General features: G+C 35.4%; 7 protein-coding genes and 2 long non-coding RNA genes across 14 annotated transcripts in view; 5 read left to right on the top strand and 4 right to left on the bottom strand.

The window, feature by feature from the left end:
- The window catches only part of LOC137488019 (uncharacterized), a 2,803-nt gene extending 2,633 nt beyond the window's left edge, over positions 1–170 (top strand). The window contains exon 5 of one of the 2 annotated variants that reach the window (XR_011006890.2): positions 1–170. This exon is cut by the window's left edge and continues 826 nt beyond it. This is a non-coding gene — a long non-coding RNA (uncharacterized lncRNA). The other variant, XR_012393508.1, reaches the window with a different exon arrangement.
- A 39,003-nt stretch (positions 171–39,173) lies between these two features.
- Positions 39,174–58,482, bottom strand: psmb5 (proteasome 20S subunit beta 5). Its single transcript, NM_131151.1, is given in 3 exon segments — positions 39,174–39,950; positions 52,578–52,884; positions 58,256–58,482. Coding segments are annotated over 3 exon segments (810 nt in total). The 5' UTR covers positions 58,472–58,482; the 3' UTR covers positions 39,174–39,663.
- A 1,548-nt stretch (positions 58,483–60,030) lies between these two features.
- Positions 60,031–61,158, bottom strand: psmb11a (proteasome 20S subunit beta 11a). The gene has a single exon (NM_001007178.1). The coding sequence runs from the start codon at positions 61,156–61,158 to the stop codon at positions 60,031–60,033; it is 1,128 nt and encodes a 375-aa protein (NP_001007179.1).
- A 2,544-nt stretch (positions 61,159–63,702) lies between these two features.
- On the bottom strand, positions 63,703–66,841 carry LOC137488018 (uncharacterized). 2 transcript variants are annotated; one of them, XR_011006888.2, is made up of 5 exons: positions 66,813–66,841; positions 65,476–65,581; positions 65,281–65,351; positions 63,908–64,092; positions 63,703–63,742 (listed from the first exon to the last, which is right to left on the bottom strand). It is a non-coding gene; the product is annotated as an uncharacterized lncRNA (long non-coding RNA). The 2 variants fall into 2 exon arrangements; XR_012393509.1 differs by having other exon boundaries at positions 65,285–65,351.
- Positions 66,842–68,737: 1,896 nt separating this feature from the next.
- prmt5 (protein arginine methyltransferase 5) lies at positions 68,738–89,467 on the top strand. Its single transcript, NM_001007183.2, is given in 16 exon segments — positions 68,738–68,839; positions 69,573–69,691; positions 72,833–72,918; positions 74,878–75,012; positions 76,915–77,027; positions 77,237–77,286; positions 80,114–80,277; positions 80,350–80,511; positions 80,607–80,684; positions 82,453–82,511; positions 82,631–82,753; positions 85,304–85,479; positions 85,569–85,772; positions 85,861–85,971; positions 86,357–86,421; positions 88,746–89,467. Coding segments are annotated over 16 exon segments (1,896 nt in total). The 5' UTR covers positions 68,738–68,741; the 3' UTR covers positions 88,899–89,467.
- Positions 89,468–92,900: 3,433 nt separating this feature from the next.
- Positions 92,901–117,233, top strand: slc7a8b (solute carrier family 7 member 8b). The gene is made up of 12 exons (XM_021467805.3): positions 92,901–94,780; positions 99,609–99,813; positions 99,881–100,032; positions 103,258–103,383; positions 106,953–107,106; positions 110,253–110,376; positions 110,550–110,653; positions 110,741–110,837; positions 113,025–113,174; positions 113,350–113,527; positions 113,663–113,771; positions 116,718–117,233. Exons 1-11 carry the CDS (start codon positions 94,660–94,662, stop codon positions 113,755–113,757), a joined length of 1,506 nt encoding a protein of 501 aa, XP_021323480.1. The 5' UTR covers positions 92,901–94,659; the 3' UTR covers positions 113,758–113,771; positions 116,718–117,233.
- Positions 117,234–119,255: 2,022 nt separating this feature from the next.
- ap1g2 (adaptor related protein complex 1 subunit gamma 2) lies at positions 119,256–142,179 on the top strand. The gene is made up of 22 exons (NM_001289858.1): positions 119,256–119,500; positions 122,233–122,441; positions 122,604–122,728; positions 124,943–125,084; positions 125,209–125,305; positions 127,511–127,587; positions 127,672–127,767; positions 127,865–127,945; positions 128,031–128,129; positions 128,233–128,288; positions 129,474–129,587; positions 129,691–129,831; positions 132,084–132,138; positions 132,455–132,577; positions 132,696–132,785; positions 136,214–136,341; positions 136,424–136,528; positions 138,148–138,292; positions 138,366–138,498; positions 139,067–139,218; positions 139,901–139,999; positions 141,516–142,179. The coding sequence occupies exons 2-22, from the start codon at positions 122,241–122,243 to the stop codon at positions 141,639–141,641; spliced, it is 2,385 nt and encodes a 794-aa protein (NP_001276787.1). The 5' UTR covers positions 119,256–119,500; positions 122,233–122,240; the 3' UTR covers positions 141,642–142,179.
- On the bottom strand, positions 142,005–143,450 carry nedd8l (NEDD8 ubiquitin like modifier, like). Its single transcript, NM_001002557.1, is given in 4 exon segments — positions 142,005–142,715; positions 142,791–142,873; positions 142,956–143,003; positions 143,319–143,450. Coding segments are annotated over 4 exon segments (243 nt in total). The 5' UTR covers positions 143,337–143,450; the 3' UTR covers positions 142,005–142,621.
- Positions 143,451–143,722: 272 nt separating this feature from the next.
- Positions 143,723–144,179, top strand: part of zp3f.2 (zona pellucida glycoprotein 3f, tandem duplicate 2) — a 2,626-nt gene continuing 2,169 nt past the window's right edge. For 2 of the 4 annotated variants that reach the window (XR_012384098.1, XM_073910069.1), the window contains exon 1: positions 143,734–143,855. Coding sequence is in view for 2 of the 4 variants with exons in the window: in XM_073910069.1 (XP_073766170.1) it covers positions 143,798–143,855 (58 nt within the window). In the remaining 2 variants the exon portion in view is untranslated. Of the gene's footprint in view, positions 143,865–144,179 lie in introns of all 4 variants that reach the window. The other 2 variants (NM_001007179.3, XR_012384090.1) reach the window with 2 other exon arrangements.

The following is a 144,179-nucleotide window of genomic DNA, read 5'->3' as shown; positions in this document are numbered from 1 at the left end:
CAGACACTTAAATTAGTTTTGTACATGTATGTTAATGTGCTTTGTCATTTTCAATGTTTTTTTTTTCTTAAAATAAAATATTTTGAATGATTGAAATGTAATGTTTTTACACATTTTTAAGCTTGTTTTAACCATCTCCAATGTTTTAAATAAAGAGTGTTTATTTTGTTAATATTTTGTAATTGTGTCTTTTTTAGGTCTATAGTATTAAAATAATATTAATAAAATTATATAATAAAATATTTAGGACAAAATTAAAAGGTTTACAGTATCTAACTGTTAACTTAGGTTTTTACAGTAGTTAACCATTTTCAGACACTACGGTAACATGCTGTAAACGGATTTACAGTTGTATACTGTAAATCTAAAATACAGTAACTTACTGGCAACAGTGTTGCCAGTAAGTTACTGTAAAAACCCTTTGAAATGTCTAACAGTGTATATAATTTTTTTAGAGAAATAAATCTGTATGAAAAGTACTGCCAACTTATTACTGGTTTTTATAATGTTATCTAAATAAAACAGTCAAAATATTGTTTCAGACAAACAAAAATGTCAATAAAAGTTACTTTGCATCAACCTAATTATGTCATAGCAAAGATCAAAACGCAAATAACTGTGAATCACAAACCGTTGTAAACGCTCAATGTGTTGTCAATAATAAAAATTTTCTTTTACAGTGTTTAATCACTAAAATACATTCAAATTTACTATGATCACTTATACTTTAAAACATTTGCTGCGTTTGAAGAAATGGTGATACCTTTTTAGGATTATCAGCATGTTTCCTGTGCTAACAAAAACATGTCAAAACATGCTAAAAATGCCTATTTAGGGAAGTTTTATAAACTAATTTTGAGAGGAGCACTTGATATGATTGATCACAGCTGGTCTCTTATTCGCAATCGTCGATAAACCAATCAGATCAATCCAGGCCTAAATAGTCAATTTTCACCTTAATTCTCTTATCTTCGTTTTTGAAGAATCCCCTTCCACCCCATCTCCTCCTTTATCAGGGGAAGCTCGTCAGACCTAATCTCAGACCCCTTTTTATGCTAAATGACCGGGCGGAAGCCCTGGGCTCAATTTTCTCTGAGCTCAGGGTTCTCTCCTGGAACAGCATGCCAATCCTGCAAATAGTATCAAGCAATATCTAATTGTGACTTGACCTTAAGAAACAATGTAAAAACAAGAAGAAAATAATAATAAATAAAAAATGAATAAACAAAAAAGTCAATAATCAATAATTGAATGAAATCCATACCATAGTTTAAAATACTGCTAAAAGAGGCAACAAAGGCTAGAATGTTAAACAGATAATTGTTGAATTTGTCAGGTAAATTTCCAACTAGGACAGGAATGGCCAACGCTGTTCCTGGAGAGCCACCTTCCTGCAGATTTCAGTTGCTACCCATATCAAACTCCTGTAAAATATCAAACTACTTATAAAAAACAGGATCAAAATCCTGTTTCCCTAAACCCAACCAATATCGTTTTAAAATGCACCAATTGACCTGCCCACCCACTTCGCTAAACCCAACCACAGTTTTAAAAAGCAATCCAGAAAAAGAAAAGCCCTCACCTGATTTTTACCACATTGTAATATTTTTCCACATTCTCACCATTTATTACTCATTTATTATTATTATTATTTTTTTTTTGTCTTACCTGCTTTCTGGACAAACTGTTAACAACAGGAAAGCCATTTATATGGAGGTACTTGGTCAGCTGGTAAGCGGTAAAAAGAACGGCATCAAACCGCCTGTAGTGTTTGTTTTAAAGAGGAAATGCAGCCATATGTAACTCTGGCTACATAATTTCTGATCTCCAGAAATGTGTATAGGGCTACATTTTCAGAATGAGCCCTGCATGTTGAATAACAAGTTTTAACTACATGTAATAAGCTTTAATTACAGTCACCTTGGTAATTACAGCCACATTGGCCATCTTACAGCTTACATTTAACACATAATGGTAAATTACTTGAATTAAATTAGCTTCTTGGTGTGATATAAATACAGTTTATATAATAATAATTATTATTATTATTATTATTATACTGTATATATAAAATATATATATAATATATATACAGCTGCTTGATTTCTATGATGGAAAAAGAATCATGGATTTAGATTTTGGAATGAAACGTAAGATGAGCAAATCATGCTGTATTTTGAGTGAACCGTGTCATTCCTTCAGTCATGTACTTGGCATTTTGCATGTTTTAAATAACAGCTTGTCTGCCAGATTGTATATAGATGCATGCCTGTTATTTTGTGTAATTTTACAAAGTACACACAACACAATTCACTATACTTCCCATGCTCACACCTGTGTCTCAGGAATATCTATACCGCAGGCCAGTCTGATGTTTTCATTCCCTCTCATATATATTTCCCATGGATCTCAGTCTCTATCTCTCTTTTTCTGCAACGTTCCCTCCTCTTCTCATCTCCGTTCCTTTCCTCCTCTTCTACCAGATGGCTGACCCATCTGCTCCTTCTCTCTCGCTATCCCTGCCTTTACCTCCATCTCCATCTCTCCTGATACCCCTTGGCTTTTGGAGTGTAGGTCCAAACCACACAGTTCATACATTTCATAAATGTCAAAGTCACACCAAATTAACCCCAAGGTTATACATAGACACATGGCCTTGAGGATGGGGAGCAAAAAAAGTGATAGAAGGAGAGCGTAATCTATATTTCCAATCTTTGTAGCTTTATCTCAAGCGTCTCTCGTGCTGGGTAATGCTGCATATCTCAAGCGGCGTGTTCGGTTATAAGCTGATCTGATCAGAGTGAGGTTCTTCCATCTCTGCCAGAGTGTCTCTCGCTTCCACCATATGCAACGTTGGCCTTCATAATCTGTTTGTGCAAGCAGGATTTCAGAGTATCCAATTCAATTTTACCACACACAGAAAGCTTGTTCACATCAAAAATGTGCTATTATTATTTACAGGTATAGTTCACAATCAAAATATACAATTTTTGGGATTATTTAATGTCTTTTAATTTGCCTATTAAAAGAATCAAAACAGGCTTATTGTGAAAACGTACCCCTGTATACATTTCTGGAAAGTGCGACTTATGTATTTAGAGTACGTATGGCTGGATTTTGTCTTTAAAACGAATGCTAAACAGTGGTATGACACTGCCAATGGCTTCTGTTTCTTTTCCCGCTACAAGCTAACCGCTTAACTCCATGTGGATGTCTGTACCACTGTTACCAGTTTGCTAAGTAGCTTGCCCTGTACGTCGGCAGACTTGAGACGCAGAAGCAGGTAAAACAAAGGCAAAAAATACAATAATCAAGTAAATAACAGGCTAAGAACATGGTAAGATCTGAAAATGAGGTAAAAAAAAAACCAGGCGGCCGTGAGGGATTTTTTTTGGATTGCTTTTGTAAATACTGTCGGTTGGGTTTAGGGAAGCGGGTGGTCGGTTCAACCAGTGCTTTTGAAAACACTATTGGTTGGGTTTAAGGAAGGGGTGGGTGGAAGTTTGGTTGGCCAGTCAATCAGTCAGTCGACAGCAGCCTCTGAAAAAGCATAAACAGCGGCCTCTGTTGGATTTTCGAAAACAAAAACTGCAACAAAACTAACATATTGGGACGTATGATCTCCAGATAGGGTTTTGTATCAATAATGAGCCCAAGTTAAAAATTGGCCACACTTTACAATAAGGTTAATCTTAGTTAATGCATGAACTAACATGAACAGTATATATATAACCGTATTTAGTAATCTTTGTTAATGTTAATAAATGAAAATAAAATTTTCTTAGTTAGTTCATGTTAATTCACAGTGAATTAGCTAATGTTAACAAGTATAAATTTGAATTTTAATAAACACATTTACACAAAAACGATGCGTAAACACCCAAAAATGAAAGTCTTTGAAAAAGATGATGTCATGCATGTGAATGTCGTGTGTTTACTGGCCTGGTATATGTAATACAGCGTTTTCGACCTAAAACTTACATGAAACTAGTATGAATTGCAACGGAAAACTTTTCCATTTTTTGGCTACATCATTGTAATGTAAGTGTATCGCAATGTGCACATCAGCTATAGTCAGGATGTGCAGTGCTCCAGTTATGATTATAGTCAACCAGGAGAAACCATTTAAAACATGTAAAGTGTGTAGTTAATGCCAAGCCTCATTTTGAAAATGTAGCCCTCATTTCTGGAGATTGCGAATTATGTTGCCAGAAGTATGTATTGCTGCATTTCAGAGTCAGTGCTTTTGAAAACACTATTGGTTGGGTTTTGGGAAGGAGGAGGTTGGTTCGGTTAGTCAGTCAGTTGACAGGGGCCTCTGGTGGATTTACGCAAGAACGCAAGAGAAATTTGAGATCTGAGAAAGTGTACACAGCGGCCTCTAGTGGATTCGCGAAAATAAAAACTGCAATAAAATAAATACCTCCTGGGACGTATTTAGCACTCTCCAAAAATGTATACAGAGGTACGTTTTCAGGATGAGCCTGTTTCAATCTAATAACTAAGCCATTAATAACTGAATGGGAGGATAACCAGCGAATAAAGACATACATTTCTGCATGTCCCTCACTATCATTTGACTTAGGTGACTTTGAATATAGTGCATGTAGTCAAATGGACCCTTTTTATAATGCTTTTCACTCCTTTTTAAAGCTTTGGGGGCCTCGGTGCCCATGAGAACTAATTGCATGGGGGAAAAGTAGACCTCCCGCATTCATCAGTTCTGTGTTTGATAGAAAAAGAAAGTCATACAGGTTTGGAATGACACAAGGTTAATTATTTTTAGGTGAACAAGTCCCATAATTATTTCCCGGAGGTCCACTTATCATTTAAGTGTAAAGTTTTGTGTGTGTGTGTGTGCTATAAAGAACCATAATTTAGTCTTTCAGTGACATTTTCCACCCTGTACTTGCAAACGCCTGCTTTATGATGTTATAGTTTAAAAAGAAAATTCCTCTGAAATTATTAGTTAAATACTAGATGATGATTTTGGCTACTATTTAAAGAGTCAGTTAAATAGACAACATCACAACCACAACATTTCATACAAAAAAAACTGAATTATGTGGCAACTTGGTTTTATTTGTATGCAGGATTTTAACTGGTATGTACAAAAAAACTTGATGGTCTCCTTTAGAAACTTATTGATGTGCATTTTTATTGATTTTGCCAGAAAAAAAAATGCATTAAAGTTTCCTCATGGTATTAACGTCTTCAACTGCTTTAAAAAGAGGAGTGTTTAGATTTTGTTGAGACAATACTTGTCGCATTAGGGGCCGATAGCCAGCCTAGTGAAATGGGTGTTTCTTTTTTTAGTAAAAAAATTAACCTTTTAACAGTTATTCTACTTATTTTATATTTAATTATATTTGTATTTAATTTAAATGCAATTAAGTGGCATTTTTAGCACTTTCTTGCTGAATTAGCTTGTCAGATGATCACACTTTTTGATGTACTAAAAACATTTTCTAAAGATTTAGAATAAAGAAATATGAAGTGGCTACTTACAATATTTTTAGGCTACTTTATAATATATCACAAGGGAAAAAATAAAAGGGAAAAAAGTTTTAAATAAAAATATGTGGCCTATAGACAAATAACGAACTGGCCAGCACATTCAACATTCCTCAGTCTCAGAATTTGACCATTTAAATGATAGAAAATAAACACAATATTATTATTATTATTATTATTATTATTATGTAAAGTTTTATGCAGTTTTTCTAGCTTTTCTTGTAAAAAAAAGTTAATTTGAAAATCCATAGATTACAACAAAAGCCTAATAAGTATTAATATGGGCTGCTTTTGATGCTTTACAACTTTTTATTGGTCATTTTTCTTTCAAGAATAAGATTTAGAATAGTTTATATTACAATTTAGAGTTGACTTTACTTGCATCAGACTCCATTTGGTCTTAAAGCCTTTTCGATGGGTTATTTTGATAACTTATGATGGCATGACAGTCAAAATAGGACAAATGAGCTCATGTATGGGACAAATACGAGACCTTTGCCAGTGGGGGGTGGGTCTTTCGAACCACCCAAACCCCCCCTAGCTACGGGCCTGGAGTACTATTGAATAAACAAGCCATTAGCTGGGTTTCTATCTTAATGTGAAGCGAATCTTTTCAAAGTCTCAAACACGAAAAGAGCATTAAGTCTTTAAAGTGGACGAATGTAGTATAGTAGTAACCAACAGTAAACAGAGTGAGCATAATGGAAACAGATGATTAGTTATTTGGGTGTAATGTTCAATACGCTGAAGTTTATTCAGCAAATGCATTTCCATCTCCCCTTGAAGGGGTTTGAAATGAAAGGGTTTTATTTGTTTCATCACTCGTTTCTCATGCGATACTTCAAAATATGCGTCAACACAAAGGGATGGAAACCCAGCTAATGTTGCACAGCTTATTATGAGTGAGCAGAAACAAGTGAATGAAAAGGCTGTGGATGCCAACTGCAATTTCAGTTGCGATTTGTGTGTTTTGTGAAGTGTAAATACCTTGTTTTTGTGCACTTTTCACAGCACATCCTATAATAATTACGTGTTAGGTCAGTAGGTGGTGACAAGTAGATGGTTTCACACAAAGCTCAGTCTAATGCAATCTGTTTACATCTGTATTTGGATTCATCCACTTAGTCTGATTAAAATAAATGCATAGACTGCAGGACAAACAAAACAAAAAAAAAGTTTACAAAGAACATTTTTTAGAAAAAAAAAACAGCATTGAGATCTGCTTTGAAAAAGTTGCCTCTTCAAACACATATCGCCATCAGCAGCCACAATTCTGCAAAACTGTGTTGAATATGCAATAGATAAGTGAGCACTGTTGAGGCCAGAAGTTCCCTATGGCCAGCCCCCATCTTTCCAATTGCTTAGTGCTGATGCATTCATCCATCTAATATCAGACAGCTCAGAGCAAGCAGTTTTTGCAGTTTAGTTTCAATAAATCAAATTCAATATCGGATGCTCCGAGTCCCAACAATTGAGACTGTGGTAGTGTGACAGTGTGTTTCACAGCACACAAAGCTCTTTTATATTAAAGATCAAAGAAAAATGAATGATCGTTGTGATGTGAGCGCTTTAAAGGTCAGCATACTGGCGAAAGGCAAACCATGGAATTTCTGGCCACATGAATTCCAAGAAAACATACAGTGGTCAACATATATGAGTATGCACCTCATTAATCTCACATTTAGATGAATATTTTTTATATAGACTATTTTATTTTCTTTAAGCTTTACAATATTATATTTGTTCATGTACATTATTACTCACGCCAAATGTGGAGCTAATCTAACAAAATAACTTATGATAACAGTCCAAAATTAGTACACCCAAATTTATATGTTAGGGAAAAATATTAAACACATATATTTAAAGGTGTAAAATTCAAGAGAAATTAAAAACAACAATAATTGTTTAAATTTTGTAGGTTTTTTTTTTTCATTTTTTCATATCAATTATATATATATATATATATATATATATATATATATATAGTTGAAGTCAGAATTATTAGCCCCCTTTGATTTTTTTTTCTTTTCTTTTTTAACTATTTCCCAAATTATGTTTAACAGAGCAAAAAAAAATTCACAGTATGTCTGATAATATTTTTCTTCTGGAAAAAAAGTCTTATTTGTTTTTTTTGTTTTGTTTTTGTTTTTCAGCTAGAATAAAAGCAGTTTTTAATTATTTAAAAACCATTTTAGGGACAATTATTAGCCCCTTTAAGCTATATTTTGTTTCGATTGTCTACAGAACAAACCATCGTTTTACAATAACTTGCCTAATTACCCTAACCTGCCTAGTTAACCTAATTAACCTAGTTAAGCCTTTAAATGTCACTTTAAGCTGTATAGAAGTGTCTTGAAAAATATCTAGTTAAATACTATTTTCTGTCATCATGACAAAGATAAAATAGATCAGTTATTAGAAATTAGTTATTAAAACTATTATGTTTAGAAATGTGCTGAAAAAGCTTCTCTTTGTTAAACAAAAATTGGGGGAAAAAATAGGAAATTGGGGGAAAAAGGGGGCTAATAATTGTGACTTCAACTGTATATCCGTTTTAAAAAATTCAGAAAAATCATTTGCTCTCCATTTTCACAAATCTATTTAGGTTTTATTCTTCTGTTGGGCACAAAAAAAGTATTTTGAAAAATGTTGGAAACTGTTAACCATTGACCTATAGTATTTGTTTTTCCTTCTGTGGAAGTCAGTGGTTTGTAACATTCTTCAGAATATCTTTTTTTTTTTGTATTCAACAGAAAAAGGGATTCATAAAGGTTTGCACCACTGGATGTATATTTTGGTGTATATCATCCCTTCAAGTTTCCAAATGTTTTTAAATAGGTTTTGAGGGTCATTGTATTTGTAACTGGATAACTTTAAAAACACAAGTAGGAATAAAGCATGTCAACTGAACAAATTACAGAAAATGTATCACTCACTTAACTTTATGTCAGAGTTTCCCAGTAGGGGTTCAGGTGCAGTTCAGGAACTCTTGTTTACAATCAATTTTATAATACATTTGCATGAGTGTTCATGTTTTGTCAGTTTAAACTCCTAATATTCACTCACTTTCCTTCAGCTTAGTCCATTTATTCATCAGGGGTCACCACAGCAAAATGAACCACCAACTTATCAAGCATATGTTTTACGCAACAGATGCCCTTCCAGCCACAACCAATCACTGGGAAACATCCATACACAGTAGCATCACACACACTCATACACTATGGCCAATTAAGCTAATTCAATTCACCTATAGCGCATGTCTTTGGGGGGAAACTGGAGCACACAGAAAAACACCAACTGACCCAGCCACGGCTCGACCCAGCGACCTTTTTGCTGTGATGCGACAGTGCTAATCACTGAGCCACCATGCTGCCAACTTCTGATATACAGACATAAAAAAGTGTATTATATCTGTGCAACAGCATCTATCAGACATTGCAACAACAAACACTAATGAAAATAAACCATATCTTTTTCACTTTGGCAGAAATAACTAAATTCCAGTCAACAATGAAGACATTTAAATGACTTCACAACTGTCTGACATAAAGAACCACTCCATAAATGATCCTGTGTATCTTGCAGATGTTTTGTTTAAACAGCAATGTTGTGGAAGTTAAAATAAGAACTTGAAGAAAATAAAGGGATAGTTCACCCCAAAATTCAAATCTTAATGTTTTATCACCCTCAACAAATTCCAAAGCTTTAAGCAAGAGTCTGTTTTCTGTTAAACACAAAAGAAGATATTTTGAAGAATGTTATCAACATTCACCCATACAAAAAAAAAAACTATACTATAGAAGCTAAACCCAAACTATAGAAGTCAGTGGTTACAGGTTTCCAAGATTTTTCAAAACAACTTCTTTTGTATTCAACAGAAAAAAAGGAACTCAATCAGGTGTGTGACAAGTGAAAGGCGGGTAAATGATGGCGGAACTTCAGTTTAAAAAGCATAGTTTTATTTTCAGATTTAAAAAAAAACTTATAAACATATTCATAAATACCAACAAAAGGTCACCTAAAGTAGACCAGGCATCAAAAAGACTCAGCTCATGACAAACATGCGTCAAAAGTCATATGTCGGAACAATTAGCCACTTCCAGGTCAATTTAGCCCATTTACACCAACAGTGATAATGGAACTCGATGGAGAGTGACAACATCTATACCCTGGAGGCTCAATTTCCCAGTCATTCGGCAGCTCTTTCCATGGATTCGGAGACACCTGCGCACCGCCTTGCAGCCTCTCCACTATCTGCCTCTGCTGATGAGCGCCGCTCCAGCTGTCTCCAGCATATTGGGGGTGGAGGAGGATGAGGAGCATGATGAAGCACGGGACGTCTGCCCCTTCATCTCATTTCCCACGCTGACGCATCAGTTAGGCATCCGGAGGCATTCAGCTTGAGGCTTGGTATCCAGCCCAGACCTTATGGTGTTCCTGCGAGCTCCCAGCGCAGCACAGATTTGCCAATTAATGAGATGAAAGCCAAATCTACACGGGCACGATCACAGCAAAGAATTACCGAAGTCAGGTGATGCAAACAAACAAAGCGTCGAGATCATAGATGGAGCAGACGTGGATGCGCGGCGGGTCGTGTTCGGCGGAGAGTGATTGTGCACGTCTTAAGCAGACACTAGGACTTAGTAAAACTAATTAAAGCTGCAAATGGGAATGAAGACAGAAGCGGCAAGGGTGAGGAGAAGTGGTAAACAGCAGATTAGGAGTCATTTTGTCTTTATTAAACCTTGTCTCTCAGAAAAGGGCATTTTAGGCAGCACATACACACTGTGATAATGCGCACGCTGGTGTAACAACACAATTAATTACGGCACAGATGCACTACCAGACACTTAATATCTACTAATAAGGTTAATAAATCTGAGAGCTGAAGGAAGAATCCCTGTAGGGTGTTTTTTTTTTTTTTGCAAATGCTCATGGGGTGCAACAGTCTGGATCTTTTCCTAAGCTTTCAGGTGCACACATGCAGGATGCTACAAATAATAATAAACCTGTCCTTGATTTAGTGGATCAGATAAGCCAGCATTGGCTGAAATAAATCCTCTCAAGGTAAGGCTGGATCAGCTACTTGATTGGGGGATTCTGATTTAAGTACTCGAATGGGGGAACGACAAAGACATCATGATTTTTTGTGTTTTTTCTTTAAGATGAGGACAAAAAAAGTCTTGCTGACTTGCTGAAAACAAATCGAGTGCTTCAGTCATAACGTCAAAACATGAAAGATTTGCAACCCAGTCTCATTCTGAAAACGTACTGCTATATACATTTCTGGAGAGCGGCAAATATGTCCTAAGATAAAAGTGTTTTTGCAGTTCTTGTTTTTGCAAATCCACAAGAGGCCACTGTGTAGGCTTTTTGAGTTCCCAAAATTCCCTCACTAGCAGGCCTGGATTAAGAATTCAGAGGTCCCAGGGCACAATGTCTTGTAGCCCTCCAACCTGGCCGAACTCCTATAGTTTAATTAAAATCTAAGATTAATATCATATTTTTAAATAAAATTAATCTGTAATGTATTGCCCACATTTTTTAAATATATGATATACAGTACGTATATTTCTAGTTTGCAAAGATTTAACCTATTTTTAAAGCACACTTTGAAAAAATAGACTAATACGGCTAGTAAAAATAAATGGATTTTAGTATACTTGTTCAGGTTTACTGAAGCAGTACTAAAAATTATATTTTAGGGCAGTGGTTCTCAAACTGTGGTACGTGTACCACAAGTGGTACGCAGGCTTCCTTTAGTGGTACGCGGAGGAATGAAATGTCATGTACATGCTACACACATTTAAAAATTTATCAAAAATGATGGATATAATATGCCACATATGACATATAGCCTATATTTCTGAGGTACTCTGCCATGTTTTTTTTTTAACTGTGCAGAGTTGTAGCTGCTTTATTGGGCCTACTACACTACTGTGTTTCAATACTGCTCATTTTGGTGGTACTTGGAGAGACTATTTTTTTCTAAGGTGGTACTTGATGAAAAAAGTTTGAGAACCACTGTTTTAGGGTATTTTAATGTATAACTTCTACAAACTTATAATGCATATGAATTGGATAAAATACCTCTTCAATCCAGTTTCAGTTTTATGAATCTTAGTTTTCCATAATACACACACTTATTAATGATTCCTACTTGTCTTTCTTGTGATGAAGAGTAGGCAAAATCTGATATGTAGTGGGGGGGGGGAGAAGAATGAGTTCATCCGATGCTGGATTCAAACCAGGTTCATGATCAATCATGTCAAGACAAGTTGCCATGCATTTTTTGAGCTACATCACTCACGCTGCTATTTGCCGCTCTCTTTAGTTATGTTGTCTCTGTCAATCAACCGGTGCTGGGCGGGAATCACTCAACTAGCTCATTCCATGGGCCTGTGCCCATCATGCCCATTGGTTAATCCGGCCCTGCTCAATAGTGCCATTCATGCCTGCTGTTCTCGCATGAATCCAAGGCTGCTGTCAACTGACTTGCTGAATGACTGACTAATTGACCGATCGACTGTCTCAACCTCCTCCTCCCCTAAACCTCACCAATAGAGTTTTCAAAAGCACCGATTGACCCGCCTGTCCACTTCCCTAAACCCAACTGACAGTTTTGAAAAGAAATCCAAGAAAAAAGAAAATCTCTCGTCTGATTTTTACCACATTATCATCCTGTTATTTACTTGTTTATTTATTGGCTTCTGTTTGCACTTTCTGGAATCGTTCTTCACCCGACTCGAACCCCGTCATCGTGGTCAACTCTCTGCATCTCAAGTCCACCAACGTACATGGCGAGCTACTGGACAAACTGGCAACAACAGGAAAGCCATCCATACCGAGGTAAGCGGTCAGATGGTAAGCACGAAAAGAATGTCGTCATACCGCCCTGTAGCATTCATTTTAAAGATGAAATGTAGCCGTACATACTTCTGGCTACATATTCGTGATCTCCAGAAATATATACAGGGCTACGTTTTCAGAATGAGCCTATGTTGCCTAAGCCTAAGTTTTTGTGTGTGTGCAATTATCAACTTATGTTTTGCACACATATGCTTGTCATAAGTGGTCTGCCATATGTTGTCCCAGAAGTAATTGGGATAAACAATATTGTCATTTTCAAAGGATAGTTCGTGCGAAATGAAGATTCTGTCATTAATTACTCGCTCTTATGTTGTTCCAAACCTAAAAGACTTTCATTTAGTCTCAGAGCACAATTTAGGACTTTTAAATTAAAACTGAGAGACTTCTGTGCCTCCACTTTCACTTTAAAGGCCCAGAAAAACAGTGGAAACATCATGAAAGTAACCCAGTGGTTAAACTTTAATTTGTGTGTTATGGGATTGATTATTCTGCACAGAAAAAATGACTGTATTCAAGAATTTCTTCATTTTATCTTTAATCTCCAAAGCGTCTTCAAGAGCTTCTTCCATCCAGGAGAGCTGTACAAATATCCCTTTAATAAAATTTTATCTCACTAATTATAATAATATTGTAATCATTTAGTCTGTGTTAACGCATAGTCTGTTTTAACAATTTTTACTATACAGATAACATATAACAACCAATTCGTATACATACTAACATACTAACAAAAATTGTTGCTGCCTTAAATTGCTACAAGTTTCATAACCTGGCTTTAGATTAACATAAAATAAAAGAAATAATGATCATTTAAACGAAAGATACAAAATATAATAACGGGACATAGAAAAGGAGAAATGTGGATGCTTTTATACCAAGGAGAGACTCCGTGCCCAGGTGTCCTCCATCCAAATTCTGTAGCCGTGCCCCACTGAAACACAATATGCAGGTAGGCCTACACACTATATGCAAGCCATCATAAAAGTCACTTGTAACTTGCATCGCATTAAACTGGCTTAAAACAGCAAGTTAAACTTATATTAGCCATGACAACCTTTGTTTTTTTGTCTGTTACTTTAATTTATTCAAATCAGTTATTGTTTCATTTTGTAGTTTTTGCAAATCCACCAAAGGCTGCAGTCAACTGATTGACTAACTGACTAACCAATCGACTGACACACCGTCCTCCTTTACTAAACCCTACCAATAGTTTTTAAAAGCACCATGTGACCCACCCACCCACTGCCATGAACCCAACCGATAGTTTTTAAAAGCAACCCAGAAAAAGAAAAGCCCTCACTTGATTTTTACCATATTTTCAGATTTTACCACATTCTCACTCTGTTATTTACTTGTCTATTTTATTTTTTGGCTTATGTTTCTGGTTTCTGGATCCGTTTTTCACCAGAATCAAATCCTGTTGTCGTGGTCAACTCTTCTCTGTGTTTCAAGTCTGCCAACATACATGGCAAGCTACTGGACAAATTGGTAACATTGGGAAAGCCGTCCATACGGAGGTAAGCAGTCAGCTGGTAAGCATGAAAAGGAACAACATCATACCCCCTTGTAGCGTTCGTTTTATTGCAGCCATCCGTACTTTTGGTTACATAATTCACAATCTCCAGAAATTTTTATAAGGAGATGTATTTTGTTGCTTTAACCTAATATAAGTTGAAATGACTTGCAAAATTAATTTGATTGAATGTGAACTTAAAAGATTTAAGGCAGCAAATACATCTGCAAGCAACGCTATCTCACGCCAATCCATAACTTTTTGGATTTAGTGGCTAATTCGTATGAATTTGTATGATCTCATTCATACAATTAAGTACAATTTGCATATCCTCCAGTGATGGTTGGGATTAAGGGTGGAGTTTGCCATGCCTCCTTTAAAAAATGATACATTTTTGTATGACTGAACTCTTGTGAATCCATTCAAATTAGCCACTAAAATGACTAGGGTAAAATAGTTGTTTCATCATGAGATCAGGCTGGTATAACAACATGATCATTGAGCTTTTAACTGAATTACAAGAAATCTAGAGATTTTGTCATTCATAGTATTTTAAAACAGTGTGTGTGACATCTAATTTCTACAACTTTTAATGGCTTTAATAATGTTTTGACACAAATTGTAGTCTAATATCACACACGCAAGATTGAGTGCCCCTGCATTCAAATGTGCTATTGATATTAAAAATTACTTTGACACTTTCAGTGCAACTAATGTTAACAGAACATGTTTTAGAGAGGAAGTGAAAATTGTGGGTAATGTGATATCTGTGACATTGATATTTTTTTCTTCACATTTTGTGTGCTCATTTTGGTGGAAAATCTGAGGAGGGGTTTAAACAGTAAAAATGAACTATGATAATTGAGCTGCAGGTAACTTAAACATGATCAAATTAGCTTAAAATTACAATAAGAAAAGAACATGCGAGGGACAGGTGACACGCAGAACCAAAAGATAGAAAACACTTGCCTTTTTTTTTTACTTTTTTTTCCTTGCTGCAGTGGAATACATTTTGAGCATGGCTTATATGTCCAGATATTTTTTGGGGACACTGCATAATAGTCTTTGCCAGAGGCATTTTCTCTAAAGAGGCTAGAGAGACAAGAACAAATCTGGATGAGAACATAATGGACTCTGCAGAAATAAAACAAAATGCATATTAAAAAACATGAGTTGAACTGGTGCATACAGCAACTGTCCAGCCATCTCTGCAACACTGACACGACTTTCACATTGACATAGCCTGTCTTAAATGACAACATACAGGTTAAAAGTTAAGTGAGAACGAGAAAGTGTCTCACTTGCGCTTTGATTGGCCTTTTACCCTGTCATTGTGATAATGTGTGTCTGTGTTCTCTTCATCACTGATTGGCTTATTATTCTGTCGCTGCAGAAAAGGCCACATTCATGTTGACAATCAATCTAAATTCAGCCAGAAAAGGCCCTTTAAAAAAAAAAAAGGTACAACAGCTGTCACTATGCTATACATTAACCCTTGTATTTACCCCAAGTAGTGCGTTTTTGAGTAACACTTTACAATAACAGTACATAATTAATAATGTGTTAATATCTAAACTAAACATTACTAGATTATGAACTAATGATGAGTTAATGCATGCGCTAATCTTGAACTAACTTTAACTCAACCCAGGCTCATTCTGAAAATGTAGTCCCGTGGATGTTTCTGGAGACCGCAAATTAGGTATTTGGAGGTACATATGGCAAACGCTAAGAAGCGGTATGACGCTGTTCCTTTTCGCCCTTACCAGCTGACCACTTACCTCCATGTGGAGGGCTTTCCGGCCGCAATCAGTTTGTCCAGTTAGCTTGTCGTGTACGTCGGCATACTTGAGATGCAGAGAGGAGCTGACCACGACCACGACGACCACGTTCGAGTCTGGGGAAGAGCGGTTCCAGAAATCAGGTAAGACAAAAACAGAATCCAAAATAAATTAAGTAAACAAGTTCATAACAGGGTGAGAATGTGGTGAAATCTGAAAACATGGTAAAAATCAGATGAGGGCTTTTCTTTTTCTGGACGGATTTTGTAAATTGTTGGTGTGGTTTAGGGAAGTAAGCGGGTCAATCTGTAAAATTGGTTAGGTTCAGGGAAGGAGGAGGGTGGGTCAGCCGATTGGCCTGTCACCAAGTCAATCATTCAGCCAGTCAGACAGACGGTCGTTCGACAGCGGCCGCTGGTGGGTTTATGTGAGAACAGCGCGTGCACTCGCGAGAGACATTTGAGATGTGAAAAAGCGAACACAGCAGCCTCTCGTGGATTCGCGAAAACAAAAACTTCAAAAATATGTACCTCCCTGGACGTATTTCGCGGTCTCCAGAAACGTCCATGGGACTACGTTTTCAGAATGAGCCTGGGTTGCTTTAACATCAACATGAGTTACATGAGTTCATTTGTGAAAGCTACCTAAATTACTTGTGAGTACATGATTGTTTGTTAAATAATGTATTCATTTTCACATTAGTTCATGATTAATTTAACCATCATGAACTGATGACATGTTAATGTATAACTATATCATGACTTACTTGGAGGGGTACATCATCATTAAGCCATTATTAATTACGCATAAACTCCTTATGTACGTCCGTCCAGTACGTTTACATTGAATAATAATAGAAAAGGGTTGTCAACATCAACAGATTAAACACAAGAGTTCATGAGTAGTTAAGAATGAGTTAATGATGAAGTGCCCCTCCAAGTAAAGTCATGACATAATTACACACATACATATATAATATATATATATATATATGTGTGTGTGTGTGTGTGTGTGTGTGTGTGTGTGTGTGTGTGTGTGTGTGTGTGTGTGTGTGTGTGTGTGTGTGTGTGTGTGTGTGTGTGTGTGTGTGTGGTAAATGTAACAATCCAAGGTTTTTTCCAGTGAGTATTTCACTAAGTGGCCTATAAATGGTTAGAGTGTGTTTATTAGTTTCTAAGTGGTATATATTAGCACCAAGGACAGCTGTGGTAGCATTTGTCTGAGAAATTAAACTTTGTAAGAAAATGGACTAATTAAGTACGGAGCTCACTCATTTATATTAAACCGTTTAAAAAAGGTGATTTGTGAGTGTTTTAATGTTTGCAATTAGCATGAAACCTGCAAGATTTTCCAGGCACTTGTTGACTAGCTGTCAAAAATTAAGGCAAACTGCACTAAAAGATCCTAAATAAAAATACAATTCAAGATACCTGCAAAATGTGAAATAAAAAGGCAACTTTACTGCACACAGCCGTATCACCCTGTAGTCCAAGACCTGAGAATAGTAAATACCTTGATGGAGAAACACAAGGGAAAACTGTTGAATGTTGGCCCTGCTCATCCAGAGGTCTGTGTGAGTCCTAATGCTCCAGTACAGCCATGGGTACACTATACTGTCAGTGAGCACTGTCTTTGGGATCTGCTGTTAAACCTAGTTCCTCTGTGGTCATTAAACATCCCATGGCATTTCTCATAAAGTGTAGGGGTGTAATCCTGGCCTACCCACTGAATTGGCACTATCACTGTCTCTCCACTCTACCTACAGTTGGTGTCTGGTGAAGCACTGTCGCTTCTGGTATCAATCTTCTATTGGTCACATACTCTCATGTAATGTAAAACTGAGTTTCAGAGTTCATTAAACTGGTGAAATGTGCTTTGCACAAGCTTGCATTCTTGGTCCTTGACATTGGTAAGAATGGCAGTCTGTGAAGCGGAAAGCATGATGTAACTGCACCTTAACATGTACATTCTTAAAATTATATATTTCAAAGTTTCAGAGCACAACAAACCCTGGCAGCATCCGAAAGCTTTAAAATGCAGCCTTAGGAGGTAGCATTCCAAGGCAGGAAGGCATCAAGGCACGTCCAGATGGAAATTCTGCTTCACTTTCTGTCTCTGGAGGTACTTTATATGATTGAATTTCGAAAGAAGCACAGATGTGTCCTTTGCTGCCTTCGATATCCCACAATCCTGTGCATTCCATTTCTGACAGTTGAGCTAAAAAATAAACATGGAATCTTGAAGCACTGCTTTGGTGTCAATTTGTGTGTAAATGTATGTTTTTGACCAGCATTTTCCAATTTTGATGCTATTTCTAGCAAGACGTTAGTATTTTATTAAGTAAATGTTCCATTACTTATCACAAATGCAATCATAAAGTCAACACAAAACAAATGTACCCATTTGCAGCTCCTTTGTGGGACTTGTTAAACCTTTGTGCCACCAGCCTTGTTTTTCTCTCATGGCCCCACCAACACTCATTACAGTTGCAAAGTTGACCAATCCATGTCATCGCAACATTAGTGACAGTTTTTTGAGAGTTATGGGTCAGGGTATGGCGAAGGGTATGTGATCCTGTTCCATGCACGTACACTTGACCCTTAAGTATAATATGGTCTCAAGCTTTCAGATACTGCCTTCATATAGCTTCTGTTTAAGGTATTTTGTACAGTATACGGTTTGTTAAAAGGGTAACAGTTTTACTCAAGAAAAAAGTAGGTTCTAGTATTAATGTGCGTAGTATGAATGTAATCAACGTAATCAAAGATGATACATTTGCCATGTTGACATCAACACATTCACAAATCCCCTCCAGTGGCTTCATATAATTATTAAAGTATCCATCACACGTACAAATAAAAAGGTAGTTTTTTGACAAATCGTTTATGGATTCTTATAATTCAGACATTCACTCCTGAAAATTAAGGGTTCCATCATGGTATATTTGTAATTGATATCATAGAAGAACTATTGAAGGTTCTATAAAAAGAATTTCAGGTGGCACGGTGGCTCAGTGGTTAGCTCTGTTGCCTAACAGCAAGAAAGTTGCTAGTTTGAGTCCTGGCTGCACCAGTTGGCATTTTGGGGTTTGCATGTTCTCCCCATGTTCGTATGGGTTTCCTCCAAGTGCCCCGGTTTCCCACACAGTCCAAAGACATGCACTATAGGTGCATTGAATTAACTAAACTGAACTGACCATAGTGTATGAGTGTGTGTGTGAATGTGAGAGTGTTTTATAGTACTGGGTTGTGGTTGGAAGGGCATTCGCTGCGTAAAACATATGCCGGAATATTTGCCGGTTCATTTCGCTGTGGCCACCCCTGATATATAAGGTACTAAGCCGAAGGAAAACAAACTATTAAACTATTATAGAAATATAGTACATTATATTATTATATAACTATTATAGAAATATTAATAAAATAAATAAAATTCAAATAAAATATATATATATTTTTTTTATCTTAATAACTAAAAAAAAACTTTTTACACTATAGAGAAACTTCTGTGAAACTGAACATTTCAACGCATGTCCTCATGGAAACACTGATGCCTTTAAAGAAGCCTTATTTTTAGGAGTACTTTTTAAAGTGAAATTTAAAAACAAATTTCGAGATGATCACATGCTTATGGTTGTTCACAGCTGCTCCAACTTTAGCTAATGACTAATTATCCTATTAGACGATCCTTAACTCACTTTAAATAACCAGATCTTTCTCATCTCATCTCTTTGTCTTGATGAAACCCCCCCCCACACAACCCTACTTTCCCTCCTTTCAAACGGGTGACATTGTGGCCAGTGATTAGCGCTGTTGCCTCACAGCAAGAATGCCACTGGTTTAATTTCCTTCCAAACCAGGCAACATTTCTGTGTAGAGTTCTGCTCGTTCTCCCTGTGCTCGCGTGGGTTTTTCCCGGGTCCTCCGGTTTCCTCCCACAATTCTAAAACAAGCACCCGAAACAATTAATCCAAAATATTTTAGCCAAGCTCTGAGTACACCTTCTCAGCAACCATATCTGACACACTACAATAAGCAGGAGGGGGAGTCATCGAGATTTACCTGAGCTCAAACTCCCCTCTCGCCCTGCAACGGGAGGGAGCCCAGGGCTCGAGGATCTAATAAGCTCAGGGCTTTCTCCCTGGACAGCACGCCAAACAACCTTTATTATCAATCATCAGCTAAGTATGAACTCTTGAAATTAAATATTATTATTCACATACTACAGCAGAGAAGTATGCAACTTCAGATGCAGCCTTTGTGTTACATTATCTGTTATATCAGGTGAGAAGGAAAAATCATTCATCTGATCAACATTAAACAGCACAAAGAGCTGTTTTGTACAGCTGAAAATCAATGGAAGTGTATAAGAATGAAAGCATCTCAAACATTTTGTTACAATCCCATTGACTGCACTTGCCAGAAAAATAGAGTAGATAACATTTATTTTAACACTATTTTAAATGTGCAATTTTTTAAATGTATCCTTCTGACCTATGTATAAGCCTCTATCAGTCATCATAGTCACATCTGAGCTACCCTTAATGGAGCAGCAAAAATCTAAATGCAAAGATACTTCTGAAGTCAAAAGTGAAAACTCTGCTTCACAAAGTGAAGAACATGATGAATAGATTAGTCAATCACTTTTCAGCTACAAGAATAAATGACACCACGCTGAAATCGTATATGTAGGGTGAAAAATACCATTGCTAAATTGCATAGATGTAGGTCAAAATCCTTTAAGTGGCTCTATTAAGAATTTTAAATCGCTTTCAAGGTGACTGAAATGTGCAGAACCGACCCTAAAACAGCATCGCCATGGCAACTGAATTCTTTCCAACACAATGCAAAAGGGGAAAGCAAAGGCCAAAGTTCATCGTAAAGTACCAAGTGTCTGACTCAAAACATCACATCAAGGTCAAACGCCAACTCTTAGTAAAGCACTAGACACCCTATAGGTCACAGAATCAAAGTGTATCTTTAGCTAAGAGCGCGTGTAGGTGTGTGTATATAAGCAAATTTGCGGACCGAGGCATCACTGTGTGCCCTTGAACAGACAAACAGTTCATGAGCAGACTGCAGAAAAAGGCCTTGGAGAGGCACTAGGGAAAGAACACCAGTGAACTGAATCATCACCATCACCATAATGAGAGGAGATCTGTCCTCACTGAGAACGAGAGAGATCGTAAAATGAAAAAAAAATGGGGTGGGTAGAAAAGCGAGAGCACGATAAAGCAGCGATTCTAGGGAGAATAACCAAAAGGAGTCAAATACAGACAAACACCGGGGTAGATAGACAGGAAGAGAAGCAGAAGATAAGCACGGCATATGTAGTTATTCAGGAATACAGCTTCAGTGCTGACAAGCCGACATTATAGGCTAGATAGCAACTGGTGGGGTTTTAGCACAGCTGGATATTTGAGCCTGCTCTCGAAAGGAAGGCAAACCGAAAACAAGAGCAGTCAGGTAAACAGAATGTGCAAAGGACAGTGACATGGGCTTTCAAGGTAAAGGACGAGCCAAAAATACGCCTGAAATTTGCATAACGCATTCCCGTACCTCAGTCCATTGTGCCTCAAACAATGTCGGTTCATTTCCATAACATGATCTATTCATCTCCACCACATCCGACGCCGAATAAGAACGATAGGAATCTAATCTCGTCACCCGCAAACCGTCGACCTTGTCACTCTTTCCCAATCCTCCACCCATCCGACTACAACTTTCGCACAATCCACTACTAGATCCGTCAATTACACCCAATACTGTCTGGTGGCTGTCAATCACAGTCTTGACGTCCTGCCCACTAGATCATCCATCAGTGGTTGGCAGGTCGAACGCATCCCTTCTCATTACCCTCATGTCGCCGGCCAGGAGAATTACAAGTGCGCTGACGGTGAAGAGGCCTGCAGCCGAGGGGAATGGCTTGAGTAACGAGCTGGAGGGCCTTAATTAAAGCTAGTCCTCCAGTGCCAGGAGGAGGGCTGAGGCATTGATTAGCCTGAACAGGAGCGCAGGGGGAGATGGCCAATGAGACGGGGCGCTCAGGGGAGATTAAGTAGGAAACTACAGGAAAGGAGAGGACTTCACGCCTCAGAGACTCGGGCCGTAGGTGAGCAGGAGAGGCTGCTTCTGCATATCTAACATCCCTGTCACAGCAGCCACAAAGATGTTAAACTATCCCAACTAACACGAGTAAAAAGCACTCTGTGCAAATACGCAGATGGGAATGATTGGCCAAGCGAATGGTGCTGCTGATGTAATGGATGCAGCTACGTGTGGAACTTTGGCTGTGACAAACTGCAGTACTTAAAGTTGCAATGTAATGGATTATGTATTATGACGTGCAGCCAAGTGGAACGGATTATTTAAAAATGAAAAAAGCAGAGCAGGGACTTGGTGCTACCTACCGATCAGAGACATGCAGAGACTTTCTATGCGACTGAAGATCTGTCACAATATCACATATGTATACCTGTGTGGGTACATTTCTTCAAAGAAATTGAGACCAATGTTGAGTTTCTATTCATGTACTGGATTTACTAGGTATGACAATAGTATTGATAACATTTTAAATGTTAGGACAGTTGGTCCAATTTTGTTTCCACTGGTCTATTTAAAGTTAAGTGAGCATTGTCAAGCGTTTTACCCATACTCCAAATTGGTCCTCTACTTTTAACCCAATCAAAGTGCACACACATTTTGAGTCAAAAGTGAGCGCAAACACACACACACACTTTGAGCATAAACTTTAAACTTATCATTCAACTGATAATAAACTGCCATTGGCTCATTTTTGCTCAAGGGGAGGGCCTTACAACAGCACAGGCCAATAATAGTTATTTATCTGCTGAAGAAAACTTTTCTAAAACAATTAAAAAGGTTTTCTAACGATTTTGTTTTAAATGACCTCACAGCAGTTCCGTCATTGATTTCACAATTTCTGCCGTGACAGAACTGACCTGAGAGAAAAATGCATTGAATACCTTTTAAGCTAGATTAAATAACATTTTACAAATAACTATGGCTGAGGCTGATTATATGGTATGAAATAGAAAAAAACTATTATTTGAGTCCTTGATGCATGCTTAATACAAAAGAGCTCCAGTGCAAGTGTATATGGGTAGAATAGTAAGTGTGTTGTGTTTAGCTCAGTGGGTTACTTTCTACGTTTGACAGTAGATCGCCACACCAGTCTAGCCCCAGCATCCGGCCTCTGCCATTCAGCTTGATGCTCAGCGCCGCATACTCCTCCTCGACCTGCTGTGAAAAGCAATAAAGGGCTTTTTTTGTCGGTCGTGTCCGTAGGGCATGCTCAAAAGGACACAGAGAGCAAAGGAACAAAAACACACAAAACCAAAGTGACCACAGCCGCAAACATCAGTCTTAAACTGATCCTCTGACAACGGCATCACCCGCCTCGTGTCTCCAGGGCCTGCAGGGCCAGCGCACTTTTGAAACAGAGACACTGATAATAAAACAAACAGACACGCTGCGTTTATACAGTCAAGAGTCATGAGGAGAGGTGAAGGGCTCGAGTCAATGTAGTCACTCAGATGACAGGTGATGACTAATGATGGATCTCTGTCCACCTGCTTCATCGCCAGCATCTGAAACCTCCATCATCAAGTGCAGTTTTACAGGTATAGTAGTTGTGTGTTTCAGGTGTTTCACTAAATTGTAACTTTTGTTTTATCCTGTAAATTATTGATGATATTTACTCCAAATTTAAAGAGACCCTATTATGTGTTTTTGAAAATGAAGTGCTTTTTGGATTTGTGTATTTTTCAATCGTATTTTGAATTTAGGAATTTGATTTTTTTAATCAGTTTAGAATTTATTAATTGGATTTGTGTATTTTGAATGGTGTTTTGAATGTACCAATATAGATGTGTGTATTTTTGAATGGTGTTTTGAATTTAGGAATTGGATTTGTGTATTTTTGAATCGTGTTTTGAGTTTAGGAATTGGATTTGTGTATTTTTGAATGGTGTTTTGAATTTAGACATTGCATTTGTGAATTATGGAATCATGTTTTGAATTCACGAATTGGATTTTTTGAATTTTGTGTACTCAGCTTTAAGTAAATGAAAACATCCAGCTCAGGTTTACATCTGAAAGTACACCTAGTTTAAAAATATGTTTTTTTTTTAAGAGTCAACAGAGTCTTTTAAATGATTCGTCGTTCATCTGAATCTTTTGTCTGTTCGTATCGGCGTCGACACGAAACATTATCAAATATGAAGTACCGGACCCGGTAAAACGTGAACGTGCCTTTCCCTTTAAAACCTAGCAGAGTACGGATGTGTGTAGGATTGATTATGGCTAAAGAGGAATGAACATTAATACAGATGAGCAATCCTGGTGATTAATGCAATAACCTACCCTGTAAGGTGAAAGTCGCCAGCCATTTGTTAAAAGAAAGGATCAGCAAAGGCTATTTGATGAAAATATGTATGGGGCTTTTGTCACAGTTCATATGGATCTGTTCTTTCTTCCTCCCTCCAGATCTCAAGCTGTAGATGTGGGTAAAATAGTTGCCTCCTTGTTTTCTTTAACTTGCAAAATATGTATTTAATTGGTGTTTGTTACTTGTAATCGCCCCACGCGGCTTGTACTGTATCTAGTTAACTCTTTATATTAACATATCGTGTCTAAAGCCACGTTGAAAACATGATGCATGTCATTTTCTTTACCTAATTAATTGTGTTTCTGAGCTCGGGATTCCCTGCAATTAGCTGTTTCTACACAGGTGCAGTAGTCAACTTTCAAAATAGCTCAAGTTTTGCCACTGTGCGGATCAATACTGAATGTATGTTATTGTTATTACATGGGGTTATGGTTAAGAATATGTATATGCTGGTGCATTGCTTTAATACATTCTTCACAGATTCACAGATATACTCTGTACTCTGGCTACTTCATAACCATGGTGGGTGTTTCTTTCTGTCTCGTACTGAACACAGTCAACTGATCACAACAGACTGGGTCATCAGACCAATCACCGCAAATAAGCATCGTGCAAAGAAGGGGTTTGGGATAAATTAATCGCTGAACAAATCATATTGGAATTGTTAAGATAACCAGGTTATTTAAAAAAAAATCATATCATAAGACAAGTGTTTTTTGACCTTGCATGCATATCAGCCTGTTGTTGGAGACCCCCAAAACCAAAATATGACCTTTTAAAATGCAAAATAGGGGCTCTTTAAAACAAGAATGTTATTATTTCTGCCTGGTGCAGCCTGTCAGGCCAAAACAATATTTATATCCAAATCTGATTGGAATCTGATTATGTTTAGATTGTCTGAATGGTAAAGAAAAACATGAAAACAATTAAATTTTCATTTTTGAGCTCCTTTCTTTTTATATAAACAACAAAAATGATGTTTTTATATTTATATTTAGACAAAACAATACCAATGTTTTCCTGCAGAAGATTTAGGAAGTCAATATTTGGTTGAATAACTCTGATTTTTGTCAACAAATGATTTTTTTTCCTGGCCAGTTGTAATTCTTTATGGAATTTATTTTGAATAATCAGTCTTAACATTTCTAATAAGTCCAGTAAATTTAGAAAAACTGAGCTTATATAGGTTCAAACTTTTTATTTGTGTGTGTGTGTGTGTGTGTGTGTGTGTGTGTGTGTGTGTGTGTGTGTGTGTGTGTGTGTGTGTGTGTGTGTGTGCGTGTGTGTGAGATATCAATGATTTCTGAAGATTGGAGTAATGTAATGCTGCTAAATAGTCTAGTTTGAACGAAAAAATATATTTTTTAACAAACAGAAAATAAATAACCCTTTTTTTAGTCATCTTTTCAAATTAATTAGTTGTCACCTTGGGTAAATGTGAGCTTAGGTTGCTTTATTTCACTCTGTTCATACTTCACCTTGGGTTACTAATTAATGTAGTAGTGGAGTTTTAAGATTTCACACTGCACATTTGTAAACCCTGGATTAAAGTTATTTGCATATGTATAAGGTTGATAACACTGATTGAACAAACACAGCATGCAAACTGTTTTAATAGCTGCCTGTCCGTCTGTGAAAATGCGGAACATTAGGGCCGTGTCTCCCAGGAATTAAATGAATATTCCAGGTTCTGAATGACTATAAGGCCGACTGACAGTGCCTGTGGCATAATTTTGATTACCAAAAATTCACAAGGCTCAACTTTATTTTAATAATAAAAAAGCTAAATCTGTGTTTTAGTACAGAAGTGAATGGGGCTGATCTGTACACATAAAAATACTGTTTAAATAAACTAATTAGTGTGAAGAGGGAAACGACTTAACATTTTCTGTTAAATTTGATAGCAACATCCTCGTAGCATATCCTGCATAAAACAAAATAAAATAAATGGCAAAGTCTGATTTAAACAGCTTTCAGAGCAAGAGTAATGAAGAGGTTTAATACACGGTAATTAATGTTTTTACATCTGAGAGCTTGAAGTATTTTAAAACATGCGTGAAAAAGTGTCTCTTCATCAATTAACATGTTTGGTGTTGCTGCACGGCGTTTTTAACTCATCCCTTCAGACATGAAGACACAGCATGAAGCGGCATGAAAGTCTGTGCAAATGTATAAGCATATAAGCATATGAATATTTAATGAGATTTGAGCAGTTTACCATTGGTTGTCTTGTCTCTAGGGCAAGGTTTTACAATTCAGGGTTAAAAGTGCTGCTAACCTCCTTTAGTGTGAAAGGACTAATTTTAAATAATCTCCGTTTTCAGACAAATACCGATATACTGTAGATATAGATATAGATATAGATACGGATATAGATAAAGATTTAGGCAGACAAATTCTGTCCAAGGTCTCAGAGGGAAAATTCACTCAAAAAAAGAAAAATGTTAGAAGCCTGTAACCATTGACTTCCATAGCAAAAACAATTACTGTGGTTACTAGATGTAAAATTACTATGAAGCTGTATCAGTCTCTAAAGTAATACATTAACGAAATAAAATTCATACATGCACAGCACAATTCACATTTACAAAATCCAATGTGTAATTTTAGAACACAATTCATAAACGCAACACTGAATTATTGAATAAATGAATTCATAATTAAAAATCATAAATATTTTTACAAAATGTATTGAATTAGTGTATATTATGAACTGTGTTTTGAATTTATGAATTTAATTTTTGTATTTTTGAATCGTGTTTTGAATTTAGAAATTAGATTTGTGTATTTTTGAATGGTATTTTGAATGTACGAATTGGATTTGTAAATTTTTGAACCGTGTTTTGAATTTAGAAATTGGATTTTGGAATCTATTTAGAATTTATTAATTGGATTTGTGTATTTTTGAATGGTGTTTTGAATGTACCAATATGGATTTGTGTTTTTTGAATGGTCTTTTGAATTTAGATATTGCATTTGTGTATTTTGGAATCATGTTTTGAAGTTACGAATTGGATTTGTGTATTTTTTAATCGTGTTTTGAATTTAGAAATTGGATTTGTGCATTTTTTAATCGTGTTTTGAATCTAGATATTGCATTTGTAAATTTTGGAATCATGTTTTGAATTCACAAATTAGATTTTTTAAATTTTTAAATCGTGTTTTGAATTTAAAAATTGGATTTGTGTATTTTTGAATAGTGTTTTGAATTGCTGAATTGAATTTTTTTTTATTTTCGAATCGAGTTTTGAATTTACGCATATGGATGTGTATTTATGAATCGGGTTTTGAATTAACTAATTTAATTTCAAGAGTTCCTACTTAGATAGGCTTAGCATTTATAGCAGGTTTGGCATGCTGTCCTGGGAGAGAACCCTGAGCTCAGAGATATTTGAGCCCAGAACTCCCACATGGTCAATAAGCATATCAGGAGATCTGAGATCAGGTAGGTCTCAAGAGCTCCCCCTTTAGAAAAGGGAGGAAAGGAGGAGATAGGTGGAAGGACGGGTTCTTACAAAAAGGAAAAGTTTGAGCCTTGGCTGGTTCAGGTCCCCCTGATCGCGTAGGTTTCCTCCGGGTGCTCCAGTTTCCCCCACAAGTCCAAGGACATGTGCTATAGGTGAATTGGGTTAGCTAAAAATTGATTGTAGTGCATGTGTGTGAATGTGTATGAGTGTTTTCCAGTGATGGATTGCAGCTGGAAGGGCATCCACTGCATAAAACATGTGCTGGATAGGTTGGCGGTTTATTCTGCTGTGGCTACCCCGGAGGGACTAATAAAAGGACTAAGCCGAAAAGAAAATAAATGAATGAATGATTTGTGTATTTGTTAATCGTGTTTTGAATTTACGAATTGAACTTTTGAATCGTGTTTTAAATTTATGAATTTGGATTTGTGTATGTATGAATCGTATTTTGAATTTACGAATATGGTTACGAATTGTGTATTTCTAAAATATGTTTTGAATTTAAGTATTGGATTTGTGTATTTTTGAAATATGTTTTGAATTTTCTAAATAGATTTGTTTATTTTTGAATCCTTTTTTGTATTCAAAAATTGGATTTGTGTATTTACGAATTGTGTCTTGAATTTACAAATTATATTTTGTAAATCTGAATTATGCTGTGCATAAATGAATACATTTATATATGTAAATGAAATGTATATTTTTGAGACTGATCTGGCTCCATAGATTCAAACTTTCATCAAGACATATATTATTCATCAAAATGACAGCAATAGAAAAACAGTCTGCTTAAACTAATACCACACAAACATTATATGTTTTTATGTATTTATTGCACACAATATGTAAACCACAGTGCATTCACAGCCTAGGCTAATGACTTCTCCAAAAGCTAATTAGAGCCAGAAGTCAGCCAACCTAGAGTCCAATCAATGTGATACGATCAAGAATTGTCCACTTGCATGAAACGGGAAAGGGTCTCTAAAAGCCTTCATGTTCATGTGTCCACTGTAAGACAGACGGTCTACAAATGGAGAAATTCAGCACTGTTGCTACTCTTTCTACAGGCATGGTCGTCCTGTAAAGATGACTGCAAGAGCGCAACACAGAATGCTCAATGAGGTGAAGAAGAACCCTAGAGTGTCAGCTCTAGAAATCTCAGGAATATTGCTGAACTAAAACAGTTTTGTAAAGAGGAATGATCCAAAATCCCTCCTGACCGTTGTGCAGGTCTGATCTGCAACTACAGGAAACGCTTGGTTGAGGTTATTGCTGCCTAAGGAGGGACAACCAGTAAACCCAAAGGTTCACATACATTTTCCATCCTGTACTGTGAATGTTTACATGTTGTGTTCATGAACACATATTATATATGTGTGGTATTAGTTTAAAAAGACTGCTTTTTCATTGTATATATAGGAGCAAGAAACTCAGGCATGTTTGTGAAAAGTGAAAGGTGAGTAAATAATGACATAATTTTTTGAGTGGTTTTTAGGTTTAAGATATTGTTTTAAACGTCTCTTCTTCTGAATTAATAAACACAACCGCAATTAATGAAACATTATTGTGAAAAGGAAAGAAGGAGGACTGACAAGCAGCAGAAATGACGAGCGTGTCCGTGATGTGCAGAGATGAAAAACGGCCCCTCTCACTATGAAGCGGCCACGACTCCTCACAAGCACACACATACACACACAAACAGGGAGAGAGCAATGCACGAGTGGCACCAAATGTTATTACACGAGGCGCGAGCTCAAGGACTGAAGTCTGCCGATTACACAAAGCCTCGAGAGTCTTTAGGTGGATGCTGTATCGGACTGAAAGTGATTTCCTGTCAAACTGACCTCTCATTTGTTTTCGATCTGGAACAGAGCCGTTTTATTCTAGTAAACTCAATCACAAACACAGACTTACATCAGGCGCCACTGTAGTTTCCTAGTTTAATCTTGTGCGTACATCTACCAAGGAATAACATTTTCTAGAAAGCAACACAAATTATTTTGAGTCTAAATTTAAACCTGATAACCTCTGTGGGAAATAAAACAGCTTAGACCAGTTAGATGGTTTGCTGGTCTTATCTGGCTTAGGATGAGCTCTCCGTCAGAACAGCTGAAAAAAAACTTCTTAAACCAGCATAAGCTGATTTTGGAAATTTAGATGGTTCAAGTTATCCAACCTTGACAAGCTGAAGTGTGTCCAAAATTACTCTAAAACTAGCATGAACAGGCTTAGTGACCAACAAATCAGTCAATAGACTGATTTAAGCTCAGCAGGTCAAAAATTGACTAACATTTGTCAACACACCGGCAAAAAAAGGGGATCAGTGAATGTGATTGATAGTTTTACTGGTTAAAGCAAGACCAATCAATAGACCAGTGTGATAAGAAAACCTTTAAGTGTCTAAAAAATAACTGTGTTGGTGGTCTTAACTGTTTTAAGTGGGGCTACACTCTGAATTGCTTTGAGGAATACTTCTTAAATCAGCTTAAGCAGATTTTACTATGCCAGGCTGCGCAGCAGAAGTGTGTCTACTCTAAAGCCATTTTGTTCAGCTCTTAGAATATTGAAAATGTGTCTAAAATCTGCCAAGAAACTAACATAGACACCTGGCAATAAAGTGCCTCTATTATGGATTTTTGAACAAAACTTTCATGCAGTGTGCAAAACAGCACTAAGTGAATAGAAAAATTCTGCAAAGTTTTAAAACTGAAAGTGCACCATGTACTAAGTTATCGCTTCTAAAAAGTAATTGTTGGCTCTGAGTTGTTTAAATGATTAGTTTTCAAAATATATATCAAGCAGACTCGTTTTATTCTTCGTCCACTTGGATAACATCATGTTGCGAAGGCACTATGCTCTACACTGTGAGGATAAATCCCCTTTTTTACCCATCACTTTACCAATGACTGCTATAGCAGTCTAAATGCGTGCAATGTGATATGTGCAAGGTAGCTTTATAAACACTTTATAAACTGTAATCCATTAATGGTGATGGGTGTTCCATTTCCAACATGTGCTGCAGTAACACATCACAACAGACTGGTTCATCGAACCAATCAATTCAATTGAATTCACTTTAATTTGTATAGCGCTTTTAAACTGAAACAGTGTAGTTCAGTTTTCAAAATTTTAGTTCAGTTCAGTTTAGCTCAGTTCAGTGTGGTTTAATAGTCACTACAGAGAGTCCAAACAATGAAGAGCAAATCCATCGATGCGCAGCACTACAGATACCGAACCATGCAAGTCAGTGGCGACAGTGGCGAGAAAAAAAACTTACCAATTAGGGAAAGATTAGTGATGCAAAAAAAATGTTTCGTTGATTGATTTATTTGGGAGTCTTCGAGCAAATAAGATAAAAATTAATGCATATTGTGGTGGAACGGTGGCTCAGTGGTTAGCACTTTCACTTCACAGGAATAAGGTGTTCAGTTGAGTGACTTATTTGGGAGTCTTTGGGCCCGTTGGCATTTTAGCGTTGTTCTCCTCGTGTTTTTTTTTTACCACAGTCCAAAGACATAGGTGACATGGGTGAATTGGGTAAACAAAATATGCCTTGGTGTATGAATGTGTTTGTGTGTGAATGTGAAAGTGTATGGGTGTTTCCTAATATAGGGTTGCAGCTGGAGGGGCATCCGCTGCGTGAACATATGCTGGAATAGTTGGCGGTTCATTCAGCTGTAAGGCTCCTGATGAATAAGAGACTAAGCCCAAGGAGAATGAATGAATGAATGAATGAATGAATGAATGAATGCATATTATAACTGTGCGTTTACACAGAGGGCAGAAAGAGCATCAAAGTTTGCTCTGGGGTGCGTTTCCCAAACAACAATGTAACTCTGAACTCGTCATAGTATGATGCATTGGTAGGAAAAAGAACGATGTAGTGACTGTGTTTCCCAAAACCCGTAGTTTATGCATGCACTTGTTTTCCATATTAATTAAAATATATGTAAATGGCAGATACAGGGCCTATGTTTCCTTTACAAATATTATTGAGAATATAACATATCCTATTCTAAAACATAAAATCACTTACAAAAGCTAACATATTCTAATATCATATATAAATCATATAAATAAATAAACAATAAGGCTATTCATTAAAAAATGAAATATAATATGTATTATTTATTAGGAAATTAACAAATCGTACTTTAATAATATTAATAATGATAATGATTATTATTAATAAGTAGGATATTGTTTTTTATTTTTTATTTTTTTTAAAGTCTACTTTTACAACTTGACACATGCAAACCACTGCAGAAATGTTCTAACCAACAGGCCCATGTCATATACAGTAGAGATACTTAATAAATAACTTACTAAAAAAAATTAAAACCATTACCGTATGCTGTGTTTTTTGTTTTCACAAGCTTTGGAGATGTAACGTAAATTCCACCTTTAAATAATTGGTCACATATAGATTTTGTCATGAGACTGTGTTCAAAATGACATCAATGTTTTCAAAGTGCACTGCAAAGGGAGCACAATTGTAAACATGAAGATTGCTAAAACTGAACAGTAAAAATACATTTAAAGCAAATTACACCTAAGAGGGAAGACTTTAATGCTTTATTATTTTTAATCATTCCAAGTTTAAATGTTAGAATGTTCTAAATGAATAGGGCATAGGGGGGGATATGTGGGAATGAAACACAGCCAGGAACTATGTTTCCAACTACAGCTCCAGAGATGTAGTTGCAAGTGCACAAGTTTGCGATGCAGTTTGCAAATGTTCGTTGCAATATTCAAACCTTTGCGAACAACTGTGGTCAGAACCAAAGTTCACAGACTGTGTTCTCTCTGGACTCCTCTCAAGCGGTGAACTTCCTATATTCCGATTGCTTGCCGCCTAACTGCATCATAGCTCATTACCATAAAGTTGACCCGATTTCAACTTTCCTCGACGCCCAAATCAGCTAAGACGTGCCGCTCCTCGTCCCATTAAAAATAAATGACTTCCGGCTACTTTGAAGCTCTCGCCATACAATTCCTTCATGATCCCAACACAAACTGATAAATTTAACAAAAATGTTTTTACAAATATAAGTGATTGAACAAAAAACAATTAAGTATTGAACAAAAAAAACTCTGAATTGTGTTTTTTTAACTCATTTTACTTGAGAAGTTTGAATAAGCAACAGAAGTCTTTTTTTTAATGGAAAGGCTGAACAATATGTTCGATTTTTTTAATGAAATTATCCAAAATAAACACAAGAACAGTGTTATATATTTAGCTGACTTATGTACTTACATTATCCTAAATGTGTTGAAGAACGTTCAAATAGAGAGCCATGCTAATGATGTCACACATCCTCGATTTCCAGTTTGATTTGTTAGAAAACAAGGAAACGCCTTCATTAGCCTGCACAAAGCAGTTTGAGATTCTTTTTTCTGATGAACTCAAAAGATTATATTATGTCATAAAACATTTAGCCAATGCCTTCTATAATGTGTTACTAATGGCTACTATTGAAATATTTGTGTTTTTAACAGGAAAAAAGACTGTTTACACTTGAAGCTGCGTAAATAGTGAACAAATTTTTAAAAAGTGTGTACTCTATACCATTAAGAAGCATTTTGTCAATCCAACCACAGGGGGATGACAGTAAATACAGGCGTAAAATGGGTTAAATAATTTTGAGAGAGGTACTAAAGTAAACAAGCTCATATTGTTTGCATTAACCTAACACAAAATAACAATCCCAATAGTTGTTGTCATCCACAATGTTTTAATTTGCTTGTTTTCCTACTCACTCATAAGCTCCCCTACTGTATCATGAGTTCGTTCATTCAACAGTACTTGTGTGTCGCACTGAGAACAAAACACTCCAGAGCAAACATGATGAACAATTTGACAATATTCAAACACAAGTGGTTAGAAGTGGTGCCTCTGAACACATGTAAATACACGGTTCATTTTGGCTCACCACTTGTGAACGGTTCACTAAAAATAATACCAGGTTGCTACAGGACTTCTAATTACCTTAAAATTGTGCTGGTTGGAGCAGGTCACCAGTAAAGACAAACAATAGACCAAATAACTCTAATAGGAGAGACTAACCAACATTAACCATCTTAAGCCATTTTTATCCAGGTTGTACTGCGAAATATAAGCAAATTTAATTCAGAGCTGCTCAAACTAAAGTCAGTGAGATTTATGATGTATGCTATGGCCACCTGACAGATGGTGGCACGTGGGTGCATTGGGGTTATTTTTTGACACTGTGAAAATCATCTCGCTGGCACCTAACAAACTAACCAGCTGGTCTCACGCACAATCCTATTCTTCGCTTTGGCTATGGCTAAGATGCAGTTTGGTTATCCAAATCACTACAGACTTACGGGGATTGTATCACAATGCTTGTTGAATCACAGGACAAACAGTGTGAAAAATGATCCATAAATATCATCAGCGCACACGCCGGTCTTGAAATTTCAAGTAGCTCATCCTACGTTGGTAGACCCTAAAGTGGAGGTTTACAAATTGCTCATGAGAGAGACCCATGGTAACTGGGTCATCAAGGTTTTTCCCATTACAATGCACCAGGCAACAATATTTCCCTATAATATGTCCCATTTGCATTTCCTAAAAGCTAACCATTAAAGGTAATTAAGGTAAATAGTTGATGAGTATTCAAAGTGCTTTCAAGAGTGACCTGGCCAACATTTCGCCACTCCAAACAAATACATGTTTGATGCTGCAGATGTTTTGCAGCTAAATTACTTGATAAACATGATTAGCAAATGTGATTTGTAGCCGCGTTGTAAGCAACTCTCTCATCTCTTCATTTTAGCCAAGCAAAGTAATGGAGAAGAGCTCCCATTTACATTTATTGAAATCCCATTTGCTTTCCATCTGCTAACTAGCCACCTGTGAAACTAGTTTTTAACAATCATTGGGGCTCAGGGCCACCGCATCGTCCCATAGCCTTTATTAGTGTTTATTTTCAGCTATAAAACTGCTGAGGGGGGGCTGCGGCTAAACCTTGCATTGTAAAAGAACGTGATGGAGCACATTTGGTGTTGAGAAAGTAGCCGTGCTGAAATGAAAACCAGAAATAAATTTTCCCTCTAATTAAAAAGCAAACAAAAAAAACAAGGGCTGAGTTCATAGACCCCAAAGCCTGAAGACGATTGCAAAACAGCACAAAATACTATCAGTATTTTCCTTGTCAGCTTAAGGTGTTGATGATTGTTTACTTCATTTCGGCAAGCGCAAGCACTAATAGCCCACAAGACAAGACCGATACGGACACAGACACAATGCACTATTTGCATCTCTAAAATAGTTTTACGAAGCACTAATGGCAAGAGGAAGGGAAAAAGTAAGACACTTAATTCAGAGCCTCGGGGCAAAAAGGGAAGACGAAAATATTCAGTTGCTGTGCTGATGGGGACAAATGGACAAGATGGTGAAAAGAATTCTATTACGGACAATGGTGTTTTTTAAAAAGCTTTCTGAGCGTGCATTAAAAGGGTTCACCTAGAAACACATTCTGGAAAAAATGGCGCAAAAGCAGATAAATGCCACTGGCGGCCATTTAAAAATAGAAGTATTGATATTTATATTGTATTATTTTATAAAACTTTGTATGCAGTTCAAGTCAAAATTATAAGCCCTCCTTGATTTTTTTTTTTCTCAATCAAATATTTCCCAAATATTTGTTATATGTTTACCAGAGCAAGGAATTTATCAAAAGCATTTCTTATAATTTTTCATCTGGAGAAAGTCTTATTTGCTTTATTTAGCTAAAATAAAAGCAGTTTCTATTTTTTTGAAACATTTTAAGGTCAATATTATTAGCCCCCTTAAGCAATTTTTTTTGATTGTCTACAAAACAATGATTTGTCTAATTACCCTAATTAACCTAGTTATGGCTTAAAATAGCACTTTAAGCTAAATACTAGTATCTTGAAAAGCATCTAGTAAAATATTATGTACCGTTATCATGGCAAATCTTATATATATATATATATATATATATATATATATATATATATATATATATATATATATATATATATATATATATATATATATATATATAAAAACATCAACTACTTATCTTGAGGATTTTTCACACAAAATATTGAGAAATTCAAGACATGACATTATTGTGGCAAAAACATGATGGTGGTATTTCAAGCTTCAGCTGCTCCAAAAATAGAAAAATGCCTTAAGGAATTTAACTATGGGTCAGAGGGCATGATCAATTGCGTTAATTTTCGACAGCATATTTTTGTGTATAATTAATCACGATTTAAATTACAGCCATAAAGAGATCAAATATCAAATCAAGCAATAATTTGAATGAAAAATAGCACCAATTTGTTTTCTTCTGTCTAAAAGAAGTTTAGATTTTAAAGTGAGAACCTTTTCGGGAGTCGTATTGACCAGAACAGTATTAAAAGGCCTCCCTAGTCTCTATAGTGATACTTATTTTGACAGTACAATTAGAATTGATTATAGGCAGTTTACACAGCCAAGCTGCTTAATGCATGCCCAAATTTCTGTGTAAAGACGCAATGGTCTATAAAATCAGGCTAAATTATGCCTGCTCACAACCATTGCAGCATTAAAATAGTTTATAATATAGCATGCAAATGCTGAGTAAATTTAATCATGCCCCTCTGTGAAGTGTATAAAGACACCTAAATGTCACCTACAAAGTTTTTGTGTTCTACTTTCAGAGTAAATTTCTTATTAAAGTTTGACAAAATGAAAAAACACTCCTGAAGGTGAGTAAACAGTAGGGTTGGGTACCGAAACCCAGTGCCATACCTATATAACCGGTATGCACCAAACCTAATCAGCATATAAATTTCAGTGCCTAATTTTAGGGCCACTAGTGCTGCGACAACAACGCAAGAGGCATCAAGAGGTACATCAAAAAGGCACACATAGGTACGCGCTGTGTCACACCATCTCTAAAAGTTACTTTTAAACTACTTTGAGGGATACGAACAGAAGCTGATGATAGGCATTTGTTCTTGTTGCTTAGGTAACGCACACATGTAGGAAACAAACACCGCACACATCGCATTCTGTAAGCGACTACCTTCAGATTTATCAACACACGATTGTGTTCGTCAAATTTGCTTAAACTAGGCATTCTAAAGTATTAAGCTGCCTTTCCACTGCACACGACAAACGTCAAGCGACAGACCGGAAGTCATTCATGAGAAATGGGATATTTTTTCATTATCTGTTTTGAATCAGAAAAAAAGTCTATATTAAAAAAAACATTTCTATTCATTAAAGAGTAATTAAAAAACATAATTTTTTTATGTCGTCTCTACATTCGCTCCAAATTTTTTAACAGTCTATGGGTTTCTAGTATTCATGCATTCATTCATTCAACCATGGTGAACGCACAAAGAATATAGGCCTTTTTTGCACTTTATTTCGGACACCACAAGAATCAGCTTGTCTTCCATGGTGCATGTATGACAACACTGAAAATTCTGTGTGACTTCCACAAGGGAGTGAATTCCAATAGTCGTGTCCAAATGTCATGAGCAATGGAAAGGCGGCTTTACTCCATTAGAATAACACTCTGCCATCAGTCCTTACTTTATATTCTCATCAAATATCTGTTTGTCAAGGGGCATGTTGCTAAACAAAAGTGAAAGTGCCAAACTACAGTTAAAGTCAAAAAACTAAAAATGACATCTGTATACATGAAACAACGGAAGAAATGTGGATAGAGTGATGACGCAATGATGGTAATCATATTATGTGCTATAACCTGTAGAACGAGCTCATGAAAGGAACATTCAAAAACAGTCACGTAAACACCTTAATCATATTATTGTCTTATTAAGATTAAGGCAAATAATTCAACGACTGATGTCCATGTAAACGTAGTCACAAGCCCCAACCCTAGAAAAAAGGTGTTTCCTGATTTTGTTGACAGCCTTTCCACAGGTCATTAGTAAGCTAATGTAATGTTAACTGTATAAGACAAATCTTAAATTCATGCTAACAAACAAAAAACTACATTAATGCAATTCAATTCAAATATATAAAATATCAATTGTTGTATACTTTAAATTTAAACTTTAATTACATTGTTCAATTAAAATTATTAAAATATTCTAGAGTCATCAACCATAATTTTGTGTCTCAAAAGTGTTGGTTCAGGCACCGGTACTATTCTATTATTTATTTTATAAATTTTTTTCCAAGTTTTTACCTTTATTGGATAGGAAAGTAGAGAGTATTGACAGGAAAGCATGGGGAGCAGAGAGAGGGGAAGGATTGGAATAGGACCGCGAGGCAGAAATCGAACGCGAGTCGCCATGAGCACCAGAGTGCATGTTTCGATGCACTAACCACTACACCACTAGCGCCGACATCAGTACCATTTTTAAAAGTATCGATTTAGCACAGATATTGAAATAACCCCAAACAATATTCAACCCTAGAGAACAGTAACTACGCTTCCATCCACCTTTTTATGTGCATTTTAAATAAAAGCATAAAAAAAGTTAAAAAAAAAAAAAAAAAAACACACACACAAAAAAAATAAAAATAAAAAATAAAAAGGTTGATGAAAATGCCGAGATGCGCATAAATTTTGAAAACGTGCATAAAAACAAACATAGTGGAGTAGGAAAAACGTGTTATTCGACAAAAAAATGTGCATAAACTATGATGGAAACACTTTTACAGAACAAATTCCACTAAGTGCATTAAAAAAAATTGACAAGAGATTTTTTAAAAATTATAATACAAATTTGTGTGAATGGACGAACCAAAAGTCTGAGCACATTGTAAAACATCTGAAATGTTGTTTCGGACATTCTAAAACACCCTAACCATTTCAGTATTAGTGATATTATATTATTAATTACCTCCAGAACTGTCAAGAGCATCTGTGCTCTCATGCCTTCATATGCCAATACGCGTTCATTGCGTGTTGGCATAATGTCTTCTGAGGTGCAAGTCATTTATTAAATAAGTAAAAGATTCATACAGCTTCTCCTATCGCACAAAATTCCGTTTTTACTGTTGATATTTGGTGGCAGTTAATCAGGAAGTGACAATTTTGTTCTCTTTGAATCATTGGATGGAATCTTTTATGCAATATTCTTATTTTGCATATATTTAATTAGCATTTTGGATGGAAACTTAGCTAGTGAGTGCATTTTCATTTTTGGGTGATCTGTCCCTTTAAACTACAACACTGACAAAAAAAAAATCAAAAATGCTTGTAAAATGTATGTATGTTTAACACATGTTTAAAAGTTTTTTTCTTAATACAAAAGCACATTATTTCTGGTATCTGTGTGAAACTGACCCAGAGCAATATACAAATATAAGATTTACAAAAAAAATTTAATAAGACTGCACTAATCCTGTAGTCCAAACTAAAAATAATATTGGCAAAGTTGTCTGAAAGTAATGTGTAGTCCAGGGAAAAGTAGTTTCATTATTTAATCGGCACTTTCCATATACAGCTGGTTTGATAATTTTCTATTTAGTGCAACGACCTTCATATCTTATGCGTGACTTGAGTTTCCAAATACGACTTTTGAATACCTGTCAAAACACATACCAACCGATGCATCAGGATCCTGAAAAAAAAAACACTTAAATAGCAAAAAAAAAAAATCCAAGGTTTTATTGAGAGTAGGTTTAGTAACTGTGGAAACAGCAGATACATGTGAGAAGAGAAGAACAGAAGCCCACTCCCACTCAGTGAGAGTGGGCCAACTACTAGAGTATTGGCTTGTCATTAGTGTCCATTGGGAGACAGCACCCCCCCTTATTTTATTATCATAAACAACAATTGCAATTAGACCGGCTAGGGTTGTAATACTACTGAAACTGTGGATGAAAACTCAACAAATAACATGGGTGAGAAAAATAACGGAAATAACTTTGAGAAGAAGAGAGACAGCTTTGCTAATGTTCCCTTATGCAGAAGAGCCTGCTCTTACAAAACACTTACATAGAAGCGGATTTGATTAACTCAAGTGCCTTTCAGGTCATATCAATAATCTGCTATTCATTCCTCATCTGACTGGTCTTACCCTTTCTTTTGAAACTCAACTGCTGTGGGCTCTTCCCTCATCTCCTCTACCCTTCGCTCTAAGCTTTCTCACTCTGGTATTTTTGGTGCAACTGAAGCACGTCTTCCTGTGAGACTCTTTCCCAGCCCTCGCTGTGGACGCGGTAGAGGTTGACTTGGCCTCCACTGTAGGCGTCACGGTAAGTAGCTTGGTATATGGCACGGCGGCCCAGGTCACAAGCCTCATCTATGGTCAAGTCGTATCGAAGGCCGCTGTCGACGACGCCGTAAGCATACATGGAACCCGAACCAACAGCGAACAAATCTCCGCATACACGGTTGCCCTCTGAATCCACATAGTAGAGTCCTGCAATCAGAAAAAAAGAAGGAAGAGCATAAGAGAGACAATCAGCACTGCTTTACGTCCTGCTGTGTTAAAAAAACAGGCACCTCCATGAAGGATAAAAGCGTAAAAAAAAAAAAAAAAAAAAAAAAACTTAAGAGAGAATTCAGTTGATCGATCTAATGTTATGAACACAGGGTTATAAATAATTGTTTGAACAAGACAAGGTCAAATCCATTTCAGTGAGTACATGTTTGAGAAGGAATCATGGGAAATGGGTGGTTGACTTTTTTTTTCTTCTTTCTGACAGCCGGATGCTTGGTAGTTGGAGCTCGGTCTTGGGGGTACCAAGGGGTTTCAGCATGAAAGCGGGAAGAAAAAGCAGGACGAATTACAAAAGAAGAGCTTACGACTTTCTAATATTAAAGGGACCCTATTATGCTTTTTACATTTTCAACTTTCTTTGGTGAGTAATGTAGTTGTTTGAACATGAAAAAGATCTGCAGTGACAAAAGTACAAAGTCCACTTAATAGGGAATATTCTCTATATCAGTAAGCAGCATTTCTCCCTTAAATGCTTAGATGTAGTCCTAAGTTTCCCTTGGGGAATGTACATATAGGAATAGGGGCTTTTGCAGTGGTCAGCTACAAGTTGTCAGGCAGTTCCCAAAGAACTATTTTTCCCAGAGCATTTTCCTGGTTGCACTGACACCATCAAAGGATACAAAGTGACGCAAGGCAGTTGACAGCAACATCAAGAACAGCGTACAACATATTCAACAACTGGAGGATGCCATAATCGAAACAGTACAATTTTCAATCATTCATTCATTTTCTTTTACAGCTTAGTCCCTTCTTATCCAACATATGTTTTACACAGCAGATGTCCCTCCAGCTGCAACCCAACGCTGGGAAAACCCTCATTCACACACATACACTACGGAGAATTTAGCTTGCCCAATTCACCTACGTTGCATGCAAGACTTGTGGGGGAAAACCCACGCCAACCAAGGGGGGAGGGGGGGTTGGGGTAGCTAGCTCCACACAGAAATGCCAACTGACCAAGCTGAGGCTTGAACCAGCAACTTTCTTGCTGTAAGCGACAGTGCTACACACTGCACCACCCCAAATTGCAATCATAAGGCAACAAAATTTCCTACAAAAAAAGTGTATTACTAATTAATAGTTCTAGGAAATGTGAAAAAGTTCCTTGTGTTCCCCAAAATTGCATTCATAAGGCTAAAAATGTTCCAACAAAAAAAAGTGTATTTTAAAGAAAAACAGGTAAACTGGTTTTTAAGTTCACTTGCTGGAACTTCATTATATACATATCATCAAAAGCAAGCGACAATGAGTATGATTACATGGATTAAAGGTCTACCATGTAAACAGCCATTTATAATTAATTCAAACCATTTAAGGTCATAATCCAACTAATCAGAAGTTAAGTACAGGCATGTAAACAACCCAATGAAATTATTACCGACATGTAGGACTTTTTGTCCTGTTTTATACACACGTTTATACACACATTGTTTAACACTATTCTCTGCACCTACCCAGTCAGTCAAGGACCACAGACACCTGCATCGTGAAATGTGGAGGTTTTTTCTCCTATTCGGTGTGCGGTATCAAATTCCATTAAAACTACTCCTCCAGCAGTTTATAGTCCCATCCATATTTAGTTTGTCACATGGAGCATGCATAAAATGTTCCCGAAAAAAAGTAAAAGTGCCAAACTGCAATTAAAGTCAACAAATTAAAAATGAAACACCCAAAATTACATGAAACTCTGGAGGAATGTGGATAGCATGGTGACGCAATGATGTTTATCAACTTATGTACTATAACATGTAAAACAGAATCATGAATGGGACATTCAAAAAGCAACTCATGTTAACACCTTAACCATAGTATAGTCTTAAATTCAGATTAAGGCAAATAATTTGATTACCGATGTCCATGTAAACATAGCCAGTGTTTTTACCTTGTACACAAATATAATGCATAAAGCACTGTTTTTGATCCATGTGTACAAGTCAAATTTGCACTTTTAGATGGAAATGTAGTGTTTCACCAATTGAATGTAGGGATATACGTGCTTTTTCCACCCCATGTGAACTTTGAGTGTGGACTTTTGGCATTTGTTTATTTTACATGAAAGAGAAACTCAAAATGTGCATTTACAACAGTATAAAAATAGTGTTCGATGCATATTGAACTAAAACTTTAGACACACGGGAACACCTCTAACACTTGGAGAACATTTCAAATAACAATGTGTAAGTACAAAAAGGACATAATAGGACACCTTTAAGCAATCTAAAAACAAACTGCTGATCAGGCACAGGCAAACACAGCGTCCACCTTGTGGCATCGCCCGAGGCGCCATCGATCGCTCCAAAAACACCAGAATTTATTATTGATCTATATCTGAAGACCCGACCTCTCACCAGACATGATGGACGATGCAGATCACATTCGATGAACTGGTGGGTCACTGTCTGGTCCAGGAGCAGATCACCTCAAGGCAGGTTTTAAGTGTCCGAGAGGCTGTGCTGTGACAGGAAACACTCCCACAGCAATGGTGACTATGTTCCATCTGTGCTCCAGCAGAACCAGGCTGCAGATGGACCAGTAATCAGATGGTTCACCCAAAAATTTATGCAGTCATCATTTACTCACTTTTTGGAACGCAAAAGATATTTTAAGGAACATTTGAACTGCTTTGTCCACACAGTAAATATCACTGTGGGCTCAAAAACAACATCACTGACTAATTCTACAGAAAAGCTATAAGAAAAGTCTTCTGTGTTCTGCAGAAGAAAGTCAAAGAACATGAGGAGGAGTAAACCATTTCATAGGCTCATGACAACCATGATCCAACATCTGCCATAACTGAATGATTCAGAGGGATAGTTCACCAAAAAAAATGTATTCTGTTATCATTTAGGGGGTACTCACACTAGGCTATCCAAACCATGCCCAGGCGCATTTGACAACCCTTTACCAGCTCATTTGACAACTGCGAGTGCTCCGAATCAGGCCTAAGTACAGTTCAGTTCAGTTCAGTTCAGTTCAGTTCAGTTCAGTTGGCCTGCCCTGGCCCATTTGGAAGAGGTGTGCCAGAGTGCAGTTCGATAGGGTTTTGGCGCAGTAGTTTGAATGCAAAGTGTGCCTGAGCACAAAACTAATGACGCAGCATCACTTTTAAAGAACTATTTTATATGGATTTATTAATCATTCTTACTTTATTTTAATTATTCTTACTAAGCTGCCACATTTAGCAAACCTCTCAATACGTGCAGCATGATGACTTCAAGCATCAAAAATGGTGGAAATGTTCAACAAAAGATTTGAATGTGTCATCGCATCCCAAACGATTTAAATTAATACAAAACAATATAACTAAAGCAATCTCCATTGTATAGAGTGAGAACACTTCTTCTGAACAGCTTTCTAAAGCCTCGTTCACACTACGAGCGACACACAGCAACAAAGCAAGAAGTGACCATTCATTTCAACAGAGAGCGAGCTATTTCCAACAACATAGCTGATTTAAGGCTGATTAAAAAAATGTTTTAAATAAAAGCAGCAGCACGAGAGAAGGAATATTTTCCATATTAAAAGGAGCTTTTGTCCTAACCAACACATGCAATTTCTTTTTTAGAAACGGCTACCATTTCTTGCAGCTGAACAACAGAAAACTGACAATGATCACCTCAGGTACACCTCATGTGTTTATTAAGTGTTAAATGCTAAAAATGAGAGTTTGAATGGCATTTTACATGACATGTATTTTCATATACTAAAAGCAGCTGCAGATAGTTTACCTCAAGATCGTAAAAATGACAAACCACTTGAAATTAAACTGTAGAACTGTGCCTGTTAGAGAGTTAAATATATTAATTAGATTATAAACCTAACTATTTTGCTGAAGTGCAGTGAGTGCACTATTCTGCTTCTGAATGGCTGCATTTAAATTTCTGTCATGTTGTGTCTGGTGCAACCAGCCAAACTTGTAATCACTGCATATCTCATCACATAGCATGTTATTAGAACACGCTAATATTACCTAATATTTACGTTCGTAATATTGAAATTATTTGCTAATAAATAACCACCTCATGTAGAACTCTGAATCTGCATCTAATTTTGGGCATCTGCTACTGTCCACAGGAGGTCGCATTTTGTTCACGGATGCATACTTTGAAAGCCTTGCTGACTGAATGAATGAAATAAACTGTTTTCCACAAGGCAACCCGGGGTGCTGAAATATAATTAACTAAAGTGGCAGTGGGTGAGTTACAAGAACCAAAGCAAAGACAGAGTTTCAGCACATAACTCACCTTTTCAAAGCAGAATATCTGACTTTAGCATTGTTTTCCAGATAAACAAAAATGTTCACTTAGCATGTTTCCCAAATATATGCAAACATATTATGGTATTTTTATGCTTAAGGGGAAAACTTCTTAGAGTTATGCTTAAGAGTCAAAAACTTACACCTTTAAGTGTAAGAATGGGAGATGATCAACAAGCTGACACTCATAACAAATCCGAAAAGAACATGAAATATGTCACTTACCATTTAATAATCGCTTCGTATTAAACAAGCCACACTTGTTATGATTATACCCCATGCACCCTCATTGGGTAAAAACTCCCTATAAAAAGCGAGCGACTCATCTGTTCCCAACTCACGAAGATCACTAGTACTAAATCAGAAATAATCTAAAATATTCCTTTTGTACTCTGCCAACTTAAACCAAAGTTCAATCCCCTCAAATGAGCTCAGAGAGACATTTTAAGGACGTTCTACAGAAAGTGAAGCTCAGATGTCTTCAACAAGCAATTTACACCCTCTGTATGCGTCGTTAGCTCGACCTGATAATCATTACGGCTCCCTAAAAATATGCAAGGTAATTTGCCATTTTGTAGACTCAAGTGTGACGACAAAAAACAGGTTAAAAATGCAATAGTACGTCTTCTTTCACCTGCAAGGCACCCGGTTCTCATTAGGAGCCGAATGCGAGGGTACTTGAGCAGACTGTTGTTTTTTACCGTTTTTTTTTTTTTTACATACAACACCTGGGATCGCTTTATCACACAACGGTCGTCGCATGCTACCTGAGTCACTGAGAAAGGGTGGGGAAGTAAAGGTGAACAAAAAAAGGCACTTGAATTTGCGAGCCCTCGTAAAGCAGAGGCGGCGAAGCGGGAGCGATCGCAGGATATGTTACGACAGCCCGGCTCCTTGCACTCCATCACAAAGGTGACAGGCAGTTAGATGTGCTAGACTGAAAGTGAGGCTGTCTGCATGTATGAATGGCAACTTCCAGACAAAAGGAAAGAGTCTACACAGGTGATTGGCTGACTGCACTGCTGATTGTCACACGGCCATGGTTGGTTAAGAGTGCCGCTGATGAGAGCAGCTGCTCAGAAAGCAAAAGCAAGCGCGTGTACAGACATGCGAGCATGCATGCACATCGGCGGTCCACATCGGCAGAACATGAAAAGATGGCAGTTGAAAGAGCTCGAACGTCTTTGAGATAACAGTCCTGCTGATGTTTACAGCTCCTGGCAGGACAGACGCTGCCTATATTTTCACAGCAAGTGCGGAACGTGTAATAGGAAATTAGTAACGTGTAAAATAGAAAAAGGATGCGGGTCATCACTGTTGCTTTTTTAAATTAAGCACAATTTTAGAGAAACTGTCACTAAAGGATTGTTTGAATGTATTCGGTGGATCACCAGACTGAAAACTTTCCCAGAATTGAGACTTGCAATGATCTGAGTGCTAACAGAGAAAAGAAAAACGGAGTTAAGTGGTTGGAACAAAAAAATCTGTTTTACTAAGGCAACATGATGCGCTATTTTAGATATTCAGTAAGAAAAATCACGACTACCTAAATCACCTTGCATGATACAAATTACCTGCAGGCAATTTTGCATGCTTCAGAAATGTTCATTCATTTTCCTTCGACTTAGTCCCTTTATTATTCTGAGATCGCCACAAAGGAATGAACCGCCAACTCATCCAGCATATGTTTTACACAGCGGATGCCCATCCAGCTGCAACCCAGTACTGGGAAAGAGACATGTATTTTCATCAATTATTTTAATACATGAAAGATGTAATTTTTCTATTGATTTAACTATTCTATCGAGTTTTATTTTATTAATATTTTAGTTTTAAGATTTTAAAAAGGCAACACTTTTTTACTTTAGATTAAAGTAAACAATTTAATTATTTAACTATTAGGGTTTTTATCTTGTTATTAGAACAAATCACAAGAGTGCCTAACTGAGAACAAAAAAAAAAATGAAAACACAAATAAAATGTTCATAAACAATAAAAATTAAAAACTGAATGCATAGTGTGTGTATACGCATGTTTTTGTGACATATCAGGACACATCTGTATAATGTCACAGGTGACGGTACACAGTTTCCTGTGAGGATTGGGTTTAGGAGTAGGGTGAGGTTAGGGCGATAGAAAATACAGTTTGTAAAGTATAAAAACAATGGAAAACTATGTAACGTCCCCACATTTCACAAAAACAAACATGAGTGTGTATCAACAAATAACACTAAAATAAGTGTTGATGTTGTAAAAAAAAAATTGTTAACAGGGTCTGTATTTCATGATTTACAGTTTTTTCTGTTCATTTACGTCGATGATTTAAATTGTGGAATGTTGATCTCTACTCTGTTGACTTTTCAACGGCACATTTTATCAAGGTGACTATTACTAAAGTTTTACTAGTTTGAAACAACAACATTGCATAAAAAATAATATATAGAGAATTAAGTCTGTAAAAGAACAGATGATGTACTGACAGTTCATTACTGCTATCATGGTGTAGCCGGTTTTTGTATCGTAATTTACAACAGCAAATTAGACAAAATATCACATCAAACTATTAAAAATGTTTTTAAAAAAAGTCACCTTTTCAAACTTTTCAACATCAAAACTTGCTGGCAGACACATCAGGGTCCCATAACGCAATTAAAAAGGATAAATAAATAAATAATAATAAACATTAATCACAAAATATGGCAAATTGTTATTTTACAGATATTTTTACAGCATACTATGACATTAAAATGTGGGTGACATTTTATGCCAGCATAAATGTGAAACCATATTTAGCTTAATGCTTAATTGAATAATGAACAGAAGGATTTATCCACAAAACATATGACCCCCCAGGATTGTTTCGGTCAAAGATTACATGCACTTCCCCTTGTCACTGGATCACTTGAGATGAATTTTAATAGCAGTTCTAAATCGTGCCTATAACTCAAGCAGCAAAGAGGAAAGCGGCGCTCCAATAACAGCCAGGCTAAAGCTCTGGGGCGTCAACAGTGGTCTCGGCGGTCGCTGCACTGCATTAAATTTTATTATCAGCATCTTTTGTCAGAACCATATCACAGTTTTGTGTTCAATTTATTCCTCACAGCGACTTAAGACACTTTATCACAGGAATAAGAGCGCCAGACACTGTTAAAGCAGTAAATGTGCTTTGTTTAATCAAGATTGATTTAATTTGTGCAACCGTTACCTCTATGTTGAATCACAACGCATCGTAACAGCCAGTGCTGCTATTGAACTTCCAACAGCAATCATTACTTGCAGAATTGCCTGGAATATTTACCACGTACATTTGTTAGCCTGTCAGGTGAAGGTTGTTTTTTTTGGGAAGAGCCACACTGGCCTGTGTCACCGCATAAACCTCAATTGATCGAGCTGACGCGACTTTGCATGCGACCTGATCGCCCCATCTGAAAGCCGCGTCCATCATGGTGCTGCTCCCCCCTGGCCCACAGTCACCGGAATATTGATTTCCCATTACTGTGTCAGTGTGCAGGGCCTTTTTAAACACACTGGCCGTGATGTAGAGCAGTTACAGCACCTCAGTATCTGCAGCTTAGGAATGCATCACTAGCACAGGACGCTGCGTCGCCATCTGCTGGTACAAGCTCAAGTTAATCCCTGCTTTGCACACTCATGCTTACCATCTGCAATTTGTAGCAGTCATTTATCTTTGTGTGCGTGATGTTAAAACTAAAAGATATCACAAATACAGGTTTTTCAAGTATTATTACATTACATTTATAATTATACATATATTAATTGTAAATTAATTAATATTATAAGAATTTATATACAACGCACACCCAATCTTATTATATTAATAATTTATATTTAATTCTTCTTCGTATTATTATTAATAATATTATTATACATTAAATTATATAATTAAAATGATTTAATATTCATAAATATTAAAAAACTGAGCACAAACAAATGACAATTACATTATTATTAATAATATAATAAATGTGTTTGCGTATTACAACAAATACACACACACACATGCACGCACGCACACGCGTGCATAATATTATAAACATTTGAATGTTTAATATTAAATAATAATAACAACAACAACATATTGATGTTAACAATTAATTACAATATAATATAAATAAATAAAATCAAATATAATAATGCACAATTAAATAATTTTTTTTACAAATATTAATAATAAAAAACATTTATCAAAAAGAAAATGTTTTATATTAAATGATGATAATGATGATAATGATCACAACAACAACAGCATCTAATAAATTACAATAATAAATCAAATATAATATAATGAACGATTAAACAATAATAATAATAATAATAATGGTGATGATGATAATGATAATAACATAATCTAATAAATAACAATAATATTATCAAATGACAATAATGAACAATAAAACAACAATATTTATAATAAAAAACATTTATTAAAAGGTAAATGTTTTATATTAAATAATAATGATGATGATGATGATGATGATGCGAATAATAAGAACATTACTAAAATTACAATAATATAATATAATGAACAGTTAAGCAATGTTAATAATAAAAACCTTTATAAAAAAGTAAATTTTTTATATTAAATAATAATAATGATTATAATAATAACAATCTAATAAATTACAACAATATAATACAATGATAAACAATTAAACAATGATGTTAATAATAAAAACATTTATTAAAAGTAAATGTTTTTTATTAAATAATGATGATGATGATAACATCTAATAAATTACAACAATATAATCAAATATAATTAAATATAATATAATTAAATTTCATATAATATAATATAATATAATATAATATAATATAATATAATATAATATAATATAATATAATATAATATAATATAATACAATATAATATAATATAATAATACAATATTGAACAATTAAACTATAAAATCCATGATAAAAAAAAACCTTTATTAAAAAGTACATAGGAGGTACTAAAAATTAACATTCTTAATAACTTTATTTTAAAAATGCATCTGTTGGAATGGGCTTAAACAACTCCCTGGTCTGCCTACGATCTGCAATTTCTAGCAGTAATATCTCTTTGTCTTTCCCAGTCAGTATTTGCCTCATTTAGCTTTGCACTCCTCATGTTAGGAAGAAACAAAATGAACTGAAAATGGGCAGAGCTCACCATTAAGACCATTAGATTAAAAGCCTCTCATAGATCTAAATGCAATGTCCAATTAAGAAGAAATGGACATCAATCATGGTGTAGAAAAGCAAAGGTCTCGAGAGTCCATTAATGCGCAAGTTTTGTGATGCATCTTAAAAAAACATAGTCATAGTGCTGCATATTAAAACCAGATTCCGGCTACTGCTGGGGACTGGCAGGAAATTATGATGATAGAGCTATTTTTACAAAGCTATTCCAGCAGAAAGGGAGGTTCAAATCAGCAGAGAAAATAATCACATAATTTGTCCCCATGCCAACTGCAGCAATCATTGAAAACATAAATGGCGCAAAAAAATAAAAATGTGGTCCCTTCTGACAATCTTTTGCATCACAAAGCTATTCCAGATGCAAACAGGTTGCAGCTGGAATATTTCAGCTTAGTGCCTTTGATGGTAGCGGAGTAAAAAGGAAAGAGGAAAACCACCTTTAATTAACGGCAAACATTATTGTAAACAGCATTACGCAATATATAATTAGTATAATCCTTAGTCCCCGGCTCGCTGGAACATTTTATACGAGCATATCAAGCAGGTGAGATGTATGAATAGCCATTGAATTTTTGCATGAAATTACGATAATGTTCATGTAATATAATATATTGCAATACTACAACAAAAGCAACAATCATAATTCATAATGCATTTGTATGTGTGATATACAGTTGAAATCAGAATTTTTAGCCCTTCTCTTCAATTTAAGTTCTTTTTTTTTTACCCAATTTCAACACATTTCTTAACATAATACTTTTAATAACTTATTTCTAATGACTGATTTGTTTTTAACAAAAATCAACAAAATATTGCTTATTTAAAAAAATTTGAGGAAATGTTGTGAAAATGTGCTTAATCCGTTAAATGTTACTAATAGGGGTGTCACGATTTCGATTTTTAATTGAAATCGATCGAAATTTATGCTCAATTTCGATTATCGAATCAAAAAATAGAATCGTCGATGCTGCCACGCCCCCATGTCACGTCAGCTTGGCTTGCCAAGCGGGAAAAAACAGGCTTGTTAAACTGCAGAAGCAGGAGACCCGTCGACAGAATTAAACCCTCTCCTCTTTCAATGAAGTCGCCGGTGTGTAAGCATTTTGGATTTCCAGTGAGTTATGTTGACAACGTTCGTGTTGTCGACAAAAAAAAAACAGTTTTGCAAGCTCTGCTATGTACGTATTACATACGGTTCGTCCGATAGACAACACCGGCATCGCGATCCTCCGCCCGCCCCCGTTGCAAATCCGCTCGCGAAAAGTACACACTCAGGCCCTGTTTACACTGTCTTTGTTTTTAAATGGCATTTTAGAACGACGCCATTATAATGACACAGATCACTGCCTATTCACGAGTCCCGCAGAAAAAGTGATTGACAGGTGGTAATTATGTGTGTATCTTGCCTTTATTCATTTACTGTATGATTTGTTTATGGGTAAAACAAAGACCATGCAGGTCAGGTAGTTTAAACGGTAGGCTACAAATAATTAATTGGTCATTAATTAATTAATTATTTATAATCAAAAATCGAATCGAAGATTTGGAGGATCGTGACACCCTTAGTTACTAACAATCGGTTAATAATTTTGCCTTCAACTGTATGTTTATGTAGGTCTGTCACGATAAAAATATTTTGTCATGCGATATATTGTCACAGAAACTGTTGCGATAAGCAACAAATATTGTCATTTTGAGATCATTTTATGCCACTAATTATATAATGGCATTATAATACATACTTATTATTCTTAAGGTTATTAAAATTCTATAATTTGATGTAAAAAGGTAAATGTAGTATTATAAATACACTATTAAACATCATATTAGGTAATTGTCCAATTATAAACGTTAACAGCATTGCGGTTAAATGTAAATGTCATTGTAAAATGGCTTTAACGTTAATTGCAAATTTGTAAATATATATTGCAACGACAAAAAATTATTGAGATCTCTGAGCATTGCACGATCGATATACTGATTATTGTGACAAGCCTAAATGTGTATCTGAGTGTATAAAAAAACAACACATTTTTAATACTATATAGTATTTTACAATCGCATAAGATGTATGACATAAAATTCAAAGCTATGTTCCATTTTTATATACATAAAAAATTCTGAAATATAAAAATGTAATTTTCTATTAAAATATAAAACTTATTGGTAAACAAATGAAAAAACTATTTGTATATTAAATTTTAATTATATTTAAATGTCACATTACATTATTAATTATTCTAATATACTATGAATTAATCAAAAATATGCTAATAAACTTATGTCATTTAAAATTTAAGTAATAGAATTTATTTAATAGGTATAATTTAGTCCAGCCTAGTGTAATAGGGCCCAAAATTATTGATCTGATTTGACTGAGTTGAAGCTTATGAGATCAAACTTAATAGGTAGCCTGTAAAGATGATAAATCTGAGGATAAGATGATAATATTTTACATTTTGCAGGTCTTGTCAACAAAAAAAATCTAACCAATTTACCAGTACAACCAGTAATACTTTCAATTTTAAAAATATTGGAAAATAGATTTTAAAATGTACAATTTAATTAAAATATAATGGGAGAGAAAGAATTTTGAATTTGCCACATCAGCTTCTCTGGCAATTTCATGACAAAACCATAACATTTTGTCACCTTGGAATTATAAGATTATGACTGTTCAATATTTTAACATTCCATAGCAAACCATATGTGTGTAAAATGTGTTTTTTTTTTTTTTAAATAAACGTCTTATAAAAAAACTACTTATAAAAAAATCCCATAGTGTAAATAAGTTGTCATTTAATAAGAATGTCAATAACTCAATTTTGACAAAAATGTCAGATAGAACCTTATAATTCTAAGATGACGATGTTTTAAATATAATTTTTCTATAATAATAAAGATCTACAACAATAAAAAGACATCAATCAAAACAAAGCAAAAAACATAAATGAATTAATCTATCAAGTGTTTATATGATCTTTCAACCCCTTTTGAATGTAAAGAATTTAACCAATTTATTTATTTGATAAAAAAAGAATACTTTGTCTAATCAAACTACAATTAACACAAGCATATGATAATTACCTGGCCCTCTTTTGTCCCAGCCGCAGACCATCGTGCCCATGCTGAGGCCCATGCCTTTGTACTGATACACCATGTTAGCCAGCAGTTTGGATGCAGCTGCCACTGAAATGCGCTCTTTGTTGCGGAGCTCATAAATGCGACACTGCCTGGCCAGCAGTCGCTCCCAGAAGCTGCAATCTGCTGCCCCTCCTGCCATGGTGCCAAGCAGGTACGGGTTGATTTCAATCACCTTCTTCACTGTCTGTGAAGCAATGTAGGCGCCCGCGGTCGCTCTAGAATCCACAGCCACAATCACACCATGCTGAAACTGAGACAGATGACACAAATATGTTGGTGCAAATTGAACTTTTTTACTTTAAATTTAATAGCAGAAAATGAAAACCAAGGCGACCAAGGAACCAATGTGTGGCTGGTTGTTGTAAAACGAATAGCTCGCAGATGCGGAAACCATCTGGCTATACAAAAGCTCTTTTGGTCCATTGAGAGTCCTTCAAAAGTAGCCATTTAGTCATTTTTGTTTAAATGCAAAAATGTGTAATATTTAAAAGCAAAATTAAAAATATTTAAAGGTCCCATGAAGTGCTTTGAAATGTGCATTTGTATTAAAAGTTTGACCTTAACTCAAGTGAAACAGGACAGGAAATGTAGCTCTTCTTCTTTTAAAAAACAGCCAATGATATTTTGTTTTTAATCACAGTTCTGCCAATGAGTGTTTGAAATCGAGTGCATCCATTGAAAAACAAATGAGAAGCATCTTGAAGGGGGCAGGGCATGTCATTTGATTGGTCTGAAGATTTGATGGGAAACTGAAGTATGAGGTGATGTTAAAAAATAAATAAATAAATAAATTTAAAAAAAGTTGTTTATCAATTTAGCCAGAAGTGACTAACTACAAGCTGTGGATGTATTGTTTATATCTTGTAAATGGGAAATTTGTTACTGTTTTGATGCACTATAGCTGATAGATATCTTTATAACTATGATTATTATTAACTAAAAAATCTTTAGTTGAAAAATAAATAAAAATATAAATTTCACAGGACCTCTAACTTACTTTAATTCCCTTTGTCCATAGGTCTCAAACTCAAATCCTGGAGAACGCAGCTCTGAACAGTTTTGCTCCAACCCTAATCAAACATAGCTGATCCAATCAAGGTGTTCAAGACTACAAGTCACTACTAGATCAGCTGTGTACGATTAGGGTTGGAGCAAAACTGTGCAGAACTGCGGCCCTCCAGGATTGAGTGGAGACCTTTGCCTTAGTCCATCGAAGATTTTGATAACTTTATTCAGCAGAAAATTAAGAAAGATTTTTAGCTCAAATCGTGCCTCTTGAAGATCTATAACAATGCAAATCAACAGCTTTTGGCACTTTTGAAAGTAAAAAAAATAAACGGGTAAATCTAAAACCTGTTAGGCCTGTCACAATTAAAAATCATGTGTGATTTATTGTTACAGAAATTATTTCGATAAGTGATATTATTGTCATTTTAAGATAATTTTATTCCAGTGACTAAATAATTATATAACCATAATAATGCAAATGGGTATAAAAACTTTCCAGGAATGAAAAAAAATCTCTTTAAGGTCATTGAGATTCTGTCATTTGAGGTTTAAAAAGTAAATGTCTTTATATAAATGGACACTGGTGATGTAGAGTGTAAATGTCCTTGTGAAATGGCTTTAACCTCATTTGTAAATGTGTGCCATTTTGCGCTGACACTTTTATTGAAGTAGACTGCAGCTCTGAAACAGAGCTCATTTGGACAACTTGTTTCAATCCATCAGTAGTTTTTAAGAAAACGGGAAAATTCACCTGTCAGTTAAACAATGTTCAGTGCTCACAAAACTGATAGCCTGACATCCCGGGGCTATAATATTTTCCAGTCGGGCTACCAAAATTTAATTCACCTCGCTCGTTGAACTATTCGAATGTGAGGAAATATACAGCCTATTTCAGCGGTTTTTGTGGTTTTCAAGCATTGAGGAGCCACTATCAATGTGTTTGAATTTGCGTTTGTACTAATTGGTGTTGTCAAAAGAACCATTACTTCAGTACCAAGTTGCTAATAAATAAAACAAAAAAAGAGAGGCCTACCAGGTTTTCACATGATTTTTAGGGACAAAAAAAAAACACAAATACAATAAAAATAATTCAAATCATTTAAAATATATATATACACACATAAATACATAGCTTTAGGGCCACGCGAAATCTGCACGCGCAGAATTTCGCAAATTTTTAGCCTATCATTAATTCTGTTTATTAACTTGAGTAAATGTGTGTAAAACTATATTTATTCAGTTTTTAAATTAAGTACAATGATATTTTTGACTAATATGAAAATGTTTAACTATAATCAATACAGTTTTTACAGTAATATTTTCTGTCTTTTAGCAGATATATCATACGAGACTTGCTTTGTTTACCAAATGAAGTGGATCTAATTGGATTTGCATTTTAAACACTAAATAAAAGTGAAGATATTATTTTTTAATTCACATAAAGGTTTTAGTTATGATATTTCCAAAATGATTCCGCAGAAATCTGCAGATTTTTACCAAAATTCTCCACAGAAATAGCAAAAAACATCCGCAGATTCCATCTGGCCCTAATTATGATGAATTCCATTATAATTTGTTTTTTTGCCAATGTATTTTATTTTATTTAGTAAATAAGGACTTTTCTATTTAGGCCTTTTGAATTAATTTCAGGCTACTGAAATCTTAAGACTGGCTGCCCAAAAGACTATCATGGATTTTTTAATTTTGCAAACTATTAAATTTCTAACAAAAAGTTCCCTGAACTTGCAGACACCTCAAACAGAGATCAGCAAGATGATAAAGGTCACAATGTAATGTTTTTTATGCCATGTCGGCAACCAGGGCTATTTTCATGGCAGGAACATTTCAACAATAAATATATTTAAAAAATCAACAATCTAAATAGGATTTTTATTGTTAATACATGATAAAAATTCTAAAATCTTTTCTGGTGTCACTTTGCTAAAATAGTCCTTAAGAGAGTTCATTTCAGAAAAAAACTCTTCTGGAATCATTAAAAGCAGGACAGTCTAGTAAAATGCGTTTTATAGTAAGGGAAAGGGTTTTCACCTTGGAGCAAAAAAACATGGGTTATTCTTGTATGCCCAATATGACATCTGGTAAAAACCGCTTGATCAAATCTAGTCCTAAAATGTCTTAAAATTCTGTGTGAGATTTCAGGTTGGACAGAGGCTGCAAAATCAGATAAAATGTTAGGAAGACTTGATTGTATGCAATTAAGAAGGACAATATTATTTTTTCAGTCATTTTCATTATTACACTAAAACTGATATGTTTATTATTGCGTCAGGCCTACATTTTAACCATAAATTTACCATTTAGTTAATAATTTTCCATGTGTTTTTAAGGCCTGTAAATGTGTGAGCATTTCAAAACACTTGAAATAATTTAAGCATAAGAAATTATGTTTGTAACTTTAAGAAAGATTAATTGTATTTATGTGCATATATGATAAAGCTACACTATACAGTGCTATTTTACATTTGATCATTTAATTTGTGCCTAAATACAGCTAGACCCCCAGAAAATCAAGAAACACTGTTTAATTTGTGTCTTTGCTCTACTGTATTTATCAATGTTTGTGATTGGTTTATTATATTTTATGGATATTCTCTCCCCTACAAAATCATCTCAATTAATTCATTTCTATGATTATTTTTAAACAGACCAATTAATTTAATCAAGTGAAATTATACTGAATATCAAAATATGTATTGCATAAAAACTAAATATCACAATGCCAGTTTTTTTTTCAATATTGCACAGGCCGAATTATTAGTTAGGTTGAATTTTAAAAAAGCAGTTTAATAAACAGTTTATTAAGCAACAACAGGGATTTCCTGGGTTTCTTCTTTGAGGCTTATTCGAATTTTCATGCAAAAGCACCCTCTGGCATTTGGAGAATATTTACTACTGATAAAAGAACCAAGCATCCCTGAAAACATGTGCATGACATTTTAATTTATCACCCAACCCTAATTTCAGTCATTGTGAATCTGTAAAATGTCATTTTCCCGATTTAGATTGCGTACACAATCATTTTAATACAGGTTCCAGCATTCAGGGGAAGCACAGGCAAGGACTATTTTGATGAAAACAGCATTTTCATCTTCCTGCTAAATTCTAAATTGTCACTAAACAACACATATAATTATTTGAGAATGTCATGTTCTCACTCAGTAGTCGGAAATAATATTTAGTCTCTTGCATGGACCGACTTTGTTGCATCATAAGACCTAATTGTACTATCAGGAGCCACAGGTAATAATTTGACTCTCAGACTCTCAAAGCCAGTGGTGTCCAAACTTGGTCCTGGAGGGTTTAGCTCCAACCCTAATCAAACACACCTGAACAAGCTAATCAAGCTTTTACTAGATATACTAGAAACTTCCTTGCAGGTGTGTTGAAGCAAGTTTGGAGCTAAACTCAGCAGGACACTGACCCTCCAGAACAGAGTTTGGACACCTCAGCTCAAAGCTGTTGACTTGCAACATAATTTCATAATATGTAAAATAAACTAAAGAAAAAAACTCACCTACATCTTTGACAGCCTGAGGTTGAATAAATTAACAGAAAATTAATTTTTTGGATGAACTATCCCTTTAATTACAGTACATTAAATGGCATAACCTATTTTCCGATAATACATTTTCGATGGCCAAAAAGACAGTACATCTGTAATATCAACACACTTTTAGATACTTACTGTTGCACATTTCTGCTGTGTGATTGGCTCTTAGATCAATTTAGAGTAAAAATGTGCAGAGCTTAGTGTTATTGACACAAATTTTATTGCGATTTAATATAATGTTTCTCAGCCCAGCCCTAACATAGGTTTTATTAGAATACATTTAATGCCACTTATTCAAATAAACATCATGCAACTAAAAAGGGCAGGCAAAATGGAAACTATTACAAAACTGTATTAGTTTTAATATGTAGACAACACATTTGTCAATAACCCAAACTCAGTTCAGTTCAAGTAATAAATGTGTTGGTTAAAATAATCATAACTTAGTGGTCTACATAAGATTATGATAAAATGTAGGCAGAGTAGGCCACAATGAAAAAGCACATTAGGTGCTGTGTCATACTCGGTCTTATCCTGACAGGCTTTAATTTTACATAAAGGAGTAAAGCTGGAGTATGTAAACATCCATACTTTAATAAAATCCTATTCTGCCTTTTTTAATAAAAACTCGCAAACTTCGTATAGCCATAAACACTTTTAATGCTGTTTGACACAATAATCTACGGTTATTGACAGTAAAACAAAATGGGGCCGCTCTTATTCAGGAATTAAGTCACACGCACACAAAAAAACAACTCAAAACATTCATCAAATATAATGACGTAAACAATTGAATGAACATTGATGTAAACATAGCGACTGAGTAACTTAACTAACGTTAACAGCCTCATGTTCTAGTTATTTGACTATTGAGCATTTCTCTATTCATAGCACACACATCATGTATAAATATGAGTGCAGCAGACACATGGTCCTGATTGTATAATTGTTACGTTTTTGAGATGTTAACAGAAAGGAAGAATACACAGCTTTTAAACTCTTCAGATGCTATTAGCTGCTGGCTAACGTTAAATGAACTCACTTTGAATGCTAAGGTGGTCGTGCCGTGAAGAAACTCGATTTTTCTCTCCGGTTCATCGTCTTCACCCAGAGTCTTCACGGCGAAGTTTGGGCTGTCACCCAGAGCGGCTCCAAAGCCGAAATTTGTCTGGTTTAGGCCACATCCGTGAGCAAAAGACCGGTCAATTGGATCTGAAAAATCCGCAGACTCATTCCGCAAAATACTAGACAGCGCCATGTTTCAGAAAACTGACCAGAAGTGGCGTCTGCTTCTTGTATGTTACATGTGAGTAAGTGAAACATCATGGAACCACATCGCCATCTACCGCTCAGGATGACCGACTACAGCAAAATTGCCACACATGATTCAAGCTATTTAATCAAACGAAATATGCTCAGAAAATGTTAATTAATTCCCTAAACGATCAATGAAAGAGGCTGACAATGATCGTTTAGAGAATTAATTAATATTTTTGAGTGTATCTTCTCAAGTCACCGATTGATCACACAACAATGATGATGCTAATGCTATGTAAGCACATTTAAAATAGAATAGTTAGCACAAATCATTCATTAATTTTCCTTTGGCTCAGTCCCTTTTATTCATCAGGGGATCCACAGCAGAATGAATTTACAACTTATCCAGCATATGTTTTACACAGCGGATGCCCTTCCAGCTTCAACTATATTATATTATAACAATTATATATTTAAACATTTTTTTTCTGCAATTCACTTTTAAAACATAAATAATATAATGATTTTTATAACAAAGTAGCTTCTGAAAAATATTTCATGACAGCATAAATCATTCAAAAGGGTAAAAATATCATATGCCTTTACTGAGTTAATTAATATTTTGGTTCCTCTTGTTTTGTTTATTAAATTGTACATATATATCTACTTATCAAAATATCCAGACACTTTTAACAATGGGTGCCCAAACTCAGTCCTGGAGGGCTGGTGTCCTGAATTGACCCTCAATCAGACACACCTGAGCCAGGTCATCAAGCTGGGCTTGCTAGAAACATCCTGGCAGGTAGGTTAAGGCAAGTTGGAGCTAAACTCTGCAGGACACCGGTCCTCCAGGACCGAGTTTGGGCACCCCTGCTTTTATCATTTGTTGTAGCCTTGTTGTATGCCCTGATCTTGTGTCATTAAACTATGATCATCCTCAGATTTATCATTTTTTAAGAATCTTATAAACTTCAACTCCAATTTCACTTTAAATTTGATTAACAGCATGATAATTGTTCTACATGGGGTGTAGTAGTCTGTATGTCTCAGAATAGGACTTGAGACTCTTAATTAACATTCAAACTAACAGTTCTTGTGTTAATGATCACAGCATGCAATCATTGCTTTAATCAACTTCATAGATTTCGCCTGGAATATTGTCATTAGCAAACTGAATAATTTGTATCGTCTTTGGTCCCTGATGGACACTAACAGGCACCAAATTGCAGGAAACATGCATTTCAGTAAAGTGTATTTGAGTCATTGCATGTATTATGAGCTTTATGAATAAACATGAATTTAATAGATTTTTTTTTAAAAATAAATCCACTTCCTTTTTTCTGATGACTTATAATAATCTGTAATTAAAAACTATTATAAAAATATTAATTTGGTTGAAAAAGATTCATATAAACATATATATTTGCCTTCCCTGTGCATTGTGCATTCTGTCTTATCTGCTGTCGAATGACCAGCTTGACATTGTTCTACTCACGAATACTTCCACCCATCGCATTCACATTCCATCCATGTATTTTTGTTTTTCCACCTCTTGTGTCCCTATCCGCATTGTACTGAATATACATCATCATCATCCCCTTCAACCAGCTCTCTCTTCTGTCTCTCTTCCTCCCTCTCCTTGATCTTCTCCCTCTCTCTCTCCCTTTCTCTGTAGTACTCCTCCTTTAGATCCTCTCTCTCTCTGCGTCTCCAGCCACGGGCAGTGATATAGAAAAGGTCTACATTATTCCCAGAGTAGGCATCCCAGTGAGTGGCTCTGAAAACAGCCTCCCGGGCCAGTCCCACTGCCTCATCTACAGTCATTCCCCATCTCCATCCGTCATCAAGCACGGCGTATGCATAGGGTGACCCTGAACCCACTGATATTATCTCTCCGTTCAGTTGCAAGCCGTCACTGCAAACATAGCATACCCTGGGACCAAACCGTCCTCCAAAAGTAGAGCGATTCTGTTGATCTGGCACGTCCTTCAGGATCTCCTCCTGCTCACTTATTGAAGCTCTTTTTTCACTACCTAGAGCAGATTCATCAGAAATTGCAGACAGAGTGGAATCCTGAGCCATTGATTCATTAACATTTACAGTTCCCATGCTTGTTTTCCATTGTATCTGAGATTCTTCTCCATCCCATCCACAAAGAGTAGCTGCAACACAGACATTAGTCCCTTTGAATGGATGAAGCATAGTGGAGAGCAGCTTTGCGGCTCCATTTATGCTGAGTCTCGTTCGATGGCGAAGCTGGTAAAGCCTCATCTCACGTGTGAGAATCCGTTCCCACAGCATACAATCAGCACCGCTACCTGAGGTGTTCACCACCAGGTGAGAGTGGATAGGCATAATCTTATGAGTTATCGGGCAGCAAACTAGACCTTTACAGCTGGCGCGAGTGTCCGCAGCAGCTATTACACCATCCTGGAATATAAAACCCAAAGTGGTGGTCCCATGTGACAAATGAAATGGTTGCTCGTGAGGTGAAAGAGTTGAAGAGAAAAGAGTTGATGCTGTGTTTTTTCTGCAGCTCTGCTGAGCTGGAAGGTGAAAATTAAAAGAACTCTCTCTGTCAAACTCGAACGGTGTCCTCCACATGTATCCCATCTCATTTGGTTGGTAACTGGATGAGTTGGTGTCATCAAATGTCTCTGTGAAACCACAAACATCCTGAAGAGCCATTTTAGCTGCTAAGGTGAGCCTTAAAAGCTAAACTGACAATAAATACTCCTCCGAGGCCTGATTTATATAGAAGGTGGAGAGTCTTATCGTCATATCCCTTACACACATGTGATGTCTCAGCCAAAAAAAAAATCTTTGCTACCATTTATTTCTGATATGCTTCTGTGGACACCACTGAGGCACAACAGTGAAGCGACTCTTCAAACATAATCATAAAGTGCTGAGATGAGAGTATAATGAGCCCCGTCTGCTTTTCTGCAGATCTCACCAAATACTTTGCAGGTTTGTAGCTGTGCAAATGAACCGTGTGGAATACAACACTAGACTCTGACAAAATGGTTAATTGTCTATGTAGTTGAAAATTGTTTTATGCCTAAAACCAGTTTTAATGCTTTGTTAGGTTTGAGGACAATACTTTTGAGATTTCCCAAAACCTTCATTAAGTCTTTAAAGTGGCACCTATTCTACCTCTTTTTCAAGATTTAAGCTGAGTCTTTTGTGTCTCCAAAACGTGTCTGTAAAGTTTCAGCTGAAAACAACCAACAGATTATTTATTATACTTTTCAGTATGTTGGAATTTTCTGCGCTGAACACACTGTAACTGTTTTTTGTTGCCTGTGCCTTTAATGCTATAGTTCCACACCCACCGTTCCCACATACTTACGAAAGTGTGCCTCAATTTCCGCCTTGGCTGCGTCAGATAAAATCTTTTTTGCAATAGATGAATAAAATGAATGAATGAAAGTTTTGAATGAATAAAAAAAAACATTTTAAACTTATAAAAAACATTTTTGAGGTGCAGATGATCACAGCGAGTTCAACAAATCTTTAAATCCCAGTTGCTTTGCGCACGTCCTGTCTTGTTGATATGATTATACATTGGATTATACATGTTACTACGGAGACATGTTCAAATGTGGTTGTCAGTCAATTTGGTGGGCAGGGAAACCGCACTCCTATGTCACGTTGAGGTGGGCCTCAAAATGGGAGGGATTTGGATCTTATTTTAACGTCTGGAAATAAAAAATAAAAAAAGACTTATTGTGTTTATATCACCCCAATATGACTGGACACATTATACCTACACCAAACAGCTTCCAAAAGGTGATTTTTAGCGCAGGTGCCGTTTAAATGGGGTGCATCCCAGACTTTTCTTAAACTCATGTAGGCCTACTATCTTTTATCCCAGATAGCAAAATACACTCGGGCCAGTTCCGGCTAGATTGTCGCCTGCCGGAGACTTACCCCTCGGCCCAACTTCGGCTGCCGGACTCGGGCCGGATGACTGTGGACTCACTGCCCGATTCCGGCCCGAATCAAGCGGGCCAGATGCGGCGGCCGTAAGCGAGCCGACGCTGCGCATCCGCGCCGGAATCGGCGCGAGGGTAATGTGCGCTGCGGCCCGGAGCTGGCGCGACTCCGTATTTATACACCTTATAAAACCTTTTGGTATTACATTGGTACTTGATATATGGTATTAGTTTATTTATATAACAGCAAACACAGGCTATAATGTAAACACAAAGTGTAAGCACTGCGTTTAACCTTTGAATAAAGTGCAAACTGCATACATATTCTGTAACGAAAATAATCAGACAAATGACAAAATTAATAAATGTTAAACGTTTATTGATTGCAAGAAAAAAATAGTACTAAAATTTTATAAATAATTTGTAGTGCACAAGAATATCAATATAAAAACAACAATAAAACAACACAATAAAGACACACAGAAAGATTTAAACAAAAAATCTAAAAATTACACACAAACACAGATGTTTTTAAAACAACCCTGTTTTCCCAATAGACTTGAATTAAAAATTTGTAAAAAAACAGCTAAATTTTATATAAACCTAAATATAGAAACCAATTTAAGAAATAGCAAGAAACATCTTAAAAATACCAATGACAATCCGTAAAATATCCAAGTCAAACTTGTGAAAAGTACTGCAGAATTCTGAAGAAACATCTTGAAACATTTTTTAATAAAACATTAAAATAATAAAAAAAAAAAAAAAAAAAAAATATATATATATATATATATATATATATATATATATATATATATATATATAATTGCAGAAGTATAAAGTCAAACTTATTTTTAAATAAACTTGAACAAAATCAATTGCACAAACAGCAAGACATGAGTGAGATGATTATACATTTCATATATATACACGTCTTGTGCAATTTTATATTTATAATTTTATTTGTATTACGTTTATTAAAAATGTATCAAGATGTTTCTTCATAATTTGGCGCACACACATACATACATACATACATACATACATACATACATATATACACACACACACACATATATATATACACATATACATATATATATATATATATAAATGCAAATGAAAGAAACAAATTGTTCAAGTATCAGGGAACATCCTAATACACTTAAAATGTTGTTTAAAAAATAAAACAAAATAGTGATTTAGACATTTGACACATTAGCTTTCTCTTCTTTCTTCCTCCACCCCTGTCAGGGGCAAGTTGTAGCTACCTTGTAATGCATTTTTCCACTTCTTTATCAGTGGCGTGGTATGGACATTTGTCCTCACTCCATCTGTGATTAAAAGATAAACAGATAATTAGTAGTGAAGAAGTACTAATGTATAAAAAAAGAAAAAATTAGGAAAAAAGTAGGCTACCTACGAAGCAAAAAAAAAAAAACAATAAAAAAAACAAATAAACTTAAAACACTTTGAAATTAGCAAGAGCTTGAACTTACCAGTTTCTTCATTTGTTCGGGCTGCTCCTTTAGTTGATTTTCAAGCTTTTCCAAATCAAATTGGCCAAAGGACGGTCAAATGTGTTTACATCTGGAATTTCATCACGTCTGTTTTGGCTTTGTGAGAATCAGGCCCAGCTGCTGCTTTATGACGTTGCATGATTTTAAAACTTCAGTCAGTCGTGCTAAAAAAGAAAAATAACAGATTAGCATAAATCAACCTGTAGCTTATTCTCATACAACCTCTGTAAATACATCAGTGGGTTAGACACTGCTGATATTCTCTAGTTGATCTTTACTTTCTAGCTGCATTAAACCTTAACAAATTTAGTGATGTCTTCAATTCTTACAAAGACATCACGAGATGCAATAAGTTCTGTCTTGATCTCAAACTGCACTAGAACAAAGACTGTAAATGTTCATAGGTGTACTGCAGGAGTGTCCAAACTTTTTGGGCCGAGGGCCAGATGCAAAAAAACAAACGTTGTTGCGGGCCAAATTTTAAATACATCACACAGACACGTGTGTGTGTGTGTATATATATATATATAAATACAGTTGAAGTCAGAATTGTTAGCCCCCCTAAATTATTAGCCACCGTTTATTTTTTTCCCCAATTTCTATTTAACGGAGAGTTAAACATTTTTTTCCACACATTTCTAAACATATTAGTTTTAGTAACTCATTTCTAATAACTGATTTATTTTATCTTTGCCATGATGACAGTAAATAATATTTGACTAGATATTTTTAAGACACTTCTATACAGCTTAAAGTGACATTTAAAGGCTTAACTAGGTTAATCAAGTTAACTAGTCAAGTTAAGGTAATTAGGCAAGTTATTTTATAACAATGGTTTGTTCTGAAGACTTAAGGGGCTAATAATTCTGACCTTAAAATGGTTCATAAAAAAATTAACCGCTTTTTATTCTAGCCGAAATAAAACATAAGTCTTTCTCCAAAAGAAAAAAATATTATCAGACATACTGTAAAAATGTTCTTGCTCTGTTAAACATCATTTGGGAAATATTTAAAAAAGAAGAAATAAATCAATGAGGGGCTAATAATTCAGACTTCAACTGTGTGTAGACAGACAGACAGACAGACAGACAGATCATAACAAGAACTGCTGCTTAATTGAATGCATGTAATAGCGACACCCGGTGGTTATTTATTGAATTACGTTCATTTTTGTATAGCGGGCCAGATTCTATTGATATTTATAAAAAGCCTCGCGGGCCGTAGTTTGGACACGCCTGGTGTACTGGAATGTACAGTATCTGTGCATCTTGATGGTGGTCTTAAGATTTCTAACATAGTCATTGATGGTGATGGTACTTGTGGTGCTGCATTGATTTCTGAAATCTTCAAACCTGCCTTTTATCCAGCCTCTTTGTTCCAAATAATTTTTCTTCATCACGGTATAGATGTGTCTATACTGTCCCTTGATCAGATACATTTACAAAACAAAACATCACTTTAGTATAGTGCCAGGGCAAAACTCACAGGTTGTAATAGATCAATGACATAATGTTGACAGTATGTGTTTAAAATAATTGCAAACAAACCTGTTCTGTCTTTAGATGTATGACAGGCGATCATCATCCTCATCTGTCTACCAGTCAGAAATCACAGTTGCGTGTGGATGTTTGAGTCGAGCTTCCTCATATGCATCTATAATAAAACATCACATTGTTGTTAACCTCCCGTAAAGAAAAGTTCAAATCCTGAAATACTATCAAAGTTAATTAATGCATATAATACCTATAGTGTAAATAATCAGTGCACAAAAGGTTGCACAAGATTTATTCGGAGATTCATGCAGAGTGACAGCCTTATGAATCTGAGACATAGATTTGTAAGATTGTCAAGCACATGCATTATTCTGTACCCATGAAGATTAACCTACCATTGTGAAAAATGTTTGATGATAGCCAATAACAATAAACCATTTCAGCTGTTTGTGAAGCAATTAGTAATGTAATGTCTGAAAAGCTCAATCTATGTTGAAAATATATCAGCAGTTTACAGCTTATAATGGACTTTTAGCACACAACTATAACATGCCTATTCACGTTCAAAAGAGTGTGCCATTGACTTCTTTGGTCGTGATGTGCTGCAAAATGATCTCACTAACCTTTGTTAAACAAGAACAATAAGACTTAACCAACAAATATTGTTACCCATTCATTTAAATCAGAATTTATCACTGTCAATAACATAAAAAAACATCAAAATCTGCTTTAAGACGTTCAGTTTTACATTAACTGACCATTACAGCTTGAACAAAAGATATAATTGATTCACATAGGCTAAAAAATATGAATTAAAGTGCATAGTAATATATTTCTCTTGGATAATTTAAAGAGAATAGTAAACAGTCGAGTTTCGATCATTTTTCGTGACTAACTGCATAAACAAGATAAACAATATTTTATTAATCCAAAACGATTAGTTTTTATTTACACATAATCACAGAATTAATACTGTTGGATAAGTATACGCCTGTACAATGATTTTTTCAACATCCACGGTACTTTATAATGTTAAATCAGGAAAAAACACGTTTTGCCAAGTTAGTTAATGGATTCGTCTACAGAAACTTTCTTTAACGCAAAGTTAGCATACACACAAATTCGTTTCATGTTTCTTTAAAATAATTAAAATAGTTTTCAGGTACTACACACGTTACAATCTAACATTGTGTAAAAGGAAAAGGAACTTTCAGACGTGTTTGTAACTGTTAACGTTAGCATACATTAGCTCCAGTCGTGTTTCTTAAAGCAAGTTACATTTCGTATCAAACTGTTTTAAAGTACTAAACGCTGTTACAACCAAACACCGTGGAAATGTTTTAAGCTCTAAATTCGCTAATTATACAGTACACAAACAGTAAAAAGCTTACCTTTCTGACCGGAATCCACGTGAGTCTTTGAAAAACCAAACTTTTTCTTCTTGTGATCTTCGTGCCATGGTGGTTGACAACCAGCTTTTTGGAGCATTACCGCCACCGTCTGGATTGGAGTTTGGATCAGGAATTTAGTAACGCATGTGTTTATTATGAAACCAACTTCTGCTTTAAAAAAAAAACAGTCAGCACAGGAGCGTGCTATCTCAAAAATGAGCAAATTTTACATAGTTTTTCTCTAGATGACATGTATAATCTATTTATAAATAATATTGTTTTGTTTGCGTCTAAACATTGCGACCATCCACGCTAAATATTCTTTTTTTTTTTTTTTTTTGCTATCGTACCATGAATATTTTCTCAAATTATCATTAAACGTGGAGCTAACAGATTACTAGATAAAATAAGAACTTAATCAGTTGCCATCAGCCGAGTCCTTGCCAGAAGCGGCCCGGACTCTACAGACAGACTCGGGCCGGATATGGTTGACCGGAATCGGGCCAGTGCTTTACAGCCGCATCACAACCGCATGTGCGCGAGCGAGCTGCGGCCCGCACTCGGCCCGGATAACACTCGCCGATGCCGAGTCGGAGCCGGAGGCGCCGGAGGGCAGCCGAGCTCGGGCCGATTACTGCCTGCTATCTGGGATAAAACACTCAATACTTTATTTGGGACCCCCTTGGAAATGAGACGTCACATCTCAAGGGATTTATCCATAAGAATAAAATTTGTTCCAAAACAGATGCGACTGCTAAAAAATGGCATTATAAGTTTTTGTCTGAAAGAGAAAAAAAGGTTAAAAGTATATAAAAAATGTATGAGGAAATTGAAAAAGTGTCATGTACAACACTAGTCAAGTTGAGCTTTATTGTCATTCCGCTACACATGTACAGTAAAAGTCCTGCTATGTCTCGCAGGACCACCATGCTACATGAATCAACATATTTATAAATATTAACACAACATTGAACGCAAGAGCTATCATACATAACTAACATAGGGGGTGACGCAGTGGCGCAATATGTGGTGCTGTCGCCTCACAGCAAGGTCGCTGGTTCGAGCCTCAGCTGTGTCAGTTGGCGTTTCTGTGTGGAGTTTGCATGTTCTCCCTTCATTCGCGTGGATTTCCTCCGGGTGCTCCTGTTTCCCCCACAGTCCAAAGACATGCGGTACAGGTGAATTGTGGAGGCTAAATTGTCCGTATTGTATGTGTGAAAATGAGTGTGTGTGAATGTTTCCCAGAGATGAGTTGTTGCAGCTAGAAGGGCATCCGCGTGCTTGATAAGTTGGCGATTCATTCCGCTGTGGTGACCCTGGATTAATAAAGGGACTAAACTGAAAAGAAAATGAATAAATGATATTGGGTGAAAAGATCCAAGGGAAGGAACTGGTTCAGGCTGTTTAGGAGTGCTATTCCACTTCAGGCAATAGTAAAGCCCACAGATATTCTTTTCTTTGTAAAAAATCCAGCGCAAATCCATTTGCCACGGGTTTAATCTGGAAATATGCAGTGCACAGTTTAATTAAAATAACTCGTTGACGTGGTTATCGCTGCTGAGTTTATAATAATTAATCCTGTAGTATAAAAACAAGCTGATTATTACATAAACGACGCAATCCTTTAAAACTAATTAAACGTTCCCCTAAAATTACTGGAACAAATTAAAGTTCGTCTCAGAGAGCGCGTGGATTCTCTTTCTAGTCTGCAGCATCACGTCTGCCCTGCCGGCCCCACAGTCTGACCTCGTTGTGAAATCTCGCGAGAGACTCAACAGAAACAGAAACTGCCTCACGAGCAAACGCCATTTTGGATCCTCACCCGCTTGTCTCCTAGAGTTCCTGCGCTCTTGAATTGAGCCAACATGACTTCAGTTTCTCCATAGTTCTGTTTCTGTTTAGTTTTCCCTCCCATCTCGTCTCCTAACGATGGCGTCCGGCAGTGCAGGTAGCAGGGTCTCCTGCGGGAGAGATTTGAGTTGTGTTCCTGAAGTGGCGGATACCCTCGCTGCGGTCGCCAAATTAGGGTAAGCAAAGCGAGCTGTATGCGCAGCAACTGAATGATATTTCGGTGTTATTCTTAAATGAAGTCAAGTGTGTTCAGTTTGAAGTTGGCCCGGCTAGGTCGCCGCACGTGATGCACATGAGCTTTGCTAGCTAATAGCGGCTTTTTCAGATCTACTTGTAATGAACATGGGTGTGTAGCAGTTTTGGAAAATTTAACATGGCTTTGTTTTGAAGCCTTTGCAACAACTCTAGAAAGGTTTTTAAAAAATATTTTGGCGCCGTCTAATTATATTTAATAGATTTTGAATGAACTCATTCATTCCTATTGTACATGAAATATACATTTTAGCACAATAATCGTGTTAGAAACATTACTGGTTGCTTTTTAATGCTGAGGGTCGTTGGAGATGCTAGCAGCAACATCTTAATAGGTTTGACCCCATTTTCTGATGGGATTGAGTAGCTTTTAATGGCTGATCACTTGACAGCTGAATACATTTAAAATCACTGTATTATAAACAAGTAATTTGAGCTTTCTGTCTTGTAATTAAACTAAGCAGGATGTTTTTAGGTTAAAAAAACTATGAAATGATTATAAATTGAAGGGACATACATACATAAATTCCAAGACCAAAATTCCAAGACCTGTCCTGTTTGATGAAATTAGAAATTTTTAGCTGATTTACTATAATAAAAGTGAATATACTCAATATCTAGCCTGCTTGTGTTAATGCATGTAATTCTGTCCTACAGCTTTGATTTCCTGTGTATGCCGCTGTTCCACCCGCGGTTTCGAAGGGAAAATGAACTGGACCCTGCAAAGTCACGTCCTGGAGCCCAAACACGATCTGACCTGCTGCTGTGTGGTAGAGGTGAGATTTTATACAAACTCTTTTCTGCATCTGAATATTCACACTTAAAATGGAGTCAGTTGCGAAAAAATCTTTTTTTCATAAGGTTTTTAAGGCTCTTGAAGTGGTTCTATAGTATAAATTTAAAGTGATATACTATAAAACCATACTGTACTTTTTAAAACCTAAGCTGCAAAACATCAGATTTTAAAACAAATGTCAAAGTTAAAGTATCAATTTCAAGTTTTAGCTTATACACAAGGTACTGAATGCTAGGGCTGGACTATTCTGGGGAAATATGCAATATGGGATGTTGTTTTGCGATAACAATATTTCTTACGATATAACATTTACCTTAAAAATGCCATTTATATTGGTTATGTTTGTAATCATTTGTTTGTTTAGTGATATTAAAATAACCAGGTAAATAGTTTATTAAGATGTAATAAATTTTAATTCAGGAAAAAAAAACATGTCAAGGTGCAGAGCCTGTTTTAGCCTTTAAAACACTGCGAGTAAAACCCAAAGCAGATATTTTAGGAAACGGGTATCCATGCCTGCATTTCCAAGCAATTAGATTATTTTTATTCTTTATATATTGGTCTACCCTCACTTTCTATTTCTAGACTTCAAATGGTCTAAAATGCGGCTGCCCGTATACTCATGAATAGCCAAACTCGCTCATTTTAAGGCTGGAATCAGCGGACATGTAACAACTTTAATAATAAGGTAAACACAAACAGCCTTGACCCTAAACACATGACAACCTTCATGGTACTCCACACTTGTAAACACTCGCTTCAACAGGCTTGCGTGGCTCTCACCTCTGCTCTCACTCTTCAGCACTACCAAGCCGACCAGTTACAGAACTTGCGCTACGTGTCGTTGGGACGTGTGGTTAAATTTTTTTAAAAGGTGCACAGCAGCATCGTCGACGGCCATGGCGAGGGCTATGCGTCCACATGTAGGCATGGGCCGGTATAAGATTCTGACGGTATGATAACCTTGGATAAAAATATCACGGTTTGACGGTGCTGTGATTACTGCTCTAAAATAAGTTATTTTTAAATGTCTGGGTAAAAACTAAAAGCAGTAAACATGTCAGGCTATATAATTCAAATGAATTATTGACATCTGCTCTCTTCATTGGTTTCAAAAACACTGATTTCTTTACTATTTGAAATGGCATCTTTGGATATCTTTTCTGCTGTAGATACAAAACGTAAAACGTTAAGTCTTATTTACATCATTGAAACGGTATAAAAATATTTTGACGGTTTTAAAACCTTGACTGTTCTAAACCCCGGTATACCTTGCAAACTGTTATCGTCCCTTGCCTAGTAGTATAAATTTAAAACAGTCGTCATGTCAACTTTCTACAGTAAACAAACCCCGCATAGCTTGCCCTTCATTTCTTCAAGCTCTAGAAATGAATGTGAATGGATTGGTTAATATCAGCTGTCAATCATTCAGTCAATGCTCTCTGCTTTCGGGTGACGGAGAGATACAGTCGCGAATATGTAAAACGCTGAAGATGAAAGAATAAAAAGTATATTGACAGATTTTGTTTAGAAACCACCTAAAGTTACAAATAATGACACAGCTGATTAATGATACACATGAAGAGTGGATAACTATAACAAGTCATAGTGTTTGCCACTGAATCTACACATTTTAAGTGTTCTATTTAATCCTTCATTTGATCGTAAGGATAATTTCAAATGCAAATTTGTTAATATGAAACTTGTAGTAATGCTGCACATAATTCTTGGTGGATGAGACTACATTTTGGCTGGTGTGACCACATTTTTAGTAAGTGCACCAGTGCTACCAAGTAAAGATGTTAATTTCAAGCCCTATATTTAGATAAACAACCAATGCATAAAAGTAATTAATCGTACATGTCTGTGATGCGCAAATGTATATACTGTTATCGAGAAAATTATAACTTAACAATATATTGTGCAGCCTAATTGTAGACTGTACACAACTTGAATTTTGCCATTAGAAGAGTATGCTAATACTGTATGCTAACTGGCCAATTTTCATGACTTTAAGCTTTTAATTGTTTTTGCACAGATTAGTTTGTCCACAAGGAGTCAATACTGAAATGAGCCATTCTTACAAACATGCGTGTTCCAAACTCGGCATAGGCTTAACCGTATGCCTTCATTGGATGAGCCTTTACTATACCTATGCCTATAGGCTTTACCCCACGGAGTGACAGCTTCGAAGGGATTAGAGCATAGAGATGATCCTTTCTGAATGAAATGTGCTGTTCAACACCAAACAACTTCCCTGTGCGGGCATCAGTGTCCATCAGTTGTAGCATTTAAAATCCTTCAATCTGAAGGCCCCTTCAAAGTGGCCAGTTTTGAGCTCTTCATTTTGGAAGTACACTTTAATGTGGTGGCCATGATTGTGGGTTGTATATCCCGTTTGGAATGCACCAACTGTGTAAACAAAAGTAACTAGAACAACAAACTATCGAAGGCTGTATTTAAATAAGTAGAAAGATGTTTTTCATTACTTTTGAAGAGAAAAGGTGCAGACGCTGGAGAAGGATGAATCTTTCTATTGCATGTGTCGAAGTATGTATTTGTGCATGCTCTAAATGAATGTTGTGTTTTTTTGTTTGTATTTTTTTATTCTGTATGTGTATATTAACATACGTGTAATTGTGTATACTAACATAGGTCTAAGACTGTTGCTTTACACATCACTAAAAACTATTCAGTACCCCACACTGTGATGGCAAGTTAATTTGAAATGCAAAATGCAAGGATATTATTCATCCTGAGCCCAGAAGGATTAAAGGTAAAGTCATATTTAAAGTTCAAAAGAGAGATATAAAAAAGATCTATTAAATTTTAAGGGTCAGAAGGAAGCTGGAGAATGCTTATGAAACCCAAATCAAGACTATTTTTGCCTCTAAAACCTTTTAAGCAATCCTTAGAGGTCTAAATAAATGATTAAAGATCTTATGATAAGACCCCTTTAATGTCACTTCCTCATTAAGTTTCTTTTGGATACATTGGATAACTGACTTGTTCTTCATTTCTTTTTCCATGATTGCCTATAATTGCATTTACAGAATTACACACACTTAGACATTGTGATTATATCTGTGTAATAATATAATGTTCATTTATTCTTCATTAGATTGGAACACTCTTATCGTGGGAAAGCTGTCACCCTGGATTGAGACTGACTCCGAGTTGACCACAGAGCGCAGGAATTCAGAAGCTGTATGTTCACAGTTTTTTTGGGTTCTTGATTTGTTATTGCATATGTATGTATAAATGCATTATTCATCTAATCTTGAACATTAAGCACATGTTATTAATTTATTGCAACCTACAGTGGGAATCAGAAGTAGAGAACCTACAAGTTGCCAAATTTCAACGTCACCACTTGAAGTTATTTTAACATGAGCAAAAGAGCAGATTAAAGAATAAAAGTACTTTTTGGTGTATTCTGAAATGCAGTAATTTGTTTATTAAATAAGTTTATTTAGATGAGTTTGACAACAAACACTAAATAAACTTGGTGAACGCTTTCAGATATGTTTATCAAAAGTGGTTTATGAGTCAATCTACCAGCAATTTTTATGAGAAACTGGTTCTAGGCAAAGCAGTTCTAGGGATGGGCGATTTGGCCTAAAATAAAAAAATCTTATGTAAACAAATATTTTAATGTTAACAATAATTTTAGTGTAATGGATAATATGCCATCTGAAGGCATGTCTGGTGCAACTTTTAATCATCGTCAGTGTAGTGCAAAGTAATGCTCAAAAATGGGTACATCGTCCTACTTGACCAGAGATATAAATCAGCCTCAGCCAAATCATCAGACAATCAAAGTAAATACAAAACAAAAGTTTCCAATTTGTAGCTTCTCCCCAGGACTCCACACTTGTAAACACTCGCTCCTATGGGCTCGCTGCTCTCCCCCCACCCACACTCTTTTTTGCTATCAAGCCGACCAATCAGAGATCCACAAGTAACTTTATTGTTGTAACAGCCGAGAGAGATGGTAAAACGTTACCTCACTAACACGCCAGCTGGTGAGAGTGGCCACAGAGAGAGAGAGAGTTTCAGCTTTTATTTTTTCTAGCTGGGTTCCAATGTTCTTCCCTGTCAGTGAAAGACTGAAGCAGTGAATTGTACACAATTATCTGCTTTTTAAGTAGCTGGACCATTTTAATTACATTTTAGTCACAGAATTACATTTTAATCAATCTCCCTCGCCATAGTAAGCTACCGCTATATAATGCTTATGTGAATGACGTCAGTACATAATAGTTGGTTATGATTATTACTGAACCAATACCAAATTGTTTGGGTCTGCATTACGGTGCATCGATAAAACAATTAATTTTGACACCCCTAGTGTCAGCCACAGCAAAGGGTGCGCTGAACCATATGTGTGTGCTTGACGCAGAAGTATACACAGAGCGAGCTAACGTGATTCCACACGTGGTATGGAAAGTAATCTAAAAAAATCAACCTAGAAAAACTAGATTGATTATAGGTTCTGAATGTCGATTTCGATTAATCGTCCAGCCCTAAGCAGTTTCTTGAAGCTGAAAACATTAAATTAAGGAAATGGCAGCTCATAGTCCTGTCTAAACCTGATAAAGAATCTCTGAAAAATACTTAGCGCTAAAGTCATGGATAAAAAACCCCTACAGTCACTGAACTGTGGAAGAGTAGTGATGCCAGAGAGAGACTAGTAATTCAAAGCAAGATTTTGTACACTTTATACTGATTTCAGAAATTGTAATCTGTCTTTAAGATACAGTCATTGCTGTTGTTCTATTCTGATCACTGTGTGTGCTACAAATTATCTTGTAAAAAAACTGTTCTACTAGCTTGTTATTGCCACAGCTAAAATTAGTTGAAATTTTGATTGATTTTCATTATTTTTGAAATGAATATAAAAACAATCACTTGTTCATAAACCGTTCTCTAACTTTGATTTCCACTGCAGTGTTGTATTACAAATGATTCATGCATACAATACGTTCACAGTTGGGTTTTTGATAAGGCCTTCGTTAAACACACCAAGGTGTCATTGTGACTGTAATCAAGAATCAGATGCAAACGAGGACCATTTATTGGAGATTTGCCCAACAAAGAGGAGCAGATTTGTTGTTTATTTTGATGTGATCACTCCTTCTAATGTCTTTTGTGCCCTTGCTGCAGGCACTGGTACAGGAGCTCAATTTCTGTGCTTATCTGGGGCTGCCAGCTTTCATGATCCCCCTAAGGGGTCCACACTGTGCCAACCTGGCTCGAATCCTGCTCAACCACATCCACACAGGACACCACTCTTGCATGGTAATGGCAATCTGTAGTATAGGCTGAAAACAAATATGCTCAAAGCGAACCATTATTTGTTTATGTATACACCCAGGGCCTATCATTTACACACAATCTTCATTTTGGCTGCTGACTTTTGCGTTTTTCCCCCCACTGATGGGAATTAATTTGGGGCGTGAAAAGACTGTTTATCATTTTTTTGCTTGCTGTCCATCTGTTATTTGTAATAGTGTTTGGTGCATTATCCATAAAGGTCAATTGATCAGATGCATTTGTAATATTGAATTGGCTGGCATTATTGTGATTATTAATAATTATTATCAGCTGCCTGCCATTTTAAATGCCTGTCATGAATGTGCAGTGCTTATTGAGCTAGAGATTTTAGTTTTCCCAAGCATGTGGCTATTGAATTTATTTATTTTTAAAATTATTGTGTTTAGAAAAGTGACAGTGAAATTTTTTTAATAAAGGTGCAGTAGGTGATTGTCTTTAGAATGTTTGTTGTTGTGCTGGTTTCTTTCATTTTCTTTACATTCCAATAGGAAAGTTGGAACTTTAGATTAAAGTAAATAATCTAAATGTATTTTTATATTCTAGGTAAGGCATAAGACTAAAAAATGTTCGTCCAATTAATATTCAATATTGGAGATATTTTTGCATGCTAGAGGAAGACAGACACCATGGCTAAATTATTTCTAAAGTAACTTTTAGTGATTTATGAATGGGTTATATGCACAAGTGTTGTTCAACCCCTGAAATTTCCAGCGAAAGATGAAGATGTGACTATTTTCAGTTTCATAAGTTACCTTTTATAGCATCGATAATGTAGATCTTTATTTAGTTTAACAACAAAACATCAGTAAATGGCGCTATTCTGCCTAGCCTGATTTACTGAGGTGAAGTTTTATATTCACATTGGTTCATTTTTAAACAATGACACCCTGTGACGTGCTCCGTATATTTTTTAACCATGCTACTTTGAATATTCGGTCTTAAGTAAGGGCACAATCACACTATGCTATCCGAACTGTGCCCAGGCACGTTTCCCGATTTGTTTGAAAAATGTGGGTGCTCTGAATCAGGCTCAGGCACAGTTCAGTTGGGCTTTGGCGCGTTAGGCTTCTTGTGTGAGTGCAAAGCACGCCTAAGCCCGAAACTGAAAACGCAACGTCACTTTTAGGGGACTGTTTCATATAGATTTATTAATCATTCTTAATTTTAAAAGAATGCAAACCGTCGTAGTTTATTAAAGACGTAAACCCCTCGCTGCACGTCAACTACACCAAACTTGATTTATTGTGTACTGTCCTATTTTGGATTTATTAGTCCAAAATGTACCGAAGATCCATGACAATCAATCTTATACAGTTAAATGTGTCTATTATGGATTCTACGATGTCATTTATGTTTTGCACTTTACTCATAGTCCCCTAAATATTAATTCAGCTTAGATGGTAAAAGAAAATATTCCTGTGCACTAAATCATCAAATTAATATGTTCTGTGATTTACACAGTAATGGGATGCTTTGGCTTAATTTGGGAACACTTAGCAAAATTAATATGCAATTTAATTCTGCATATCATTTTTTTGTATTTGACTATGCTAGATGTTTATGATTTAATCATTATACTCTAAATCTAATGAATTAAAATGTGACATACATCTTTTATTTCCTATTGTCTAATTTACAATGTTATTACAACCATTGACCAAAATGCAGCAACACAGCGTTTTTTTCAATAAGGACACATTATCAACTCAATTAAAATGCGAAGCCAACCGAAATGCATCATTGTGCAGGCAGAAACAAATCCATTGGGTTTTTCTCAGTTGGGTGCTCATTTATTGGTTGTAATACTGCTTTCTTAGTTGATTAGGAATAAATTAGTTCAATGTTGATTTGTTTTTAATTACACAGTTTTGGATACGAGTTCCACTGATGGCTCCTGAGGATACGCGTGAAGATCTTATTGAGAATGAGCCGTCTAAACAAATGGACGATGGCAGCAATGATGAGAAGACCTGGGCATGGTGAGAAAGCTGAAACGAACCCATTTGTTCAATTAATTATAGATATTAAACAAGTTATCTCATTAAAACAACCACTCGAGTGTGAATATCTGCGTTTTTCTTCTATTAGTCCACATTTTAGAATGCTGTGAGATTAAATCAGTCATCTGCATGAAGAACAAAGCAATCTTTGGCCTTTGTGCTTTAATTTCCTTTTTTTCTCTCTTCAGGTGGCACTCATTCAGAACACTCTGTGACTACAACAAGAGGATTTGCCTCGGTAAGAGCAAAAAAAATAAACTGCACACAACACAAAACGTTTTTTCATGCACCTGTTATTTTTGGCTTTTCATAAAGTAGACATGCACCGATTGCTATTTTCTTGGCCGATTTTGATGTTTAAAAAAAATTGTGAAGTGTGAACTGCTGATTCAGATTTTTGCAGATACTGATTTTCTTTCAAAGATTTATAATTGACAATGTTCAAACCAGAATTTACTTTTATTTATTTATATTTTATTTATATTTTATTTAACTTATTCTCTGATTTTGTTTAATCTTGTTCTGGTAAAGCATTTCCTAACAACTTCAACAATATTCTCTTTCTCCAACCACAATTTTGATTTGTCTACCAAAGTTTTTTTTTTTTACTCGTGCAGCAAACATTTTAAAAATAGCTTGACAGAAAAGTAATAAAAGGGATAGTTCACCCAAATCTGACAGTTCTGTCATTATTTACTCATTCTGCACTTATTTCAAACCTGTTTGAGTTTCTTTTTACTGTTGAACGCAAAACAAAGTATTTTGAAAAAAGCTAGAAATCGGTAACCATTGACTACCAAAATATGTCAGTGGGTACTGGTTTTTAGTTCTTTTTGTGTTCAACAGAAAAAAGAAACTAAAAGGTTTGGATCCTCTTGAAATTGAAAAAGTAGTGATTTAATTGTCAGTTTTGAGTGAACGTAAATTAGATTTGAATCCTGTTAGGATTAATCTGTAGAATTCTTACCATCGATTAACGTGCAGCTGTGAGAGACTCAAAATGAGTATCACTAACAAGAAGCAGAGAAGTCAGTGTGGGCACATGGAAACAATCTGTGTATGTAAGCAGGTCAGCGCACTTTTACTTCTGCTGCTGGCCAGCTCAGAGAGGAGAGGCAACTCTGCTCCGTACCTGCACAAATGAGGGCTTCTCTGTCAGAATTTCATCATGCATGGGATCCGCTTGTAACAAGCGGTTTGTTGTGTGTGAGAGCTCAAGATTAAATGACTCGAGTAAGGAGTTGTCAGAAAAGTACTGCCTAATACTCTGAATTGTGAATTTTGGTGGAGGTAATTGTTCAGATGTAATGCTGAGCTGTTTTTGTGGTGGTTGTGGATTCTTACAGAGGGATTTGTTCAAACATAGTTTGTCAGATTGTAATTAAAAAAAAAATTTCTACAAAAAGCCAAAACAGACCTAACAGGAAAAATAAATGAGTGCAAAATCTGACCTTCTGACTTAAAGCCACAAATGGCAGGCAATTGGGGTCAGTGCACAAAAACATAACTTTTTGTAATCCTTAGAAAGTCTCACTATTTTGTAAACTCAGGACATGATGAGATTGCTTACACAAGATGTTGTAACAGACACATGAGACTCGTGAACATTTACTCAAAGAAGAGGACCCTAAAAATATGTCAATATTGCAACAGAAACCAAACTGTTAAACGTACTCGTGGAACACTTTATTTCTAATTTTATCAGACAACAATCTGCAGAGACTTTAAATTAAGTATTTTTTAATCCCCAAATGTGTGTGTGTGTGTATATATATGTGTATATATATATATATATATATATATATGTATAAGCATATGTATATATATATATATATATATATATATATTTTTTTTTTTTTTTTATCTGATGTATTATTTAGTGCATTATTTAGTGTATTATTTAGTGATTTTTGTTTGTTTTTGTTTTGTAGTTATATATTTTTTTTCATTGGTATTACCTCCTAAAATCACACGAACGCGCACAATAAAGATGACTGAGACCCACTAGATCATGTCATTCCCCAGTTAGAAAACTTTACAGTACTTTATAACACCACAATTCCCAACGAAAAAAATTTATTCTATCTGGCACGCTTTCAGTTTTGTAGCAAGCAAAAGTTATTTTGTTCATGCAAGCATCACTGGACTCTCTCATGCGCTTTGTCCTAAAGCAACTACTGTATGCTTAAAGCTTGGCCGGCGGGATGCTGGAATTACACTTATTACTAAGCCCTACTTGCATGCTTTTTCAGACCAAATATTTAGAGTAGCATGGTAAACAATATAGAGAGCGCATCACAGGCTGTCATTATTCAAAAATTAACCAATGTGAATATAAAACCAACTTCACCTCAGTAAAGCAGACTAGTTGGAATAGTGCTATTTACTGTTTTGTTGTTAAACTAAATAAAAATCTACATTATCGATGTTATAAAAGCTCCCTTATGAAATTGAAAATTGTCACATCAATCTTTCGCCGAAAGATTTCAGTGGCTGACCAACACTTCTGTCCATGTAACCCATTCATAAAACACTAAGTCACTTTGCGTGACTGAAATTGTTTTAAAACGTAACATTACCTGTCTAAAAGAAACACTTCAACCATGGTGTCACCCTTTCTCCAGCGTGCAAAAGTAACTCCAATATCGATTCAGGATTTGTTTTTACAGCTGTCGCCTTTGTCCACATGTTTGCGCAAATGGCAAACTGTGTAAACGAGTGCGCAGTTGTGCAAATCTACATTTATTTACACAGTTTGGGCTACATATCAGAATTATGGGAATTATCGGCTCTACAATTTTTAATTGGACGAATATGTTTTAGTTTTATGCCTTACCCAGAATATAAAAATACAAATAAATACATTTAGATCATTTACTTTAATCATTACTATTTTCAACCAGCTCAACAAAAAATGTTTCTGAAGACAATCACCTACTGCACCTTTAACTCTTAATGTAATAAATCTACTAGGGTAATATGGTGACAGCTATTAGTTAATATACTTCACAATATTCACCTGTTAAGCAGTGAATATGAACTGTTTTATTTACTTCTCTGCACAGCAATTGAGATTGGAGCAGACCTGCCATCTGACACATTAATCGACAAGTGGCTTGGAGAGCCAATCAAAGCAGCCATTCTCCCTACCAGCATATTTCTAACCAATAAAAAAGGCTTTCCAGTCCTTTCAAAAGCCCACCAGCGAATCATCTTCCGTCTCTTCAAGGTAAAGGTTTCCAGTATCATGTCACTTTTCTTCTGTTCACCATGCCTATCTAACAGTCTGGTGTCTCTACAGCTGGAGGCTCAGTTCATTTTCACAGGGCAGAACCGCCACAGCGAGAAGGACTTGCGCTCATATCTGCAGTATCTAGAGTACCTCAATCAAAACCGTCCAGCACCTAATGCCTACGAGCTCTTCGCCAAAGGCTATGAAGATTACCTACAGTCACCACTGCAGGTCTGGCTGTCTGTCAGGATACAAGCATCTGTTCATTTTTCACAATATTGATTCAGTTGCACTTGTACTAATGGGATTTCTTATTGTTTTATCAGCCTTTAATGGACAATTTGGAGTCACAGACGTATGAAGTGTTCGAGAAGGATCCTATCAAATATTCTCAGTACCAGCAGGTGAGTTCAAAGGACTTCCTAATGGAAAGAAACACTCAAACAATTGTTTTCATTGTGCTTTTGATTAAGCAGATAAATTAATAATTAGTTAGAAAACTTGTACAAAATCACATAATCCAACTTAAAAATAGAATTGGCTGTATAGCACGAATTGCAGTGTTGTATAGCTGTGGTTTTAAGTAGAAATTTTGTCAACTGATGCAGTTTTATATATCATGCATACTGAACCATGTGTAGCAGTTGTATTGTGTTCAGTGTCTAATATCTAAATGATGGGGTTCCTATGGGTCATGGTTTCTCAAATATCATGGAATTTTTAATTATTAATTGTTGGTTATTTTAATACATCAGCACATACAAATACAGTCTCGGCTATAGAGTAGGAAAAATGGAAAATATACGAACTAGTAAACAGGATAATACAGTCAGCCAAGGAGCTAAAATCTACACCATAGAATATAAAATCAGGAGAAATTATAAATGTAATGCTAAAAAGGGGTCCATAGCAGCTAAAAGTCATCTGACTTTAGATGTATGTCATAGGTGAGTTTCTTGAGTTGAAATGGCGTACATACTTGAGACAGCCACATTTTAAAGGAGTCTACCTGAGGAGATGACCACAATACACTATTAATATTAAAAACAAGTGTTTGGTGTGGGAGTCCAACACATTCTCTACTCCACCATATGACAATTAAAATTCCAGAGAAAAACTAAATTTTATCTTAGCGAGTCCTTGTAGAAAATGATGTATTTTCCTACAAAAATAAATGATTTTGCCACAATACCAGAAACAGTGAAGGAATGTTCCTTTGCATTTATTACAGTTAAAACAAATATCAGAAGACTTTCTGTAAGTCCTTTTCAAATTAAAGGGTGTAAGATAAACTCTGTTAATGAATTTATAGTTGAGTTCATGAACACTCTATAAAGTACATTTAGAAAACAAATTGTTACATATTATTTCAGACCAATCTGTATCTTCAATTTTGTGACCTAAATTTTTTCCCCCTACACCCTTCATACTCTGAAAGGGAGAAGTACATGAGCTAGACAGAGCTTTGTATATTTTGGATATTAGTCTTTTAAAAACTTTTACTTTTAAAAACTATTCGTTACAATTTGCTTTATGACTGCAAGTTCAAATCTCAGTTCACCCTTATTGGACAAAGATTTAATGAAATGACGCAGCTGAAAGTATTTTAAAAAATTGCATTGTGGTATATTATATTGGTTGGAAAAATTTTCAGAATGATTTAATATCATGGAATTTTAAAAGGTCATTGAATATCAGGGACTTTTGTTTGTCAATTAAAATTTTAGGTTGGATTCATCAAAATGTAGTTTTTCTATACAGTATGTTTTTTTATTACACAGTTTTATACCTTTTGCTAAATTGTCATGTTCTTTTCCTACCTGTCAACTGGCAGTCACCAGGCCATGCCTGTTAACTAAGGCAAATATCCCATTGATCTAACAAAAACTGTCATCTTATAAAAAGTCTTCAACAACCTATCAAATTAAAGTAATTTTGATTTAACATCTAGTGTTGTTGTTTTTTTATTATTAAATAAATGCAGCCATTGTGAGAATGAGGTTTCTTTTAGAGACATAAAAAACAGGCTTAACTAAAACTTGTGAATGAATTGTAGTGTCACATTACATCTCATTTAAGCAAAAAAAAAGGCATCACTTGAGAAAATTAGCATATTCTGTTGTATCCATTATGTTATTTTCATTAATTGCAGTGAATTGTCTTTCCTGTCAGGCCGTATATAGATGTCTGCTAGACAGAGTTCCTGAAGAACAGATGGAAACCAATGTGCAGTAAGTGACTTCACACTCTTCCAGGTGTCTCATTGTCAGATATTAATGAACTAGGCAGATAGGCTGCTTGCATGGCAGACAGTGTCAACACTAAGTTTGTTTTTTACCATTATTTTCAGGGTTTTGATGGTACTTGGTGCAGGTCGAGGTCCTCTGGTAAATGCCTCACTTCGTGCAGCAAAACAAGCTAAGAGGAAGCTGCGCGTATACGCTGTTGAGAAAAACCCTAATGCTGTAGTCACGTAAGTAACTTTAGGATGAAATCTTTTAAAATTCCTTACTCATTTTCAAGAATGTCCCGATCCGATATTGATATCGGAAATAGGTCCGATATCAGTCCAATTGAACTATATTGGACTGCGTTAAAAATCTCAGATGTAAGCAGTCTGATTCGCTCTAAACTCTGCTTGCTAGCAAAGTCTCTTTAAGATTTAACATACTCTTCACACTAAGTTATGGTGTTTTACGATAGAAATCTGATGTGACAGTAGCACACGCTGACGCGATCAACAAAGGCACAATTCTAAAGTTACTGGTTTATTTACTTCACGTCAAGCAATCTTTACATTGTTTTGTATACGCTGCTAAACAATGCAAGACACCGAATGGCGACGTAGCGCACATAGTGCGAGCCTCAATTCGGTCATGACATGTCGTTGTGCATCCAGTGTGATACCTAATTCATCACCAGCGCTTCCCACACCTAAGACTTTATCTCAGCGGCCGATTTCTAAATCGCCTAACATGTCCCTTATTCTGCTTTCGTTTTCTATAGCTGTGTTTTTGCATTACTTTGTATGCAAACTTTGGCCGGTCCATCTCAATCTCTCAGCAGCACCAAGACTAGAGAGGGAGGGAGGGAGCAGGGAGCAGCATGTATAGAAGTGAAATAGTGGATTTCTTATTTTTTAGTTCATTTTTTTCCTTGAACACACTGAATAGAAACAGTGTCATGTAAAAGGTGTTAAATGCTAAACATCTTTGTTGTTTAATTATCTGTTAAATAAGAATAAGAAATCATTCTGTTGCTGAGGGCCATTACAGTTTAAAATAAAGAATGGTATTACTTTTTGGGCAGAAGGAAAATTTAATTAGAGGCATTCCCATGTTTACCTCTTCTTTAAAAAGCCTAGAAAGAGAAAGTGCTTTGATAAACAGTGTCAGCTTTGCACATGAGTTTGCAGTTCTGTCTCTATTCACATTGTAGTACTTTTGCCATGTGGGCAGTAGGGTGGAATCTGTGCAATATATTATGCAAATAAAATGACTTTTGTTCTCAGTTTGATCCAGCCGTTCATACATTCCACTCAACGAAATGGGTAAAAGTAAAGTATTAATGATATGTGCTGATATTGGATTTGTAACGGTTCGTACTGAAGGCTGCAATATCGGTATTATATCGGTAGATTGGGATGATAAGATATTGTTTCTATGCTGTGCGTTTGCATAAATGATGATAAATTAAAAGCGTATATAAATACAACAGAGCAAAGATAAAAGTGAAATTTCAGCGCTTCATGGTTTTCTGGAGAGTCTTACAGTATTCAGGTACAGAAATTAAACAATCAAATATAAACTAACATGTTCGTCATTGTAAAAAATTATATAAAAATAAAAAGATTTAATTATGTCTTTTAATTTTTAATAAATATTCTAATCCTGCAATATGACTATTGTGGATGCACTCATTGTTATATCGATGCTCAAACAATATATTGTGCAGCCTTAGTATCAAGTCTTGACATTAACTTTTATTGATCACCAGCCACTGTGGCTAGTAGTTTTCCAATGTTACCAGCCACTTGCCGTTTTCAACAGCCACAATCTTGTTGTTTGGAAAATATAATTTATATGCATAAATATGACTTTGGCATGCTAAAATTGGCATGCTTTTTTGTGTGTTGTGTATGAGTTTGCTCAATGAGCATGAGCAAATGGGCTTTGGTTCCATAGTGTCACATTGCAATTTGTTTTATTTCACATGACTTTTCAGGGCTCAACACTCAGAATTCACCTTTTTTCTGACCACACCAAACTAATTATTACCTTGCCACAAATTTTAAATAATGTGTCAAAACAAGCAAAATATAGCTGTATACATATACTTTTTTTAACAAAAATTTTTGTTTAAAAAACAATTGACATTTTAAAAAATTATTCTCATGTATCTAAAATTGCGCAGTAATCTGTCCGGCTTAAGTTCCCAGTTCCTTGTGCGATAATGAAAGGATTATTTTTCATTATTTTTCATTATCTCGTTACACGAAATATTTTTCATTATCTCGTTAACGTTAAACATGTTTAACCTCAGGCCTATTAATAATCTGTTCAAAAAAATAGTTAAAGCGAAAGCTGCAACAGCTGCTGCTTATAAAGAATGTTAAGCTCTCGAAAGTAGCAGGATTGTGGGTGCTTGAGCATTAAATTTTTTTCTAGTCTATTTCAAAGAGAACCAATCTCACCAGTTACGTTTCCAGGGATGGTTGCTTCGCGCAAGGAGAGTGTGCACATTTAAATAGTCGCGCATATCACATCAGCTAAAGACGAATACCCTCATCATTGATTGAGGATCGCCTGTGTCTCGCGGTGCGCGTGATCCTCTCATTTGTTGCGCGAACAGTTATTTTTGTCAGTCATGCTGCTTCTCAATTCTAAGATGCCACCATTCTAAGCATTTGTTATTTTCATCCAGTCGTCATTTCTAAAATGACAGTAGATTTATTTAATATTTATGAAATAATAGTTTAAGTTTTAACTTTCTTTGCTATGTATTTCTCCTTTATCTTCCTCAGACTGGAGAACTGGAAGTTTGAGGAGTGGGGTGATCAGGTGACTGTTGTGTCATGTGACATGAGGGAGTGGACGTCTCCAGAGAAAGCAGATATCATCGTCAGTGAGCTTTTAGGGTCATTCGGGGACAATGAGCTTTCACCGGAATGTCTCGACGGAGCGCAGCACTTTCTTAAAGGTCTAAGATAACATCAGCTTTCTTTTATTAAGTATTTTCTTTGAGTTTTACCTCTCTGGGTCGATTCATAAACATTTGTTTTCTCGTAGATGATGGAGTGAGCATTCCCTGCTCTTACACATCTTTCTTGGCTCCTCTGTCCTCATCTAAACTATATAATGAAGTACGAGGCTGTCGGGAACGAGACAAAGACCCAGAGTGCCATTTTGAGACACCATATGTTGTCAGATTACACAATTTCCACCAACTTGCAGACCCACAGGCCTGCTTCACCTTTGTTCACCCCACCACAGGTACTAGATCACAAAGAGACGGACACGCAGATTTCACCATAATCTCTTTGAATGAAGCTATTAACTCTTGGTCTTTTACACTCTGCAGATATGAATAATAATCGGTATCAATGTCTGCGATTCCCCGTTGGATGTAATTCAGTGCTTCACGGTTTCGCTGGGTACTTCGAGGCCACGCTGTATAAAGAAGTCACACTCAGTAAGTCTCATGTGTTGCATCACACAATGCCAATTTAATGCCTCTTTCAATGTCTAAGGCTTTCATTGTTCATTCAATGTCTCAAAACAGAGATTTTTGGGTATTTGCGGTAATAATGGCTGCAAATTGGCACGGTTATTGAGAGTGGGCAATTGAGAATTATTGCCTTATTAACTTGATCGCTATTAAAATCTAATTTACATGAGAATGGCAATTACATTTACATCCAAATGGTGATTAATCTGCAGACTGCATCTAACTGTAGCTATAAAGTGTTTAAATGATCTTTATTAAGTCTGATTTACTGAACTGAAGTGCTGTTGGTGCGCTTGTTACTGTGTGTGACACTTTAAACAATTAAATAAGTCTTTCTTGATGATTGCAGGTATAAAACCTGAAACACACTCTCCTGGGATGTTCTCCTGGTTCCCCATCCTATTCCCCTTGAAAGTAAGTCAAGAAAGTAGGGAATTTATTATTGTGGTTTTCAAAAATAACCACAAAAAACACAAGTGTATGAATGTGTAGTGATAGTATAAAAATAATTATGACTAGTTGACAAAAATACAATTTTTACAGACATTATAATTATACATTTTAGTTCTTCTCACTCAGCAGAAAACTGAGCAGTATTTAGAAAATGAATAAAATATATATCTATAAAAGAAACAACTACAAAGAACATTTGTAATCAATTTCAAGCCTAAACACTTTACAATAAAGTTTTGTTAGAGTTTCATTAGTTTTTGTATTTACTAACATGAACTAATAATGAGTAATACTTAGCTTTTATTAATCATAATTAATATGTATTAATACATTAATAAAATACAAATGCATGCTTGTTAACATTAGTTAATGCACTGTAAGTTAACATGAACTAACATCGAACAATTTTCTCAAATAACTAGGCCACATGGAATCTGCACACAAAATTCTGCAGATTTCTACTTGTGTAAATGTGTGTAAATTTATAATAATTCTGTTTTAAAATGAATTTCAGTAATAATATTGACTAATATGAAAGTGTTTATTTGATTTATTTACAATATAGTTTGTAAAGTAATATTTGTGTCTTTTAGTAGATTTATTATTTGACTGACTTGATTTGTTTACCAAATAAGTGGATCTAATTGAATTTGCATTGTAAATATTAAATAAAAGTTAAAAAGATATTTTTTATTTCATTTTTTTTTTATGATACTCCTAAAATCATTCTACATAAATCCACAGGTATTTTACAAAATAATCTGCAGAAATAGATAAAAATATCTGCTGATTCTGTCTGTCCCTACTAATAATTAACATAAACAAATACTGTAATACATGTATTGTTTATTGTCTGGACACGTAGTTAATGTTAGTTACTTAGCTTGAACAGCATTTATTAATCATATTTCAACAATAATGCATTGATAAAAAAAAAATCTGTGCTAGTTAACATTAATGAGTTAACATGAACTAACAATGAAAAACTGTAGTTTTATTAACTAAAGTTAACATGCACAAATAAATACTATAGTGTATTGTTTAGTGTTCATTCATGTTTTTAAGTACATTAACTGTGTGCCGTGTTGTAAAGTGATTTTATGTTCTGTACAAATACCCGTTTCTTTCAATATGCTTACCATTTTTACGACAAAACTGGTTAATTGTTGTAAATATTTGATTAAAAAGATAATATTTGAATAATGAAGTGAAACCCTTAACATTAAGAAATGTTTTAGCACCATTTCAGGATTAGGATGATTTCTAAAACTCATGTGGCACATAAGGTAACATTTTGAAATGTAATATTTTGGTTTAAAAAAAGGTGTTACAAAAAACCTATCCAACATGGATGCATTTTGTTTATCAGCCTGCCTTTTTAGAATGATTTCTCATTGTGCACTATGCACAAAAAATGGCTGCTTGTTCAAATGACTTATTTAAAATGAGTTGAAACTAGGGCTGCATGATTTGGAGAAAAAATCTAATTTCCATTTTTATCTGATCAATTGCAGTTTGCGATTTTAAAATGCAATTTATTCTATATTCTATTATTTTAAAGTTTTGTAAAAGAGCTACAGGTTTAATGTGGTGGCTTTAACAGCACAAAAGAAAGACCAAGCATAATCACAAAGTACACTACACTGTGCTACTGTTGTTTTAAAACCATTTTTTCAATAAAGTTGTTTTTGCTATGCCTATGATCGGTCATTGTTTCCTGCTCTTAACAGAAAGTGCTTTAACGATTAATGCAGCTCTGGCGTTATTCACCAACGAGTGACGTGGATAAACATTCGAAAATTGCACCTTTTCAAATTGTGATTTTGGTTTAAAACTATTAATTGTACAGGCCTAACATTAGTTGAAACAACACAATTCTTAAATTTTTGGGGGGTACAGCTCAATTGTTTCATGTTCAATCAACTTAAATGTGAAAAGTTAATTTAATTGGCTTGTCTTTGTATACACGCAAAATCTTTACAGTGTAGTTCACTTCCTTAGCAGTCAGCTTCCCTTTATACCTGGCTTTTGTCTAACAATTCCATCCTGCTCATTGTATTATCAACGCCGCACTGTTCTCCCTTTTGCACTTTGTTGTAAAACTCCACAGTAGAAAAGTGTGTCATGGACATAAATACAAGTTAGCACTTTGGGTTTTAAAAGCAGTGTCTGCTAAGCACTGTGAAAGCGTGACAGTTTATCAGCTCCGCAGTTAATGCGCTGAAGTGAACAGTCATGTCGAGAGTGTAATCCTAACACCTTTTTTTTTCTCTTTCCTCATGCAGCAGCCGATCCCGCTGTCCTGTGGCGATAACGTATGTGTACGCTTTTGGAGGTGTAACAATGGAAAGAAGGTCTGGTATGAATGGGCTGTGACCGAGCCTGTATGCTCCGCCATTCACAACCCCGCCGGGCGCTCTTACACTATTGGCCTGTAGCAACACACACACAAACATGCTGACGTCTGCTCTCGAACACGGCCTACTCCCACATCTTTTTTTTTTTTTTTTTTTAATAAACATCGGGTTAAAATATCTTGTTGCAAGGGTAAAACTACACTCAAGGAGATCATTCTCAATGACAGCCATGTGTGTATGTAATGTTTATAAGGAAGGAAACTAAAACTGCACTTACGAGGTATCCTTTAAAAGCAATGCGCAATGTCCTGGTGCTCTTTCTTAGTTCAGACTCCTCTGATGTTTAACAACAACTACAAATAAAATGAAGCCTTTTGACTCCTATTAATAGCTAAAAAGTGTAAGTTTTTTGAGGACTATTATTTTCTAGAACTGATTCATGTGAGTCTGGCGGTCTATATTGTCTTCGTGCGTTATATACCAGCCTTATTGTGCCCACCTGTGCCCTGCAATGCCCCACGGTTAGGAAAACCATAGTATTATGTCCCTAGTCAGGCCATGTTAGGAAACATATTCCATACTTTTATACGGTTTTGTTTTTGTTTTCCTGATGATAATGTATTGTCATACAACACGAGTAAAAAAAAGATACAAAACTTTGATCTTTCTGGATGTATTTTATTGTCCTGCCTCAAACTCACAGCATTAATGGATGATTTTAATAATTAAAAAGCAGTTTTCATAGCTCTGGATTAAAGGTAACTACCAGATTTGTATTATTCCAGTAAAGTTTGTGTATCTGTACTGTTCGATATCTGCACTGAAAAACAGTATAAACGTACAATATAAACGTACGTGTCAGTGGGGTCTTATAATGTCTTACATTTCAAAAGCAAAATTTTAGGCCTTAAAAAGTGTTAAATTCACTGAAATTTTGTGTTGTAGGTCTTTGAACATTCAAAACAGATCTTGACAATCATTTTATTTATATATTTTTTTGCAGCAAATTGTCGAAATTACATTTTCTAATCAGGGAAAGAAACCTAAAAAAACAGTTACACAATTCCTCATGATAATAACAGAGCAATATTTCCCTTTACATGATCTTCCATTTATTGAAAAAATGTACAGATGTAAGGTTTAAATCATGTCCATAAGAAATACATTTTTAACAATGATGAACTTTGTCCTTTTTTAAAATAAATTTTATTAATTTTTTTAAGTATATACAACTAGTTTTCTTGTTTTGACACATTAAATATATGGCTAAGAAACAACTCAAACTTGTTGCTGTTGTGGCAAGCAAAAAAACAAAAACTTCTTTAAAAAATCATCTTTAGTTTAGTTTCCTGAACTCTAAAATTTCATTCATGATGATGTAAAAAAAAGTCTTTAAGTCTTAAAGTTTACTTGAAAAAAAATCTGCAGAAATGCTTTTTTTGCAGTATGATCAGAATGTACAGTAAAAACTATTTTTAGTGTTTGAGCATTTATTTATACCTTTTTATGTTAAATTAAGTAAAAGGTAACAGATTGGTAAGTTTGTTTTTCAAACGTTTAACTGTTGCTAATAGCTCCTTGGCATTCATTTGGAGAACATAAACCCTTTTGTTGTCTTAATGTTTTTTTTAAATGTATATTTAAACCTGCTTAATGTAATTATCTACTGTAAATCACATTAAAAAGTATAAATACACATATTTGTAACTTTTTACAATTAGCTTGTCAGTTTGATTGCCTTGTAAATTGTCTCTCACTTTAGGCATTTATTATTTTTATACACAGTATGCATGATAATTAATCGTGTAGCAATAATCTAATATCTAATCTGAGCTAATGTGGGGGATCCACAACAAATCTGCAGTATTTACGTGCTCATTGTATTTCCTGAATAAATTAGCCAACATTTGCATAAACAAATTGTATCTACAAATAATATCACACCCATTAGCTTGGATTTATTTAACAGAAGGGTATCATTTGTAGCTAAACTGAAGGAGCCATCAGCTCTGGCTTTGTTTTTGTTCACTCGTGAACTGTCATTAAAAGAGCACAGTTTGTGAACAAGGGAGATTCTCCAAGTATGTCAGCCAAGACATCTGAACCCATTTACTAGCGTTATGGTGGGAATAGTCACAAATAGCTGTTCAAGCACCATTGATTGGGATCCTTTGGAACACACATTAGAAAGTAAAAGCTTTATCTAGTTTAATTAGACTATTTGAGTGTGTTTTGAGCCCACATCTCCCAATTTAATTTAGACTTTACAATCCATTACAACATTGGTTATCATTTTAAATAGGACTGTAACCCTTATAGACGTTCCCTTCAGTAATTTAAACTTTATTCAAGACATTCAAAACAATTATTTTATAGTGACGTTGCTTTGTTTATTATATTAATAAAGCGTTAAAAATATGTTTTTTCATGCATTTGGCAACTTTAATTTCTGGGCTTTTTGGCTTTTCATAAAGTTTTTTTTTTTTTTTTTTTAATAGAAAAGAAAATGTCCAGAGTAAGTTGTTTCTTTTATTACACTTATCAATGTATAATGATTGCAATTACAATACATATTTTTAAAATTTTCTAAACATGAACTTTTTCCTCTTGAACGTAAATGTCCAGTTAAATTCATACTCTGAAGGTTTTTAAAAGCATATGTTCAGTGTCAGGGATATTTTGCCGATTTTGTTTACCAATTCATTGAATAAAATATTTTTTATTTAATAAAAAATATTTGATTTTACATTTAATTTTTATATTTATTTAATTTTAAATTATTTTGAGTGATAATAAAATGCTCTCTGTAACAACCTTTCAAAACCAAGAATTTTTGCCATTTTTTGCTAAAGCAGGGGTGCCCAAGCTCGGTCCTGGAGGGCCGGTGTCCTGCATATTTTAGTTTCAACCCCAATTAAACACACCTGAACCAGCCAATCAAGCTCTCTTTAGAAACTTCCTGGCAGGTGTGTTGAAGAAAGTTGAAGCTAAACTATGCAGGACACCGACCCTCCAGGACCGAGTTTGGGCACCCCTGTGCTAAAGTGTACGCAAATTAGCACATATTTATTAAAATAGTTAGTCATTTGCATAATATAATATTTAAAGATAATCTAGATTTATATTCTATCAGCCAGGGAAGTGTGATGATAACTAATAATTCTTTTCTTTTTTTACCATATTCACCTGCAATGCCCTAACAGGCGGCGGGGATGCGAGGTGGGGCTTTACTGTTTACCGATATTAAACATGAATTCCGATCGATAAAATGATGAGAGGGGATCAGAGGAGGCCATGCTGGAGCGCTTACTCTGGTCCCCCGGGCTTTGCGAGTGTTGGGGAAATTTGAAATTGAACCAAAACAAACTGTTACAATTGGCTTAAAATTAGCAATGAAAATTCAGGAATTGCAACCAGCAGCACCTGAAAAGTAAAATAAAATGGTGAGAGGTCCAAATAAGTTGGGTCAATTTTTAATAGCAGGTAAAAGATATAAATGTAAAATAAACAAAAGTACTTTGTCACACAAACTACTGGGCATTTTTGGCAAATTTAGGATTGTCGCATTGTAAATATTGTTTGGATATTTAGCTACATTATTGTTATAAACATTCAGCATTTTCAAAACGCACACATTCAAGAAGCTAATTTTGTGTTTCTTTTTTCTTTGGAAAGGCATTTACAATGAAAAGCATGACACAAATAAATTACACTGTAACTATGGGGAAAGGCATATTGATTTGCAAGGCTGAGAAGCTTTGTTTTCTGGCCAAAGAGCTCATTCGGTCACCTGGCCTCTAGCAAACATAATTCTGGCTCTTTAAAATGCTGAAAACATTGTGCTCTCCTTGCCTCCATTTCATTTGTATGTGTGATGTGTATATTATGTGTATGTTGCCTCACAGCAGGAAGGTCGCTGGTTCGAGCCTCGGCTGGGTCAGTTGGCGTTTCTGTGTGGAGTTTGCATGTTCTCCCTGCATTCGCGTCAGTTTCCTCCGGGTGCTCCGATTTTCCCCACAGTCCAAAGACATGCGGTACAGGTGAATTGGGTAGGCTAAATTGTTTGAAGTAAATGAGTGTGTATGGATGTTTCCCGGGGATTGGTTATAGCTGGAAGGGCATCCGCTGCGTAAAGACGTACACTGGATAAGTTGGTGGTTCATTCCACTGTGGTAACCTCAGATTAATCAAGGGACTAAGCCGAAAAGAAAATGAATGAATGATTCATCAGTTCACACTTAATGTGGCAAATAAGCCTTCAAACAATCATTTCCCAAATGATTTAGAATTACAATGTATCAAAATCGTTTAAATCGAATGTAATCTGTATTTGGAAAGTAAAAAACACTTTGTTATTTGCTAATTATATATATTTCAATTTAATTCACCTTTATTTGTATAGCGCTTTTACAATGTAGATTGTGTCAAAGCAGCTTCACATAAAAGATCATAGTAAATTGAAACAGTGTAGTTTAGTATTTAGTGTTTAAGTTCAGTTTAGCTTAGTTCAGTGTGGTTTAATCATCACTACTGAGGGCCTAAACACTAAAGAGCAAATCCATCGATGCATAGAAAAAAAATCAAAACTAGGGTGGAAATCATTAATAAACAACAAAATTATATAACAAGTCAAAATTAAGTTACCAAAATTCATAATTATAACACAAGTTAAAAAAGTCATGATAATACAGTTTAACACTGAATTATTGGTTCAAACATTCATATGTGATTTTTAAAAATCCAGCCTTGTATACAAATATAACATATTAACATTTATTTGTGTTTTATTTGTATTTTTTACTTAAAATGTAACACTAAGACAGATTATTATAGTTTAATACTTACACTATGATTTTATATTCAGTCGATTCGAATATTAAAACTTAATTGAATGGGCATTATAAGTGGTTATCAGCTGATAGATATGGGTCAGTAGGGGCCTTCTGCGCCTACTGGTAGGCTCAGAAGACTGTTATCGCCCATACACATGGTTAATCAGCTATAGATCACATGGTTGCAACTTGAAGTTAACAAGAATTATTTATATTTATAAAGTGTCCCATTAATTGCATTGTTTTAACGTCTACCCTAAACCCAACTGTCACAGTAATGTCAAAACAGATCTGGATCTGTAGTCTTCTCTATCAGTATAGCTGATTAACCATGTGGATGGATGATAACATCCTTTTGAGCCTACTAGTAGGTGCAGAAGGCCTCTACTGTCTCATATCTATTAGCTGATAACCACTGATTGCCTATTATACTGAATGCCTATTATATCTACTGATAACATTCAAAGCTGGTGCAATATTCATGACCACACAACCAGATGTAATTTTTAAAAATCCATTTTTTTGTATAATTATTTACCATTGTAAATAATTCAGTCAACATTATGACAAAAATTCAAAACAAGGGGGAAAAATTTTAATAAAAAGTCACAGTATAGTTAATATAGTTACAAGTATGATCATTTTTTAATGACATTGACGTTTTTTAATCACCAATATGTGAATGGCAATACTGATGAGTTAAGAGAAAATCATTTCTTTGCCTGATTTATCATTTAAGATTATTAATTCATTTGGTCCAAAAATTGCTATTTTACATTGCAAAGACTGTTGTGATTCCAACAGGCTGCCGAATAACAGAATAAAAAATAAAAAAATCTCTTAGTAGTTGCATAATATTCCTTTGTTATTCTCATCTACTAAACTAGACCAAACCAGCACAGTGTAGGCGGGTTGATCAGATTAGCACAATAAGTTTGAGGCAGGAGGATAAAGTTACAGCGACTCTAAACATCAACACTTAACACAGAGTCGCTGCTGTCTGTGAGAAAATGAGCAGCGGTGGCACCCGACGCAGGACTGCATCAGTGCCGGACTCGGATCCCGACGGAGAACCAGCGGTTACCCTAAAGAAAGAGATCGGACTTCTCAGTGCATGTGGGATTGTCGTGGGTAAGTGTGCTTTATGCTTTACCTTTCATTCTCCTTGCACTTTAAGAGTGAACGTATACAATAAACAAAAAAAGTAGGCCTCAAATTTTGTGAAATTTAAAATAAGATAAAAAAAAACGAATTATATAATTTATTTTGATGTTTTTAATATTAGATTTATTCATGATATTATATGTGGTATTTGTAAACTCCTAAAGTGAATTCAAAAGGGATTTCAAAGCACAGTCCAATAAGGATTATGAAATAGTAAAGAGATTTATCAGTAGGAGCCCAGTGTTAAGTAGTGAGTTAAACCTAAACTAGGTCACAACACGGCGTGTAATTTAGACTTGAATAAAAGAAGCTTGCTGACATGTCTGTGCCAGTTACCGCTCTGCTGGGTCGATGTTTGTTACCTGAGATTTAAGCTGCGAGGCGGTGTTTGGGTTACTGAAGGTCAGGTCACTTTCTACCTGTGCTGCTGCCCATTAACAGCTGCTGTATGTGGCACGGGCAATGGCGTGTGTGTGTGTGTGATCATTTGAACGCTTTAGGTCCTTAGGTTTTTCAGCAGGATCCTTATTGGCAACAGAACCTAAAATTCAGCTTTTGGATAAGCCATAAATTGGATAAATGTTAATATCAACCTTAAAGGACACCTATTTTAACCCCTTTTTTAAGATTTAAGAGAAGTCCTTTGTGTCTCCAGAATGTGTAGTTTCAGCTCAAAACACTATTCAGATTATTTATTATACCTTTCAGAATATTAGAATTTTCAGATCTGAGCACATTGTCGTTTTTCTTGCCTGCGCCTACTTTCTTGTACTGCGTAGTACTCCCCGCCCACCATTCCTACGTGCCCATCAGAGGCACAGTGATCTCTTTCTATGGCTCTGATGTGTGTCTCCATCTCCTGCTGCATCAGATAAACAGCACAGTGACAGATATGAAGGAAGCAGATTACACTTGTTTTTGAGAAATACTACAGTACTAAGAACTTTCCAATGATTATTTAATGTATTTGTTTTGGAGGTAATTCAAGCCTTTCTGCAATGATGAGCCACACACAATGTCATTAACAATGTTCATGCACACACACAGCGTGCTCGTTTAACTTTACAGATTTTTCACAGCAAATGTGACAGGATACACTTTAATATACACTGCTGTATGAATATCCGTTATGTTAATGTACAAAATAAACCAGATTTAATGTCCACAAACTGGGATTGGAGTGTCGTCTTTCATAATTGTACTGAAATGCGACTGTGGTGATGAATTACAGCGATTTTACCGTCTTTATTACAAACATGCACTGTTTTAAAAACGTTATGAACATGTAAAACTCATTTTTGAGGTGTGGATGATCACAGAGTTTAACAGATATTTTAATTCCAGTTGCTTTGTGCTGGTCCTGTCTTGCTGATATGATTTTACACGTTACTACAGAGACATGTTAATACGTGGCTGTCAACCAATTTGGTGGATGGAGAAAATCCTACGTCACGTTGCTACGGACCTCAATTTTAACGTCAGGAAATAAAATAAAAAAAGAGAACTATTGTGTTTCTAACACTCCCAAATGACTGTGAAAACCTGATACCTGCACACAGTTCTGTCCAAACAGCTTACAAAAGATGATTTTTATCATAGGTGCCCTTTAAAGAGTCCTGGAAAAAGACAACTCCAAAATACTTGTTTGTTTACTGACAATTACAACAGATAATCTAGATCAGTGGTTCCCAAAGTGGGGGTTGGGACCCCCCAGAGGATTGCAGGACAAGTAAGGGGGGTGGCTTGGTGATTTCCAAAAATCTAATTGTCTTAAACCATTAGAATTACCATATTGTATCCATAACCTACTGAAAATAAAAAGAGTATTTCATAGCTAAAGTCTTTTGATTTTTTGGATTTTTTTGATTTTTAATTTTTAATTTATTTATTTATTTTTTTTTAGCCATTGGATTGTGACTCTTGGGGTGATTACATTATATTAAAGACACAGCCACAGTGTCGGATGCTGGAGATTGATTTTATGGCACCAGGTTAAACTTTCTGACACCTTTCCAGCACCAGCATACATTTTTTTAAAAGATAATATGAAGAATAGACCTATTGGTGTTTGTGCACAGTTGCATGCAAGGTTTCTGTATTTATGACCCACAGAAGATATCAGGGGTCATGAGTCACTGTTATTTTGGGGATTGCAGTCTGAAAAGTTTGGGAACCCCTGATCTAGATGGCCTGGGTTTTACAATTACAAATTAATTTTAATAGCAGTTTTTAGTTTTATTATGATCATAAATTTCACATTTTTTAAAGTTTCTTTTTTTATGCCTGTGTGGTTTGTTTGTCAGTTGTGAGGCAAAAAGTTTTGTAAAACATTGTGATCATTATAATGGACAATTTTTTTGTAGCCTTTTTCCTCATTTCCACTTATCTCACAACTAAAGTTTATTATTTCATAATTCTGACATGTTTTTGTTATATTTGTGACTTGTCCATTTTTGCATTATAAATTGTGATTATTTTCAGTGATCATAAAATGTTGACTCTTTATTAGATCATTTCGACTTTTCAGATCAGGTCTAAAAAATGACTTCAATTTTCAAAACAAAATATTTAGCTTTAAAAAGCATTACATTCACTCAAATGTTGTCTTATAGGTGTTAAATAATTTTAAACAGGTCTTATTTTCCTATGCCTATGTGAAGCTACCCAGCCAGGCCAATCATCAACAGTACATCTCAATATTATTTACCAATAAAGTTTTAATTATCTTTCTTGCAGTAACATTCGTTAAATGTTCCATATATTTAAAGACCATATGCGGTAGGACACTGACCTGGGCAGACTGTTGTTCATACATTTAGTTCATTGCGGTTTTTAAAGCTTGTCAATTTTTATTTTTAACTAATGTTACGATGAAAAGAATGTGTGTGTATGCAGCTAGGGTTTGCTTGTTTTGACACATTATTTAAAATATGTGGCTAAGAAATAACTCATTTGATTTGATTTTTTTGGATGGGGCAAGTAAAATATGTTTCTGTTAGCCCATTAGAAAAAAAACAAACATATTGTTTAGCCCTGAATAAGTCTGAATTTTTATTCATAATTGTCTATGAAATGTTTAAAAAAAGAAAGTCTCAAATTTGACTTTGTGGAACTAGCAGAAATTGTAGCAAAACAATTATCCAGAAATCTTTAGCTTTTTTGGAGAAAATAATTCAGTATGTTATTAAAAGTAAACAAAAAGAAAGGGACTCAGGAAGGCACTTCAGTGAAACAGAAACAGTCTGCCTTTGAGAGCTTCTGTTTTTCAAGTGGCAAAACAGCTTAATTCATTCTTCCCTCATCTTTTTATTCCAAATCTCCAGAGATTTCAATCTCTTTTTTTGTTTCCAAACAAAGAAACTTTTCAAGGCTCAACAGGTGCTAACAATGAGCATTCTTAATATTTTACCAGACTGGTTGAAACCAGCCCTCAAGGCCACAAAGCACTGAAGAAAACCTTATACAAGAGAAGTACACTGACTCTGAGGCATGAGCAAAGTTTGTTCAAACGTTTGGGTTTGGTAAGAATTTTTTTTTTTTTTTTGCGGTTCAAATAAATTTCTTATGATATTTTCGAAAACTTACTGACCCTGAAATTTTGAATGGTGGTGTTACTAGTATGCCACAGGACAGGATAAAAAGGTATGGGAACATCTAAAAATCCAGATGCTTGTTCAATATTTATAAACAATTTTATTAATAGCATTAAGGGGTCATGAACTGGTTGTTTTGTTTTATTCTATTGTCTGAGGTCCACTTGGGATTTTTTTTACTTTCAAAAACATCCAAATCAATCAGTAATAACCTTTTTTCAACCCGGCACTTTAAATATCAAATATCTATCAATTATTTTGTGATTCATGTTTTAATTTTTATTATTTCATTTATGCTTTTGAATTGCATTACATGACTTATTACTCAGTAGGTACTAAATTTGAATTTATAATGACTTGGCCATCAGAAAAGTACGATCTATTCAGTATGAATGTGAGTAGTGTGAATGGAACTCGGAAGTTTTACATCCACAATTTCGTTATCATCACGTAACCTACCCTCATCAGTTGTGTCGCTTTACTCTATCCATGAATTCTCTCGTGGTGCATCATGGGATAGCATAGCATCCATCAAATGCGCATTTCAGAATCACGCCGAAAGTAGTAGGTCATCCGAGTACTTCTCATAGCTGTTTTTTCAATTCCAAGAATTCAGACAAAATGGGTGTTTGCCAGTGATGGGTTGCAGCTGGAAGGACATCCGCTGCATAAAACATATGCTGGATAAGTTGGCGGTTCATTCCACTGTGGCGACCCCAGATTAATAAAGGGACTAAACCGAAAAGAAAATGAGTGAATAAATTCGGACATACTACTCTGTTCGCATACTATTTTAGCGTACTATATAGTATGGAAGTATGCAATTCCGGACGCAGCCAGAGTATTTCATTCATTCAGTCAGGAAGGCTCTTAAAGTGTGTGTCCATGAATAAAATGCAACTTCTAATGAATAGTAGACTCCAAAATGAGACGCAGATTCTGAGTTCTACATGTTGTGTTTATTAATTAGCAAATAATATAAATATTACACACGTAAACATTAGGTGAGCAGGATACATTGTAATCTCGTGTCCTAACAACAGGCTATGGGACAAGATTTTCAGTGATAAGCAATTTGGCTGTTTGCACCAGACAAAACACGACAGAAATTTAAATACAGCCATTCAATGCACAGAATATGCACTCACTGCACTCCAACACAATGGTAAGGTTTGTAATTTAATTTTGTTGTATATTCTCAGGTAACATCATTGGGTCTGGGATTTTTGTCAGTCCGAAGGGTGTTTTGGAAAACTCTGGTTCAGTGGGTCTGGCTCTCATAGTGTGGATCCTCACAGGCATCATCACTGCCATCGGTGCTCTGTGCTATGCTGAACTAGGAGTCACAATCCCAAAGTCAGGTGGAGATTATTCCTACGTTAATGACATCTTTGGAGGGCTTGCTGGGTAAGACTGACTCGTTACCTTAGGTGTAATGTGATGTAAGGTTTTACAGAATTTGTCTTCTGAACAGGTTTCTGAGACTGTGGATTGCAGTGTTGGTCATCTATCCAACTAACCAGGCTGTGATTGCCCTCACATTTGCCAATTACGCATTGCAGCCCCTCTTCCCGTCCTGCTTTCCTCCGGAGAGAGCTCTGGGTTTACTGGCCGCTGTCTGTCTGTGTGAGTACAAGCCAACAGACAGTTTTGTTGCTCAATTATGCACTCCGTTCTTCTTTTCCCTCATTTGCAACACCCCTGATGGTACATAAAACAACTTTTATTTGAGAGCATATGTATATATATATATATATATATATATATATATATATATATATATATATATATATATATATATATATATATATATATATATATCTTTCAATCATCTATCTATATGAAAAAAGTTTATTCAAGCATAAACAAAAATAAGAAAATACTTAAACATTAAATTACATATAAGTATAGTTGGCTTGTAGTTGATTTTACTCTTAATTGAGTGGCAGAAATATATTTCTTTCACATAATATTATATACTACCCCATTTTCAGAGATGAGGTTTAGGAGTGGTCTTACAGTGCATGTTTGAGTGGTCCTAACTGAAAAAACTTTCAGTGACATAACTAAAAATACATCAGTGTTATTGTTATGTCTCAAGATGTACATCAGTATTTCTTCTATTATGTGTTTCTCAAATTTTTATAAAAACTGCTTAGCCTATATTCACTTAGAAAAATCACATATGCTAAATATTTTTGCAGACACATTAATTGTCAATGTTTTCTTTTGCAAATTTGCTAACTAATCCTAACACTTTGTAAACTAATCTAGCATATATATATATATATATATATATATATATATATATATATATATATATATATATATATATATATATATATATATATCAATCATAGATATATATATATATATCAATCATAGACAAGGTTAAGATGACCTGCTGCAGTTCAAACCGAGCATAAGAATGGTGAATTTGAATGTGGCATGGTAGTTGGTGCCAGACGTACTGGTCTGAGTATGTCATAAACTGCTGATCTACTGGGATTTTCAAGCACAACCATCTTTAGGGTTTACAGAGAATGGTCTGAAAAAGAGAAAATATACAGTGAGTGGCAGTTCTGTGGGCACAAATGCCTTGTTGATGCCAGAGTTCAGAGGGGAAAGGCCAGACAGTAACTCGAATAACCACTCGTCACAACCGAAGTATGCAGAAAACATCTCTGAATGCACAACACGTCGAATTTGAGGTGGATGGGCTACAGCAGCAGTAGACCACACTGGGTGCCACTACTGTCAACTAAGAACAGAAAACTGAGGCTACAATTGGCAAAAGCACAGCGAAATTGGACAATAGAAGATTAAAGAAATCATTGCCTGGTCTGATGAGTCTCTATTTCTGCTGTGACATTCGGATGGTAGGGTCAGAATTTGGCATCAACAACATGAAAACATGGATCCATCCTGCCTTGTGTCATTGATTCAGGCTGGTGGTGGCGTAATGGTGTGGGGGATATTTTCTTGGCACACTTTGGGCCCATTAGTACCAATTGAGCTTCATGTCAACGCCACAGCCTACCTGATTTTGTTGCTGACCATGTCCATCTCTTAATGACTACAGTGTACCCCTCTTCTCTTAACTATTTCCAGGAGGGTAACTTGCCATTTCAAGCGTGAATCATCTCAGACTGGTTTCTTGAACATGACAATGGGCTCACTGTACTCAAATGGCCTCCACAGTTTCTAGACCTCAATCCAATAGAGCACCTTTAGGATGTGGTGGAAAAGGAGATTTGCATCATGCATGTGCAGCCGACAAATCTGAAGCAACTGCTTAATGCTTTCAAGGCAATATGGACCACAATTTCTGAGGAAAATTTCCACTACCTTGTTGAATCTATGCCACAAAAGATTAAGGCAGTTTTGAAGGCTAAAGAGGGTCCAACCCAGTACTGGGAATGTGTACCTAATAAAGTGGCCGGTGTGTGTGTATATATATATATATATATATATATATATATATATATATATATATATATATATATATATATAGGACAGTATATGTATATAGGACAGTATATGTATATATATATATATATACACATATATATATATATATATATATATATACTGATATTTGTTGGTTACAAGTACATTACAGAAATCATCAGAGATTGTAAATATACCATAAACACACAATTGAAAAGAAAAAATAGAAAAATATACACAATAATGACTTTTCTAAATTGCTGCAACAAATTGTACATTTGGTATTTAATAACAAGCTATGCCTAGTGATTTTTTTGTTTTTTACTGAATCAATGTTACTTTTTTTTGCAAAAGTTGCAGGTTTGAGTCCCAATACTGCCAGGAATTTTTGGTTGTGCACGAGTGTGTGTGTGTTCACTACTGTGTGGGCACTTTTATTGGTTAAATGCAAAGCCCAAATCCTAAACAACTCTTAGGTTTACTTGCAGTACAAATGAAAAATCTAACTGTGGACCACTTGAGCATTCAAGGTTTACTACTGTTACACTTATAGAACATTTTTATATACTTAGATGTTAGCCAATTTAGTCCCAAGCAGTATTCAAGTAGTGCACTTACAAGTGCACTACTAGTACACGGAATACTTGTTACATGAAGTATACATTATATACACTTCAACATTACTTAAGCATACTTCTTAAAATGAACATCTTTTTCAAGAGGTAAATTTAATCTACATTGACTTAGAGACAGTATGACAGATTAACATCTTTTTAAATAGACTTTATGATTCTATTTTTTACTCAGTGTTTCAGAGAATTATGTCAAGCAATATTTATAGTTACATTAATTACAAAAATGTTGACAGTTATATCACAAATCTTCGCTTGCCCAAAAGTAACACTTTAAAACACAAAAGTGGCTTTTTATAACCTGCTCTTGTGCAGGAACTGCTTACCTGGATACATCAATACATAATTGCATTCAATGAGCTGAAGCATGTCAGCTTTGTGACTCATGATGGGAGGGTTTTCAAAGAGCTTGTTCACACCAGTCTAAAACACTCAGGGTTTTATTTCTGCAAGAGGTCAAGCTGCATATTGTGCCGACTGAAAGAGCTCTTAGACTGTTTTCAAAGCCATGGAGTAATGTTGTCTGGCCATTTTAATCATTGCCAAGGCTTAAACTGGTTGCCTGTTGTTGCTTTGCTTGGATCTTTAATCTGTTGTTTTCATGTTTGGGAAAGTTGCAACAACATATTAGTAGCTGTTTGTGTGTGCTATCTGAATTTATTGTTGCTCAGTGTAAAATATTTGACTGAATTCATCTTTCCACACAACGTTTGATTAATGTTATAAATATGAGGTGGTATGTTTATACCAGGTTGTTTTTTTTTTGTAGTGCTGTTAACTTGGATTAACTGCTCCAGTGTCCGCTGGGCGACGCGTGTTCAGGATGTTTTCACCACAGGCAAGCTCCTCGCCCTCGGTCTCATCATCATTATGGGCATCGTGCAAATCTGCAAAGGTAAATTATAACAGTTCATGTCATAATGCATCCAAACATTTATTAACATAAACATATTTAGCTCATATTTTACTAATATAATTATATATATAAACAAGTCTGTGTTGTTGCCTCTTTACATTTTACATGTTTTATTCTGGTTGCATGTAGTATAATATCTCATTTCTGCAAAGGGTTTTTTCAGTTGTTGTTTTCCAATTTTTATTTTATATATCTTAGAAGCTGCTATAAATAATAAAGCAGTTTTCTTTTTATTTCAGATCAGCCTCACGATAATCAGCAAACAGTCTAGTGAAGTTTTTCTTTAAAACTGATGATTATAAAACATTTATTTTTCCAATGGTTTTGGTTTTGACATTTCCAGAACATGTACCTCAATTATTTCTGTGTTATCAGTAACCATACTGCAGGAATTTTAATGTTTGTGTCCTGTATACTGACATTTTATAGAGTGAGAAATGTGCAATTTTTAAATTGTAATTTATTAAAAAAGACACTTTTGAGAAGCTATTAATATTCCCCCAGTGTGTGTGTGCATGCGTGCGTGCGTGCGTGTGCATTGACAGCAAGAATTTGTCCAAAAAATCAGTACAAACAATCATTGTGAAATATTACTTCAACACATTGTTTTTCTGTTGTAAGTATACAGTAAATAATGTTATAGATTTCTGTCATTGGAAAGCTCCCAAAAACTATTGAGTGTCACATGATCTTTCAGAAATTATTTTCATATGAAGATTTAGTGCTTTTATTTATATGTAAAGAAAATATTATAAATTATCTACAAAAATGTAATGTGTTACCACAATATTGGCAAGGCATTTTGTTCTCCTCTATTTAAAAAGGCTGAGTACCCAACACACACTAGATCAGGGATGGGCAAACTTGGTCCTGGAGGGCCGGTGTCCTGCACAGTTTAGCTCCAACACTAATCAAACACACCTGAACAAGCTGATCAGTGTCTTCAAGATCTACAAGCAGGTGTGTTTCATTAGAGTTGGAACAAAACTCTGCAGGGACACCGACCCTCGAGGATCAAGTTTGCCCATCCCTGTACTAGATGGATTAAAGACGTCATGTATTTTATTCAGCTTAAAAAAATCTAATTGAATCTCAAAGGTTCAAAAAGTAAATTTTTTGAAACATGGTTTACCTTTCTTAGATAATGTATGTTGATAATTTACTATTCTTAGACCAGAGGGATCTTTAATCACATAGGGAGAATCTCAAAGGTTCCCTTTTTTTCTTTCCTCCAACTGTAACCTTGTAATGGCTTTCACATTAACCACAATTGGCTTGCTTGTAATAAAATTATACAGAACCTTCCTGCTATTAAACATTAAATGGTTCACTTTTCATGTAAACTCACTGGCCACTTTATTAGGTACACCTTACTATTACCGGGTTGGACCCCTTTTTGCCTTCAGAACTGCCTTAATCATTTGTGGCATGGATTCAACAAGGTACTGGAAATATTCCTCTGAGATTTTGATCCATATTGACATGATAGCATCATGCAGTTACTGCTGCACAGCTTGTTGGCTGCACATTCATGATGCGAATCTCCCATTCACCACGTCCCTAGGGTGCTCAATTGGATTGAGTTCTGGTATCTGTGGAGGCCATTTGAGCACAGTAAACTCATTGTCATGTTAAAGAAACCAGTATGAGTTGATTCGCACTTTATGATATAGCATGTTATCCTGCTGGAAGTGTGTACATTAAAGTCAAAAAGGGATGGACATGGTCAGCAACAATACAGCAAAAGGATGTGGAGTCATTAACACTGTGCTCAATTGGTTCTAACGTACCCAAAGTGTGCCAAAAAAAATATCCCCCACACCATTACACCACCACCACCCGCCTGAATTGTTGGTAGGGATGGATTTATGCTTTCATGTTGTTGACAACAAATTCTGACCATACCGTCCGGATGTCACAGTACAAATCGAGACTCATCAGACCAGGCAAAATTTTTCCAATCTTCTATTGTCCAATTTTGGTGAGCCTGTGTGAATTGTAGCCTCAGTTTCCTGTTATTTGCTGACAGTAGTGGCACCCGGTGTGGTCTTCATCTGCTGTAGCCCATCCACCTTAAATTCGACATGTTGTGCATTCAGAGATGTTTTTTTGCCTACTTCGGTTGTAAGGAGTTGTTATTTGAGTTACTGTTGCCTTTCTATCAGCTTGAACCAGTCTGGCTATTCTCCTCTGACCTCTGGCATCAACAAGGCATTTGCACCCAAAGAACTGCCACTCACTGGATATTTTCTCTTGTTCGGACCATTCTCTGTAAACGCTAGATATGGTTGTGAGTAAAAATCCCAGTAGATCAGCAGTTTCTGAAATACTCAGACCAGTCTGTCTGGCAACAACAGCCATGTCACATTCAGAGTCACGTAAATCACCCTGTTCCTCCATTCTGATACTCGGTTTGAACTGCAGCAGATTATCTTGACCATGTCTACCAAGCACTGAGTTGCTGCCATATGATTGGCTGATTCAAAATTTGCGTTAACGAGCAGTTGGACTGGTGTACCTGTTAAAGTGGCCGGTGACAGTGTATGCATGCATGTATGTAGGTATGTATGTATGTATGTATGTATGTATGTATGTATGTATGTATGTATGTATATCTTTTGTAATTTTCCTTTTAACATTTTTGTTCATTTATTTATTCATCGATTTAAATGATTTATTTTTTACTACTATAATAATGTTGTGTATGCACCTTATACTGTACAGACATTTGCTGTGCATTTGTATGATGTTCGAAGACTTGAACCCTGAAATGTTTGCTGACTGTTAGCTATGTGCCTTATCTGTTAGAGCCACAAATGAGGAAATAAGTGTTGGGGATGTTTGTTTTTTTTGTTGTTGTTAACTGTTAGTTTTTCTGTTTTGTGCAAATTTCTAAAAATATCCTATGAATAAAGTATTAAAAACTGTTAATGTATCCAAAAAATATGTATCAATTTCACTTTAACTTTCAGTGCCCCAAAAACATTTTACAGTTCTCAGTGCCATAAACATAGTATCCAAATTACTAAATTATGTTTTAAATTATGATTTAAAACAAGGAAACAATGAAATAAGTGCGTAGCTTGTTTAACCAGCTCATGTTAAGTATTCAATGTGAACATAAAGGGCTTGTATATAAATCAGCAGACACTAAGCTAAGAGTATTACATAGGCATACTTTTCATATTTGACCTATTTTAGCACTATAAACAAAAGAGCACAAATCCATTAAGCACAGACAAGTCGACTGTCAAGCTGGGCTGTTTGTAATCAGTTTTTTCTTTCTTCAAGCGTTTCTTATCCAAAGAACAAAAAGTAACACTGAATATCTACTCAACTAAAAGCCTCAAAGAAAGAACTATTGATTTTGATCATGGAAACTGTACTTTGTTTAAATAAGCGTGCTGTATGCACACATAATGTGCTTTGCTGACGAAACTGTAAAACACACACAAAGAAAAAGATTGGGCTGTAGTTGATATGGCTTTATTCTCTACCTATTAATTCGGGCATAGTACATAAAATGCATCTCCTTTCTGTGTCTTCAGGTCATTTTTATTGGTTGGAACCGGAGCATGCATTTCACCCTCTCCAGCCATATGACATGGGCCGCATTGCACTCGCTGTTCTGCAGGGATCCTTTGCTTATGCAGGCTGGAACTTCCTTAATTATGTAACAGAGGAGCTGATCGACCCCTACAGGTACATTGTCATTTGTCAGGGTTAATGTGCAGTCATCTGGTCCCTATTATTGCCAAATAATAAATCCTAACAGCGAGAGAGGGCTTTGTCTTAATTAATATAGAAACTGCAGATTTTTTTTCTGAGAGAAGTTATCTTATGGAATACGTACTGTAATAAAAATGTATTTAGTTTTTTAGTAGCTGTTTTTATGCGAGGTGAACCTGTTTGTTTTAACATATCAAACAATATTTCATTCATTCATTCATTCATTTTCCTTCAGCTTAGTCCGCTTTTTATCAGGGGTCGCCACAGTGGAATAAACCACCAACTATTCCAGCATATATTTTATGCAGCGGATGCCCTTCCAGCCACAACTCAGTATTTGGAAACATGCATACACATTCACATTTACACATACACTCATACACTAAGGGCAATTTAGTTTATTCAATTCACTTATAGCGCATGTCTTTGGACTGTGGGGTAAACCGAAGCACCTGAAGGAAACCCACATGAACATGGGGAGAACATGCAAACTCCACACAAAATTTTCGGGACTCAAACCAGCGAGGTGATAGTGCTAACCACTGAGCCACAGTGCCACCCAGACAATTTTTATAGAAAATAATTAATTATTTTTATAACCATAAGATGTATGTAAATGTAACATTCACATTAACTATAAACACACACATTTATCTGGCTGCTTGTTTCTATTGACTAAAGTAAGTAAATTTAATTCCAGTTTAAGAACAGAAGTTGCTGAATATTTCAGCAAAGCTTTCTACTGCTCAAATAAAGTAAACTAATGTCCGTCTAGAGAATCTTTTTTTTTTTTTTTAGACAAAAGATTTAAACAATATTTCAAACAGTTTAGGTTCATTCTAAGTTATTTATTTTATCATTTCAACCTAAATAGATCTCATCAAATTATTCTATAATTAAGGTTTCGTGGCTATGCTCTATTAGTATATCAGTCATTTTTATCAGGTGTCATTTCCTTTGGGGCATTTTATGAGAAACATCTGAAATAAAGGGAAATATTCAAAATTTCCAGTTAGTAGAGCTAAAAAAAATCAACTTTTGTTATCGGCGAATAACATACCTTAGAATGTCATGATTGACCAATTAGAATAAAGGATTCCAGATAGCCATTTAATAACATTAAAGACAAAATGTGGCAGCGTGGTGGCACAGTGGGTAGCGCTGTCACCTCACAGCAAAAAGGTTGCTAATTCGAGCCTTGGCTAGGTTAGTTGGCATTTCTGTGTGAAGTTTGCATGTTCTCTTTGTTTTTGCGTTGGTTTCCTCCGGGAAGAAAGTTTCTTCCTTTGGAGAAAGGAAGGAAGGTTTTCTTTCCTTTCTCCAGAGACATGCGGTTTAGGTGAATTGAATAAACTAAATTAAACTAAACTAGCTATATGTGTGTTTATGAGTGTGTATGGATGTTTCTTAGTGATGGGTTGCACCTGGAAGGGCATCCACTGTGTAAAGCATATGCTGGATGAGTTGGCGGTTGTGACGCCTGCTGCGCTGTCATTTGTCTGCCGTGTCTGTCTGTGTGTCTGTTTTGCTCCCTCTACAGATGCGCTGTAACATTGCGGGGCATAATCAGGTGGATGGGGGACACCTGAGTCTAAGTGAGCGCTCTTTTATCAGCGTCCTGCCACTGTTTGAGAGTCTGATTCTTCCGGCTAAGGGTTGGGACGGAGACCAGGGCGTGCGAGTTGGCGGGGCGTTCTTGCCTAATGTTTGATCACAGTGGGCTTAAATAAAACTTTTGTAACGTGATTTTTGGCTTCCCCCTCTTATTTTTTACTTGTTTCGCCCCGAGGCCGTAACAGCGGTTCATTCTGCTGTGGCGACCCCTGATTAATAAAGGAAATAAGCCGAGAAGAAAATGAAGGAATTAGTTAATTAATTAATTAATTAATAAAGACAAAATGTGTACCAGGTGAGCTAACAAGCAAGTTTACTATACCTGAAAATCCATAGACCACAGGTGTCAAACTCAGTTCCAAAAGGGCCGCAGCTCTGCACAGTTTAGTTCTAACCCTAATTAAATACACCTGATCAAACTAATTGAGTCCTTCAGGCTTGTTTGAAACCTACAGGTAAGTGTGTTGGAGCAGGGTTGGAACTAAACTGTGCAGGGCTTCGGCCCTCCAGGAATTGAGTTTGACACCCCTGCTATAGAATATGAGATGGAAACATTAGCTTGTTTTAGTCTGATGTGATAACACCGTGTTGATTATGTCTTAATCTGCCCTGTTATCAAAAATTGTGCTCTACCATGCACTTAAGATGAAAACAGAAGCAAATTGTATGTAAAAGAAAGTTAGTAGAACCTGTTATATATATATATATATATATATATATATATATATATATATATATATATATATATAGATATATATATATATATATATATATATATATATATATATATATAGATATATATAGAACGTGTAGAAGTTAGTGAGATCGTTTATGCATTATGATTAGTGATTCATTGATTAATTAAGATTTATCCAAAATAAAAGTTTGCTTTGACGTGTGTGTGTGTATGTGTATTATACATATTTATTATGTATATGTGATACACACACATACATAAAAACAATGCAAAACAATTTTATTACATAGATATTTAATCTTATATATAATTTGTATCATGTGCATATATATATTTTATATCTAAATATTATTAAACATTTTCTCAAATATATGCAGGCATGTGTGTATTATATATACATAATAAATATGATAAATGATAAATAATATTGCTTTGTATGATATTTTGTATGGTGAGGTTCTAAAATTTTTAATTGAATATAATTATTACATCTGCATGCGCAAATGTGTCTCCCATCCTTAATCATGGACCGGTCCAGCAGTCAAATTCATTTTAAGAAACAAATCATTTTAAAAGTTTTACAAGATGTCACAAGATGCTTTACATGTTACATTATTTTGCATTAGAATTAAATGTAGAAAAGGAGTAGGAGGTGTATGAAAAAACAGCAAAATAAACAAAAATAAATAAGTACAAAAGGTGCATTTTAGAATTTTGAGCCCCTTGTTTGGAATTGCTTAGGGCCCCCAAATCACTGAATATGGCGCTGTTAATCATTATCGAACTCATGTTTTAATTCTCTTTATAGGAACCTTCCTCGTGCGATCTTCATCTCAATCCCTCTGGTCACGTTCGTCTATGTATCAGCAAATATTGCATACGTTACAGCAATGAGCCCCCAGGAGTTACTGGCCTCCAATGCTGTAGCTGTGGTGAGTTTCTCTGCTCACATTAAGAAACCTAATGAGTTCTTCCTTCAGGAAATTAAACAGACAGGTCATCGGTAGATCTGACATTCTCCCTTAACGTCTGCTCAGCACGTACCCGGCTTTCACCTTTCCCTTTGACCCCAGTCATTTCTTTATTCTCTTTTCATCTCCATCAGACATTTGGTGAAAAGCTGCTAGGCGTGATGTCATGGCTCATGCCCATCTCTGTTGCTCTGTCCACCTTCGGAGGGGTGAATGGATCCCTTTTCACATCATCTAGGTCAGTCTTAATGATGGCGTGTTAGTTGCTCTTCCAGTTTAGCATTTTCAGCATCATTATCAGGTTGATTAACGGTCTGTTTCTCAGGTTATTCTTTGCAGGTGCGAGGGAGGGTCATCTTCCCCGTCTGCTGGCAATGATTCATGTGAACCGCTGTACACCCATCCCAGCTTTGCTCATCACCGTGAGCTCTTTGGTTCTTAAAGGTTTTATGAAGCAGAAGTTAAAATAGTCTTGTTTTCCCTATTGTAACATATAGGCCTGTGGGTATAGTTAATTTTTCACTTTCCGTTCCATCTCATGCGCAGTCGTGTCCTCACAGATTTTACAACATACTCTACCACGGATGGATGAGTTAACACATGTGCTCTTCTGTATAAACATTCATCTTCTACATTCGCTGTTCTACGCACGCCATCTGTGTAGACTCAAAAAATGTTGTGTTTTTTGGTTCCCAGAGCTTCCTGATGCTAATACTTATGTAGAGCTTGCCATGTGTGAAAAATGTTGTGATACATGTAGGATGTATACTTTTATGGAAGGCAACTGGGGCCAAAATAAAAAAAAATGCATCAAATTTGATTGTTATACACCAGGGGTGGCCAAACTCGGTCCTGGAGGGCCTGTGTCCTGCATAGTTTTTCTCCAACTTCCTCCAACACACCTGCCTGGAAGTTTCTAGTTTTCCTACAAAGAGCTTGATTAGCTGGTTTAGGTGTGTTTAATTGGGGTTGGAACAAAAATATGCAGGACACCGGCCCTCCAGGACCAAGTTTGGACACCCCTGTTATACATATTTTGACCAGCCTGATCTCACGAGGCAACGTAAGTACGTTTTGTCAGTTTAGTGGGTAATTCGTACAAGTGCAGTATGGTTTTAAAAAAAGAGGCGAGCCACCAAACCCCACCACTAAATCCAGCAGTCATTGGGGGATGAGCAATTCATACTAAATTGTGTGAGATTGTACGAATTCATATGAATTAGCCACTAAATCAAAAATATATGAATTGTCGTGAAATTGTGTTGGTTTTGACCACATTAATGCATCCACAAATACAACAGCCAATAAAAATGCTGTCTAAAATAGGGCTGGGCGATTAGTCAAAGTAGATTTTTCTTTTTCTTTTCTTTTTTTTTCTACTTTTTTCAGTAAAGCTGATGCTAGTAAACCTCGTGCAATCAGATGGTGCACACAGAGGCGTAGTGATACTGATAAGCTACACAAAATTGGTTCTAAAATTTAATTTTAAACAGTAAATAGTCGGCCTAGTTGTCCTTTCTGACTTGAAACGCCACTGATGCCATGTTTAGATAACTTTTTAAATACGATTAAGCAGTGATCTCAAAATTTTGGAAATTGTGTATTTCTCTATTTGTATCAAATATACAAATACAGGCGTTTCATTGGCTGCTGTGCTTGTTTACGTATTGACACAGCCAAATGTTTGTACTGACACAATCGAATTGAGGTTCAAGCCTCGGCTTGGCCAGTCGGCATTTCTGTGTGGAGTTTGCATATTCTCCCCGAGTTTGCGTGGGTTTCCTCTGGGTGCTCCGGTTTTCCCCACAGTCCAAAGACATATGCTATACGTAAATTGGGTTAGCTTTGTCCATAGTGTATGAGTGTGTATGGATGTTTCCAAGTGATTGGTTACAGCTGGAAGGGCATGCGCTGCGCAAAACATATGTTGGATAAGTTGGCGGTTCATTCTGCTGTGGCGACCCCAGATTAATAAAGGGACTAAGCCGAAAAGAAAATGAATGAAACGAATTCACACATTTCATTTAAAGACTTTTGGCCTCAATGACCTTCCATACTTACAAGAACTTCTGTGAAGCTTCTTTGACACAATCTACATTGTAAAAGTCCTATAGAAATAAAGATTAATTGAGTTGAATAAATATGAAAAATGTCATATAAAAAACAACAGACAGCATATTTCTTAGTATATTTGCATCTACATATGAAAAGATATCAATTAGCAAAAATTACTGCCCTAGCGTAGACAAACTACTAGTCTATTAGAGTATTTTTACTAAATCAACACATTAAAAATGGCCATCTTTTATGGTTTAAGCCATAATATGAACTTAAAATGACTCCTTCAACTAGAAAAAAAGTAGGTTACTGTTGTCTCATGTGAGTGACATGTTGTCCCGCTTTTATGCCAGTAAACACGATCCCTAAACTCACAGTATGAGAGAAGTAGTTGTTCCGATTAAAAGCTACAAAGGCGCATAAATAATAAGAATATCAATAATGTCCATGAATAAATAGTGTTAATAAACCCTGCAGTATGAAATGCCAAATGCTTTGTTTTTAAATGAACTGAACTGTGCATGTATTCTAATCAGATACTTATTTTGTAGTGTATATCTACTCTGCTGATGCTGTGTGTCAGTGACATATACACCCTCATCAACTACGTTGGCTTCATCAACTACCTGTTTTATGGGGTCACTGTTGCCGGGCAGATTGTGCTTCGCATCAGAGAGCCAGACATATATCGGCCAATCAAAGTAAGACTCAATCCTATTGACTATTTGTTAGTTATGACTTGGCAGCAAACCCTGAGAACTGTCAGATCCCAGCAGTTGCTATGAACAGCAATTATGCATAATTATAGATTTCTGTGTTTGGTGTTGCGCATTTTGTAGTTCTCCACAGAAAAAATCAACAAGTTTCACTCCACAGGTGAGCTTGGCATGGCCGGCAGTTTTCCTGATTTTCTGGGCTTTCCTGCTGATCTTCTCTCTGTACTCGGAGCCTGTGGTGTGCTGTATTGGTCTGGCCATCATGCTATCTGGGGTTCCTGTGTATCTGTTTGGCATCTATTGGGAAAATAAGCCCAAGAGCTTCAGTTCTTTTGTTGGTATGAAGAAATCTTAAATCTTATGTGATAATGTTAAAAATGATTTACAAATGTCAGTCACATTCGCTTAAGACTCAACAGACTGTAAATGAGGGCCACTAAAAACACTCCATCTGCCATTGTATGTACACACAGCCAGACTGACACACTTGGGGCAGAAGTTGTGCCTGGTGGTTTACCCTGGCGAGGACAGAGAAGATGGAAATGAAGACAGAGAGGAAGATGGATAGGATTACAGCAAGAAGTAAATTTTATGGTTATATTGATGGGTATTCATGCGTCAACTTTCAGTAATATAATTCTTGATAGATTTTGAAAATGCAAATATGCACACAGTTAAGAGACTAATTTAATACAGGGTGTCCACCGGGTCTTACAAAGTCTTAAAATGTCATAAATTTCAAAACAAATTATATATATATTATTAGATAACTTTTATATATATTTATATATTTTATATATTTTATATATATTTTTTATATATATTTTAACAAATTATATATATATATATATACATACACACACACACACACACACATACATACATACATACATATATTGTATATATTCTTATGTATGTATACACACACACACACACACACCACACATTTTTATTGCAAAGAGAAGCAATTCACAACAGTTGTTAGACATTTTTAAGTTTTTTCAAATTAAATTCCTTAATAAGGGAAAGAAAACTAAAGTAACACATCCCTTTACATGATCTTTCATTAATACAAAAACTATTTATAGCAGTAACCTGGCCATTTTAGAAAAATCCTTAGCGTTTAGCTAAGTTTAGCTATAACTTAGGGTTAGTATAAGTCTGAAATCTTGTCCATAATGGTCTTAAAAAGTCTTAAATTATATATATATATATATATATATATATATATATATATATATATATATATATATATATATATAAAAACAAACAAAAACAAAAGTTTCTTTCATTTGTATGACTGGCCTTAATAAATAAATATCTTTAGTGCAATACTGCCACCCATTGGCAAGATTGTTCAATGCTTGATAACTATTGTTACTGTCTGTTAAAGATAACTTTGTATTTTTATACTGAGCATGTATTCTTGATCAGTCTCTGATGTTTTTATTTCTTAAAACTGATTCTCCAATTTAAACTGGATGAATAATTGTTAATATAAACCTTTTTTTGCATTGTTAGTTTGTAAATGTTGTTTATTAACAAATTAATAGTAATGTTCACTAATGTTCTCCCTTTCTCCCGTTGAGCACGAAATAAGATATTTAGAAGAATGGTGGTAGCCAATCCAACATAAGTACTGAATTTTTTTTCTCTGTTATGTACTAGGCATGGACCGGTATAAGTTTCTAATGATATGATAACCTTGGATGCAAATATCACGGTTTCATGGCATTGTGATTACTACTCTACTGTATATGTTCTTTTTGTTAGGGTTTCTGCAGGGTCTTAAAAAGTCTTAAAATGTCTTAAATCCCAAAATCCAAATTTAAGGTCTTAAAAGGTTAAATTTACTGAAATGCTGTGTTGTTGGTCTTAAATCTTTTTTTAAACAGGTTTTAATTTTCCTTTGTTCATGTATTGCTACCAAGTCTGGCCAAAACTCATAAATTCACCAACAATCATCTCAATAAAACTTTTTTAAAAAATAATAATAATATAACTTTTTATTAAACTTTAAGGTAATTTTTTAATCTGTTTATCATAATGGTTTAATTATTTTACTTACAGAATCAGTTTTTTAGAAGTTCTCCATGTATTTACAGCGAGGACACTAACCTGGACAGATTGTTGTGTATACATTTAGTTTATTATAGTTTTTAAAACTTTTAAAACAATTGTTCATTTTTTTATTTTTTTTTATTTAAAAGAAAGTTTTAGTTGGAAAAAGTGTATACAAGTAGAGCTTGCTTGTTTTTACACAATATTTAAAATATTTAGCTAATAAATAAAATCTAAAATTTATATATTTTTTTCTTATTAATGTATTATTGTATTATTAAATGCATTAAATTATAATATATATTTTTATAGGGCAAATAAAAATATTTTCTATCTGGGCCATTTGAAAAAAATCCTTAGCCTTTAGTTCTTTATGGGTATAAAATTTCATTCATAATGGTGTTAAAAATGTCTCAAAGTCTTAAATTTAACCATGTGAAACCAGCAGAAGCCCTGTTTTTAAATGTCTGGCAAACTTTTTTCCTTAATTGAACAGAATATAATTTATTTTAAGAAACATTTATAATATTTTGGAACAGTAAACATGTCAGGCTAAATAATTAGAATAAGTCATTGACCTCTGCTATCTTCATTAGTTTCAAAAACACAAACCATCCATATACCTAAGGAATAGTATATAAGAAAATGTTTGCGGTTTTAAAACCTTGACTTTTCCAAATTACGGTAAACCTTGAAAACAATTATTGTCCTTTCCCTGCTATATACATGTACACCAATGGTAACATCAGCTCTCTGCTTACCCAGCATTCTTCAGAATATCTTCTTTTGTGCTACACAGAAAAAAAGTAACTATTACAGAGCAGGTGCATCGTGAATACATTTCTGTGTGTGAACCATTCCCTGAAGACTTTCTGAAAACATTAACAGCAAAGAAAAGAAAAAAAGAAGTCTCAAGTGCATGCTATTTACCAGCATGGAATCGATCCAGCATGGAAAATGTTGGTAATTTAGAAGTAAATGGGAAGAATAGCCTGCTGTGTTATATAATCCACATCCTACACCCCGCTTTCATCTTGGACAAGAACAACAAAACGCATCAAGCTTTCTGGCCTTGACAGAATAGTGAAGGAAAGGTAAACCAGGGCCGTTTGTTGTTGTTTGAAGAACTTTGACTGACACATTTCAGCTCATAAGCTTCTATCAAGGTTAAAATATAAGAGAAGAACACTTAAAATCAAATGAATCAAAGTTAAACATTAAAAATGAATTTGGGAGTTAGAATGTGTGACATCTAGATATGTTACATAACACATTATACGCTGTGCTGCTATTATACAGACCCCTCAGTGTTTAAAATGACTTTATACGGTCATGTCCGTTCTTAGGAAAACAAATGAGTTTTATCTTCCAATCTCCTAGTGCTGATGTTAACACAATGCTGTCTAAGAACTCAGTAGGCAAGGTTCAGCTTCTGAACAAATATAAATGTCAGCTCTGTCCCTGTAGGAGCAGGAATGGATTACTGACCAGGCCAATGGGGCTAGTGACTGTCAGGAGCCAGAGGGGCCCCTAGGCTGCAAGGTTGCACCATCCAGTTTTTGCAAATCCCAACAATGGAAACAAATGCTTAAATGTATGCTAAATAAAGAGAAAGAAAAGATAACAATGGCACAGAGAGACTTCCAAACTCTCTTTTGTCATGATTAAGATTAAACTGATTTAATTTCGAAATGTATAAAGTTTAATTCGGTTGGTCAATTGTCTTTAACATATCCTCCTTTAAATATTAAACTGTTTAAATAGTTGCTAAAAGGTACTTGAACTTGCTAGTCAAATGAGACTCTTTTTTTGTTTTTAATTAAATGTAATTATTTGTATTATTTTATTTATATAGATTTTTGAGCATTGTAAAGTATAGTAATAGTGCAATAGCCCTTATAGAGTGATTCTACGGTGACATTTTTTATTTATGTGATGTAATAAATGTGTATATTTGTTGATGCATTAAATACAGTATGTGTATATGCCTCATTGTTGATTTTTTTTTGTAGTGTTTTTAATATTAGACTTGCAGAGAGACATAATAATTCATCAAAAAATGCTAGTCTTATACCTTGTTTATGTTTAAGCCTATTATTATTTCTTTTTGAGGGGTGAAGTGCAGACATTATATTTCAGCATATACATTAGATTAGTCAGTACTGAAGCCAAATGGAGCATATCTAACAAAATAACTTACGATAACTGTCCAAAAACTAGTACACCAAAATTGATCTCATAAAAAAGTATTGCATACAAATTTTAAAAAGAGGAAAAATCAAGAAAAGCAAAAAGTAAAAAAAAAGTTAGTTAAAATTTTGTAGTTTTTTTTTTTTTTTTTTGCAATATTTTGCTTAAATTTAATTGTTTTATTTTTCCATTTCTAAATATGTTTGGTGACTAAAATATTATTTTAATAAATATATCTGTTAATTAATCTGTTTAGTTTAAATTTACCAAATTACACTCTATATTCACTGAGAAATGCATAGAAATATTCATTTTCAAAATGGAGTGTTCTCAATTATGCTGGGCACTGGATGTTTTTATTTATATTTGTAATTTTAATGATCTAATGGATATTTTTGCAATATTTTGAAATATATGTTGCAAATATGTACATGTAAGACATTTTTATATGCAAAACATGAACATTTGCATACAGTTAAAGTCAGAATGATTAGCCCCCCTTTGATTTATTTTTTTTTCCTTTTTTTAAATATTTCCCAAATGATGATTTATATTGTTTGAAAGATATCATTCTAATAATGAATCACACTACACAGCATTGCTGGTTTACAAAAAAAAAAATCAAACAAACAAAATCCTGTTGGATTAATTCCCTTGATTTTGATTTTATTGTAAAAAAGAAAAGAAAAAAAAACAGACAAGTCTGAAATATTTTTATGGCTATGATTTAGTATTCAAGAAAGTTTTATTTTGGTTATGTTTTTTTAATTAAATTGGTCTTACACTTCATATTTTCTTATTTTATTGTATATTTATTAATTCTGGTACTTTTACCATAAACTGACATCTCAACCATTTGGTAGAGGCTGATATTTTAGAAATTATGGGATGTGTTGAGAAAAAAAATTGATTGTGTTAACTAGCGACATTAGAAGTTAAGAAATGCAATCAAAAAATGTTCTCTTGCTTTTTTCTTGGTGTGACAGTTAAAGGTTTAACAGCAAGGAAATTTTCACAGTGAGTCTGACATTTTTTTCTTATTATTGATTTTTATTTTTATAATATTAAGTTAATATCATGTTCCTACTGTAAATACATAAAAACTACAATTTTAATAAGGATTGTTAAGAACTTATTTGGACAATTTTAAATGTGATTTTTCCCAATTTTTTTTATATTTCTTTTGTATCAGCCAGAATTTTCCCAATCCTAACAACCGTATCATTGGAAAGCTTATTTATTCAGCTTTCATGAGATCTATATATCTCAATTAAAAGAAATTACACTTGACATCATTTCAATGTGGATACCCTATCCTGATAGATGTAGGTTATTTTGAACTTAGAACACAATATTGTAGTATTATTGGAGAACAGTAAACTGACAGCATACTTTTGCATGGCAGTGATGAAACTTATTCGATCCTCTTTTGTGGCTGTATGGTTTCATAAAGGTAACAACAAACATGAAGCGATAGCTATATTAGAAGAAGTGCTTTAGCCCATTTTTATAAGTTGTTTTGAAAAAAAAAAAGAGTCTGTAGATTCATAAATATCATAATTATACAGTAAATGTAACCCACGAACTACCTGTATACCCTTATACAGTTCCTTCTCTTAAATTATTTACTAGCCTACTAATAAAAGCAGTAATAACATAAACATTGATAGCTAGGCTAACGTTAGTTGTTTTATGTAATGAACAGTTGAAATTAATCGCATTCTTTGCCACATTTATCGAATATTTTCACGTTTGGAAACAGACGAAGCATCAGTAAATAGTGCGAGGGTCCTTTAAATACACACACACACTGCACACAAGTGTTTTTCCAGCTCCAGAGCTGCTGGACGGGAATGAATGGCACACCCGGATGGCGGAAGTTGCGCTGTACTATGAGCCTTATGCACACATTCGTAAATGCTCTTACAGCCTAAAGTTACTCGTACAGTAAAGCATCTCGTCTGTAACATCGTACGGTGAAATTAGAAGAGGAGGAGCGGATGAATTAGGCTTTGAGCAGCCGACGGGCTTCGGCGAGAGGAATTACTGCGCGGCCAAAGGTAAGACGATGAGCCCGGGATCCGATGCTCCAAACATCCGCGGATACAAACACAGGTTGACAACACTCAGGACGAGCTCAAACTTGAATTTTGCTTTCGAAAAGTAGCATAAGTAACACCCAAATTTAGTGTCAGCTACATTTATTTAACCACAATATTTGTTTATCTCATGCAAACAACAGGAGCGACATGTTACGTTAGCGATAATAACTGGTCGCAGTTTTGGATGATTCGACTCTTATACTTGACTGTTGACGTTTTTGTTAGCATTTATGTGCATCTGTTTTTGATACACTCGCAGCGATCGTGTTTAAAGATGGTCGACTATAACTGAACACATGGACTGCGCTGTAAATAATATATGAAGATGGTTGTGTTAGATGTCAAAACGATAATGAGATGTGGGAATGCGTTTTATAGGAGCGTGAAGGCCGCGGTGCGCATGCGGGAATGAATGTAGCGAGTGTGGGAAGATCTGAAGTGAAGGCAGGTGTATGTTTGAATCCCACCGACAAAAAAGAGGCAAAGGTGACAGGCACGACTAATTTAACAACTATCCTGGGCCCTTAAAACAGTTTTATGGAATGGTGCAGTCAAATTAGACATTTCTTGGAATTAAAAGGAGGTTTACAGGTTTCTTGCATCTTCCAACTGTAAGTTTAGCTATGGGAAAATGAAGAGAGTGTATTTTGAAGGTAATTTTGTGTGTATTCAATGAAAAAATTATCAATTCGAGGATGTACTTGGAAATTTTTTTTTCCAATGTATGAGTATCCAGTAAAACTAATCAAAAGGGTAAAAATTACACTTATAATGTGATTAATTGACCTTTATGACATTTTTTATGTTATAAAAAACTGTTTTTTAAACAGTATTTAAAAAATCATAAAAATGCAGTGTCCACAAAAATATTAAGCAGCAACGTAATATTTCAACAACCCGCTATACATATACATACATTGATATCTAGTTTTTTTTTTTAATTTCAAATCTACATAAAAATATAGTTAATTGTATGTGTTAAACGTCTTTTTTATTTTACCTTTTTTATTATACTTTTATTAAATACATGCACTCTTGGTGAGTTCAACAGACTTATTTCAAATACAGAAAATGTTTTACTGTTTTAAATATCTACAAGCTCACCGTTTTGCCCAAAATAATTTTATATAATTTCCTGCTGAACCACCAACCTCCCTAGTAGAAACTTTGTTTCTACAGAATCCATTTCTGAAATGTGGAATTTAATTCATTCATTCATTTTCTTTTTGGCTTAGTCGCTTTATTAATCTGGGGTCGCCACAGCAGAATGAACCGCCAATTTATCCAGCATATGTTTTCCCCAGCGAATGCCCTTCCAGCTGCAACCCATCTCTGGGAAAAATCCACACAAACCCCTTCACACACATACACTAAAGATAATTTAGCTTACCCAGTTCACCTATACCACTTGTGGGGGAAACCAGAGCACTCAGAGGAAACTCATGTGACCATGGGGAGAACATGCAAAGTTCACATAATAAATCCATAATAAATTGACTCAATTAAAATGTGATGACTCATTAGAGCATCTCAACCTGTCAAAGGAAAAGGATCTCGGAGCAGAAATTAAAATCTGGCTAAGGCAGGAAGCACAAAAATAAATTCATTCTAGTTCTGTGTGTATCAGGCATGGTTTAATATAATTTAAGAATCCACTTGCCTACATTAAATCTCCTCAAGTTGTTCCCCTATGTAGACCCACTGTGTGACAGATGCAGTCAATCTCCGGCATCGCATGTTTGGCAGTTGTCCTAAAATTGTAAATTATTGGATTTTGGTTTTTCAGTTAATATCAGAAGTACTGGGAAAAAATATATTCCGGGCCTATTTTAGCTATATTTGTTGTCAGTCATGATGCAGAACGATCTAAAAATCAAAGTACAGTGGTAAGATTTATAACCATTTGGTCACGTGGATTGATTTTACTGAATTGAAAATGAAAAGATCCTCCCCGCTGCTCTACGTTGATAAAAAATGTCATGTCCTGCCTGCAACTTCAGAAGCTCAAACTTTCTTAAAATCAAGAATTTCTATGTAATATGGAATCCATTTATTGAGTATTTTAACAAGAGAGTAGTGATTGAACCCTACCCTAGTAAAGCACCTCAAATTCTCTCACACCCCCCCCCCTTTTTTTTTTCTCTGTTTTTGTTTTGTTTTGTTCTCTTTTACATATAACTTTAACATGATGTTACAACTTCTTGCTTAAAAGAAAAAAAATGTATACAAATGTAAAAGTTATCATTTGTACTGATGTAAAAAATAAATAAATAAATAAATAAATAAAGAGAATGTTATAAAGTCTTACTGTTTTAATCTGTAGTTCTCCAATTACAAAATTATTAACTTAAAATCTTGCTAAGTACATGTATACATTTTGCTCTATTGATTAGTAGGTGCAATATAGGGTGACTTCCATCAAAACTCAGAGCCATATTTTGTTTCATATAAATTAACAATAATAAAGAGTTTAATTTATTTCCCTAAAATTCCCTAATAATTTTTTTTCTGTGTAAAATGAAAGCATGTTAGACACAGAGAGTTGCAATTAGTTTTAAAAATACATTATATTTTTAGTTGAATCAAGTACTAATAATCTCCCGAGTTTAATGTCCTTGTTTTGTGCTGTGAATGTTCTGGGTCCTCTTTCAGTTTCTATGAAAAGCCTCTCTCGAAATCTCTGATTACAGATCCAGTCATGACTCCGTCAGTGCGTTTACAGGAAATGATCCGGGTCATCCGAAGTGCCCGGACGCAAGGTGAAGAAAGGGGCATCATCCAAAAAGAGTGTGCAGAAATCCGGGCACAGTTTCGTCAGACTGACAACGGGGAGCGTTCGCACAGTCTGGCAAAACTACTGTATGTGCACATGCTGGGCTACCCTGCACACTTCGGCCAGGTAACTCTCAGTCTCCACATGTGTGTGCCATTGCTGGATTGATGAAAAATTAGGTCTTGTGTCTACTTAAGGATCTTTACACCTTATGTACCTCTTATTACATTATATTATGTTTTCACCTACAGTATGTTTCTTGTTAAAAACTAGTTCTTTCCTCTGCAGATGGAGTGTGTACGTCTGATTGCGAGTCCCAGGTACAGCGAGAAGAGGATTGGTTACCTGGGAGCAATGATGCTCCTGGATGAGAAGCAAGACGCCAGCTTACTGATCACCAACTCAATCAAGAAGTAAAGAAAAAACTTGTATATTTTATGCTGTTTGCTTTTTTTGTGTGTGTGACACAATCAAAATATTAGCAACTCCATAAGAACACTCCAGAAACCATCCTGGCCATTTCTAGAAAACTCATTGCAACCCACTAACAGCATGCTAACCCTATTGCACTGAGAACACTTGGTATAACAAGAACACTCAGAGCGCTTCAGCAACCACATGACAAAATATAAGCAACCACAAGATTACCCTGCTAACCCCATAATAATCAGCCTGAACACCGTAGCAACCTCATGCTAACAATCCATAACACTTTATTAACCACATACCAACATCCTAAGAAACCCTTAGCAATGACTTAGGAACCACTTAGCAACATGCTAGCATCCACTCATAACATCCTAGCAATCTTCTATCAACTACCCAGATTACCATAGAAACCGCTTAAGTTACCACATCAATTAGTCTAGCAACTACATTTTGAATACCTTATCAAGTGTTTTTTAGCACTCTACTGGATTCCAAGCAAACACAGATTACTTTAGTAACTCTAAATTGCTTATTAATCTTCTGGCATACCATAGAAACAGCCTACAGGGTTTTTGCTGGTCATGGAATTTCTGGAATGTCATGGAAAGGTTTTGTGAGTCAGGGAATATTATGTTATTTATTTTATCCAGGTTACAGAATGTCAGGGGTAGGGCTGCACGATTCTGGTGAAATGAGAATCACAATATATTTTAATTAACATCAAGCTTACGATTTTCACATGATTCTGTAGATGCAAAATAAAGGGTAATATGAGGAGGCTATAAGTATTGTTATATGATAAAACAACAATAATAATGTTAGGCCTATGTGTAGGTTTACTGTTGGTTAAAATGCTAAACATTTTGTATAGACTAGAAAGGGTGGATTTGAACTTAAAATGTGTCCTAGTTGTTCACAGGAAAGTGATTGCATCAGAATGTATTTATTCATAATTCTTGTCATTTGTCATTGACAACATTATTAGACCATTTGGTAAAATGAAACATTTGTCATTATCAGGTTGTCTCCTGCATTGTATTCAACATTATATTAGACAGGGGCCGGTATAAGATTCTGACGGTATGATAACCTTGGATAAAAATATCAGTTTCACACTATCATGGTATTGTGCTCACTGCTCTAAAATATATTCTTTTCAAATGTCTGGGTAAAAAAACAAAACCTTTTTCTTCTTTAAAAACAACCAGTTTTATTTTTTGAAAGAGTTTTTGATATTTTGGAGCAGTAAACATGTCAGGTTATATAATTAAAATCGTTGATTGACTTCTGGTGTCTTCATTTGTTTCAAAAACACAGATTTCTTTACAATTGTGTTATGTTATTAGTTTAAAAATATTTATTTTTTAAAGTGTAGCCCATATTAGGTATATGGTCAATGACAGAATTGGAAATATAGCTAATTAAGTTGTGAACTAAATACTGTGAATGTTTTTATTATTATTATTATTATTATTATTATTTGCCTCTGCAACCAGTACTTAGTCATGTAAACTTTAGATTGGTGTAAAAGAATCATTATTTGATGTATTAATCAATGCTATATTAATGTTATGAAATAATTTTAAGGATAACCAACCCACTTGAATTTAATATGGCAGTTCAGCTTTTGGCTTTGAGTTTTAGCACAATTTCTCAAACAGTTGAGACATGATAACACAAAATAATGCAAACAATATGACATTTGGCCTAGAATGGGAACCCTGATTCTAGCAACCTCCTTTCAAGCACCCAGAACACTCTAGCAATGGCACAGCACCATGCTAGCAACCCCTGAATGTCTAGGTTACCCCAAAGCAACACTCTCACAACCATCAGAACACCATAATAACCCCTCAGATACCCTAGAAACTGCATTGCAATACCTAACAAACAACCAAAACATCGGGACCTACCATATTTTTCCTTTTAAAACTACTTGAATTTTTTTGATCAGTATTTCACAAGCCATCATAAAAGTGTACTCACTTCTGAACAATTTTTTCCTCTTACAACATTTTTAATTCATTAAATGGAAATATTTTTAAATTCTAACTAATTCATATTAAAACAATTATTCAAATATTAAATATTTTTTCATTTATTTTATTACATTTGATTTAATTTAAGCATTTTAATTATAGTTAGTTTTTATTGTGTTTGTCAATATAATAAAATCCATTACTCTGCTGGTGTTGCAGTGACCTTTCCCACAGCAGTCAGTATGTCCAGTCTCTGGCTCTCTGCACTTTGGCCTGCATGGGTTCATCAGAGATGTGTCGAGACCTGGCGCCAGAGATCGAGCGGCTCCTCAGGGCCTCTACTTCTTACATCAAGAAAAAGGTCAGTTCATGACATTTGGTGTTAGTCAACATGTCTAAGTGTAGCTGAAGTCATGTCAGCATCCACACTAACACAGTCTTGCTAAATGATGTTTTGTTTCTGTACGGTGTTGGTAATGATTTAGGCCACGCTGTGTGCCGTCCACATAATAAGAAAGGTCCCAGAGCTTGCAGAGCTGTTTACTCCTTCAGCAAGGTCTCTGCTGTCTGAGAAGAACCATGGTGAGTTTGATAAATTGTTCAAGTTTATATTATGTACAAAGTGTTTTGGATGTTTTAAGAAAAAAATTATGGTAACACTTAATTTTACTTTGTTTATAAACATCAGACACGTGCAGAAGGGGGGTTTGGGTGCTTAAGCACCTGCCCTTTTTTCTCTCAGAGAAAGTTCCCCTTCCTTTGACCACAGATCTCCTATCTGCAACATCCACGACGCTCTTCGGCTTTGCGATCAACCCATGCCTCAATCGTTAACCAGATTAGTTAACAGGCACCAGTTATTTTGCCTTCAAAATCTTTTTCAAAATGAACAACCAACTTTCTGTGGTAAAGTAATTGCCCTGTGTGCCATTCTACTGTGCTGCTGAGAAGTAGATGAAGTTTGCAGCACAGAATGATGATGCATGTCGCTCAAAGATTATGTAAAAGTCACATAAAAATCCGACATAACCGTTCACACTGCTGTCGCATTGCAGAACATCAGATCTTTGTCTGATTTAAGACTATATATGAAAGTGGCACAAATCTGAAGTGAAAAGATCAGATTCAATGCAGTTCGGGCTGTTCACCTGTTCACATTGTCATTACCTGAGTCACATGAGGGCAAAAAATCAGATTCAGGCCACATTTGCCTGCAGTGTGAACGTACCCTAAGAAACTTTGCAAGTACATGTCAACTTACCCTTACCCCAACCTAAAAGTCTACTTCCAATCTAATGAGAATTAGTTGGCATGTAGATGCAATGTAACTTAAATTCAACAAAAGGACCATCAAAATAAAGTGTGTCTAAAATTATGTCTTGGTATTAACGTGTAACAGGCAAATACAGCTTGTCCAGAAGTCAACCTGAAACTTTTGTAAGGACTCAGGCTGTTAATTCTAAATCCCAAGATCAATCTTTTAATCCATTTATGAGTGAATAAGTCTTTGGTATAACCATGGTGAGTTTGTAAAACTCTTCAAGTTTATATTATGTACAAAGTATTTTTGTCTGTTTCAAGCAAATCGTATAAATGTGTAACAAAAAAATACAGCCTGTGCAAAAGTCAGTTTCTAAGTCTTTTTATTCTAAGGACAACTGGTTTAGTCCAAAGAAGCAAACTACTTTTTGCATTTGTGTTGGTTCACGTTATCGCCACAAAAGAACCACTCCAGGGTTTGTTTGAAAGGTCCTTCTTTCAATTTTTCTGTCTGTTTATATGTGAATAAAACTGGTGATAATAATGAAGTGAATAAAAATATAGTAGAGACCAGGAACTGGATTTGACACTTGTGCACTATGGTGTAAACTGTAGAGTTTGCTGTTTTGCAATAGGCAATGCAGCAGTACAAGTGAACTTGATTATTTCTTCCTTTTTTACTACTAATTATAGCACCAAATAAACATGAATGAACATCTTGCATTTCTTAAACACTTAAATGGTGTCCACAGCTTAATACTTTGCTAAAGAAATATACTCTAGAGAAGATAATTATTTGCGCTATATTAGCTTATGTGTTCATTATATTTTTAACTGTTTAAATACAACTGTCTTGTAAATGCTTTAATTTGTAACAGTAAATCTGCGTTGAAGCTACCTTGTGCAATTTACATATTTACATGATTTATTTTATTTGATTGTTAATTATTTAATATAAAAACAACTTGTGTGTATATGAACCTTTTGAGACCATTCTCTGTAAACCCAGAGATGGTTGTGCGAGAAAATCCCAGTAGATCGGCAGCTTCTGAAATACTCAAACCAGCCGTTCAGTCACCTTTCTTCACCTTTACCTTTCTTCCACATTTCTGATGCTCAGTTTAAACTGCAGCATTTTTAAAATTTAAAATGCATTGAGTTGCTGCCATGTGATTGGCTGATAAGAAATTTGAGTTAACAAGCAGTTGGAATACCTAATAAAGTGGCCAGTGTGTGTATTTTACAGCATTAACTGTGATAGATTTTGTTATTTTGAAGAAAATTTTTATTTATATCTGAATTTGTTTAAGGGCAAAGTTTGTTTAATAAGTGATTAATAAAAAAGATAAAAATTTTGTCTTTTAGTATTCTTCCTGCTGTACTAAAAACATACCAAACACAAAAAAAACGAGATACAAATGTCATTTTCATCACACTGTCTCTCCTTGAGTGTGTTTTTTTTTTAATGAGGGAGCTTAATAATAATGTTTGAGTATTTTATAACTGTCTGATTAACTTTGTGCGCAGGGGTTCTGCATGGAGCTGTAGTTCTCATCACCGAATTGTGCGAGCGAAATGCTGAAACTCTAGATAAGTTCCGCAAGGTAAGTTAATTTACTCAAAAATGTTTACTTTAGCTATTCTTATTCATACAGACGACTTATGGCTTTTCCTTCTCTTTCTGCAAGGCTGTTCCGGAGCTGGTTACGATTATGAAAGGTCTTGTGACGTCCAGTTACTCTCCAGAACACAATGTTGCTGGTATCAGTGACCCCTTTCTGCAGGTCTGTCATCTAGTCAAGCTCAATATCACACTTTATTATGCTCAAACATACTGTATGTATATTAAGCTATTGGGATTGGTCTCTTTCTGTCCCACAGGTGCGCATTCTTAGATTGCTAAGGATTCTGGGTCACAATAATGACTCTGCCAGTGATGCCATGAATGACTTGTTGGCACAGGTATAATTGAACAAACATTTGCTGTGTGACGCCATTATGGATATTGAATACACAGCTTATAATGCCTGATGTTGATGATTGACAGGTGGCTACAAATACAGACAGCAGTAAGACTGCAGGCAGTGCTGTGCTGTATGAAACCGTTCTGACTATCATGGACATCAACTCAGAGAGTGGGCTTAGGGTGTGTCATAATTTCATATCTAACATAATATACAGTTTTATGTAGTGTTGTGACATTTGTTGATTATTTAAGGACATTAAACGGATGTAATTTCTGTTTTAAGGTGCTGGCTGTTAATATTCTGGGGAGGTTTCTATTAAATAATGACAGGAATATTCGGTAAGATTCTTTCTTTTTTTCTTTGCGCTTGTAAATTTTATTCATTTATTCCATTGTATAGTTTTTTTTAATCGCATATGCGTTTGTTTGCTTTGATCTGATTGTAATCACAATGTGCTATGCAGAGGATGTCAGGGGGTTAGCCAGTTTTTCCTGTTTGAGTAGCCTACTACACCACTGAAAATATTATCGGTACAGTTATTTTTACAGATATTAATCTCTCAAGGTTTTTGAAGGGACATTTTTATTCTTTTAGTTTTTGGGCTTTATAGACTGATTTTGTGATGGCTTTTCTCAAATCTTGCGACATTATTTGGTTTAAATCTACAAAATTATTTTAAAATGTTTCTTTTTTTTATTTTAAGAACAAATTGGACTCCCAAAATCCTTGAGAGATGGGTTAGTACTTAATTACTAATTTTAAAAAAAAGTACAAATTTTTAAGCAAAGATTGAATTCACAAAGAAGAATATGGTGCATCAAATGCTGCATCTTAATGTTGCATTAAAAAGTCCTGTCAAAAATACTGAGCAGCATCACTTTTCAACATAAATGATAATCAGAAAAATATCTTGAGCAAAAATCCGTGTATCAGCATGATTTCAGATAGTGCTGATCACTGCAATTTTGAGGCTGAAAATCCAGCTATACTTTCACGGGGCTAAAATTCATTGTTAAAATGTTTTAGAAATTTAAGCAATAATTAAGAAATAGAAGTCGTTAACTGGAAGGATGTTAGGTAAATAAATGTTTTGACACTCTCAAGGATAGTCTGTAGCATTTTCTGTTGTTATTTATTGAGCATCTGTTTCATTTGGGGGTTAAAACTTGAAAACTATGACAGAAGATACTGTTTAAATACTGTCTGAGGTAAAGATGAAGCTTTGTTTGTAAAGCCAACATAACATAATATACACAATATTGCTATATTTGCAAATAATTGCATTTTTATTGACCACAAGAGATTTCCTTTTTAAAAAATTGGAAACTCTTACAGAGCCCAAATATTATGGTAAATAAATATCATCTCAAATTAGTTTTAGTCTGTCTCTTTTTTTTAGGTTTTTGGTAGATTTATTTAAGTTTGAAACTATTAAAAAACAGAATTATTTGGATTTTTACAGTAATTTTAGTATGAAACTTACACTAACACACTCATTTTCTGTCTCCTCTTGTTTATTACAGCTACATATCAATGACGTCACTCCAGAAGATAGTGCAGACGGACCACAATGCAGTGCAGCGCCACAGAGGCACCATTGTTGACTGTCTGAAAGATCAGGACACCTCAGTCAAACGGTACTGGATGGGATAATAAAATGAAAATGCACTGAAAATACAGACGTATACCAATAGAGGTATAATTGAAGCAATACATTCTGCTGTTTTTTTTCCTCTGTAGTCGTGCTCTGGAACTGTCACTTGCCCTCGTGTCACCTGTAAACATTCGCTCAATGATGAAGGAGCTCCTTATTTTTCTTTCATCCTGTCCTGTAGAACTGCGATCTCAAACTGCTTCTGGGATCTTCAACGCTGCTGAAAGGTATCATTGGTTTTTTACATTTCATATTTTCTGCATTATATGTTTGTGGGGCTCAGCCTTGTTAAGTTGTGTTTGGGCTGGGGGAGGTATTCCAGAAAGCAGGTTATGCGACTTACCAGGATAAGTTTAGGGAAATGTAAACCTTAAAAACAGAGGTAACTTTCAGGGTATGCAAGTAGCCATATCAATTTACACTCTGAACATAATAATATTATTCATTTATGATTTAGTATTTATGATCATAATATTTATGGTTTAGTTCCCCTCTGAGCTTTATATGTGTGTGTTTGTTAATATATTTCATCAATTCTCAATTAAATCCTGTTCAAAAGTAATGTTTATTTGTACAGTTTTTTTTGTTAAATTATTGTAATTTTTGGCAACAAGACATTTTCTTTTAAATACATTGCTTGTGATTTCAACAACAATCAAAAAATCCTCAAAAAAGGGATTTATATAATAAAAACTTAAATACTTCCGAAATGAAAAGGTCTTCACCTCATTTAATTGTTGTTTACCTTTTTAGTTTGACCTTTATTAATATAATAAGGATGCACAATATCAGGTTTTCAAATTTATATTTTTTTACTTTTTTTGACTGATGTTGATATCTTTTTTCTGTATGTGTGTTTTTGAGAAGTAATTATAAAAAATGCCCCTGCTGGTAGCTTCTAACCAGGAAATAAAATCTAAAATATTTGTGAACTTCATAACAACAGATTTCACTGTATGTCACATTTTACAGCTGTGTACAAACGTTATTATTATAAACTTTCTTTAGTTATACCCTTTATCAAGCAGAAGGAAGAAAGGAAGTAATTAAGTTAAACCAGCTTTCTGGGATACCATGTGATCTCAATTTTTTTTATCTTAATAAAACATTGACAAATGTTAACACAGAGTGAAACAGTCAAAACAGCTTAATTAATACAATTATTGATTTTTTAAATTTTTTATTTTATAATAGAGAATAGACGAAAAGAAAAAAAATGCACAAGTCAAATGGGTAGCGATAGATATACATATAACCTTTTCCCCAATCACAAATATACATTCCTCTCCAAACTCTGATCTCTGAAAACCATATACAAAAAATAAAAATCATAGCAAACTGGCTTCATACAATTGAAACCAAAATTATTCGCGCTTCTGTGAAATTTGAATTCTTTTTTTAAAAACATTTTCCTAATGATGTTTAAAGAATAATCAATACATTTTGAAAACATTCATTCATTCATTCATTTATTCATATTCTTGTTGGCTTAGTCGCCACAGCGGAATGAACCGCCAACTTATTCAGCACGTTTGCCCTTCCATCCGCAACCCATCTCTGGGAAACATCCTCACACACACACACACACACACACTGATACACTACGGACAATTTAGCCTACCCAATTCACCTGTACCGCATGTCTTTGGACTGTGGGGGAAACTGGAGCACTCGGAGGAAACCCATGGAACGCAGGGAGAACATGCAAACTCACAGAAATGCCAACTGAGCCGAGGCTCGAACCAGCGACCCAGCGACCTTCTTGCTGTCAGGCGACAGCACTACCCACTGCGCCACTGCATCGCCATTTTGAAAACATAATAGTTTAAATAATTAATTTCTTTTGTCTCCTAATATAACTAGTTATTTTGCAAAATACAAGTATTCAAGCTTAAAGTGCAATTTAAAGGCTTAACCTGGTTAATTTGACAAGTTCATTTATTGGTAGCCAATTGAAAAAGATCTTAAAAGGATCAATTATTTTGACCTTAAAAAGGATTTATTCCTGTTGAAATAAGAATTTCTCCAGATCAAAAAATATCATATGAAATAATGTGAAAATGTCCTTTTTCAGGGAAAAACAGTATTAAAAAAAAGAAAAATATTCAACTATTTCTCATACAGCATGTAGGACATCATAATAAGTGTAAACAAAGCTGTACAACTCACCTAAAAATCTATACAAGACTAATAAAATCCAGAAAAGTAAGAATAAAGTTTGATATTAATAATAATTATTAATTAAGAATTAGCTAGGAATGTCAGTGTGGGCTGATTAACATTCATGAGATCCAGATTTACTCAGCACAGTGACTTCTCTGCTCACCAATGATTGGATCTATTCTAAATCATGTCATATGGAGGAATCCTGATGTACTGCCATTTGTGTTGTTGTTGGTTTTAGTGTTCGCTTGTCTACTTGTATACATGTGGCGAGTCACAGGCACTGAACAGCACTTTGTCTTTGTGTTTCGTTCAGGTATTCCCCTTCTAAGCGCTGGCACATTGATACCATCCTGCATGTGCTCACCACGGTAAAAAAATCCAATCTGCACTACCAATACCTCCTAAAATATAACACAAAATCATCCCATTATAAATAAACTGTATGTTGCAATCATGAATTGTTATTTTCTGACTCCACAGCAAAAATGAGCTTCCATATGTTTTATAAATTGCAAAATGTCTTCAATAGCTCATTATCCATTTATTTTTTAAAGAAAACAACACTAAGTTGAAATGACATGGGTGAATCTGTTATTGCTGTTTTTTTATTGGATGAAATGTCCATTCAGCTGTATCAGGAACAACTGTCATGTTTAGATATCGATATTTAAATATCTCTTTCAGGCTGGAGGTGATGTAAGAGATGAAACTGTGCCCAATCTGATCCAACTTATCACTACAGCATCTGAACTCCACTGTTACACCGTTCACAAGCTCTACAGAGCACTTGTAAAAGATATTTCACAGGTAAACATAAGCATTTCAGTAATTTTGTTGAATGAACTTGACCTGTGTGTACAGTCTTATCCTGTTCATATTGAATCTTTGTAAGTGCTTGTGTGTAATAGATATTCCCTCTATATAGCAATCCTTGGTCCAAGTTGCATGCTGGTGTATAGGAGAGTATGGAGATTTGCTGCTGAAGGGCGAGTGTGAGGAGATCGAGCCTGTGCAGGTAAACCAAAATAAACCCCAAATGAGATTTTGAGCATGACAAAATAAATAATTTGTCAGTTGTCAAGTACTGTGCTATCTTTCCATAAGTTTTGTGCTATCTTTACCTTGTATTTTAAGTGAAGTTTCACAAACTAATTTCGAGAGGAGCACGTGATATGATTGTGCACTGCTGGCCACTCATTCGTAATCAGTAATAATCCAATCAGAATGATCCTAGCTTAATATCTTCTTTTTAGAAGAATCCCCCCTTCCACCCCATCTCCTCCTTTTTCTCCCCTTCTAAAGGGGGAGCAATCGAGACCTACCTGATCTTGGGTCCCCTGATATGCTTCTAGACCGGGTGGGAGCCCTGGGCTCAAATATCTCAGAGCTCAGGGTTCTCTCCCGAGACAGCATGCCAAACCTGCTATAAATGCCAAGCATATCTAAGTGGGAACTCTTGAAACAAAATTATTAGCCTTCCTGTGAAATTTACAAGTTTTAAAAAATATTTCTCAATTGCTGTTTAATGGAGAGAGGAACAGATTTTTAGATATAATGGTTTTAAAAACTTGTTGCTAATAACTAATTTCTTTTGTCTTTGCCATAATGACCGTTCATAATTTGGCTTAAAATACAAGTTAAATGCTAATCTGAGGTGATTATTTACTGGACAAGTTTTAGCACAACCATGGTTTGTTCTGTGGCCAATCAAAAATGCATTTATTTATTTATTTATAAATGGGATGCTGAGGTCTTATTTGATTTATTGATTTATGCTAAGCTGAGCTAAGCTAAAAGTACCAGACCCGAAGATCAACTGAGTGAATTAAAACATGGTTGAACTCAGCTCTTTATCTTTAGGGGACTTGTAAAATGAGCCTGTTTCCACACAAAAAATGGAGTGTTGCTTTAAGAAGGCTAATCATATTTACCCTCAACAGTTTTTACATAAAAAACAAAGTAATTCAGCCTATCCAAGAGGAAAAGGATTTTCTTCAGAAGAAACAAATGCCAAATTCCTCATTTAGAGATGAGACCTTTTGTCAACGTTTACATTTTAGATAATTGGCAAGAGGCGAAGCAGTGGTGCAGTAGGTAGTGCTGTCGCCTCACAGCAAGAAGGTCGCTGGGTCGCTTGTTCGAGCCTCGGCTCAGTTGGCGTTTCTGTGTGGAGTTTGCATGTTCTTCCAGCGTTCACGTGGGTTTCCTCCGGGTGCTCCGGTTTCCCCCACAGTCCAAAGACATGCGGTACAGGTGAATTGGGTAGGCTTAATTGTCCGTAATGTATGAGTGTGTGTGTGGATGTTTCCTGGAGATGGGTTGCGGCTGGAAGGGCATCCGCTGCGTAAAAACTTGCTGGATAAGTTAACGGTTCATACAGCTATGGCGACCCCGGATTAATAAAGGGACTAAGCCGACGAAAAAATGAATGAATGAATAATTGGCAAAAGGAGTGGGATGCATTGGAAAATAATAAACTGTTTGAAATACAACCTGAAATCTCAGTTTTAGAGTTTTAAGAGTTTTAAGACATGTTAAGACTAGATTTGGTCAAATGATTTTTACCAGGTGTCATATTGGACACCTATTGGATTAATCCATGGCTTTTTGCTTAAAGACTCCACTCAATATTTGTACTGCTCAACTCCTCTTACAGTAAAATACACTTTACTGGACTGTCCTGCGTTTAATGATTCCAGAAGGCTCTTTTTTTATAAATGAACTCTCATGAAATCCCCCACAGTGTACCTCTGTGCTCTGTGAGCAGAGGGAGGAGTGGGTGTGGCCGGCAGAGCAGGGGGAGAAAGAGGGAAGCAAACAACTGTTGTCAGTTGGCTAACAAAATGAGACTTAAACCATGAGGAGACCCATGATTTAATTAAACAGTAATTTAATGTCCTGCTACATATGTTATTCGTAGTTCCTTATACACGTAACTGCAATTTGTTATATCATTATAAAGATAATCGTGTTTATATTAAAATTATAATGAGGAGGACTTCTCTCCTTCTCAATCCCCATGTTTGAATGCAGACACAATGGATAGCAGTGCAGCAGGTCTCTTGCCTTATCTTTTTAATTAGCCCTGCCAGTAATCCAGAAGATTTTAAACATAGGTAAACACAGCAGCACGGATATTGACCTTATTCTAAAATGCGGAAGTGCGCCTGTTTTCGTGATTGTCTTACAACTTCCGTTTCAGTCGCCTATGGGAGAAATGACAAGGAATAATAAACGGCAAAAAAACGGTCAAACTACTTGCTCTACAAACAAATGTTTGCATGACTATACAGACCAAGTAGAATAATATAACAAGGAATTATCAGTTTGCAACATCAAACAGCGAAACGAACAGTTTTTAATGTCTAAAAATTAATGGAAGTGAATGAGACCCGAAGTCTCATGCCAAAAAAATTCAAATGGCAGCGCCCGTTCGTCGGTGAAGAATAAGGTCAATAGACAATGTGTCTTAATGGTAACAAGCTCAACTGATTAAAAGTCCACTATTCTTCAGTTCTCATACAGCTATCCTGACAAAAATGCTTGCGCAAACCAACAGCTTTGCTGTATCTGTGGCCCTGACAGTATTGCGGGGAAAAACCTGCAACAAACCCCATGGATCATGAAAACAAACACATACAACCCATGCCATGCACGGACGTGGTCTCACCCAGTCATTGGGTCTAACAGCTTGGAAAGCACATGCTCTCATGAATAATTAAGCAGCAGGGTCTTCTCATAGGATAAGAAAACACAGTTATGAATAATAATGAGAAATCGTTGCGTCATCACTCCACTAGCAGATTCGCACAACGTCACCAACTTTGATCTTGCCCCCAAAAGTGATTTTAAACCCGGAAGGTGAAATTAGCAGACAAAAGCTCAAAATTATCCAGTTCTCCCATTATTAACGCTGACAGGTGCTGACGTTGTCTGAACTGTTGCTCAACACACAAAAATCTGTTCAAAATTTTTTAAAGTACTCCAGGGTGTCTTGAACTTTAAAAGACATTTTTTAAAAAGTGACACCAGGATAAATTTTTAAAATTTTTATCATGCATTAACACTAAACATCCTATTTATGTATTTATTTGTTTGCTGTTTTAAATTTGTATATTTATTATTGATTTTTATTTGTTCTTGCCATCAAATTAGTCTTGGTTGCTGACGTGGCATTAAAAAAAATAGATTACATTATGTCAGAAGGAAAATTTAGTTAGAAAAACTATGAAGAAACTCCTCGCTTTATTAAATATTACTTATATTTATCAGATATTTTTGAAAAAGAAGTAATGTTTCACTGGAGGGCTAATAATTTTGTCTTCAGCTGTATATTACAGATTAACATCAGTGCTGAAATCTTATGGCCATCATCATCATCATCACAGTATTTGTTATGTAACGAGTGACTAAATTGAGTTTTGGGGCCTTTTCTGTCGCTAGGTTACAGAGGATGACGTCCTGGATGCCTTGGAAACCGTTCTACAGTCTCACATGTCGGCTCCAGCAACCAGAGGCTTCGCACTCACTGCGACCATGAAGCTGAGCACTCGCATCACAGACAATGTCGAGTATGGCTTATAACTGCTATGAATTTCTCACACGAATATACTATACATTCTTGATGTTTATTTGATTTTTCCTCTGTTTTAGCCGTATTAGAAGTATTGTCAGTATTTACGGCAGCTGTATTGACCTGGAGCTTCAGCAGAGAGCGGTGGAATATAATGCACTTTTCAAGAAATATGACCACATGAGGTACAACCATGTTTTTTTAAAGGAGAATGTTCAGCCAAAAATGAAAGTTCAGTTATCAGTATACACCTTCCACTTGTTTCAAACCTCTCTTCCTTCTGTTGAATGCGTTTTAAAATTTAGACATCAACACACAGAATGCACTACCTGACAGGTCTGGTCATCGATCCCAGATATAAGAGCAATAATTACCAACTTGACTTCTAGTTGATCATTTGGAAAAGTGACAGAAAGGCCGATTTTTCAGATTGTCATCTGTTAAACTGCATCTTAATATTCACAAATACTGCAGAAGACATATTGGAGCCCGCATGCACCCAAGATTCTCACAGAAATCAGTCAAGTTTGGTGAAGGAAAAATCCTGGCTTGAGGTTACATTCAGTATGGGGCTGTGCAAGAGATCTGCAGAGATGGCAACATCAACAACCTGAAGTATTAAGACATTTGTGCTGCCCATTACATTACAAACCACAGAAAAAGGCAAATTCTTCAGCAGGATAGCGCTCCTTCTCATACTTTAGCCTCCACATCAAAGTTCCTGAAAGCAAAGAAGGTCAAGGTACTCTAGGATTGGCCAGCACAGTCTCCAGACATGAACATTATTAAGCATGTATGGGGTAAGATGAAGGAGAAGGCAGAAGATGAATCCAAAGAATCTTGATGAACTCTGGGAGTCCTGCTAGAACGCTTTCTTTGCCATTTCAGATGACTTTATTAGTAAGTTATTTGTGTCATTGCAGAGATGTATGTATGCAGTCCTACAAGCTCATGGGAGTCATACACTATTAATTATTTTTCCACTGTGACTTTATATTCTATACTATACATTATTTCTGTTAAGTGACCAGACTTTTGTCTAAACAAAGTCAGACCTTACTGTTTTAATTAAATAATTAAAAATAAAGGCATGATCATATTTTATTTTGGTAAAATAAGCGTAATCTAGAGGCCTTTGCCTTTCATATAAGCCACTTTGACACCAAATGATAATTTAGAAGTCAAGTTATTGTAGTTTCTAAAACTTAGATAGGTGACAAGACTTTTGTCAGGTAGTGTATGTTTTTTTTCTGACTATAAATGTCAAAGGTTGATGCTTATCAACATTTTTCAAAATAACTTCTTTTGTGTTTAACATAAAAAAGAGACACATTTAAATATTTAATATCAAATTCAGATTTTCTATTTCTATAGATTTATTTAAATAAACCATTGTTAAATAATGAGCTGGTGTATGCTTTTAATTAAACAGCTTAAAGTGCCATTTAAAGGCTTAATTTGGTTAACCAGGCAAGTGAGGGTAATTCATTGTATAACAGTGGATTGTTCTGTAGACTATCTAAAAAATATATTGCTTAAGGGGGCTAATGATATTGACCTTTTAAAATGTTTTAAAAAAAAAAAAAAAAACATTTCACAAGAGCTCTAATAAAATTGACTTCAACTATATTTGTTACATATGAGAAAAAAAGGACTCAAATTGGTTTGAAACAAGTGAATGGAAAAAAATGAACTAGCGCATTAATAGCCTATTATTTGCACCGAACACCCTGAGATCATGCTAGAATTGTGCAGATGATCATCAAGCCGATCATTAGTGAGCAATTAACGTTATTGTTCTCAGAGCTGCGGTGTTGGAGAGAATGCCTTTGATGGAGAAAAACTCACCAGGCCACACTAATGGAGACTCATCAGGAGAGATTAAAGAGCCTGAGCCAGCCAAAACCAAACCTGTTGAGCCCATTTTGCTCTCAGAGCCAGCAAACCAGGTCATTATTATAGGATAACTTACAGTAAATCATAAAAAAATAGAAATGTACATAATTTACACTTCTGTTTAAGGTGTGTGATCTTCTGGATCTCTTGGGTGGGACGGACACACCAGTGCAGCCTAGCTCTGCCCCAACCAGCACTGCAACAACTACCTCTAGTGCCGATCTTCTGGACCTGCTGGGAGGACTGGAGCCCACGCCAGGTGAGAACACGCTCCTGCATAATTCACCATTTCTACACCTGTTTCACATATTTCCAAAGTAACCAAAGTAAGTTTGGGGTCTGACTGCCTTTTTATAAAGAAATGAGTCAATAAATTAATGGTTCTCAGCAAGGTGTTTAGAAGATCTTTGAAATGGCCTTGACAACTCAAAATCGTAGTAGGTGTAGACATTCATAAAGCACAAAATTAGACTCGTGTACAAGACATTAAATAAATAAAAACTCCAGATTTGAACATCCTACTTAGAGCTCAAGTCCCACCAACTTAGAGCTGACTCCGTTTATAACCTTCTCAGCAAATTGAGGTAATTTCTGAAGGATCATATGACACTGAAGACTGGAATAATGGCTGGTGGAGATTTATCTTTAATCTCAGGAATAAATGACTTTTAAAAAAAAAACAACAACAATATTTTAAATTACAATAATATTAATGGTTAAATAAATCAAAACGCAAACCTCTGAAAAGTTCTAAAAGTTGTACAAATCTGCCAGTGGAGGAGTTTTGTTGATGTGCGTTTTTTTTTTTTTTTTTTTTTTGCATATAGTTCCTGCTGTGACGGTGTATGAGAAGAATGGAGTGAGCCTGAAGATCCAGTGTGACAGTCAGACAGACACAGACATCACAGTCACTCTTATTGCCTCAAACTCCACTCAGAATGACATCAGCAACTTTACTCTTCAAGCAGCTGTACCTAAGGTCTCTACCTGCTCCATTTTCAAACTTATCATTGTCAGCAACCATATGAACAAGTTATAAATGGCATGCAGAGGTATTTATTCATATAAATCACTGAACTCGGGCGTTGTGGTGGCGCAGTGGGTAGCACGATTGCCTCACTGCAAGAAGGTCGCTGGTTCGAGCCTCGGCTGGGTCAGTTGGCATTTCTGTATGGAGTTTGCATGTTCTTCGCGTGGGTTTCCTCCGGGTGCTCCGGTTTTCCCCACAAGTCCAAAGACATGCTGTATAGGTGAATTGGGTAAGCCATATTGTCTGTAGTGGATATGTGTGTGAATGAGTGTGTATGGATGTTTCCCAGTGATGGGTTGCAGCTGGAAGGGCATCCTCTGTGTTAAACATATGCTGGATAAGTTGGTGGTTCATTCCGCTGTGGCGACCCCGGATTAATAAAGGAACTAAGTTGAAAAGAAAATGAATGAATGAATAAATCACTGAACTCCTGATCCATTTGGTTGCCGTTTGGTTTTTTTTTTTTTTTTTTTTTTTTTGTCTTTTTACGTTAATGTTATTTTTATTGCTTTTATTTGACAATTGTTTCTTAATGAATCATTTTTTTTCTTTACTTTAGTACTAATATGAACAAAATAAATTAACATTTTTTAGAATTTCTTGTTTTAACCCTATTATTTTCCCTGTCTAGAGTGTTCAGCTGCAAATGAAGGCTCCGAGTGGGAATGTGATTGCAGCACATGGCCTCGGTCAAGTCACACAGACTGTTTTACTCAACAACCCAAACAAGGCAAGTCCTTCCAGCTGTAGTTCTGTTTTTATTTTTTTTTCAGTAAAGGCACACTATATCCAAAAATGAAAATTGTTAATTACTCAGGTCATTCCAGTACCTTAAGACTTGCGTTTATTTTCAGAAAACAAATATACATATTTTTGGATGAAATTTGAGTTTCCTTATCTTCCATAAACACCAATGGCTCCAACAAATATATGAAGTCAGAATTATTAGCCCCCTTTGACTTGCTTTCTTTTTTTATGTTTTCCAAATGCTGTTTAACAGGGCAGGGAATTTTTCACAGTATGTCTGATAATGTTTTTTTCTTCTGGAGAAAGTCTTATTTGTTTTATTTCGGCTAGAATAAAGGCAGTTTTACATTTTTTGAACACCATTATAAAGACAAAATTATTAGTCCCTTTAAACTATTTTTTTTTTCGAAAGTCTATAGAACAAACCATCGTTATACAAAAAGTTGCCTAATTACCCTAACCTGCTTAGTTAACCTAATTAACCTAGTTAAGCCTTTAAATGTCAAGCTGTATAGAAGTGTCTTGAAAAATATCTAGTAAAATATTATTTACTGTCATCATGCCAAAGATAAAATAAAGCAGTTATTAGAAATGAGTTATTAAAACTATTATGTTTAGAAATAAGTTGGAAAAATCTTCTCTCCGTTAAACAGAAATTAAGGAAAAAAATAAACTGGGAGGCTAATAATTCAGGAGGGCTAATAATTCTGACTTCAACTGTATATACTCCAGTAATAAATTATTTCTTGAACTGTTTTCCTACAGCAGCTCGTTGATACCGTCAGTTTCAAATAAACTTGAGCGTTTTTAAAGTATAAACATGTTACTCCACTTCATTAAGAGTGTTTGTGAGATGTTTTTCAATATTTATTAGTATAAAATGTTTATTTTCTGTTGTGATTTCCCTTGGTTTACATTATGCTCTGCGTTTGTCCACAAACATGGCTGAAGATAACTTGCGGTCATGTAGATTCCTGAGCAGTAAAACTAAGCGTGACACACACAAAAACTTAATAATTAGCAAAAACTTAATAATTTGTTATTTTTGTTTTATGTGCACACAGAAATATTCTTCATGTTCTGATAACATTCCGATTGAACACCACTTAAGGCAGAACTGCCCAAACTTGGTCTTGGAGGGCCGGTGTCCTGCATATTTTAGTTTCAACCACTATTAAACACAGCTGAACGAGCTAATCAAGCTCTTTCTAGGAATACTAAAGAGCTTCAGTCAGGTATGTTGAAGGAAGTTGGAGCTAAACTATGCAGGACACCGACCCTCACGGACCGAGTTTAAACACCCCAGACTCATATGCTCAGTTCTGAGGATATTTTCGAAACCACTCCTGTCTATGGATGATGAGGAAGCTCTCAGGTTTTATTTTAATTTATATTCTAAAGAGTAACGAAGGGTTTGACATGACATGAGGCTGAATAATAAAAAACATAATTTCCTTAAAACTCCTCTTAACTTCATAATACTGTTTTTTTCTCTACAGGTCAGCCTTAAAATGCGGGTTCGAGTCTCTTACTCCGATCAGGGCACAATGCTTCAGGACACAGTACAAATTGACTCCTTTCCCAGTCCGTCTTGGAACAGTCAGCCATCAATCGGAGTCTTGTGACAGACCTATGTGAATCCAGACGTTAAACGGTCATCTGTGGAAATGGGCAGCTGCCCGTCAACCTCGCTGAACAGATTTGATACGACAGATTTTTATGATGTGTTACCTTGGTTTGAATTGTCTAGAACAAAAGTGTGGTTTATGTGCTGTTGTTATTACCACACAAGAGTGAACAAATTAATGTACACCATCATTAGATGAGGTCTTTTATGCACTGTCACTAAACAACTATATGAGAAGCCCCATAAATGATATTGTCTGGGAATGAAAACATCCTGAGCTCCAGTTGCCTTACTGTTAGTATCAAGCCTTTCCTCAGCATCTTTGCTTTGTCAATTATTAATTCTCTTCAGCCTCAGGACATTCCTGCACCAACATCGTATCCTTTTATTGACGGTGAATGTGAACTTGCCATTTCACATACTTAAAATGTCCTATACATATTTCTCAACCTCATTGTGTGTGTGTGAAATGACAAATATCCATTGTTTATTCCTCTTTCATCAAAACATAATACAATAAAACAGATATGGTATAACGTGTTGTTTTGGGAAGATGATACACATCTGTGTCTCTTTTAGATGCGCAAGAACTGAATAAGGGAGGTGTGTTAAAATTACTGATTAAAATAGAAATAATAATCAAACTTCTATAAGCTCTTTTACAGGAGTTTCCTAAACCATGAATAAAAGGGGTTGTTTCAGTGCACAGCTTTATACTGCAGAATCTGAGTCAAGCTAGAGCATAAGCTCGCATTAAGACTGTAAACAGTGTTTAGAAAGCATCTGTATGATGCTCTCTCAATCCCGAGCAGTTGTGATGACAATAACATGGTTTATGCAAAGCCAAGTGTCCACTGGAGGCATTGAGCACCACAGCCTTCTGGAGATTCTGCTGTTGATTTCGATGGATATGATAACACACATTTCTACTATTTACAAGCTTAACTGATTAAATTTAGAGGAAAGACACTGGCAGGACTAATGCAGGTTTTCTCCTCCTCTGAGAGCCAGAACTAAATGCAGGACAGATCCTCCCTGGATTTTGTAGTCAGCAGCGGTTTTCTCATCATTCCTGAAATAAAGCAGAGATCATTTCAGAATCATGGCTAACATTTAGCATCAAAATGACGCTGTGCTGCAACCTTACATCTGTTTGCCGCTGTAAATGAGTCTCTGCTGTTGTGGCGGGATGCCCTCCTTTTCTTCCACTCTCTCTTTGATTCTCTCCACCTTGGTTGGGAAAAGATTTCAGTGGTTTTCCTCCACATTTAGTTTCAAAAATACAGAAATATTATCATCATAATATTCCTACCTTGTCTGTAGGCTCGATGTCAATTTCTATTTCTTTTCCTGTGAGTGTCTGAGACGTGATATAAAAATGATTATTTCTTATGCATCTCAATGGCTTACATAATAAAGTAAACATGCAGAGAATGCTCGGTTAAATTCAGCAAGAATCAAATACGCAACAATTCATGCACACATACGCAAATGAACCAAGGTTTCTATCTTAATTTGTAGTAAAATGTGGTTATTGCGATGCGCCCAAAATTTTTACTACGCTTTTACTATAATAAAACCACGGTTGAAAATTGTTTCTGAAAACAACTAACTTAATCATGAAACTCACATATTAGAGACAGATCATGTAAATGCTATGATAAATATCGCTTACCTTAACTTTAATCAACATTTTGAGGTATGTATTTTAACGAATACGATGGTAAGAGATGTTTAATATTATAATAATATTTTAACAGAAGTAATTGATGAAACCTAACGCAAATGTACCGGTTAAAACCCTTCTGGTGAAATGAGAGGAAAAAACTGCCCTATTTCCCGTGTAGCTTAAATTAACTCCGGGTGGTTTGGTTCATCTCTATCTATGGTTCCGCATTTGGTCGTCTCGTTGAAATAAATGAAAGTCAAATAAAATGCTGCCAAAATCATTTAAAGAATTGTATATTGCTCAAATGTATAACTAATGATAATGCAGAAGTGTAAACCAGAAAATGGTTTAGTTCAAAAGTAAACGCTGTTATTTCCTAGTTGCCAGGTGTTATAAATTAACTTTACTGATGAGGAGAAACAGAGTTCAGCTTCTTTTTACAGAGAGCGTTTGGTTGGCACCTCCTTGGTCTGCGCTACCCGACCATGAATTGCCTGTGGCTTTTTGTTTTTGCAGTTGCCACAGCATTTGAGTCTGACGAAAGTAATGGTGGTAATGTTTATTACTGCACTAAAAAAAGTTGATCTATTGTTAAGAAAAAGGAGTTATGAAACATGTTGTGGGAAAAGTTGTTTATTTGTTTGTTAGCTGGTTGACTAACCACCATATTTTATAGTCTAACCTCCTACTGAAAAGACCAGCATTGAAACTAGCACACTAGCTTCAAAATTTACCTTACCAGCCAATATTGATTTCCTCAGCAGGGCTAGCGGACTTGAATTCTGATCCAAGATGCTTGACCTGCTAATTAGTACTTGCTTTGTAACCAAACTGATGCCAGAGTTGTTCAGTTTTCTTTAACTCTAA

This window comes from Danio rerio, chromosome 2 (assembly GCF_049306965.1).
Source record: "Danio rerio strain Tuebingen ecotype United States chromosome 2, GRCz12tu, whole genome shotgun sequence".
In the NCBI taxonomy this organism is placed as follows: domain Eukaryota; kingdom Metazoa; phylum Chordata; class Actinopteri; order Cypriniformes; family Danionidae; genus Danio; species Danio rerio.
Note: the sequence above shows the minus strand (reverse complement) of the source record. Positions and strands in the feature narration are given on the sequence as shown.

What these genes read in the sequence shown, in the direction of transcription:
- slc7a8b (XM_021467805.3), top strand. Translation starts at nt 94,660, where the DNA reads ATGAGCAGCGGTGGCACCCGACGCAGGACTGCATCAGTGCCGGACTCG. An exon ending in TGCATGTGGGATTGTCGTGG is followed by an intron (nt 94,781 to 99,608) that starts GTAAGTGTGCTT and finishes GTATATTCTCAG; the next exon opens with GTAACATCATTGGGTCTGGG. An exon ending in CATCGTGCAAATCTGCAAAG is followed by an intron (nt 103,384 to 106,952) that starts GTAAATTATAAC and finishes CTGTGTCTTCAG; the next exon opens with GTCATTTTTATTGGTTGGAA.
- ap1g2 (NM_001289858.1), top strand. Translation starts at nt 122,241, where the DNA reads ATGACTCCGTCAGTGCGTTTACAGGAAATGATCCGGGTCATCCGAAGT. An exon ending in ATCACCAACTCAATCAAGAA is followed by an intron (nt 122,729 to 124,942) that starts GTAAAGAAAAAA and finishes CTGGTGTTGCAG; the next exon opens with TGACCTTTCCCACAGCAGTC. An exon ending in TACTCAACAACCCAAACAAG is followed by an intron (nt 140,000 to 141,515) that starts GCAAGTCCTTCC and finishes TTTTCTCTACAG; the next exon opens with GTCAGCCTTAAAATGCGGGT.
- psmb11a (NM_001007178.1), bottom strand. Translation starts at nt 61,158, where the DNA reads ATGGCTCTTCAGGATGTTTGTGGTTTCACAGAGACATTTGATGACACC.